Consider the following 144,179-nt stretch of genomic DNA (forward strand, 5'->3'; position numbering starts at 1 on the left):
AGTTCTTACTGGACAAAACAATGAACTTGCCAGTCCTCTTCCTCGGAGATATGGGTTCTTAGGAAGAAAAATTGGCCGCGTTCGAGAGGAGAATCCTCCGAAGAATTTTTGGCCCCCTATATGAGGATGGACGATTCCATAGCCTACATAACGACGAAATCAATGAGCGATACCTGACTGTCAGGTTGTGGATAAAATCCGGTTTAATTGGTTGCGATGGGCGGGTCATTTAATCCGTATGGATGAGGTTGATTCCACCCGGAAAGTCTATAAGGGCAATATCTGTGGTAGAAGAAGAAAACGAGGCAGACCCCTCGATGGAGCGATGGCGTAGGCCAGGACGCCAGACAGCTTTTAGGGATATCGAATTAGTGGACCACGGCGCAAAACCGGGATGTCTGGAGTTCCTTATTAAGGCAGGCCTAGACCGGATACCGGTTGTTGCGCTGTTGATGATGATGATGACCTTCGCAACAATAAATTCTCCCTCGGCGAAAAGCAGGTTACTTTGCGTTTAATGACAACCTCTTCGGAACGTGGGAGACAACTTGACGCGTAAGAAACAATTCCTTCTAATCATGAAGCAACGCACATTGATATTCTTCGGCGAGTTGTTTAGAATGTCTATCCTCTGGTTAGAAAAGTAGCACTTCCACTGCCAGTCGAATCACAGAGGCATGTTAACCGTGGGGGTTGTTACTTTCCATCTCTGCAAGTAGTTGCGGATGCAATATATAAGTCAAGGTAAGCAAATATTAAGTATGATCATGCTCGAAGTGAATGTTACCAATCCTCTGGTTACGCATATCCGGAAGACAGCTCCTAAATTTACTACTGACCGCAATGTAGTTGATCTAAATTAGTGTATGTTGCCTTTCAGTTGAAACTCAACTGACTTTATTAGGGGATTTAGTAATGCTTCTTCTTGACATGGTTCAGTTGGTCGTAGAAGGCTTGCTTCTATTCTGTAACGAAGATGGACTAGAATCTCGCCGTTGAGACTCTTAGTTTTCTTATACTAGTTCCAGGAACTCGAAGGCATTACCAGGATTTATAGATAAAGCATTAATTTAACACGCCGGCTATTCTGTTACAACAAAGCATATCACCCATAAAATGGCCGCTGGCATGGATGCAAAAGATCCTTCCAGAAGGTGATTTGAGAGTCTAGACCATCACCACCTATTACCATCATTGTGAAGAGAAGCAGGTTGAGATGGTGAATCTTTGTCCTTCGCCAACCAGAGTTCCGAAAGATTCGAACAGTCAACCAGAAGCAGAAGACACAGTTAGCGGAGCCATCGAGCACACTACGGGTAAAAAGCAGAACTGAGTTAGGTGCTGCGAGCGTAAGTGTTTCGAGGCAGCAATGTAGGACTGATATGAATGGTGTTGTGGCGACGCTTCAAAAGAAAACAAGAGTGTTACTAAAGAACCTACAAGCGTCCATTCTAGGGGGGCCAAGAACCCATAAGTGAACTTCTGACTCAATCTTCCGCTGAACTGAATAGAGCCGTTCTTTCTAAGATTTTATCGAAAGGAAAGATATTAAGTAGGAACCTGACATAAAGATGGAATAGCTTCTCCTGCGGCAAGGTAAATGAAATAGACTTATTTTTACTGACTATATTCTAGCCGAAAAGTTGTCTCCATTCCTGATTGACAAAATTTTTAGTAGACAAAACTGCCAAAAGATTTATTAGTCTCTATTGTAAGTATTCAATAAGATATATTTATCTTCTTGCAGAAAATAAATCCAAGCGCAGTCCAATTTGTTTTTATGTTAACTCAGACAAAGGACATGAATTAGCTTTTCATCGAAATGTATTTATCATCATCAGGCATTTCTCGTTCTCATTGGTGTCCATAAAAATGCAAATAAGGGTGTCCGTCAGCAAAGTTTTTTGTGTTCGGTTCGTGAGATAATCAAGTTTCAAGGCCACTATCTACAACATCTTTTATTGATTTTTAATATCATAGAAGTTTCTAGCCATAAATACCTTAAGTTGCCGATAGTTAGTCACTACTGTATTTGGAGAGTAATACTAAGAAGCGCATGTCATAAAATACGTCATGACTTGTTTCATCAATTCGACATGCATGTACAAATTTGTGCGTTATCTGCTGTATATCACATTATCGCTTATTGGAATTAAATACTTGAAAGAAACCAGAATGAGGCATTTCCGGATAAAATGAAAGTAGTTTTGAAACTGCAACGTTTTAGGAGTAATGACACATTTCCTGAATGCTTCGTCGGTTTTCTTAGAAAATAAAGGTTTCAATTTATTCCTTGTGAACTTTTCGCGGGGAAGAATATCAGCATGAGTATTTATGAATAGTGGATTGTCAATCTCTAAAATATCCTAGGGATTTTCCACTCACAACTTCCTCCGTTTACCCTCGCGACATTCCACAGGCAGGAGGAGCGTTGCGTTGGTGCTCGCCGGCAAGTAGCGTCAACCACTTCGAACGCGATGTACTGGTGGTTTCTTGCCGCCACCCGTTGATCGATGATGTCAGAGATTTCGACCCAAAAGTGTTGTCAGGAATGCTGCCTTCATAGCCTGGGCGCCGAAACGTGGGCGCGGAAACCACGAGCCCGGTTCTCGTCGCCATTTCCAAAATCCGTTTCCCTCTCCGGTTGAGACATGCCCCTTTCGAGGGCCCTAGCATTAAAATCGCAGCCTACCAGGATTCGTCCTTCCATGCCCGAAACGGCGTCCTCCAGAGCATTATGCTTCCGCCGAAAGTCCAACGTCAGACAACGTTAGCCTTAAACACCGAATCCAGACAAACCCATCCCCTCGGCCTTCGGCAAGAACACCAAATCGAACGTCGTCCCGAACCGAGATAGCGGCGGTGCCCGATAAGTCGAGATGCCATGAAGTCGGGTCCCTATTTCGGTATTGCTTGCTGATTGGCACTAGATCAATATTTTCCTCCGCAGGAACTGCGCTAGCAACTGGTGAGCAGTTGCGCTCCGGTACATGTTAATTTGTAAGACGCGGATCATGCCATTCACGCTCTAGCCCTTTCTAGTTCCGCCCTAAAGATTGGACACCGTTCCGAGCCCGCAGTGTGTGCGACGCTCTCACCAGACGGCCCACGATCTTTGCAGAGAACGCAACTTTCACTTTCATTCCAGGTCTTCGCTTGGTGACCTCCCTGGCCGCATCTCCGGCATGATGTTCTCCTGTCCGGTCCCTTGCAAGTTGCTGATGTGTCTCCGTAGTCCAGACACCTTGGTGGGGACTATCTACATTCCTGGATACTACCCATCCAATTTTGATTTTACCGCTGCTAAGTAGTTTCCTCGCATATTGCTCGGAGACTTTTACCCCGGCGAGTTTTTGGCCTCGAGCATTTACATAGGTGATATCTATCAGAGCGTTGGTTACCCCTGAACATTCACGCTTTATCGCCTCCTCCACTTCGACCTTTTCGGTGAGGCAGTCAAGATACCGTATTTCTACAGAGAACATGGGCTCTAGGGTTGAAACAAGAGCCTTAACCCGTTGACCGCTTCGCAGAACGTACTCTTCCTAGTCGTCTTCGGGCCCAGTTCGACGAGAACTCCACCATTCATAGTTTTCCGTATGGAAGACACCCCTGCTCTGTTATCTCCGGGTTTCATCCTGTAGCAGATTTCACTTAGGGTTTCCGCAAATGTCTTGCCTTACATCGGCTTAATGGGTAGAGCCGACGGTCTCGTCCTTCGCCTCCTCGTCTTTTCTGCTCCTGGTTGGCAGCCACCTTGTCATTGGACAGACGGGTTTCTGGCGGCGAAGTTGATTGTTTCCGTTCATCTTTATTTGGCTTCTTTTTAGGGTCCTGGAAGTCTCCTCCAGGCACGCCGTCCTCTTTCCACTTTCTCCACAATTCGCTCTTAATTGCGATCCGTTTGACGCAAGCAGCGTTCTCAGCGAGGAGTGCGGTTGTTTCTGATTTCGAATAGTCTTCTGCCGCTCTCCACGTTCACCTGTAGAAGGAGATGCAATCCAGTGGTTCCCGCAGTTCCATCAGCCCGTTTTGGATCCCTTTCCTCTGGAGGAACGTTGCCGACCGCTTATGCTTCACCACTACCGCGCATTTCCTGATGAGTCTTTCCTCTTCGGCTCTAGCTAGACCGGTCGACTGCACTTCCACTCGGTACGTGTCCGAATCTACCTGCACAGGACTAGCGATCCTGACTGGGCTTTTTTTTATTCAGAACAGGGGTTCCTTGATATTTCGTCGATTTTTTTGGTGGGTTTGGTTTATTTTCCATGGTAAACTCCCCAGTGCATAGTGTGCAAGAGAGCGGGCCGCAATAATCGGGAACGAGTGTACCTTTGGTAACACAGCCCCTACCCCAGTTTCCTGGGGCTTGACCTACGATTAGCTGATCCCGGAATTCACGAACAAATCAGCGCTCGCTCGGGGCAACGAGGTCTACTAACACGGGTTCAATTCAAACTACTCGATCAGGGTCTCGAAGGGGTTGGCTCCAGATACACATCGCAACTACCACCTTGGCAGAGCTAGGCTCACATCACTCCATCGACGTCGGCAGAGAGCTTTCTAGGTTCCGGGAACTACCAGTGTGTCCTGACGTATACCAGTCATTCGCGGTTCGCTCTTCATCGAGAGGCTTTCTCTGCTAGCTAGAGGGTCAGAACTACTTATTCGGAGTTGTCACACCCTGTACCGTAAGCGAGCTCTTAAAGGTCGCTGATAACCCCTGAGGGGGAAGTTGGGGAGTGAAAGATCAAAATATTCACACTTAAAACGATCTGACATTATATTCAAAAACGGTTTGAACGTAAAATAAAAGAAAATGCAAATCAGAATAAAGGCACCCTGCTATAATTAAAAACGTCTTAGTAAACATAAAGTCGTTTGAGGAGCAGTGTCCCGTTAAAATCTTTTCCAAGGTTTTCATTTTCCGCTTCGTAAGGCGCATTAAAAATGCCTTTGAAGAAGCCATAAAAATTTTCGTATGTCCGCAGAAATTCAAATTTCTTTGGGTGAATACTTGCAACTACACTCTTCGGAGCAGACTTAATAGTGGATGGCCGGATATTAGATGCTGGCTCTAGTCCCACCATTGTGGATCCAGATCATTTGTAAGCTATTACCAGCGATGTTTGAATTTCCTGGAACCGACGTCGTGAATATTTCGTCCTAATGGCTAAGTTTTCGCAGCAAGTGGTGGTAACTTGGTCTTCAGTTTCGATGATGCTGAACCACTGTCGGGACAGATTCGAATGTTGCGACTCTGAAATTTTCATCGCAAAAAATTCTTTTCCTACCAAGGAAATGGCATATCTCCTAATGGAACATAGCGTGTTTAACACGGCTGTTGGCAGTAACTGCCGGTTTTCCGAAATTGGCTTCCATCCCCTCCAGGCCGTCCCGAGACGCTTGCATACCTTCTCCACTATTTTACCCCATGTACTCCTGGGACGCCCACCCATCGGCCATTTTGGATAGGGAATTTCACTGCATGACCTTTTCACCGTAGAAACTGCAGAAATTCACAAACCACTCACCGATACCGTAACGGTCGCCAAGACTGTGTTTTTCCATCATATATCCAAGTGAACTGTTGTCAGAGCCTATTTTTCACATTGATATCACCCATCAAAATCACAATGTCGTCTTTAGGAAGACTCTCCTGAACTGTGTCTCATTGCTCTGAGAAAGCATTCATCTCGACTATATCGGAAGTTTCCGTTGGTGCGTAGCACTGTACAAATCAGATGTTCCTTAATCGGGACCAAAATCTTGTAGTCAAGATCCTTTCAAAAATTGGTTTCCATATCAAGAGAGCGCATTGCGGTAGTCATCAGCAAAAATCGGACACTAGATTCGTTCTGCGACTAGCTAACTTTGGAGAGTGCAAAAGCACATTGCCACTTGAGGCTTTTATCGTTTAAGCCAAGAGTTGTAACCGTGATGTCAGTTAACATACAAAGCGTTATTGACTTTTCGGTAGGAGTAAAGTTTCGAAATTTTCCAGTTGCTAACCGCGGTTTACGTAGTGTTCATTACCCCAGCAATACTTAGGCAACCAAGCCTTTAGATCTGCGTCAACAGCTTGGTGCTCGATCAACGAGCACAATTCAGTTTCGACCACCGCAGGACGCATGCATACATTGTGGATGTGCACATCCGAAGGATCCATTGTGCTAAAACTCCTTAGGTGTTACCTATTGCGGCTTCAGAGCGATCAGTAGGAATCTGATATTGTTAGTGAACATCCCAATTTTGCTTAAGATCGAGATATACCCCTTAGTACTTTGTTATTTATACCGGCTGGATTTTCAACCCTGATAAGATGGATATCGTGTGGCTACCCCACTTAACTTTCGTAATGATCGTAATTGGTGCAGTCTTCCTGGCGTTTCGTTACGGAGGCATAAACTGTGGATCATCTGTCGAATTGGATTCAACTGATCACATATTGTCCCCGGAAATCTGATGATAACTATTGCAGCCAGATCGTAAGGAAATGCTTGTTGATTGGCTTCACTTGGTGTTCATTAACAGAGGCAGGAGAGTGTAAGACATCCTACCTCAATAGAATCCCCTCCGACTAATATTTAGATCTTTTGTCATTCCAGCATGCGAAGAATAAAACTGACTAACATCGGGTCGGGGGTCAAGCAGTATACTGCAGGATAGACTGATGCGGAACATAGCTCCCTGAGGCCAACCTATCCTTCTCTAAGGATGAGTTGTCTCTCCTCTGGGACGGTGTGTGCCTTTTCAGGGGCCAAGCCTCTCGTCTTTTTTTTTTTTTTTTTTTTTTTTTTTGAGGAGGTGGAAATCTTCAAAAGACACTGGTCTGGACACACCAGCGCGTGGGATTTTTACCCACTAAAACCACCCCCGACTCCCTCCCTGCCCCGCGGCACCACCATAAGGTATTACATCACGGGGCGGAGTCAGCTCACTCTAGCTTAATCCCATTTCTTCTATACGCGGCGCACGTGACCGCGCTTTTCTGCTTTCCTCTGCCTTTCGCAACTTATCTTGAATCGATGCGATCATGGAGTTGACCGCATCCCAATTCTCTTGATGTGCTAGCATTTTCGGCACCAGATTTTCTGGTACCAGCACCTCTCCTAGAGTCTCCTCTAGGTTCCTCCTTTCTTCCACAAATCTCGGACAGTGGAAGAATACATGCTCTGGGTCCTCTGGGACTCCATCGCAATTTGGACAGTCGGGTGAGGTCTCCAATTTAAACCTGTGAAGGTATTGGAGATATCCTCCATGTCCCGTGAGAAACTGGGTGAGATTATAATTAACCTCACCGTGTCGTCTCTCCAACCACTCCCTGATGGCAGGAATGAGCCTGTGAGTCCACCGACCCTTTCCCGAGCATTCCCACCGCTCTTGCCATCTATTTATGGATCTCTCCTTCTCAGCCTTCTTCGTCTGCAATAAGGGAGAGATTGGCTTCGCATGGTATATATTCGCCATCTCATCTGCCAAGATGTCAATGGGCATCATTCCAGAGATGACGAATGCTGCATCATCTGAGACAGTCCTGAAGGCAGAGCATACCCTCAGGGCTGTCCTCCTGTAGACTGCATTCAGTTTGCTAGTGTTAACTGACATCCGCAACGCCTCGCTCCAAACTGGGGTCGCATAGAGCATAATTGAGGTCACCACCCTGGCTATAAGCAACCTAGAGGTATGCCGTGGCCCTCCCACGTTCGGCATCATCCTGGCCAGGGCCATACTGGCAGTGGATGATTTATCACAAACATACTGTACGGGTTGCTTATAGCTGAGCTTCCTGTCTATCACCACCCCCAAGTATTTGATGGCCGGCTTGGAAGTGATGATATGATTCCCAATTCTAACACAGGCGTAATTTCTCTTCCGGCGCTTCGTGATGAGGACTGCTTCCGTTTTTTCCTCCGCAAGCGTCAGACCAGAGCTCTCTAACCAGCATTTGACAGCACTGATTGCCTCGCTTGAGTATAACTCAGCATCTTCGAGATGCTTTGCGACAACAACCAGTGCAATGTCGTCAGCGTAACCCACCACTGTGGCTTCCTCCGGAAGGGGAAGATTAAGTACATCGTTGTAGATGATGTTCCACAGTAGTGGGCCCAATACGGAGCCCTGCGGGACGCCCGCGGAAACGACGTACTCCTGCGGTCCGTCATCAGTGTCGTACCAGAGTCTCCTTACAGTTAAATAACTATCGACAATTGCGGCGAGGTAGGCGGGAATACCAACCTTCGCTAGGGATTTCCGGATTAGATTCCAATTGGCCGAATTGAATGCATTTTTCACGTCCAGGGTTACTACCACGCAATATTTGCTGGTACTACCCTTTCCGTGGATTGCATCTTCGGCCAAGCCAGTAACCAATTTGATGGCATCAATGGTTGATCTGGCTTTCCATACTGCCGATGTGAAAGGCCGCCTTGGCTCTCAACTACTGGGAGTAATCTATTATAGATTACCCGCTCTAGCATTTTCCCCACCGTGTCCAAAAGACATATGGGTCGGTATGAGGATGGTTCACCTGGTGGTTTACCAGGCTTAGGCAGAAGCACCAACTTCTGCCGCTTCCATACCGCTGGAAATATTCCCTCGGACATGCACGCTTCGAACAACTCAGCAAACATGTCCGGCCTGGATTTCACGGCAAGCTTAAGGGCTTTATTCGGTACTCCGTCCAGACCCGGTGCTTTATTGTCTCCTATTCTGCCGCAGATCTCGAGGAGCTCGTCTCTGGTGACTGGCGGGATTGCCGTCACATTCAGAGGTGGTTGGAATGTGTCGGTGTTCTCCTCTTGCTGGGGGAATAACCCCTGGATGATTTTCAACAAGAGGGCGGGGCACGTGATCTGCGGAGACGAACGGCCTCTAAATCGTCCCATCACGATTCCATAAGCTGTTCCCCACGGATTTACGTCCGCTTCTGAGCAGAGCTCCCTAAAGCATTTCCTCTTGCTTCGCTGGATGGCGAGCTTGAGGGTTTTGCGGGCTGCCTTGTAGGCGCACTCTTTCTGCCCTTGATCTACTCTACCTACCGCCCTCTGAGCCGCTCTTCTCGCTCGGTGGCAGGCTGATCGAAGGCCGGTCAGTTCATCATTCCACCAGTAGTTTGGTCTTCTACGGGGGAATGCGCACCTCCTAGGCATGGACGCATCACATGCTTTGGCGATGCATTGAGCCAGATGGACAGCTCTTTCCGTAGAGGCGCCTGCTATATCAGGTTGATCCAACCACACCTCTAAGAAGCTCTGCTCATCCAAAGATTTTGCAGACCAGCCTGAAATCTTTTTCGGTTTCGGGCATGATAGCTCTTTGCCCTGAGGTTCGACGCATGTCTCAAAGAAAACTGCCTGGTGATCGCTGTGGGTGTAGCGTTCACTGACGCACCAGGACATACCACGCGCCAGCGAAGGGCTGACAAAGGTCAGGTCTACAACCGAGCCTGATCCCCCTTTCTGGAAGGTGTTTACAGCACCTTCGTTAGCCAAAACTATGTCCATCTGCGCAAAAGCTTCTAATAAACTGCGCCCCCTAGCATTTGATTCCCTACTACCCCACTCTAGGGCCCAAGCATTGAAATCACCAGCAATCACCTTTGGACTTCGTCCCTTCGCGTCGAGAACAAGATTATCAAGCATTTGCTCGAATTCAGACAGTGTCAAACTTGGCGGGGCGTAGCTGCTGTAAACATATACACCACTTATTTTCGCCCACACGAAGCCACTGCCTGCCTGACTTGCAGTACATTGTATGGCCTGTCGACCGCAAGCCCATATCGCCGCTCCACCAGTCGAATCTTTGACCCATATGCCACCGTGACGGTGTCTATACGGTTCGCTAATGATGGCGATTTCCATCTCAGATTCGAACGTGGCCTGCTCAAGTAAATCCTGAGCGACCCTGCAATGATTCAGGTTTATTTGAATAAACCTCATTTTCTCATTGCAGTGAGCGCCTTCCTAAATTCTGGACATTTACCACTCCCGGCAATATGCCGGTTATCCTGTCCCTCTTTTACTTCGCACAATAGGCACTTGGGGTCCCTATTGCACTCTCTGGCAATATGGCCTTTCTCCCCACACCTTCTGCATCGATCGGATCGATCAATGCTGCTGGTGCATGCCTTCGCGAAGTGTCCAAACATGAGGCATTTAAAGCACCTCTTCAGTGAAATTTGTTCCCTTAAACGGCAGACAACCCATCCAATCCGAACCCTTCCGGCAGCCAATAACATCTGTGCTGCCTCCGCTGGTACTCGTATTGTGGCTGTTTGAGTACCACCATAGGCTTTTCGTAAGCCCACAATAGACTCTTCGGTGAGTTCTTTCAACTTGAATTGCTCTTTCAGAGCAATACAAATTTCTTCTTTCGATGTTACTTCATCGAGATCCTTACATTGAAGGTAGATCTCATGTTTTTGGGCACGCACTGCGGCATTCTCCCCAAGTGAGTTTTTCACTTGAGTGCGAAAGTCATCAGTTTTGCCCACGCTGGATCTTTTCAGCTCGAACATGAGATCCCCTTTCTGGGTTCTTCGGATTCGGTTTACATTTCCGCTCAGATCTTTTAGGCCGGGATCCGCTTTGACCTTTTTGAGTATCTCCGCGTAGGACAGATTGCCCTTACTGGAGATAACAATTACATCTGGACGAGTTCGCACTTTTGCCTTTCGTTCCGCTTTTTTGTTGGTAACTTTAGTCCATCCATCGTTTTCGCTGGTCTTAGGCTTCGCAACGCTGGTCGAGTTTCCTAGATTCGCTGTACGGTTTCCTCCTTCTGACCTGTTGGTGTTGGTTTTCCGGATGTCCTGTCCTTCTTTTTTTCTCTTAGGCGCCTGCTGATTACTTAAAGGATCCCCCTCTTTTTCACGTACTCGCTTATTTCGCTGGGATTCGATGGTAGTACGGTTAGGCGTCACTTGGGTCGCTTGTGATACTGTTGGCACAGCGTGGTTCGGCGTGTTCTTATCGTTCTTTTCCTCCATCTGTGATCTATTATAAAGAACTCTAATAGCCCTCACCATATTCTTTATGGCTTGGTGCACGTTGTGCTTGTCCTTGATAAACTCGGACAGCTCAACTATTTTTGCCCCAAGCTGGGTGAAGGGTAATTCCTCCAGATCAGGACTCTGTTCCCTATAAGTCCCGGCAGGGTTACCCCTTTTACACGGTCCTTCACTTTTGGCGTTTGTTGACCTTGCCTGTACTTTGTCCTTCATCGTCTTTGGCATTGGTGGAGATCTCAAAGTTGATGAGCTTCTTTTGAATGGATCTCTTCCTTGTTCCTGGAGCACCTCCTGCTGTCGAACATCTTGAACATGTGCGGTGGGTGTTGTCACGGTTTTTGTTGTCCAAAAAGCTGCTTTTAGTTCATCTTTGTTTGGTCTTGTTATTGGTTTTCTCGGTAAAGTCGTACTTCGCTTGAATACTTCCTTCTCCAGATCCAAATCACTTGTAGCATTATATGCCAAGGTGGCCAAGTTGTCCACCACCGAGGCACTGCGGTCGAGGGATATCGACGACCGGGAGCCCGCTTGCTCACTCCCAAAAGCCGCCGGTACTGGGGTTCCGAGTCCCTGCACCGTAAGTTTCCTCCTTCTCTCGTCTTCCATGGTGGTTTTATGTTCTGGGTATCCTTCCCATAGCCATTTTGGTCCGCGCACCAGAGATGAGCAAACACTAGCCCATGCACAATCAAAAAAGAAAAGTGCATGAACACATATTTACACATCAATAGGTATGCCCCTATCCGCCAGCTGGGGTCGCGCCTGATGGGAGATCTGGCTACTCCTCACAGGCCAAGCCTCTCGTCTACCAAGACCATTAGTGAGTGGTGATAGCCACACCCTGTACGAGGTGACCCTACTATTAACAAAACGCTACGGATCTAGACTGGGGAGTCGAAAAACACCTCCCCCAATCCAGGGTGTCATGCGAACCGTGCCCATTGGATAGTTTGCAGTCGGGGGTAATTGACTGTATTCGAACGGAGCCTCACTGATACCTGGTCGCCTCAGTGAGTAAGTTAGATCTTACCGTGCTACGGGGGGCTATGGCACGGCGGACCTCCTAACCCCCATACTCGTGGGAATCAAATGAGTACAACACTAGGAAAAAAAACAAAAACCAAAAAAGCGGGGCCCCGTACCGCACCAAAACTGGTTAATCAGGCGGAGGCACGTCTCCGAATTACTGAAAGCCAGGTGACTACACCCAAAAAGGGAGAAGTTGGGACGTCAAGCAGTGGATCCAAGGTGAGCATTGGTATACTGCGTGGACTACAGCCAACGAACACCACTGCTCAAAGAGCAGGGACTAGCAAAAGCACGTCTGAGATAAATATAACAGACGTCAGGAAGGAGACAGGTCTCAGTGGCGCCGGGGTTAAATGGTATCTGCGCTATCTGAAGGAAGGCCTGAAACCAGAAGACGCCCTTAAGAAGGCTCAGGACAGACCTAAGCCATCTCTACCGGAGCCGAGAAAGCAGGGAGCAGCAGAGATCAGCCCGCATGAAGGGAATGCTCCCAAAAAACCCAGACCTGAACCCACGGGAGGAGAAAACCCGGGCAGGTCAGGAGTGAAGGCAGGACCCAGGAAGCCCGGCATTAGCTATGCTAGTGCGGTCAAGGGCATTCGACTGGCCATACTGCCAAAAAGGTTTCCTGAGCAAATACTCACTCGGGAGGAACAGGAAATCATCGAAGAACTTGTCGTCAAGCAGATGATTAAGGGTTGGACGTCGAAACTGGTGTTCACCGGGATACGCTTTCGACCAGGCCTTATACTGGTGGACTGCGCCACGGAAGGTACAGTAGAATGGGTTAGAACCATAATTCCTAGATTGCCAGGCTGGGAAGGGGTGGAACTGTCAACATGTGCTGGAGGTGATATACCAGGAGCCCACATGGTGACAGTTTTTCTCCCAAAGGCCGCGGCAATAGTAACAGAAGACCTCATGAGACTCCTAATTGCTCAGAACGAAGATCTCCTCCATACTCGACTATGGAGAGTCTCCAGAAGCAAGGTGGAGGGAAAGGGTAAACTCCTCACGATCGGGGTAGATGACCGATCCTTAGAGGCAATTAAACGTCGGAGTTGTCATATCAACTACCGATTTGGCAACATACCCGTGCATGTGCACAAGGAAAAGCCAAGGAAAGAGACCTCGGAGGAGGCATCGGATGGAAAACTTACCGAGGTCCCTGAAGAAGTCGCGGAAGCCATAGAGGCGGAAAGAATGGGATCAACCAGGGAAATAGACCTGCTGCCCAGTGAAGAGCAGAAGCTGGACGACCTAGACCTAGGACTGCTAGGGCTGGGGGGGGGGACCGCGACGCGCAGGAAAGCGCCATGTAGGAGGAGGAGGGTGACACTCCGACAGTGGAGAAGAGCTCCAAACAATAACGGAGCCAATGGCCAGCACTAGGATAGCCCAGATAAACCTCCACCATGCGAGAGCTGCATCTGCAGTGATTGCAAGGGCAAATTCCAAGGAGAACATTGGAATAGTGCTGGCTCAGGAGCCCTGGGTGTACCGGGGGCAGATTCGCGGTCTGCAAGGAGACATGCAGGTAATTTGGGACTCCTCTTGTGAAAAACCAAGAGCTTGCATAATTCTCAACCGTAATTTAAAATACATATGTCTTTCAGAGTTCTTAACCGGGGACCTTGTGGCTATCCAAGTCTCATTGGAAGCCGGAGGAGCACTCGAGAGGTAGTTGTAGCATCGGGATACTTCCCAGGAGACGAGAGCCGGGCTCCACCGGAACAAGTCGCAAAGCTGACGGAGTATTGCGAGGAGAGGGCGTTACCACTTCTTCTCGGCTGCGATGCCAACGCCCACCACAAAGTGTGGGGAAGCAGTGACACTAATCGTAGAGGTGAGTACCTTCTCGAATTTATTCTTAGTAATAAGTTAGAAATATACAACGCAGGGAACACTCCAACATTTGTGACCAGCACCAGACAAGAGGTACTAGATATAACTCAAGGAAATACCCTAATGAACGGGATGGTCAGGAATTGGAGGGTGTCGGATAAACCCTCAATGTCTGATCACAGGATAATCAGATTCGACATTGAGGGTAACTCCGAAACAAAAAGAATAATAAGGAATCCCAAGAGAACGGATTTGGAATCCTACACAATGCACCTGAGCAACAACATTGCCCACCTTCAAGGGAGCGGTGACATCAGGAGCGAATTAGAATTAGAAACGGTGGTGGAAGACCTCAACACAATCGTCATTGACGCATATGAGGCCAGCTGTCCGGCCAGGACAGTCAAGTCATCAAGGGATGTACCATGGTGGAACAGAAACTTAGCCAGAATGAGAACGGAGGTACGAAAACTCTTTAACCGGGCAAAACGAACCGGGGACTGGCGGAGGTATAAAAATGCACTGACTGCGTATAGCAACGCCATCAGGGAACCGAAACGGAACAGCTTTAGGGAATTCTGTGAAGGGATTGAACAGATCACAGAAGCAACCAGGCTGTACAAGGCTGTAGCCAAAGACGAGAGAATATCCTCTGTCTGCTTGAAAAAGGAAGATGGGACATTCACCGAGAATGAGGAGGACAGGGTACACCTGCTTCTCAGAACTCATTTCCCGGGGTCCTACCCCTCGGCGGCAGGCGACAATAATCTGCCTGACACCCCAACAACGAATAAAAGGGGAAGGAAAGAGAGCTGGAAACTAGCAAAAGAGGTATGCTCAGAAGCTAGGCTAAGATGGGCTGGGCAGTGGGAGCCTTTCAACCAATGAAATCTCCCAGAGCAGATGGCATTTTCCCAGCACTTATCCAGAGAGGCCTAGGAATTATCTTAGAGTCTCTTCTGAGGGTGGTAAGGGGGAGCATAGCACTGGGTTACATACCAAGGGCATGGAGGCGGGCAAAAGTGGTCTTTATTCCGAAGGCGGGTAAAAAGGATCCTTTTCACCCTAAATCTTTCAGACCAATCTGCCTAACATCGTTCGTACTCAAAACGGTGGAGAAGGTCATATACAACTATTATATATTATGATAGAACTAACGTTCTAAAGCGTAATCCCCTACATCACTGTCAACACGCCTACCGGGCAGGAAGGTCAACTGAAACTGCTCTGTATCAGCTGACAGAGGTACTACGGGACGCCATAGAAACTAAAGAAATTGCACTGTGCGCGTTTTTGGATATCGAAGGAGCATTCGACAACACATCGCACACAGAGATACAGGATGCCCTGAGCCGCAAAGGAGTGGGAAACACCCTGGCACTCTGGATGGGCAAAATGCTAGAAAGCAGACAAATAGAGGTACAAACAGGTACGAATTCTATTATCATGAACACCACTCAAGGCTGTCCACAGGGTGCAGTACTATCGCCGCTGATGTGGAGTATGGTAGTGGATGAACTCCTGGACGTGTTAACTAATACTGGAATACAAGTCCAGGGCTACACGGACGACATTGTTCTAATCTGTAGGGGCAAATATGAAGATACCCTATGTGATAGAATCCAAACTGGATTAAGGGTTACTAGTGCCTGGTGCAGGAAGGTAGGACTGCGGATCAACCCAACCAAAACCACCATAGTACCATTCACTAGGAGGCGTAAGCTGGATCACCTGAAAGCCATAACATTACATGATATGGAGGTGAAACGAGAAACAGAGGTCAAATATTTGGGAATCACGCTAGACCAAAAATTACTCTGGAAGACACATGTCGGAAACACTTGTCGGAAAGCCACGAGGGCTCTGATGACTTGCAGATCCATAGCAGGAAAAAAATGGGGTTGCAGCCCGAAGATACTACTTTGGATATATACTGCAATAGTAAGACCAATGATTACCTATGGAGCGGTAATCTGGGCAGAAAGAACCCAACTCAGCACACAAGCCAGGGAATTACATAAGCTCCAAAGGCTGGCTTGCGTGTGTATCAGTGGGGCAATGAGGACATGCCCAACGGCATCCCTGGAGGTCCTTCTGGGATTAACCCCTCTCCATCTGCACATACAGATGCAGTCAAGGAGATCAATATTCAGGATGGCCGGTAGCATGAGTGAGGCGGGGAGCTGCCTAAATCGAAGGAAGATTGATATCCTTTCTAGGCGGTATCCCGAATTACTGATACCAAGGGACAACATGACAACGATGTTTCACTTCGATAAGAAGTTTGAAACACATTGGAGTAACAAGGCAAACTGGGAGAGCGTGGCTGCGACATACGGCTTAAACCAGCAACTGATTACTTGGTACACTGACGGATCCCTCACAGCAGAGGGAGCGGGTGCCGGTGTCATTGGTCCAAGGAAAATGTACTTTGAGCCAATGGGCAGGCACACTAGCATATTCCAGACGGAAATTTACGCCATAGACAAATGTGCCTCCTTTAATCTGCAAAGGAACTACAGGGGGCAGAACATAGCTATTCTCACCGATAGCCAAGCAGCGATCAAGGCACTTAGGTCCAACCAGGTGAACTCTAAACTGGTATGGGAATGCCTTGAGAGACTGAATACACTCGGCTCGTCCAACAAGGTCTGGATACTTTGGGTTCCAGGCCATGCTGGGCTGAAAGGCAATGAGGCAACGGATGAACTAGCCAAGAAGGGTGCAGGAATGCCTTTACACGGGCCAGAACCCTTCTGTGGAATCGGAAACGGTTTCATGGCTATGAATCTAAGAAACGAAGAGAAACGGTTGAGGGAACTATATTGGGCGGGCCTACCAGGGATGGAGCAGTCCAGGGTGCTTATTGGGGGATACGAACCCATGCTCACAAAGGATTGCTTAAACCTCACCAAAAAGAACCTCCGAATCATAGTGGGAATTCTCACTGGTCATTGTCGGCTGAACTACCACCTAGGGAAGCTGGGGATATCTACGGACACTGCCTGCAGGTTCTGTGAGGAGGAGGACAAAACCTCTATGCACGTCCTGGGACAGTGTCCGGCACTTGTGCAAAGTAGGTCGATACATCTGGGAGAACACTTAATACCAGATGCAAAGCTGAAACTTCTGGAAGTGGGGAACATACTAAAGTTCCTAACGGTTACTGGCCTGCTTGAGATACTATGATCAACAGGTACACTATAACCAGTAAAAGGGGCACAATAGTTCTTCAAGGACGCGGTGCGACTTTCCCTTAACAGAATAATAATAAACATCGGGTCGGTTATAGTGTACCTATTAATCATAGTATCTCAAGCAAGCCTATAACCGTCAGTAAGTTTAGTATGTTCCCCACTTCCAGATCTTTCAACTTTACATCTGGTGTTTTCCCAGATGCTTTAACCAAATTTGCACAAGTGCCGGACACTGTCCCAGGACGTTTGTAGAGGTTTCATCACAATCCACACAAAACCCGCAGGCAGTGTCGTTAGATATACCTAGCTTCCCTACGTGATAGTTTAGCCGATAGGGACCAGTGAGAATTAACACTATGATTCGGACGTTCTTTTTGATGAGGTTTAAGCAGTCCTTTGTGTACATGGGTTCGTATCCCCAAATAAGCACCCTGGACTGTGCCATCCCTTATAAGCCTGCCCAGTATAGTTCCCTCTACCAAATCTTTGAAAGGTCTAAATACTAGATTCCTATTGGATTAGATGTTTGTAATTAAAATGAATGTAATTATAAGCTGGAGGACAGTACTCTGATTTTGAAGAAGAAACTCTACCATCTGCTGCCCTGGTATCATCTGGAGGTGGTGTTACAGCCCCCTTGGGGTACTTTAAATAATTTAATTATTCTAAGAGTTTCAATGTCAGTTCTCCATGAAGAAAGCATTAAATGGCTATATTTCTTATTTTGTAAAATTTAGCAGTAAAAAGGACATGAGATTCAGGTCACGGAACTTTATTTAAAACTAATCCAAAAATCTAATTTAGGCAGCAGCCTTCTTCTTCCAGATACCACCATATCCCCAAGCTGGAGCATGATATCCATGAGCAACAACAGCTGGAGCATGGTAGCTTGAAACAACAGGAGCATGGTAGGCAGCAACAGCTGGAGCAGCGATGGCAGCGTGAGCAACAACTGGTGCGGCAACAACAGACTTAACTACTGGAGCAACATTGTAGGTAGAAACGACTGGGGCAGCAACGGCATGAGCTACAGCTGGGGCAACAACTGGAGCATGGTAAGCAGCAACAGCTGGAGCAGCGACGGCGTGTCCCCAACCGAGTCCACTGTATGGAGCGATGTAGCCAGCAGAAGCGGCACCAATTAAAGCAAGAGCCAAAACGACGAATTTCTATAATATTAAGGGCATACCATGTTAGTACACACTTTTCTGCAAAATTGGTGGTCTTTTAATCAAATCTTACCATGTTGATGGTTCAGATTATCTCCTGGATGTGTGGATCCCGAATGATGTCTCTCTGAAATTCGCGCGCGGTTTATATATCTGAGTACCAACGGCGAGATGGGCTATCTTTTTGCCTATCTTGATTATTAACGTGGCGGAAAATGAAATCCATTAGATGACACTGAAGGCCATTTTCTATTTTCAATTCAAATGACTCTAAACTCTTAAATAAAAACTACGGTTTTTAGATAAATAAAACTCGTTCGTTTTACAACTAAATTTCTGGGTAACGCGAGTGCGTGCAATTTTTTTCCTATTTTCAATTCAAATCGATCTAGATTGAACACAAATTTTGATATTTTGGAAGATGGAACCGGTCTTTTTTACGCCTAGGTTTGTAGGTAACACGGAATTCGTATATTTCTCTGTAACGAAACAAAAAAACTTGAAGAGGATGCGAGAACTCCATCAACGTTAATCCGAAGTAGAGCGAATTAGTAAAAGATACGTCAGCAACGTAGGTGACGCTGGTACTATGGAAATCGCGGAAGAATCTAGACTAATTTCTAACCAATTTCCCAAGATTACCTGCTTCTGAGGTGTACATAGGACGAAATTTAGATTTCTTCTCTTTCGAAAATGCAATTTGTATATGGTCCTTTCCAGTCCTTTGTTCTCACGCTATTGAACGGTATACCACTTGCAAAATTTTAAGAAGGCAGTTGACTCGGTTGCGTTCCTTAATTTGACGGGTCAATAAGACAGAAGCTCAACGAATTCTGTAGAACGTGGGGAAAGAATAATGAGAGGATATTCAAAGGAAGAGAAACTTAAGGAACGAAGAGTAGAGTATTGCATTAAAAACTTGAAACGCTATATCTGGTTTATTGTATTTGAGATAGAAAATCATAATCAATTTAAAGAGGAGAATGCGCTAAATTTAAAGGTTTAGGAATTTGAGGAAAAGGGCCAAAAACAACATCATCTCTATCCTTTGGTACAATGTTCAGGCTGCTAGGGTAGCCTCAGTTGGTAAGTTTGATCTTACTGTGTACCTGATGCTATGGCCCGGCTGACTTCCTAACCCCCCATGCTCGCCAATGAGTAGTAAAAATTAAAAACAAACAAACAAGACCCCGTACCGCACACAATCTGACCCAATATGTGGAGGCACATCTCTGAAACACTAAGAGCCAGGCGATTAATCTTAAAAAGCGAGAAATTGAGAAGTCAAGCAGTCAAGCCAAGGTTAAAATTGGCCTTCTACGTTGGCCGCAAGTAATAAAAGCCACTACTCAAAAGCGGGGACAAGCAAAAGCACGTCAGGGACCAGTATATCAGACGTCAGGACGCAGACAAGCCTCAGTGGCACAGATGCTAAATGGTACCTGTGTTATCTGAAGACCAGAAAAGACCCTAAAATTGGTTCAGAGGGGACCTAAATCATCATTATAGGAGCCAACGAAGCGGGGAGCAGCGGAGATCAGTGCAGTGGCATGCTCACAGAAAACTCAAACCTGAACCCGAGGGAGAAACGTATTAGATCAGCGGGGACCGTAGGAATCAGGAAGCCCTCCATCAGCTATGCTAGTGCGGTAAAGGGAGTTCAACTGGCCATAATGCCAAAAGCATTTTTGAAACAGATACTCACCCGTGAGATATATAAGAAATTATCGGAGACCTTATCGTTAGGCAAATGTGCAAGGAATGAAGTGCGAAACTCATGTTTACCGGCATCCGCTTTCGACCAGGTCATATACAGGTGCACTATGCGACGCAGGAGATAGCGAAATGACTTAGAATTATAGTCCCTAAATCGCCAGGTTGGAAAGGAGCAGAATTGTTGACATGTGTTGTGAATGATATACCAGGAGCATACACGGTGACAACGGTTCTTCCCAAGGTCGCAGCACTAGAGACGGAGGATCTTATGCGATTCAAAAATGCTCAGAATGATGATCGCCATACGCGATTATGAGGAATCCTCAGAAGAATAAACTTCAGCCAGGCAAGATACTTCGGGGAACATATAGGATGGAAAACCTAGAGAGGTCCCCAAAGGAGTCGCGAACGCCATAGAGGTTGAAGGGGCAGATCAAGCAGGAAAGTAGACCTACTGTCCAATTAGGAGGAGTAGCTGGACGGCCTGGACTTCATGTGGCCACTTACTTGCATGAGAGCGCTATATCGGAGGAGGAGAGTGATATCCCCGCAGAGGAGAAAAACTTTAAAACACTAATACTAATGAAGCAAATAGCTTGCACCAAGATAGCCCAGGTAAACCTAAACCAAGCAAGACCTGCATCTGCAGTGATTGCGGGGGCAATCTCTTAGGGCAACATTATAATAGTGCTGGCTCAAGAACCCCAGTTGCACCGAGGGCAGATTCGCTGTCTGCAAGGAGGAAGTATGCAAGTAAGCTTCCATCAACACTAGACAAAACGCACGAGATATATATTTATCGAATACTATGATGAACAGGTGGTGGAAGGTATCGGATTATCACTCCATGTACGATATAGAATATTCGGATTCGACATTGAAGGCAATTCTGAAATAAAAAGTACAATATGGAACGCATCTGAGGAACGACTGGCTCACCCACAAAGGGGCACTGCTATCAGCAGCGAACTGTGACTAGACATACAGAGATACGAGATGCCCTGATCCGCAAGGAAGTAGGAAACACCTTGGCTTTCTGTGTGGACAGAGTGTTAGAGACAACAAATACTAGAATACAAGTCCCATGTTACGCTGGCGACATTGCTTTAATCTATTGGGACAATTATGGAGCTTGAGTATAGAAACTAGGAGTTACTAGAGCCTGGTGCAGGAGGGTGGGGCTGAGTATCAATTCAGCCAAAAACACTGTAAACAGCTTAAGGTTGTTCACCTGAGACCCATTAGGTCACTTGACATGGCCCCTTCATCTGAATGAGTAACAGATGTCAAATATTTTGAATTACATAACGCCAAAAATTATTCTGGAAGACGCATGTTGGAAACACTTGTTAGTAAGTACGAGAGCTCTAATGATCTGCAGGTGCATAACAGGGAACAAATGGGGTTGCACCTCGGAGATACTAGTTTAGATATATATTCCGACAGCAAGGCCTATGATTGTTTATGCGGCGGTAATCTGGGCAGAAAGGACTTAACTCAGCAGAACAGCCAGGGAGTTACACAAACTTCAAAGATGTGCTTGGGTGTGCACCAGTCGGGGCAATGAAGACATATGCAACGGCAACCCTGGGGGTTCTCCTGTAATCAACTCCTCTCCATCTACACTTATAGATGCAGGCATGAAGTTTATTGCAGAAATCTGGTAGACTCTACCATTTGCCTGAAGGCTAGTTAAAGTTTATAAGGTTGGGCCTCACTGGGCTATATACTGACGACTTTTAGGCAGATTATGGTGAGATGCTTCCAGAAAATTCAAGGCAAAACTAAACCCAAAATTGGTAGGGCTCTAAGAAGAGAGTGAGAAGGGTATCGCACAGGCGTTGACTGAAAAGCATCTAGGCCCCAGTGTCAAACGGGCATAGCAGCATCAGATATAGTTGGTGATTTTATGTTACTGAAATATCGCCTGGATTCACGCCAATTAAAGACTATCGAGAAGTCAGCGCTGAATATATGGACATCCTTTCTATCGTTCAGTGACTTCGTCACAAAGTTGATAAACTCAAGCAAACTAGTTAGAGTTGAGCGTTTCGACTGAAATCCACGCTGGCCTTTGACAATAAAATGTCTAAAATGACACAAGGAGGAAAAGATAGATATTAGGCGGTAAATTTCGGCTCTGCAGTGTAAGAAACCATTTGATAGGGATCGATAAAAAATGATGCTCCTGCGAAATAATAGCCCTGGGAATAATAAATCTATTAGCGTATTGACTACTTAGCGTGGTGACTTGGATTGAACGTCCAATGAAAACCAACTCTGGTAGAACATCCAACGCTATGAAAAGCATCCGCATCCATCCATCCTTCGATTAGCTCAACCTCATTAGAAAACTGCTAGTTAGGACTCTCCGAAGCTAACTTTTTGTGCAATTGAATAAGCGATGCGCGAGTATCAGGCTTAAAAATCGTTTGACTTCCGCTATTCTAAAATCCTGTTGGCAATTCTTCTGTCGTCACATGTCAATAGTTCATCTGATTTAAACACCCTTCTTCAATTATCCTGCATAAAGCCACCAGCGACCCATTCTTGAGTTCTATCAGATAAAAGAGTAACAAGGACACGAAATTGAAGCCACAAAACTTTATTAAAATCTAATCCATAAATCTAATTTAGGCAGCAGCCTTCTTCTTCCAAATACCATTATATCCCCAAGCTGGAGCATGGTATCCATGAGCAACAACAGCTGGAGCATGGTAGGTTGAAACAACAGGAGTATGGTAGGCAGCAACAGCTGGAGCAGCGACGGCAGCGTGAGCAACAACTGGGGCAGCAACGACAGATTTAACTACTGGAGCAACATTGTAGGTAGAAACGACTGGGGCAGCAACGGCGTGAGCTACAGCTGGGGCGACAACTGAAGCATGGTAAGCAGCAACAGCTGGAGCAGCGACAGCGTGTCCCCAACCGAGTCCACTGTATGGGGCGATGTAACCGGCTGAAGCGGCACCAATCAAAGCAAGAGCCAAAACGATGAATTTCTGTAACATTAAGGGCATACCGAATAAGTACACACTATTTCGCAAAGCTATCTTTTTTTCTAAATCTTACCATGTTGATTGTTTAGATTATCGCTTGGATGTGTAAATCCCAAATGATATCTCTCTGAAATTCGCACGCGGTTTATATATCTGAGTTCCAACGGCGACTTTAGTTAATTTTAACTGTCTTTGATAGTAGTGTTCCGGAAAATGAAATCAATTAGATGATACTCAAGGCCGTTTTCTATTTTTAATTCAAATTGCTCTATACCCGGGTTTCTTTACAAATACATATATAAATCAATGAGCAACGCAATTGCGTGCAGTTTTTTCGTTCAGATCGCACCAGATCGAATTTACATAGGTTATGGTACCTTTATGCTTGACCTTGTAAATAAAATTGTAGAATGAAGGATTTCTATGAAACTTCCAGTGTTGTGGGCTATATTATGACTTGTATGTCTTTCAATTTTGTTCTCCTACATTTCTAAAATACATAGAGACTAAAAATTACGTCTCGCTCTTTAAGCTTCACCCAAAACTATGCCTTTCTGCCCTCAAATAGGCAGTATTCGCTTCGTAATTGAATTTACAGGGGTCCTATTGACTCTCGTATTTATTTATTCACCTGTACAAGTTTTTCATTGACGACCTGCAGTAGATCAACGCTCTCATTAGATCCAAGACAAGCCATGATGTAAAAGACTGGAACATATTTGACTGCAGTGCATATCGCGATAGCCGTCCTCAAATATCACTTGGTCTTTCTGAGACCCAATCCCAAAAATCGATATCAGACAATCGATCATATTCTGAGGGCGGCCGGAACCGAGTCAACTCAATTCCAAGAGATTGGAGTTGGAATTAAAAATTTATTGATTAGGCCTAGGAGCACAGAATTCTTTCGCCCTCAAAAAGGGAGCAAGCATAGAGGAGTCGAGAGACAAGTTGTGAAAGGACTCCTCTACTAGTTTTGGTCTAGATAGTGTCCGTTGCAGTGCTGAGGTGGTGAACACTTCAGCCCTTCCAGCCATAACTTTTGCTGTGCCAATTCCATTCTCTTCCTCACGCCGTCAAAAAAATTTCGGATATCTTCTTTAAGCTGGCGCAGTCTTTGAAATTCCTTCCTTTCCTAGGCATCATCAGGTCATAAAAATAGAGGGTTTTCCTTTGTTTCATGCGACTTCTGCGGGGATTAGGGAAGAGCATTTAATGAATAGAAAAAAGTAAATGATATAGAAAATTAGCTAATGAAAGACATACTTTAATCTGTCCGAATGACCACTAAGGTCAGAGCGCTGGACCGTAACACAGAAAGTTGCGCTTCAAATCTCAATAGTGGGGCAAGGATTTGTATGATAACTGAAGGTTGGACACCCAGCTATCAATGAGTACCTGGGTCAAATCAGGATAATCTCCTCGAGCGAGGGTAGTGCTGAGCACATTGTCTCCTATAGGCCTCGCTGCACCGTTCAGATCTCACTAGACAATGCAAATAATAATGATCAACTAAAAACAAAGAAATAAGAAGAAATTGCGATTGCCTAAATTGAAATAAGACAATTAAAAATAATAATTAAACTCCATCGTAGCTGGTCCCAAGTCCGGTTGTAAAAGGAGGAGGGATGGATAGCTTCAGTCTGAAAGGCTGTACGTCACCACAGCGTCTCACGGCGTAGGTAAGGAAAGTGCAGGAACTTTGCAGCCTTGCGGATTTCTCACTAAGAAAGCCATCATCACACCTGGCTGTTAGGTATAAAATGCAAATCCATCTATTGAGAAGAAGGAGACATATGCGGTCCGGTACGGATAATCGGCGGGAATCGTTTGACTTGGTAACAGGGTCGGGCTCCCGTAATGGACAGCATGGCGTCGAAACAGCTAGCCCTGGGGCGTTGCTCCGCCTGCTACAGCTGTTTCACCATATTCTGTGGCGACCACTTCAGCAGGTTCACGTAGGCAGCGGTTGAGGAAATGAACCTCTCCACCATCCGCTCCTACTATTATATAAAATAAGGGGCGTGGGTACAACATCTTACCGCCCTTTGTTGCATCAGCGATTTTTAGGGCACGTGACTGTGAAGACAGCCGCCATGCCAACATATCTGGTATAAATTTTGCGGATGTTACTGAAGAGGAAGTTCAACGAGCCATAAATAGCTCGAAGAACTGTAGAGGCCCGGGTCTGGATTGGGAGCAGAAGTTCTGGTACAAAAGTTCATCAGTATACATGGTCGGTTTGCACATAGTGTAGGAGGAATTTCCACCCATTCTCACTGCGGGAATTACCTACCTTCTCAATAAGAGGTTGTTTCAAAAGCAACTCATTATCGGCTCGGTAGTTGTAGGACAAGCAACTAGAGGCCAAAGAAACCTCTTTAGTTGCTATATCGATTATGACAAAGCTTTCGATAACGTCCCGCATACCTGGCTAATCGATGTCCTACACTTGTTTTATCCCCGTTGATTTTGCATGGTACTGAACTTCCTTTCATGGGTACTGAATGATGCTAGACATGGTTTTGCAATAGACTATGGTCTGCGTACTAAGTGCAAACTGATGTACTTAGGTGACATCAAGCTGTATGCTGATACCGACGACCATGTTAGAAGTCTGTTGCGAATAGTAGACATGTTCAGTCGTGATAATCGGATAGAATTTAGATTAGACAAGTGTCGAATCTAAGCCATTTGCAAAGATCGTATCGAGCCGCATATCGGACATAGCATTGGTGACCTCCACATCGAAGCTATGACCGAGTCAGACTCCTACAAATACCTAGGAATTCTGCAACCAATCCATGCTCGAGTTGGTGATCTGAAGGATACTCTGCTGTCCGAATTCTTGTGATGGTACTGAATCTCTCTCGGCCAAGAATAAAATAAATGCATTGAATATATTCGCTATCACTTCACTGGCTTATGCATTCGGTATATTGCCCTGGACGAAGACCGATCTGGAAAACAACCAGCGGCGGATACGGACTACTATACCCAAATTCCAAATGCATCGTCGAAACTCTGCAGTGGAGCGGATGAACGTGCCTCGTGACATCGGAGGTAGGCGCGTGGTTAACGTGGAGGCACAACATCATCGTCAAGTCTACTCGCTGCACGCTTATTTTTACAACAAAGAGCAGGCGAGCTCCTTGCTCTGGCTATCTGTAAAGCAGACTGTGGACTGACTCCATTTAACTTGATAGGTCGATCTTTCAATTCTCTGAGTGGGGTCAAATTGGACCAAGAGCGGATCGATGAATGGAAGCCTTTGGTAACCATTTGTCGAACAGATGGGCATGTGCTGGGGAACTCCTTCCTGAAACGGAGGGGTTCATGTGTGCCATTCAGGATAGCGTGGTTGCCACTCGAGCTTATAAAAAGCTTATCATGAAAGAGCGGATGGAGAACGGCCAATGTAGAATATTTGGTTCGGCGTTAGAGACGTTGCACCATTTCATTTCTGGCTGTACTGTTTGGCGCCGGTGCAATACTTCACCGGCATAATGCTCTATATAAGGTGATCTATCAAAACCTTGCAAACAAGCATAGGCTGATCACAGGAATATGTCCGGTTTACCAATATGACCCGCAAGCAGTAATTGATAGTTCTGATTACAGCATGTATTTGCACCGGCAAGTTCTGACTGATAGCCATATTCCACATATGGCGCGTATATTATTCATGTTGCTAGCAACATTGCACGGAAATACGTGGAGAAGAAGGTGAATTATGAGCCATTGGCTCGTGGAATTAAAGAAATTTGGCGCCTCGGGTGGGTGGTTGTAGTTCCTATAATATTGTCAACTACAGGTATTGTACCTAGATCCATCACGGCTTCCGTTGATGTCTTGCGATTCTCACACAGTCTGGTTCAAACCATGCAGAAATATACCATTTTGCATACGTGGTCGATTTTGCGCGGAGTTCTCGACGGATTCTCCCATTGACCTACCACCGGCCGCTACCAGCAGCGCCTCTTTCTAATTTAACTAGGTAGGATCGTCGGCGCCTAAATGCTTGGAACTTAGTGCTAGTATCAGGTAAAATCCGGCATCTGACGAGATTGTGATAACTCGGATAATAATCGTTGGGGCAACAATCCATTTTGGATCAAGGCCTTGAATTGTGATAGAGCATTTCATTGCAGCAGGATTGCAGTACCCAATAGGAGAGAATATGGTCAGCATTGCGCTCGCCCGAGATTATTACCCTAATTTGAGTTAGGTACTCATTCATAGCTGAGTCAACTGGTATCCGACGTCAAATCACGATATAAATTCCACTGTCACCAGTGAGATTTGAACTGCAACCTTCCGTACGACAGCTTTGGGTTCTAACCACTCAGCGGTCCCGACACAATTCTTAAAAATAGTTTCCTTTCATTACCAATTTCGAAGGTGACACTTCATTTCACGCATAGCTCCTAGAATCAGCTCACTTCAAAATTTTGGGTTTGATCGAAATTAACTTGATAGAGCAAAAGATTTTAGTTTTTATCGCGATAGCAAAAAGATATCTAAAAGTATGGATGTGGCTTTGATTTAAGCAATATTAAAATATGAGTTTCTTTTGTGATTTTTTTAGGGTTTTCAATCGAAACGATGCAGGTTAATGGACTGCGCTTTGTCCCAATCATTTAGTAATGTTAGCTTGAAAAATGTTGGTATTTTCAATTCTGAATTTTACATCGGCCTTTTCAAGCCATCCCGTGCGAAAGATAACTGTACTTCCTCTTTTGTAGGTTGTCTCTTTGAAAAATCGCTTTTTAGCGGAACCTCGAAAAAATATTTATAATAATCCCGTCACGTCGTCGCGAGTCACCCTTCTCCACTTCCCGAAAAATTATTCCTTCCCAGTCATTCAAAAAATAAGTAAAGCCAATTTTCCAATTTTTTTGTTTGCTCCCCAAAGAACAAAAGCCGTAAAAAATATCAACAGCGGTACTTTCATACTATCGGGTAGCACGTACACCCACAATCGTGCTCCACACAGCGTTCGATTAGTTGCTCCGCAGCAATTTTAAATACATCAAGCCTTCGTATTCCCGGGACAGGTATGTGACAGGGCCGTGCAATTTATAGAAGAACAATAACAATAAGGATTAATGATCATTTTTGATATGTTGAAGATTTACGTATTGTACCTGAATAATGTGTAATCCATGTGTGGTCAGCTGAAATAGTGACGGAAATGGATTGCATAAGGAGTTCCATTCATCTTTATTACTTCCGCTAGTTGATTTGTACATACATGTATTGACAATAGGCACAGTACTTCACGATTTGTCATTATTGTTGAGGTACAATGCTTAGGAGGAATGGACTTTCAAAAACCGACAGGCCTGACTACCTCTGGCAGTAATTGCACAAAAACCAAAACTTAACGAATTAAAACTTTTCACCAACATCCAAAAACCACCTTATTTCCGCAATACTTTGCTACTTACCTAAACGCACTGAATTCTCATGAAAACATATCATTTGCACGTTTTATATTTCCGACGTAATTTTCTTGATCCTTTCTACTTCCGGCACGCTGCTCTAGTAAATTCCTCAACTTGTTTGTCTTCTAAAAAACGCACGAGCTGAACTAAGTTGTATATAAAATGAACACAAAGGTAACCAGTTCCACCGCCAAAAATACTATATTTACTCAATCTAGAGCGATTAACTAACGATTAAGATTTTGGTCAATATCTGCAAATCGTGAATTAGATTTGAGCTAAAAAGAGACAACAACCTTCAATGATATCTAAATGATTTCATTTTTCACAACACTACTATCAAAGATAGATAAGAAATTGTCCCAAGTCGATGCTGGTCATCAGATATATAAACCGCGCGCAAATTTCAGATAGGCATCATTTGGGATTTGCACATCCAGGAGATAATCTAAACCACAAAGATGGTAAGATTTGGTTGAAAAATAACCGATTTTGGGGAAAAGTCGGTACTTACACGGTATACTTTTCATGTTACAGAAATTTGTCATTTTGACTCTTGCTTTGATTGGTGCCGCTTCAGCCGGTTACATCGCTCCATACAGTGGACTCGGTTGGGGACACGCCGTCGCTGCTCCAGCTATTGCTGCTTACCATGCTCCAGTTGTCGCTCCAGCTGTAGCTCATGCCGTTGCTGCCCCAGTCGTTTCTACCTACAATGTTGCTCCAGTAGTTAAATCTGTCGTTGCTGCCCCAGTTGTTGCTCACGCTGCCGTCGCTGCTCCAGCTGTTGCTGCCTACCATGCCCCTGTTGTTTCAACTTATCATGCTCCAGCTGTTGTTGCTCATGGATACCATGCTCCAGCTTGGGGATATAATGGTATCTGGAAGAAGAAGGCTGCTGCCTAAATTAGATTTATGGATTAGTTTTTAATAAAGTTTTGCTGCTTCAAATGTAGCGTCCTTTTTATTTTTGTACTTTACGTAATTTAGGAATAATCCCCTGACGGTCGCCTTTCTGAAGTATCTTTGTAGAAACTTTAAGGAAGCAAATTTGAGCTTCTGTAAAAATATCTGAAGCTGACCGAAATGGACTCTGAATTAATAGCATTCCCTGATATACCAAACATTCTCTGGTAACCACACTTTTTCATGTTTGCAGTCTGCTTCATTTTTGATTAAGTTTAAGGGACAGAACTCAGCTAGGAACGGATATTTAAAAAATTGCTTATTATTGGGGCATGAGCTATGAAGTATCTCAGTAGTTAGAGGGCTAGGCTGTTGTAGCAAAAGCTCGAAGTTCAAATCAAGTAAAGGGATTTGTGTCGTGACTGGATGTTGGATACCAGTCAACGCAGCTATGAATGTGTACCTGAGTCAAATCAGGATACTAATCACGGCCTATAGTGTACTGTAGCCCTGTAGTTCCTAAATGTGGCCTGAGGACGTGGAGAATAAACTTTAATCACTTTTCATCATTTCTCTTCCTCAACCATGACATTATATTTCGAATTTCGCGGTTTAAATTTAACAGTTTCCATTAATTCTGGTGTTTGTTTCAAATTTACAGATTTCCGTGATTGTTGCAAAGAGAGCAGAATATCATTTTTTTAGGGCAGAACATATGAGATTAATCGTCTGTATGTTTTCCGTTGAGCTGCCCTACAGTATCCATGCCAATCAGTCATTTTCTCTTGTCTACTATCTATGGCATCTTTTGGCACCTCCTTTATCCTGCTTTCGACCGCCTAATTAACATTACGCATACAAATCTTAAATCTTAATTTACTTCTAGTCATTTGGTTTTTCTTTTCAGATATTTATCACATCTAGAAATTTCCTGCAATTCTCAAAATATCAAAAGTGATCATTAACCCCTTTGTTGTTGTTTTTCTTACGAATTACCTGCGTTATATGTACATACTCGGGCTGTGTGCAGGCAAACGCATTTTGTATTTTGGTATACAAGAGATTGTTGTGTTGTAAATACACTGCTGTGGACCAGCAAATTGTATGCTTTGTTGAAGATCCCACAAAGGGAGTACTTGTGAGAAAGCACTGCTGATGCTTTACTTTTGAGTTCTTTTGTGACCTAGGAGAAAATTTGGTAAGTTGATTATCTTTTTTCTTTAGCAATTTAAAAGAAAAGTTAATCTGAAGGTGAATGGCTTTGGTTCGTTGAATAGAGATCGGGGTGGAACTTTTTTTGGCAAGTGTAGAAGAAGTGCGTATTGAAGTGGCGCGAGGTACATTATGAATATTTTTTCACATTTTTTTTGGTCTTCCATCTTAGAATGCATTGTTTTCGTATATATTCCAAATGACAATTTCCTTCAAGGAGCGGCTTGTGGAAAAGATAAAGGAAAGAATAAGAATAAGAAGAATGGGATTTTATTTTTGCGCAGGATGATTTGGGCTGTACGGTGATGTGCATTCTGCACCGGATGTCCAATTTGCTAAATCATGAAGTAGTGGCGAAGTATATTTGAACGCATCAGTGTCGTATGTGTTATTTAGATCTAGATTAAGAATAGAAGGATTTTTTTCCAGATAAGGAATTAAAAAATTTTATTTCATCGCGGATTTTGACAGAAAGGTTTCGTTTAAGTAGCTTCTACTGATGCATTTAGGAGAATCCCAAAAGAAACTTACATTTTAATGTCACCAGAGTCAAACAGTCTGTCAAACATACCACTTTCCAAAATCAAACAACAATTGACGACGAGACTAGGATGTGTAGTTGCAATTTACTGCTTGATGGGGTAAAGCGCGTCAAACATACCTACGCGCCTTCGTTCGAGGTTCATTTTAAGGCACTTCAGCTCTCCCGAGGACTTCCTGAGACGTCCAACCCCGTAATTGGTAATTCAAGTCTGATTCACAATTTTCCAAACCAATATTCCAAACTAATTTCAGAACATTCCAAACTAACTTAAGATTTTTCCAAATCAATTTCAGAATTTTTCGTTTCAAATTGAGAGATAAAGATGTGAGCAGTTCAACAATTTTCTATCATTCATCATCAATTTTCTATCATTATTTGTTTTATGAACAGTCAGTCTCTTATTTTTCCCATGACCGTTATGTATAAAATCGTGTACTTGTATTTCATGGACAACCTCATTAATATGACACACTAGACGACCCCCTTCAAGCAATTAAAGGGGAAACCACATTAGGGGGCCTATTTTCACGTATGTTTTTGGATTTTTTTTAAGAGAGGAAAATAATTGGAAGTCAATCAAATTTCCGAACAACTTTGAAGTCTGAAATAATAAAAAACTTGTTGTTTCCTTTTCGTTGGTGTAGATACTTATTCTTGCAAATACCGATATTTCGGGAACCACTTGTCCCCTTCATCAGGGCTAAGAAGACTTGTTGGAAACACCTTATAATTACACTCAGATAACTTTGAAGTACTTTTCTGAAAAATTTGAGCCAGGACTAAAAAAGTTACGCGATATTATTTTGTTCAAGTTCATAACTACAGTTCTGCAACTGCAGGACATACAGCAACTCCTTTTTCTTTGAAATCACAAAACATTTAATTTTACGTTATTAAGTTATTTCCAATGAATACGAACCTCAACGCGGATGAAAATAGCTGTTGAGAAAAACATTTTCAAATTTCATCACGTTTTCATACAAATAACTAAGAAAAGGCGCATTAAAATCCACGCTCATAATATCTAAAGGAACATAAATTGCGCTTTGAAATTTTGGCAGGATATTCTGGAATAGCTCAGTTAACGATCTTTATAATAAAATAAGTTGATTCTGAAAACCTCCTAATTTGGTTTCTCAGTTCAATCTTTAACTGTATTACTAAATATTCAAAAAATATTTCTTCTTCTTCTTCTTTTCTGGAAATGGAAAAGTCTGAATTTGAAATGCAAAATTCTAAAATTGACTTGGAAAAATTTTGTTAGTTTGAAAAGTTCTGAAAAACCGATATACTAACCCGTTTTGAAGGATCTCCACTTCGTTTATTCATATAACCGCCCCCCCCCCCCCCCCTTGTACCAAGTTGAGTGCAACTCAGGTTTTCCGGTCATACCGGATCAGTGTTAGTTACTTTCCGTGCACTACCCCCATATTGCACCACAGAAAGAACACTAACACAGAATAGTCGTGACTCGATCTTGGTGTTCAGACAACTGCATTTTCAGATTTAAAAAAAAAGCAGCGAAAGCGGATCAAGCGCTGTTAACGCGTCGGGGAACAGCTAGTTTGGTGCCATCATTGGCAGAAACCACGCTTCCTAGAACTATAAATTGTTCGCCGCCTTTGATGTTTTGCCCAATAGTCAATATTGCAAATCGAGGGAAAGAACGACATCCCGTCAGACTGAGAAGCTTGGTTTCGTTAGTGATTATCTTCAATCCAACTCTATTTGCCTATCTTTCTAAATCCAAAGACATTTGCCTAAGAGAGGTGACCCGGTGCGAAAGCAAACATATGTCTTCTGCGTAGCCGAAATATTTGAGGAAAGATATCAAAGTCCATTCAAATCCTCCATGTTCTCTTGACAAGGCAGCGTGAAGAACGTCACCAATAACAAGAAGAAATAACATCGGTAATAGAATGCTACCATGGCGGACTCTGCTTTGGATCTTAAAATTTTCCGAAATTTTTGCCACGATGCAGCATGTAACATTTTGCGACATGATGTCGCTCTAATAATAACAGTTAGTTTCTCTGAAATGCCGCTCCTCCGTAAAGAATTCCAGATACACTCCCCGTTCTCGAAATCGATGAAAAGCAGATGCGCGCATCGTTTCCAAATGATCCATGGGGTGTTTTCTGGTCAATTCAAGGGGATCCAGAGCGCAAACCAGCCTGCTCTCTGTCCATGAAGCTTTAGAGATTTTTTTAGTGAAGCTTACTTTAACTATTATCTTTACGATGGCAGGGAGCACGCAGATATCCTTCCACTTTTCACACTCAGAATGGGTGCCCTATATTGGAATGTTAACTATCATCCTCTTCTTTCTCTGCCTGGGAAAGGTCTCGAATTCCCAAGATTTTCGTTCAAGTGTAAGTAACAGATTCGCAGTAACTGCAGGTGCGGCAATAAATAACTCTGCGGGGAAACCGTTGAGTCCAGCGGCTTTATTCCTATGGGTGGGATGATTTCTCATATGGACATTCTTATTAATCGTGACAGTAAAGCATTACATACTATGCCCATGGGTAGATAATAGAATACCTCGCTGACTGCGAATTTAGGCAGACAACTATACGACTCTGTGTAAGAATAATAATGGTAGTAGAACCACTGTCAAATGGACATCAAAATTGGTGGTATTGGGAATGCTCCAATGTAAAAACTTCGTATAAGATTGAAAGCCATAATCTAAGAATACTGACCGACACTAGTAGCCAATTTTGCAGGAGGTGCTTACAAGTCACAAATACAAAATGAAGTGATATAAAACAAAAACTTAATTGATGTTAGAGCCTACTAGCCTATGGTACAAGAAATGTCATTTCATTGGGCTGAAGCAGTATTTACGGCATCATATATAAGTCCACTTCTCGTTTTTGTTAGAGAGGTAGACGCCTGCTTTTAAGACATCGGTGTAGAAGATGTCAGTATATCCTGACACGCATTCTTTTGGTTCGTCCCAGTTTTCTCTTCGTTTCAAGATAACTTTATACCTTTTACCAATCCCGATCCCAGAATCAGAAGGCATTTAGGTGAATTTATTGCTGCCAGTAAGTCTTCCGTTGTTTGCCCAGATATTTAATCGAATTAGTCCATGGCCTGCTGTCATTGCTGAGCTGAATGTCGTGGTCATAGCACTGGTAATACACAGACACACAGTTTTATGCAATGTGACTTATTTTGCAGCTTAAATTCTTCTGTTTAACCTACCTCACAACAGATACGTAAGCGAACATCAGCCCATTGATAGGAGTATATATCCACATTGCTGCCTGCTGCCTGCCTAACTTCCCATGTTGAGCAAAGGTCCATCTACACAGTCTATAAGTTGTGAGAGCTTGTCTTATCTTCCTTTCTTAACTTTTATCCTCTGCATGTTTTTTCCAAAGAAGCTTTTTGCGCTCCCAGACATTTCATTTCTTCGGAGATTTGGAGGGTTGCACTCCCCATCTTGGGAAAGCGAAGACCATTCAGTTTCCTCTGCTCTGTAGATGATTTCATTATGGTTTTATTAGGATTTACTGAAAGTCCATGCCTGAGGCATCAATTGTCAATCAAATCTAAGGCAGGCTGTGTGTTTCTATACACCGTTCCGAAACGTCAACTAACAACTAGCCACGTCATCCGCAGAAGCCCGAATGTGTATTGGCAGATTTTGCAGTTCGTACAGTAGTAAGTCGATCAACATACTCAACAGATGTAGCGATAGCACACGTCTGGTTGTTTTCTTGAGCCTTTGCAGTTCTCGGTTCCACCATGGAACTGTTTTACCGCGTTGGGCTCGAGAAATAGAACAGGTTTCTTCAAAGAACTCTAAAAGTGTGCGATTCAGAGTTTTCAACTGATCTTCTATTGTCAAAGAAGTCCTTAGTCGCCCACTTTGTTGCCAAGAAGTTCACTAAACTTTGCCCAATTAGTTTCCCAGGATTCCGTCTTTGTATTATAGACTATTCGCCTGCAATAGTCAGACTAAATTCGAAGTAACGATGATCTGAGAGTCAGACTTCATCTAGCACTCTTGCAGGTTGTTAGGTCAATTATTTCACTTCTTCTGATAAAATAAATAAAATCAAACTGCTTGTCTCATCCAGGATTGCACTTGTTACTGCCCCAACAAATATGCTGGGCGTTTGCATCATACCATATTAAGAGTTCAAGGCCACTTGATTCTGCATACACTACCACATCCTCAAGTTCTTGCGTCGGCGGAGGACACAAAAATGATAGAGTAAGTAAGCAGAGGCAACTTAAAATACCAGATTAATGCAAGAGGAGAAAAGTCCTCCTCTTGCATTAATCTGGTATTTTAAGTTCGCCCCAACAAGGTCCTAGCAATACAATTGTCTCAGCATGGTTGCCTCTAACAATTTTGACATTTGACGGTCTCGAGGATCTCTTATCGAAAAAAATCTAATCACCTTCACTGTTCCAATGCCATATGCTGTTGTGCAAGAAATATTTAAGGACGGTTCGCAACTTTGAGAGCCAGTATATAGGAAGGGAATTTGACCTGTAGTATGGTTGATTTGACTAACTCTTATGTTAGTAGACATAAGTGTAGTCTAATATGTTCAGTGTGAATCTGACCGAGGTTACCAGCTTATCCTCACCATTTTCCGAAAGTCCCACTTTCTTGTGTTCAATTTCTCGGGATGTCGCCACACTTCGTGGTATAACAACACCCATGTCCTCATTCCCAAAAAACTTTTCCGCAGTGCCTTCCATTTTCGTCGGTTGGAAACCCAGGTCCACGGTGTCTGGGCTAGAAAAAATGTGTTTCCACATACCTTTCTTCCGTTTTGCTTGGTTGAAGGGGAGAAAGACGTTCTAACAGGTAAACCTGTAGTCCCTTCAACTTTACCGCTGAAGCTTCCTTCTACTGATTCTCCCTCTCCCGTTTCTAGGAAGAGTTAGGAAACAGTGTCACCGACAGGCCGACCGTAGTCTGGTTAACCCTCTAATTAAAAAGGTTTCTGTACTATCCTTTCTGGCTGACCGCGCTGTAAACACCGGGTGCAGTATTCCACTGAAGTGGACATCCTGTCTTCCACAAATTTCACCGTGAGGCGACATGGATCTGGTGAAGTCTGTCAAAAAATTCGTGCCCTAGTCACGACCAGATTTCTCCAAGTCGCGGGTGAATTCAAAGTCTGTGACTTCTTTCCACTTGGAGAGTTGCAATTCTTTGTTTTCATCTTCATGTGTTTTTGGACACCCTTAGTTTAATAGTAAACACAGACTCCCCATTACGGCAAGGTGCTATCCGAGGGGGAGCCTGGACGGGCTAAGATTTGCTGAGCCTTAGATATAGACTTAGAGGCTACCTTTAAAGGAAACATTCTGCATCAAGTCATAGTCATAGTGTTTTCTGCCCTGAAAAATAGAAACTGAAGCTTTTTTGTTCCAGCTAATGCCTTAATTGAGGGTATTGAGATTTAGAATATTCCTAAGAAACTGGTCAGTCAATGATAAATCTTCAACTTCGGCTTCATACTGGGACAACGTATGTGCCACCGAGCGGTATTCAAAAATACTGGTATCAGCTTTGCAGGTAACTACCATGTGTTCGTCCCACCTTCTTTCTCTAAGTTCTTAATATAAAGTTCCCCTTTCCTATCGGCGCGGTGGACGCAGAAATCAAATCAATGGTTTAACTCGTATAACTGACCTGATGCATCCTTCTTTTTCTGAATTAGAAAAACCTTTTATTAAAAAAACATTGATTACTACGTACATAACGAAGCAGGTTAAAAATAACCACGGCCTTCGCCTATTTCTCCAAATAAGAAAATGATTTTAATCAACGTTTGCTGGAGAAGTTTCATTTTCAGGAATTAATAATTTAGAGAGATTAAAATACCCTACCCGAAAACTCTGGAACATAGTTATCAAATTTTCTTGATGGAATTCAAAATTCTTCTTCTAATTTATAAGCAATTTGATGACGTTGACGTTGACGTTGATCTTGACGTTGACTACAGCTACCCTACTTAAATGGTGTTCTGGAAAATTCATCCTTCACATGCAACCCTCGTATCGTCAGTCAATGGCAAACTCAGGATTATCTAGAAAACCGGTCCACTTGTTTTGGAATCACAGGAGCTACGATAATGGGACCAAATTTGCTTCCGATGTACCTAAGAAGGTCATTACTATAGTGAATATTTTTCACCGAATTGGGCCATTGATCTAAGAGTTACAATTCAATGTTCGATTTTTTTTGCATATCTTATTATTCCGTACCTAATCAAAATTCTTATAAAAGCATAAGATATCGCTAGTTTCTCGGTTAGCCTGAATTAGTAATAATATTCATGTTCACAGTTAAGTGCTGGTTACCTTCAAACAATACCAAAGTGTGAAGTAGAAGTAAGTCAGGAAACCGGAAGTTGCACGCTTCAGGTATGAAAGGTTTTGTATATTCCTTTTATAAAAACATTTGAGTGTGAATTTGTCCCATTAGTATGTAACACGTAATATAATTTGTCAATATCATTGATATTCAAAATCTTGAACTTCCAAAGTAGTGGCAAATTTGACCTACTATAACTTTGTTAGTAATAGTGCGATTTGCACCAAGGTCTATATTATAGCCAACATTGCTGCAAAATTTCGTGGTGCTAGGATGAACCTAAAGTGGGTTCTGCAGCCAATTACTGAAAATTATATTAATTACTTTATTTGAAGGGATATCGGTACGGAAGGTATTTCGGAGCCTAGCCTCCATATAGTGGCAGCCTTTTGGGTTTTTTTTTCAGATATTTCGGTTGGGCAGTTTCTGAGAATGTCCCTGCTAAATAAATAATCACTTTTCACTTCTCGAACTGCCCGCCTTTCTAACAAATGTTGGCTTCGGAAAGTACTAACTGAGACCTTTCGTTAGATACCCCGCATGACTATATATGATATATAGGGACCTCCCCTTAAATTCGCCGTAAAAGGTCGTAACTCATAACGTGATGGACAGAGAGAGACGGACAGATAAACAGACAGACAGATAGTTAACCGATTTTAATAAGGTTTCGTTTTACACAAAACTTTATAAACGGCTATAATTAATGTAAGGATCAAACCATGGAACCATATAAACAATTTCTGAATAATTTGCTTTTCCATTCGACGAATCCTTTGTCAGTTTCCGTCCTAATAATGTTTTAATTAATAAATATATAATATTATTCATCCATTTATCTAGTAACACTAACCTCATCAAATTTGCATAAATATTAAAACCAATTCAGTCCAGACCTATTAGATAACTCTGCAGACCGAATCAGTTCATATTCAGATATCGTAAATTGTTAAATTGTTAACAATCGTGAGAAAACCAGTTTTAAATTACATCTCAACTATAGACGAGCCTTCTTTGGAACACATAAAATCTTTATGCAAATATCTGAATAAATATAAAAACTATTAGAAGCGGTTTGCTTGTTTATAGAATTACAGGTTTCTGAAAATTAATTAAGCAAGTTAAGGACCACGCCTTGCTCTAGTTCTAGAATATTTAAATTTCTACTAGAAAATGGGTAAGAAATGGTGTTCATTTATAAGGAATTCTCATCCGGATACGGAACTTGTAAAATTATGCATAGTATGTATGTCATTAATTAATTAGATCATTTTGATCGTGATGCGTAGTTGAATATGAACAAGGACTAAATCGTTAAATTACGTGAGCCAGAAATTCAGTTTTTATTGCTAGAATAAGATTGGCAGTTTGAATTCAAATCTGAATATTAAATAAAAAAATCTGTTTTAAGGGAACGTCGTAAATTAAATAGATTAGAATCAGGTTGTCCTTCTTTAACGTTTCTTAGACGTAGTAGTCGGGACGACTTGTCTAGACCAAGCTACCCCTTTTAGTTGGAGTTTGTAATATAGAAATGAAACAAAGCAAAATAAAGAATAATAAGATACTTTCGGTGATGAAAATAGATTGAATTTTTCAATTATTTACTATCGAATATATCAATTGTGTCTCCAAAAAATACTCCTCCTGTATACAGTAAAAGGTACATGATTTCGCGCTCTAGCTTACAAAAGTTTAAATTAAGCCCCAAAGTAGTATCTATTGTAAAAGCCAATGGATTTGATTAATTTTTTATCCATTCCAATTTGGTCATTTACGTAAAAAATTAATGCCTCTACGCCCTTCAATACGTTTATAATTACCATTCAATATCGCTTCTGTGTTCAGCACCGTTCAGCACTCCATTTGAATTTGAATTTATTATGTGTATCTTGCGGCCCCACTTCTTCGAATTTATTATACTCGTAGATCCAATATCAGAAATGGAAGACGCTTCAACTTATGTATAAACACTTTTTTTTTATTAAGTAAATACTGTTTTTAGGGAACCAGTTTTTTAATTTATAATTGCGAGTCCTTCTCTTCTTTGACGTGATCAAAGATTGATATTTTTTGTGTTTACATACACATATATTCATATATAACAAAAGCTATATTTCTAAACAAGTTGATAGTCTGATACAAACCAATTTTTTTCAAGGTACATAACATATATATTAGTTTTCGAAGCTTTTCAAGAGATGGCGTCATTTGTATTATATCGCAAGTGTAATATCTTTATATTTATGAACCGTGAGTATATTTAGTCCTATCGATTTGAAAATGACATTGTTTCTTTGAGTGTTGATTATTTTGAATCTTTTATCAGCAGAAAGGGAATTGAGAGAAATTTCACTTGTTACATTTTAATTGAAGGAAAATGTCGCGGAAAACCAAAGAATATTGTCTGAAGTCCACAAAAATTCAACAAGTTTCAATCCTTACAAAAAGAAATTTTGTTACGGATTGCGGTTAACGCTGCCATCCATTGATCTGTCTTTTATTAGTGTATATATAGTGCATTATATATATCCAGGCATCCCAATTATCATTTGAATGACTGACGCCAAAAACGCTCGAACTAGTGGCTATACTGTATGCGGAAATGCAAAAAGTGAACAACTTGTATTCGTCAGAAATGCCAAAACGGGTACAAGTTCATAATTAGAATATATTATATATTCTCGGAGAACTAGATTTATTTACAAACTGGATAACAAAAATGTTAAATAAAACGTTCCCAAGTGGTCCCCTATCTAAGTACTAACCGCTACCAGCAACACTTAACTTCGATACTGGTGAATATTATTAGTACAGTCGATTATCACCACCGCAAAAATAAGTTGCTTACCTGTAATCAATTTTGCAAAAGATTACAGCTTATAAGAATTTTCTGTGGGATTGATTGCCAATTTTCATTGATTGTTCTTCTTCAACCTTCCTCACATTGAGAACCGGTGTCGGCACGTCTTGACAAGTTGCACCTTCTGCCCGGTCAAAAACTTGATCCAGACGGAGTGGCCAGACTCACAAATCACCATTCGCCGTATCAGAATATTGTTGTTTCAACGACCATCTAGTGATTTCTTATAGGCTTTGATATTCAGACCATCTTTGGCAAGTGAGTTCCTGTCAGTGCGAATTACATCTCCATAATTTCGAAGACGCTTCCGGCCCATTGTTTCCACGATCGGTGCAACACCGTATCGACCGTTGGATTTCCGAATTTCAGATGCAATCAAGGTGTGTTACGCCATTGAACAGCATTTTCATTTCCATTACCGCCAGGCGCCGTTCATTGCCATTTGTAGTCGGCCAGCACCCATAACCGTAAAAAGCAATATGGCGAGCGACACTGCAGCAAATTTTGGATTTGAGACGTTCGTTGATATTTCGTTCACAGAGAACACCAGTTGAAGGACACCACTTCATCCAGGTTGTAATAATGCATCAAGCAATTTCATTATGCCGCTCGCCATTGGCTGACAGCATTGACCCGAGATATCTAAATCTGTTCTAAGCAAGCCACTGTTACTGAGAGTGATAATGCCTGTTTCATGGGGGTCGATCAACAAGAAACCTGTTTTATAAAGATTCAATTTGAGATGGTGTTTTTGAGACAATGGTTCCATTTTTGATCAATTTGCTCTCATAACTTTGTTATAGACGCTACGAAAACATCATCTGCATAGAGCAATGTATAGGGCGCCGAATGTGGAATATCCCGTGTAACAGAGTCCATAGCAGAAACAAAAAGGAGTGAGGGGAGTCTTCCTCGGCACGAAGCCAAACTTCAAACTTTACTTTTCAGATCGTTGGAAACCAGCGATCAAGTTCTTCTAGTACTGGGTGTTCCCCCAGAGCATACCAGATGAGTTCTTGTGGCATATGGTAAAACGCCTTCTCTAAATCCAGTAAAGTAATGAAAAGAGGGCGATTTTTCTCGCGGTGTTTCTCCATGGGTAACCGCGCAGCGTATATTGCGTCCGTAGTTCCGCAGTTCTAGACAAACCTGACTTGATTCATGGTTGTCAAGAATGCAATCAAAAATCTTCATAGTGTAGAACAGAGACCGGATCCGACGGTTATTTGAAGATTTTGCTGAACTAACTTTCTTTTTCCATATTATATGGTGGTGCCTGTCCTGCTCTCTTCAAGAACCTAATTGGGTCGAAGCTATTCACACCATTTCAGAGCATAAATACGATATCATCAAGTTGCTGATATGCTGATGCTTTCCCCTATCCATTCGTTTGATTGATTCCTCGACTTCAGTAGCGCTGAGAGGTGAAATAGTTCCAAATGTCCGCAGTGCTTGAGGAAGTGAAAGATGAATGAAGATTTCCTTTGAAATCTACTCTCCATCTATCCGTCGCGGCTCGTCGATCGGTAGGCAAAATGAAAGTTATGTTAGTGACATTATCTAGCTGGTACAAACAGTCAAACATTTAGAAGTACATTTCGAATCCAAGTTATCGTGAAAGCATCATATCCAGAAACAATACCGGAAACCCTGCAGATTGCTCTGGTGTTACAGGACTGTGATAGGTAAGACCTGGAGACTCTCTCCAAAATGGATTCATTGGATAATAAAACCCATTTTGATGCATATATTCATTATCTGAACTTTGACCGGCAGGAAGCGTCTCACGCAGATTCAGAGGCTTGGTTTCCTAAGTACTACTGGAGCAAGGAATACAACGCCCACTGTGACATCCAAAGATGTCTTGAATCTACCCCTACCATTTAGAGATTAAACAGAAAGTAGCTAACAACGTATATTGGGTTGATACCATTGGCGCATGAAAAGGTGGCCAATCATATGATCATGGTTCCATCAGAAAATTCCTTGACAAACATCAAATGACTCTGATGCCTGCCGGTCATAAGGTTTACAGATTCTTCTTTGAAAAGACATACTCCCATACTCGTAATCACTTAAGAGAAGAATGGTCAATCAATCAGGCGCAAAGGTGTTTTCAGTAAATCCGATTATGGAACTAGGCCGACTTCTTGAAAAAATGGCGACCATACTCCGAGTGGGAATATATGCCACTTCATTGGCAGCAGAAGAATGTTTGCGGCATAAATAGTGGGCTCGCACCAATCGAATCTGTTCCGACAGTGGGGGCAGCATTATGAACACTAAACAACAACGAGATATCAAGCCAGCTCTTGTGGAGTTGTCGTTAGGTACTGCTGAAGTTTGGCCGACCGAACGAAACATTCCTGATGTGGGTGACAGGGCATTCAAGCATCGCTGGTAATGGCAAGGCTGACAGACTGGATCGCCAAATTGCTAGATCTACAGTGGTGGGGCCAGAACACATTCGACCATTCATTGTCAAGTCCACTCTGAAGGGGGAAATTGCAAAGATTCAGGCGGCCACATGGAGAAATTTGAATTTTCGCCGGCAGGGGAAAATCTTTGTGAAGGGACCTGGGGTCACTAGACAGGCATTTTAGTTGTGGAAAATGAAGACCTTAGTACGACTTTTAACGGGACACTGCTCCTTAAACTACCACGTTGCAAAAAAGGACTATATGCAGCCAATATGAGGAGGAGAAAGATATCACCCTGTACTTCTTATGCAGCTATTCGGCCTCCTCAAACCTCAGACCAAGATATTTTGGTAAGGTTTTCTTGAACGAAGATACTGCAAATTCTCTGTCTTCGCAGAATGTTTTCAGATTTGCGAAGACCTGTGAACGCCGGCCGTAAGCAAGAGGCCGCTGAATAAAAAAAAGGCCTTGGTACTTGGAACTGGTTCCCCCCTAAAATCAACTACTGTATGGGTTTGTCTCATGCTTCGATAAAACGATGCAGATCTCTCCTAGCGTTTCACGTATCCAGTGTATCGTAGAGATATTAGCGATGGATCGTTCGAATAGTAGCAGCAGCGTCCTTTGCTTCCCGGTTTATAAGAATTTTGCCAATTGGCCAGCATTTTTTCGTCGAGAAAATTGCGAGAGAAGCGTGTCTTCTCAAGAGCTTTCATTGGGAGATGATTCTAAAGCCAAGTATCTCGGTTGACGAATCGCTTACTAGCCGATGGCTTCCTTTCATGGGCCGTATGATGATCGTGTTGTTAATTCAGTTTCACGACTCTTAGACATTCGAAAGGGTTAGTAATCGCGTTAGTGAGAAAATTTACTCTCCTTTCATATGAAATCGCCACCATCTAATGTACGGTGGGCCAGTGCCTTTCTCATGCTGTTTTATTAGTGAATTCACAAGTATAAGGTCGCGAATATTCGCAAAAGCTACCACACGCTCGCCACCCTTAGCATGCTCCAAAATTTCTTCCCCCATAGTATCTCTTGCTGTATGCCGTAAGACCCACAATCAACATATACACCAGCGGCTTTGATCGGTCCGATCGATGCAGAAGGTGTGGAACTTAGGAAGGCACTGACTTCAATTAAAAAATGAGGTTTCTTCAAATAAACCTCAATCATTGCAGGGTCGCTCGCGATTTACTCGAGCAGACTACCTAAGAATCTGAGGTGGAAATTGCTATCATTAGCGAACCATATAGAAACCGTCACGGTGTCGTATGGGTTACAGATTCGACTGGCAAGCGGCAATATCGGCAAGTCTTACAATGTACTTGGAGTGAGGCAGCCAGTGGCTTTGTGTAGGCAAAAATAAACAGCTCTTACGCCTCACCAAGCCTGAAACTTTCTGAATTCGAGGAAGTGCTTGACAGTCCTGTTCTCGACGCAAAGGGTCGCATTCCAATGCTGGTGACTGGACCCATGAGTGGCATAGCAGAGAGACAAATACAGGAGGCCGCAGTCTGTTAGATGTTTTGCACAGTTGGATGATCACCAGGCAATATTCGCTGGGCTATGGGTGGAGTCACCGGGCAGAAGGCCATCATGCACGAAACCGAGAAAGATGTCAGGTTGATCCGTGCCGGAGGACCATCTCAGAGGGCGGTAGGCAAAATCGACCAAGGGCAAGCGCCCATAAGGAAGCCCGCAAAACCCTCAAGCTCGCCATCCAACGAGGCAACCGGGAATGGTTTAAAGAGTTCTGTTCGGAAGCGGACTTAAACCCGTGGGAGAGCGCCAATATAATCATGATGGGGCGATTCAAAAGCCATTCATTTTCTCAGATCACGTGCCTTTTACCTGTGTTAAAAATTATCCAGGGCTTAGCCCCCTGCAAGATCTATCTACAATAGATTACTCCCGGTTGTTGTGAGCCAGGGAGGTCTCTCAGATCGGCACTATGGGTTTCATAAAGGCAGATCAACTGCCCTTAATACGATTACTGGCTGGGCAGAAGATGCAATCCACGGAAAGAATAGTACTAGAAAATATTGCGTAGTGGCGACTCTGACGTGAGTAATGCATTTAATTCGTCGATTTGGAACCTAATACGGGAATCTCTCGCGAAGATTGGTATTCCCACCTATCTTGCAGCTATTGTCAAAAACCATGTACAACAACGGAGGCTTTGGTTTGACATCGGTGACGGACCCCAGGAGTGCATTGTCTCTGCGGGTGTCCCACAGAGCTTTGTACTGGGCTCGCTACTATGTAGTATCATGTGCAATGATGTACTTAACCTTTCGGTTTCGGAGGGAGCCACAGTGGTGGGTTATGCCGACGATGTAGTGCTGGTTGTATTTAGAAAGGATCTTGCAAAGTTATGCTCATGACGTTAAGGGCTGGCTGGATAGGATCCGGAGGAAAAAACGGAAGCGGTCCTCATCACCAAGCACGGTAAAAGAAATAATACTTGGGAGTGACGATAGGCGGGAAGCTCAGCTATAAGCAAAACGTACAGTATGCTTATGACAAAGCATCCACTACAAATGTGGCCCTGGCAAGGATGATGTCGAACGTGGCAGGGCAACGACATTCTTGCAGGTTGCTTATAGTTAGGGTGGTGAGTTTGGCCCTGCTCTATGCAGCTCCAGTTTAGGGGTCATATTTAACGCTAACAAACTGAGTGCAGTCTACAGGAGAGCAGCCCTAAGAGTGTGCTCGGCGTTCAGAATTGCCTCAGATGACGCAGCACTCGGGAATGATGCCCATTGACATCTTGGTAGATGAGATGACGAACTATCTCTCCTTTATCGCAGAAGAAGAACTTCGAAAGCCAGAGATCTTTAATGCAGAGGAGACTAGAGAAGCGCAGTGACATACGCCTAGAGACGAAAGGTGACCAAGCTAAAGTGAGCTGACTCCGCCCCGGCCCGTGATGTAATACCTTATGGTGGTTCCACGGGGCTTGAGGGGAGTCGGGGGTGGTTTAAGTGGGTAAGAATCCCACACACTGTGTATTCAAACCAGTGTCTTTTGAAGATTTCTACCTCCCAAAAGAAAAAAGATTCATAACATCTACACAGTCTACTATTCTACCTCCCTCGTTCATTTGGAAGTAATGTGTATATAACGATATGACGTTGTTAGTGCATAAGCGATCAATCGTAGGTTTATGCGTTCACCTCGAAGTTCCTGCCTAAGGATCAGGCAGCTCTGATGCCTGTTTAACATTAGATATGTCTAGATATGTCTTTGAGGTCGACAGATCAGTTGTGGAAGACGCATCGGTGCTTGTGGGTATGTGGAGTGGGGTCGGATGCTAAGGTAGTATAGCGGGCTTAATATAAGGCTTGAGCGATTGGAGCTACCACTATAAACATGCGAAATTGGCAATGATTATAATAATAAAAATCACTGACGCGACAATCGAGTTGGTTCAGGACCTTGAAGTTTGTTAAGGCACCTCATTTGAGATGGTAAGGGTACACTAAAATTAAAGTTTGTCAGCTATAGATTGTGATTATTACCCTAATTTAACTTAGGTACTCATTTATGGCTGAGTCAATTGTTATGTCAATAGTGGGATTTGAATCTTTGCCTTCGACTGGGGCAGCCAAGGGCCGTAGCCACTAAGTCATCCGGAAAGCTATGATCGGCTAGCGAAAATTTACATACAGAGGAATTCGAAACGAATTCCGCCTCTTCTATTGTAGAATGTTGCACTATAAGCAACATTGACATTATACTCCATGTGTCTGCCATAGTCTGAAATGAAATGGATCTACTAGTTCCACGAAACTTATAGTTGTGGGCATGCATACTGCGCCAATCGATTGTATCATAAAAAAGTTGAACATTTGTTGATTCCACTCAAAACCTGTTTTCTTCTTCGAAAACAATTGTTAGTATCCTTTCAGATAGACCTTTTCTTCGTAAAATCTAAAGTCGTAAAAAGTTCAGTATGAAAAGCCACGATTTTTCAATGATATATAAATATAATAAGCAACAACAATTCATAAAACGGGATACTACTCATATGACCTAGTTTCATTGTTATGTTAATTTCAGTTAGTTAATACAATCCAAGTAATGAATAAACTTATTGAGCAGCCTTCTTCTTCTTCCAGAGGTCATCACCCCAACCATGTCCCAAACCATGTCCATGAGAAAGAATTGGAGCAGCAACAGCGTGTCCGATGATACCGTGGCTAGCAATAGCTGGGGCAGCAACGATTCCATGACTGGCGATAGGAGTGGCAATGGTGCTACCAATGATTCCGTGGCTGGCAATAGCTGGGGCAGCATAAGCATGACCTATGAGTCCATGACTGGCAATGGCTGGAGCAGCAATAGCATGGCCTACAAGACCATGGGTGGCAATAGCGGGGGCAGCAACAGCATGACCGATAATTCCATGGCTAGCAATAGCTGGGGCAGCAACAGCGTGGGTGGAAATAGCTGGAGCAACAACGGTAGCGGCTACAGCTCCATGTCCCCATCCCAAACCGGCGCCATGTCCTAATCCCAAGCCAGCACTATGTCCTAATGCCAAGCCGCCACCATGTCCCCATCCCAAGCCAGCATCATGTCCCAATCCCAAACCGGCACCATGTCCCCATCCAGAGTATCCATGAGCGATTGGGGCTACGTATCCAGCGGAAGCGGCGCCGATTAAAGCAAGAGCCAAAACTACGAGTTTCTGAAATTTGTTGAATTGAAAATTACTGCAAGATCTTTAGGAGTTGCATTTCCTTAAGTTACCATGATGCTAGTTGTAGTCTTCTTCTGGTTGAATGAATCCTGACTGATGCTCTTATGCATTAAATTTGCAGTATTTATATAAAACTAAGATGCAATCAGCTGCAGAAGACTAAAATTTCAGAAAGGGAAAATCACAAAATTCAGACCAAATTCGAGGTCGTCTCCAACTTCAACTTGACTTTTCAATCGCCAAACAGTTGCTTCTTTCACTAGTTTTCTATTATCAACATGTTGACTCCTTTGTAACGTTCACATTTGTCAATGAAACTCAGACAGTAAACTTGGGTTATGTATGTAAATGTTATCACTGCCTGGTTCGAACATGGTAAGTCATTCACACAGATCAACAGTGCCATCAATCATTGAATCAGCTGGATATACCTTAATTTGCATAATTTTTAAAAGCATCTGTTTTTTTAGATTGTTGGAATAATGAATCATTGACTGAGGTTTGTGATTCATTAAATGACTCTGTCTAGCGTCGAGAAGGCATTTAAGTCTAATTTTCCTATGGCTTTCGATTAATTTGATGAATTCGAATCATAAATTTTCCAGAGTAGCTCCAGATAATAAGTTATTATATTGAAACATGGAATTTAGACGTATTAATATTGTTGACAGTATGTTTGTACATGTATATCATGTGTATATAAATATGGGGAAAAACATTGTATATTTGGAATCTATTGTGATTTGGAAAGATATTTTTAACGAAACTGGTTAGTTATAATTACAACTTCAGTTAGAGTACTCGAATTAATAAGATCTGATAAAAGATAAAAATATGGATGGAAGATATTATTAATTAAAACTAAAAGAGTTGAGAAGGTTACTTCCTTCATGGGTTCAAATTTGATGAAAAAATGCTTCATTAATGCACTGCGTAACATATACCCGGTACTAACACAAGAGCGAATGGGCGAAATTTTTCTCGCGCATCTACCGAAGAAGGTCGAACATGCGCAATGATTTTTTTCCACACTACAATTTCAAGTAATGTGATGAGGGACAAGTCTCCTGGGTAAAGTCTTCTTGACTCATAGTAACCTAACCCCATGAAGTAGGCAGCACAATGGCTGAAGCGTTGCGCTGCCAGCCTGTCACCCTCGTTGGTCCAGGTTCAAAGCCAATTATCATAGCGATAGTCAAGACCAGCGGTAGGATGATCTGCGCTCATAGCATGCTGTTCAAAATAATTCATTTGAAGCTGCAGTTGGGACCAGCTTGCATCTTTCGAGTACTGAAGCGGAAGAGTCCTGAATATAATTAAATATTTTTTACATGCTAAAACCTCTTTCTCCTCGTTTGCCTCTGCAGGAGTTACTTGACTTCTCTACCTTGTACCGTGATTTTCTATCATTTCTGGTATGTATATATTTACTATGAACTTATACTGAATCAGTTTCAATAGCACAAACTAAAACTGAAGCAGACAAGGGACATTATCCAAAATTAAAAAGAGCCCGCTTGGATACCACGGTCAAGGAAGGGAGCTCTCACTCTTCATTATTATCTAATGGCCTACTGGAATCGAGATGCCTCCTATAGATATACTTATGGAAAAGGAAAGTTAACTCAAATCTATATGATTCTGCATGGTTGCGCTTATCCACAAAACGTAGAGCAGTGGAGGAAGAGGGCGAAAACCGATTAGGGAGGGGGGCTGTGTTGAACCACATTGCCGGAAATTGACAAAAATGGCATCTAAATATGATTGATCTGCTACGTCCCATGAAAATCTTTATGGCAACCACAAAGGTGTGGCAAAGACGATACCGAAAAGTTTGTTTTCACGAACCAAAAATATTTCACAGTGACATTATAGTATCATAAAAAATGAGCTCTTCTCAATTTTGGATTGATTATTGTACTTTAATTGTAGACTAGAAACAACAGGGAGACACAGTCTCCATGCCCCATTTTATGGCAATAACTAGTTGACTTCGGCGGCAGGAAAATTCAGTTGTAACCACCAAGTATTTCCTACACCGACGAACTGCCGAATCCATCCATGACATACCCATGATCATTAATTATTCGACAAAAAGTCAACCCCTAACATATGGCAGTAAGAACTTTTTGCGGATCAAACTATTATAATCAAAGACCTGAACTCCTAAATTCAATAGGAATAACTTAAATGATTCCTCCATTCACGTTAAATAAGTATTGACCTTGCTCGACAGACTGATCTCCATTTCGCCTTCTCCCACACTACATCAAGGGCTTGCGGGTCCTCTGCTGAGTACGCATTTCAGAGATATTATCAGAGCAAAATATCATGTACTGCAACAAAGTAAAATCTGTGAGGAACTCATCCAAAGCAGAGTCTGCCAGAGTTGCATTTTATTCTTTCCATTCTCTGTAACGTTTTCAAGCTGTCTTAGGCCTAGAATGGAAGGAATTTCAATGGATCATGGTCTCTACTTCCATATATTGCCTGATAACATCTACCATGTTGTGACTTTTAATCGGACAACTCTGGATCTTGAGAAGGAGAAAAGCAATAGTCCACAACAGAACCGAAGCTGTCAAACTGACTGATAATCGCAGGCTTTGATTAACTTTCACATCTAGAAAGTATTGTTTCTGCTATAGGTGGGATAAAAAAAATGATGTTACTTAACGCATTATTCTTCTTTTTCTTTAGCCTTTGTTCCGTCTAGAAGCGATGTCGGTTCGTTGTAATCGGTTTGGCCATGCAGTTTTAAAATCGCCGACAATTCTGCTCCCACAAGCTGCTGCTTCATCGAGCAACAGCATAGCCTCAGCTCTTGAGATGTCGCTGACTGGCACTGCTTATACCTTGCCGGCGACTGCGGCCAACAATACTGGCGCTATACCTAAGTCACCCCGGTCGATTAATCCTCTGCCTCTATCTGCCACGCACTATTCCAGCGCATCTATAAAAAATTGTATCAACCCGACGACGTCCGCTAGGAGGGGGGGACATGTTCCCTACTCAGCATCGGATGCACTACGCACTTCTGGCGATTGTCCTACAGTCGCTGCATTAACACCGCCACACGCTTCCTCCGGTGTATCATGGGCACCCGCCATCGCTGAACCGCATGCCTTTCCGACCTCATGTCGCCCGAGTGGCCCCCAACTGAACGCCGCCTCGCCACCAAAGCAGCTGTTCGCGTCAAGGCTAGCGTATTCCACCACGTCCGACGAAATTCCGGCCTACATAAGAAGCAAAACCAACTCAACTTTGTCACCTCTTTCATGTGTGAAGCTGACGAAGGATGGCCCTCCTGACTGAGTGATAGCTTCATTCAAAGTGAAATATCCCCGCGACTTCGATGATATCGTCCATTCTTCCTTTTGGCCACAGGGGGTCTTCGTCAAGCCTTATCACAGGACTTAGCTTCCTGAAAATTTCCGGCCCGCCCGCCTGCCTCGCCGAACTTGAATTATTCCGACAACTATACATTCTTTTATAAAAATGTAAAGGGTCGAAAGACCAAGCTGTCGAATTTCAAACTGTCTGCCTTAGCATTCCAACATCATATAATCTGCATTTCTGAAACCTGGCTGGATGGCAGGATTTTAGATTCTGGGCTCCTCGAAGGTTACTCTGTCTTTTGTTGTGACAGAGACTGCGCTGCGCTTGGCAAGGCAACTGACGGAGGAGCCCTAATAGCTGTTAAGTCCCCTCTCCATGCCGAAATCATTTTTTCCTCCTCCTCCTCCTACTACAATTCTGTCATCACACATGTCTTTCTGCCAAACGTATGTCATTTTATCATATCATGTGCATATTTTCCCAGCCTAATACCGCCTTTTCAGTACGAGAATTTCTTCGACAGATTATCAGAGGTCCTAATCGTTTTGTTTCTTTCACTTCTCTATCCTCTGTGACGACTTTAATCTTCCCCCTGGCCCATTACTCCTGACTTTCCCTCCCTCCCTAATAACTTGACCCACCCTTCCCTTCCTCTATCCACTTTCATGTATACCTCTGGCGCCCTCCAGTTTAACCTTTCTAGAAACCACTAAGATCGCATTCTTGATCTTGTCCTCTCTAACCTTCCTGTGCGTTGTCTTTCCCAATCCCTTTATGCTGTGTCTTACATTTCTCCTGACGCCCATCGTCCTGCTCTCGAGTTCAATGTTAATATATCCCGACTCCACTCTCCTGTGGCTCGCAAGCCTACCAAGCTCAACTTTCGTAAAACGAACTTCGAAGGTCTGACCTCAGCCCTGGTGTCAATCAACTGGGTCCCCCTCCTCTCTCCATTTACGTGTGACCAAGCACTCAACACTTTCTATACCATTTTATCTGATGCTTACGCTCTTACTCCGTCTGGTTCACCACTGAAGCTCACAAAAAACTACGTCAAAAAGAGACTGCGAGCAAGAAGTTCCTGTCTTCTGGAAATGATGCTGACTTATTTTTTTTCAAATTTCTACGTTCCTTGGTCAAATCCTTAACAAGTAAGTCCAGAAACGAATATTTGACCAGTGTTGAAGACTCACTAAAGCGCGGAGACCTGAAATCTTTCCGGTCCCACATTCGAAACTCCCGCTGCCCTGCCCAGTTATCCCCTCCGCCCACTAAATTCTCTGACTTCCCAGCTAACTCCCCCCAACTATTTTGTGATTTACTCCGCCGCTACTTTTCGTCAGTCTATGCTCCCCCTTCTTCCTCTGAATCCCTCCCGATAGTGGATGTAGCCTGCCCCACATCGCCTTCCATTGCCCTTTTTACCCCTATCCTTGTCGAGTTCCTTATTGGCAAACTTGATGCCAATGTCGGACTTGGCTGCGATGGTCTTCCAAACCTCTTTTTGCTGAAAACTGGTAAGTCCATCTGCCTTCCCCTATCCCTTATTTTCAACAAAAGCCTCGAAGGGAATCATTTTCCCGGCTTGTGGAAAAGAGGCTCTCATCATCCCCATACACAAAAGTGGCGATCGTACGCTTGCCACGAATTACCGTCCCATTTCCCTCCTCTCCTCCTGTTCCAAAATCCTGGAAAAATATGTCAGCGACTGGTTGTCCGCCCACTTTGACCACCATATAGTGAAAGAGCAACACGGCTTCATTAAACCTAGGTCCACTGCCTCAAACCTGCTTAACTTAACCAACTTTGTCGCCAAATGTCAACATTCATGGCGAAAAGTGCATACCACTTACACTGACTTGGCTAAAGCTTTCGACACTGTAAATCACAAAATTCTTCTATCCAAACTCTCGTCTCTAAAAGTTCCCATACCACTTGTTTTATGGCTTGCCTCTTACCTTTCCAACCGATACTGCCGCGTCTCCTTTGACGGCTTTACTTCCCGCTCCTTCTCCCCTCCTCTGGCGTCCCACAGGGATCTATTCTGGGTCCTTTGTTATTTTTATTTTTTATTAACGACCTTCCTCCCATCCTTACTTGTCCATGTTTGCTTTATACAGGCGACCTTAAGCTGTTTTCCGCTATATCGTCGCCTGTGTATCCCTTCAATCTAACCTGGACACTCTGGTTCGTTGGTACTCGACTAATAGTTTAGGGGTAAACGTCAGAAAGTGTCACTCTATGTGCTACTCCCTAAAATCCTCACCCACTTCTTTCTCCTACTCTCTTAACGGGAACTCCTTATCCTGCTTAAATTCCACTCAAGACCTCGGAGTCACTTTTGACAATAAGCTCCGCTTTGACACCCATTGCCTCGATGTTATCAATCGAGCAGCAAAATTGTCAAGCTTTACACTTCGCTCCTCCTCTGATTTTGACTCCATCCAGCCCTTCTTAGCTCTTTTCAATCTCCTCGTGAGGAATACCCTGGAGTGCTCCGTAATCTGGTCACCATCCCGTAACTGCGATTGTCTTGCCCTTGAAAATGTGTTACATAAATTCACCCGTTTCCTCTTCTTTAAGAAAAGCTTCCCTCGTGTGGACTACTCCTCTGGCCTCCGCTTTCTGAACCTTCCCTTCCTACAACAGCGTAGATCCTATCTGGATCTATGCACATTTTTTAAACTTGATGGACAGCTCCGCCGCTGACGACATCACTTGTCGTCCTGTGTCTTATAATATACGTAATGCAGATATTTTCAAGGTGTTCTTCGCAGAGCTCGAACTCTACTTTCATTCCCTGATTCCTAGGCTTTGCCCAAATTACGACGCAGAAAAGCTTGGTCCTTTTAACTTCTCTACTTTGAGTGGTTTTAAAAGCTGGATAAGATTTTTGCTTTCTCCTCCTCCTGAGGACAATAATTACTTGGAGTTTACTTTGTTTGTTGTCCGTTAAAATAAATAAATAAATTGTGATTCTGTACCAGCTGATGATGTAGCTAGCAACAGGTCGAAATTCATAGAATCAAGCCCCCAGAGCCATTATCAAGTATAATGAGGGTGTATTCGCTCACCACTACTATTTTCATACGCAAAAAATACGACGAAGGGAATATGGTATTCACTACAATATAAATATCTTTTATCTGAGTTATTGGGACAAATTTTTACCCAATCTTAGGTGACAAATATATTTAAATCAAGGAGACCCGATCATTAGTTGACTTCCACTTTCCCACTGACTATTATCTGTGCCTGCATGTGCATATATTATACTAAATCTCGATTAACGACCCAGTTTTATCAATGAAGGTATTTGGAAAATTTTCCATTGTAAAGTATTTAATTTGGATAAATCAACCGCATTTCAGGAACCACTTAATTTGATATAATCCTAACAAAATAGGTTATTCTATAATGAAAAAATATTTAAACCTAATTAAAATAGATTTCCTAAACTCATCACTACTTTCACTAGTTCCTATTCCTTGTGTCCTCAAGTCGGAAGAGTATATTTAACATCGATATTATTCTTACTCCTTTATTCATAATTTCGGGAAGAAATTCATTGAAAGGTTAGAAATCAAAGAATTGTTATCACTCCGAAGAATGATACCATTCCATTACTGCTTATGATATTACATTGCAAGATTTTTCACTAGCAAGCCTGGGATGCACTGAACTACATGGTATGAAACAAAGGGCTGGAAACTTCTTTGAATGTCCTAAATGCACTTGGAGAGAGAATATAGTGCGAAACTTGCTGGAATAGCATACCTTGCCTTGTTACACTTTTCGAAACTTACCCTGTTGACAAAGGATACCAAATGATATTTAACCAATCCTAGGCAAGTATTTATACGAAAATATATTCCACGCAAACCATATCAAACAGGCTATAATTCCACATTTAATGCTAAGGCTTGAAATTCATCCACGCATTTAACTTTATAAGCCAGAAACTTTTTTATTGGACTTATAAAACCAGGTACGATAATTTAGTCCAATTCGAAAAAACATGCAAGAGAAAGATCAAGGACGAGTAGAAAAACGATGCCATTCAGATTGAAACTTTCTTTGAAAAAAGCCATTACCATAAACACTTACTCATTTGTTATCGTGAGCTGTTTGGAGGCACGACTGTATAGGTTGTATCTGTGCTGAATGAATCTCAAAAAAACTTTTTAATTCAATCTCTTTGATCTTGCTTGGTGATTCTTTACATATCACGAGTTTGCGTGATGACTTCATTCTTAAAGGATAAATTAAGCCGAGATTTCACAACTAAGACAATAATAAATGAACCATTTTAAAATTTTAGACAAAATGCTAATGAAATGCAAAAGGCGTATGTCACATCTATTTTGTAACATATGACTTGGGTAGATTTTTTAGGTGGATATATGTCTGTTAACTATGTATTTTTTCAGAATTTCATTGTAATTTTTTGAAAATTATGATTTATATTATTCCTACAAAAATATGATCTTTCTGTAATCTATTCTCCACTATAGGAACTAGACGAATATCAGTAAATGATCCTGCGTATAATATCTAACTGACTGTATTTGATGAAGAATAATGTACACTCCCCTCTTGCATATATGGGGATCCCCCCTTCAATTCGATGTAGAATTATGTAACTCACTGTATAAGTGAGCGTTCATGTTCTCACCTTTCCACAAAATTTTGTGTCAACCGCTATAACTGTCACTGAGAAAAATGCAGACAGACGGACCTGTGAGGAGTGGCCAGATCTCCCATTAGGCGGGACCCCAGCTGGCGGATTATGGCATACCTATTGATGTATAAAGGTGTGTTCATGCACTTTTCTTTCCTGACTGTGCCTGTGCTAGTGTTTGCTCATCTCTGGTACGTGGACCAAAATGTCTATGGGAAGGACACCCAGAAAATAAAACCAACATGGACGACTTGAGAAGGACTAAAGTTACGGTGCAGGGGCTCGGAACCCCAGTACCGGCCGCTTTTGGGAGTGAGCAAGCGGGCTCCCAGTGTTCGATACCCCTCAACCGCAGTACCTCGGTGGTGGACAACTTGGTCACCAAGGCATCTAATGCTACAAGTGTTTTAGATTTGGAGAAGGAAGTGTTCAAACAAAACACAACTCTGCCAAGAACACCAACTGCAAAGGCAAAGAATTATGGGCTAAAAGGAGATAGCTGGCCAAAAAAGGCGATTTTGACACCCATCGGATCTGATCGAGAGATATTCCAGCAGCAGCAAATGGATCCATTTAGGAAAAGCTCATCAATTTTATGATCTCCTCCAATACCAAAGCCGGAAAAAGAGAAAGCTGATGGGAGCTCAGCTATTGAAAAAGGCGTCAGTAAAAGGAGTAATCGAACCAAAAGGTGAATGAGCCAGTAAAAGGAGTAATTTGACCAAAACTCACCGAGAACAGAGCCTTGGCTCAGAAAAACTACCTTTTATGCAGCTTGGAACTAAAATAGTTGAGCTGTCCAAATTCATCAAGGACAAACACAACATGCACCAAGCCATTAAGAACATGGTAAGAGCCATCAGAGTGCTTTACCATAGGTTGCAGGCGATCCAAGTCACACCAAAGCACAAGATCATCGACCACCGATTACGTAAAAGAGTGCGAAACAAAGAGGCGGAAGTTTTAGGGAATTGACAGGCACCAAAAAGGGAAAAAGGGGTCTTGAACAAATGGAACTAAAAGTTCAAAAGGGCCCGAAGTGCCCAAAGTAGGAATGCCAGCTAGTGAAGCGAAACTGAAGGAAAATTAGAACGTTGGTTGGACTAAGGTCGTGAACAAAAGAAGGAACAAAAAACCAAAGGTGTGAATTCGCCCGGATACAATTGTAATTTCCAGCAGAAGCCATCTAACGTATGCAAAGATACTGAAAAAGGTGAAATTTGACCCCGACCTAAAATCGTGAATGGACGATTCAGAAGCCGATCATCTCCGCGGATCACGTACCCTATACTCTTGTTGAAAATAATCCAGGGGTTATTTACCCAGCAAGAGGGGGTACTGACACCTTCCAGCGCCCCCTGAATGTGATGCCGCTTCTACCAGTCAGGAACTTTCAGATAGGCAGTATGGGTTCCGTAAAGCCAGATCAACCATTGATGTCATCAAAGTGGTTACTGGCTTGGCCGAAAATGCAATTCACCGAAGGGGTTGTGCCAGCAAATATTGGAGGCAATCCTCGAGGAAACTCTAGGTGAAATGCTATCTCCGGAAAATGTTGTTCGAAGAATGGTAGCTTGCCAGGAGGACTGGGATACGATCAATTTCATGATCGCAGTAATCCAGGGTAAACTGCGAAACGCATAAGAAGTGAGAAAGGCGCGGTTGCAACCCCCCAGGTGGACGAAAGGAGACCTAGCTAAAGTAAGCTAACTCCGCCCCGTGATGTAATACGTAAAGGTAGTTCCACAGGGTGGGGGGGCGAAGTCGGGGGTGGTTTTAGTGTGTAAAAAAGAGTCTTTTGAGATTTCTACCTCCTAAAAAAAAGACAGACAAGGTTTTGTTTTCAACCAAAGGGAAAACAATAAATTGCTCGATCATCTCATTAGTCAGATCCCATGACCGAAGGACCCTATCACAAATTACATCCTCACCTAATGTCTTTTTCTGGATCTGATGAAACTGAGATGCAATTGATGGGATTAAAAGATCTTTGCAGCATCTCAGTGCTTATTTAATGTACTTTTTGAACGGCTGTATTTCCCACTGATATTTTGAAGCAGGAAGAGTGCAGTATATTTTCAGATGAAGAATGAATTTATAAGAATAGTAGAATAATTTATTATTATTGCAATTGCCTGAAGGTAATTACTTCACTCAAGTCAATATCAAATATTCGATAAATCGAAACTTAGTACTCATACTTCATTCTGTACGGGTATGGTAGGGTTCAAAGTAAAGGTAAATACTGGGGACAAAAAGAAAATAAACATCATCGAAATTCCGATTAAAATCAATGGTAAGAAGATACAAATAACGTATGAAGAAAGAAATACAAGTCGGGAAACCGGAAGCTGGACGCTTCAGGTACGAAAGGTTTTGTGTATTTTTAAGTACGTAGCACGTAACATATGCATATATTATGTGGGAGTATCAACTTTCGGGTGATGTTGACATTCTTCAATTTTCAAAGAAGCAACAACTTTGACGTATTATAATTTTGTTACTAATAGTGTGATTTCCATCGAACTTGGTAAGATCATGCTCTATATTATAGCCTACATTACTGCAAAATGCTAGGATGAATTTAAGGGGGGTTTCTAGCCAATTGCAAAAAATTATAGTAATATACTATTATTAACTTTATTTGAACAGATATCGGTATGGAAGGTACTTCGGAGCCCAGGCATCAGGCAGTCTCCTGATTTTTTTCAGATTTTTCGGTTTGGTAGTTTCTGAGAACGGCCCCCTTAAAGAAATGATCACTTTCAACCCCCGCACTCCCCACCTTTCCAACAAATGTCAAAACTCATTTCGGCTAATGAGGAGAAGTCGATTTTACCGGGAAACTAAATATAACTATTGAGAGTTCCCTTCCGCCATGGGCCCTTATTTTTCCAGAGCACTCCAATGGTTAAAAAAGGCAAGGTTTAAGCAGATAGTTTATCAACTCGGAATATATTGAGAGAACTTTCGAACTTTTTCAAATCTCTGAAAATATCTTAAGACAACAACATTTCTTCAATTATTACTATGAAATGAGAGTCTTATTGCCCCCCCTCCCCCTTTTGATAACTTTACCTATATCAATTACTCTGATATCGCGTGATCAAAATCATCTGAATAGCAGTTAATGCTTTGTTTATACCCGAGATATCTCTTACGTTAGTGATTCCTTATAAATCCCTGTTTACGGTTTTGTGTGCATGTCCCCATACATGCAAAAGGGCGGTGTAAATTTTTTTTTCATTAAATATAGTCATTATCAGTATCAAATTAAAGGTCTCGGTTAGTACTTTTCGAAGCCGGTCTTAGTTTTGACTTTTGTTGAAAAGGTGGGGAGTGCGGGGGGTTGAAAGTGGTCATTTTTTTAACGAACCCATTCTCAGAAACTACTCAACCGAAAAATCTGAAAAAAATCAAGAGGCTGCCACTGTATTGTGCCTAGGCTCCGAAATACCCTCCTTACCGATACCTATGCAAATAAAGTTAATAATAGTATATTACTATAATTTTTAGTAATTGACAGGAAAACCCCCCATGAGTTCACGCTAGAATCACAAAATGCAAAATGCAACACTGTAGGCTACAGTATAGAGCATGATCCTGCCAAATTTGGTGAAAATCGCACTATTACTAACAAAGTTATAGTAGGTCAAAACTGTCGCTCCTCTGCAAATTCAAGACTATGAATGTCAACATCACTTGAAAGTGTCTATTTTCACATAATATATGCATATTTTACGTGCTACATGCTAATGGGACAAATGCACACTCAAATATCTTCATGAAAGAAATACACAAAACCTTTCATACCTGAAGCATCTAGCTTCCGGTTTTCCGACTTGTTTAATAGTGAGGCGAAGAACAAGCGTGGTAAACATTTCTTGCCTTTACTATTATCTTTTCAAGGTTTTCTTTTCCACAAATCCTTATCAATATTGTTTTAGTGGCTGTCGTTCTGTCCATCCGTTCCAGCATATTTTTTTAAGAAAGTGGAAATCTTCAAAAGAGATGCACACCAACTGTACGAAGGTCAAGCAAAATGAAAGTCAAGACCAGCGACCAGGATGAATCGTCGCATACCTTAATAGCGGCTTTCTGCATGCGATGCCAGTGTTCCAACATCCCATTGGACTTCCGGTGATATTCAGTTGTCCGAGAAGAGAGCAGCTTCGAACTGCATACCCTTCGCTAAAACTATCACGGCATGGAATCCACTCTCGACGGGGGACCTCAGCACTTGACTGTGGTTGGCACATTGTTGACCTAGGGGGAACACTTACATCCTTATTAACATTCCTAGTCACCATACATTTCAGGTATGCGATGCATTGTGTGGCCCAAAAATTAGCTTCCTTATTCATGGATAGAAATACTTGTTAGCGACTAGCAGGTTCGCTGTTCACATGCCGGGGAGTGCAAAATCGGGTGAAATATATAGCCTAGGTCCCTTTTCTCACAGTTGATAGAGTAAGGTGAGTCGATGAAAAGGAACTCCTTCAATGTATATTTAGAGTCGAACCTCAGCTTTCTGAAGAAATGCGTCATTCTTCTTAGCCACAGCAATTGCTGAAAAATTAACTGCGTCTGGGATGTTGATATCTGGGATGCGGACAAAGGATCAGATATTAAGTTGTTTTTATTGGACACATGTTGAATATCTAAAGTAAATTGGGTAACGAAAGACAAGCGCCGAAGTTGCGGAGAGGACGCTTTGCCGAGCGCTTATGATCCGTGAACAAGGTGAACCCTCTGTTCTCAAGATCGTAGGCACTGTAGTTCCATGGAACGGTGTTCAACTTCTTCGAAAACCACGCAACCTCTTGTGATTTCTTAGTTTTAAGCTCAGAAAGGAAGGCATTAAAGAGAAACTGGTGGTGAAAAGTTTCGGGCAGTAGTTAGTACGACGTTAGTAGTTTACCATGACGAAGATGAGGTCTTTTACCGCCTTAGGTAGAAGAAAACTTGTAATCGCTTGTACCTTGTCTTGGTAGGGTTGTATGCTGTATGGAGTGAAGAAATGGTCTACAAAATTCTCGTAGTTGAGATCTAGGCCATGATCAAGAAAACGCTGCAAAATGCTCGGTGAAGAAGATGACAGAACATCATCGAAGTGGACGAAACAGAAGTTGAAGTTTTGTAATACAAAGTGGATGAATCTCTGAAAGATTTGTGCGGAATTATACAGGCGAAGAATCATTCCTAACAACTCGAAGAATTAGAAAGGTGTAAAAACTGATGGCTTTTGAATATCTTCGGGAGCTACAGCGATTTGGTACGCTTCGGCGAAACCGAAGGTCAAGAAGGCACGACAGTTTACTAAATAATGCGTCAAATCTGGAATGAGACTAATAGGGTACCGGTCCATCGTCGTCTGAAGATTTAGGAGTATGAAATTTCCGTAAGTTCGTCATTGACCATTATGCTTGGGAATCAAATGAAGTTGATGTGACCACCTGATGTTGGGTGGTCTACATAAACCCTACTTAAGGAGCTATTCCAACAGCAAGATCCTGGGGCGGTAAAGGACACATCTTCAAGAAGATTGAGTACATTGAGAACATTTACTCATTCTTCGTCTGCTAAATTTACATGAAAATATCACAAAACCTTTCATATCTGAAAAACCAAATTCCAAATTTCTGGTATCTGAATTTTAGTAGGGATCTTATGTAATAATATATAAAACGTTTTAAATCAGGGTTCTGATTGTTTTTGAAAACGTAAATGGAATAAGCGATTAGCGGATATATGCCGATTTTCTAGCTCTATCTTGCTTCGCTATTGTATTAAGCAATAATTTATGCATAATCTTTTGGGCAAATGTTGCTACAAAAGAAAATATTTGAATCTCTCCAACTTATGACGTCAAACTGTATGTATCCCGCGAGTAAAATTGTGGATGTAAAGCCGTCATCCTTTCCGGGAAGCTAATGATCTATCAATAACGAGTAAATAGTTTCTTACCTTATTTGCATCTCATTAGAAGTGGATAGACTATTTGAAATTAAATTATCAATATTTTTGTAGATACATTTTTAATAATTTATAATGAAGATGAAACAGAAATGTCGTAAACTACAACGATTACGAAATGGGAGCTGGCATCAATTATTCTAAAATTCCGGTTCCAATAGAATATAATTTGAAAAGATATGGATTGAATATTTTTTAATTTTCTTCTTTCTAGACTCAATAGTGGGTTACTAACAGTGGATACCTGAAAACGTGTTTTGAATGCTTTTCTTTTCTTGCAGTTGCATGTGGAAAATTTTGCCAAATAATGAAAAAAATTGTTTTTTACTTTGATCTTTTCATATTTCGTGTTTGCAAATAAAAGATATTTTTCTTTTCGCTTCGCCAAGTTAGAACAAGTTATGAATTAGTGCTATAAAGAGTGTTATTCTCATATCATTCAAATATTTGCAATAAAAAAGTTAGTATCTGATTAAAATTGCAGATTTTTTTAGTCATGCTGTGTGAGAAAAATATCTGTAGCAGCTGTTTTTTTCTATCCAAGATAATTACGTTTTTGTATTGAAAGCTTCTTGCTAGACCTACAGCGTCAAAATCTACTAAAAATCAAAGGAAGTCATAGTTCAAAATTTGCTGATTATTCCATACTAAAATTTGCAATTCACGCTCCTTGGGTTGGTCGTACCTCAGTTGATTTCGTTGTCTCATGTTGCAGATCCAGATGGCTAGGTCTGAAAAATTGGTGTCTCCAGGTATACCAATTTAGACAGTTTTTCTTCTACGACTCTCTCGAAATTTTACTAATCTAAGATTCTCTCTCCGCAGAGAATATGATAATTGCTTTTTCGGTCTGAATAACTGAGACACCTGCTGCAAGACCTCCCCTAATCTTTCCCCACATTGGATACAAACAGTATCAGCCATATTCCCGGTCAATAGTTGACACAACGACAAAAGCTGGCTTTGATTCAACCATTGTAGAATTCTTGGCCATGTCTGTCAACCTCGTCATTGCTAAAGATGTTGAAATACGAGGGTACTAACCCCCCTAATGTACTCTATGCCTATGTACCACTTAATCGCAGTTATTTATCAACTAACTCTATATAAAAACGGAACTAAAAACTAAAACTAAATTAGCTCTTCGCAAGTAGGAAAGGAAGTTCCAGGTGTCTATAAGCTGATACTTTGTTATTATGGCTTGTTTTAGGTTAAAATGCAGATATTGAAGGTGACAAAGTAAAATGAATACAATATTTTTAATCCATCCGCAGATAACATTTGAATTTTTCTCGATAAATAGCAAAGCGTGTGCCCTTTGAAAATCCGTAACTTTTCGACTCATAGGGAAGGTGTCGCTTCGGCAATGGATTTGGCCATATTTCATGAGGTAGTCCATGAAATTCTCTATGCTTACTTTTACGTCATTACAAGTGTTTCTTCAATTAGGAAGATTCGGCATCTGTATTGGATTTAGGTTCAACCAAAAAGTCATAGAATGCATAATCTCATTATTATGGTTTTTTTTTTAATCAAAGAGAAAACCAGTGAAGTAAATTTTTGGTACACTGTTGCTGTAGTGCGAAAATAATTCAATAATCTCAAATAATCAATGTTCGGATTGATTTCGTTACTTTACCCAGTTCCATCACCACGCCTTTTCGATTTCGCTGCGGAGACCAAAGCTGATTTAGTACTCATCAGTGAGCAGTATCAGAATAAGGACCCAGTTTCATGGCACTTTGACATATCAGGTACCGCTGCCATCAGGGTTTGGGACGGCACCCTCCTTAGGGTTCTTACCCAAAGCCTAGGGGACGGCCTTTTCTGAATTCGGTGTTCAGGGATAACGTTTTTTAGTGTCTATCTTACGCCGAATGAGACGCAGGCTGCCGCTTTGGAGGACACTATTTTAAGCACAGATGGTGCGGATCCTGGTTGGGGGTGACTTCAATGCCAGAGCACTTGAATGGGTCATACTTCACACATTCTCCAGAGGAAAACCAATTCTGGAAATGACGTAGAGAACAGGATTGATAGATCTAAACACCGGATCCACCTTAGCATTCCAGCGCCCGGCTGCGAGGGAAGCATACCAGACGTAACCTTCGCATCGGAATCACTGGTGTCACTGGCGGACGGGTGGCGGGTTCTGGAAGACTTCTCGCAAGCGGCCATTAATGCATTGCCTTCGAAGTGGTGGACACAAACTCTTGGCATGTGCCGCTCTTTCTGTGCATGGAACGTTGCCAATGGTGATGCAGCCGGCACTGCCACAAATTTAGTTATGAACCTGAAAACGACGGCCTGCGTAGCCTCCACGCCCGGATGCCCCAGACGTAGCAAATCCTTTATGTATTGGTGGACAGTGGAAATTGCAAAGCTCCGGAAGGAGTGTCACAGGGTCCGCCGCTTAACACAAAGCCAAAGCAAAACCACGAGAACCCGAAAAATTGGGGCCCTGCGCAAATAATGTCCACTTAAGGCCGAGCAGATGGACCGCAGTGGAAGAGTACTATTCCCTGGGCGTACAGAGAACTGTCAACTTTTCTATATAAAATAGTTGGAACAGATAGTCGTCTCTATGAAAAGCATGAAGGCGCGAGGACCGGATGATATTTCGGCAGTTATACAGTCTGGTATTCCAACACAGAATACTGCAGGGCACATTCAACGCTTCCGTGAAAGAGGGCACCTTTCCTGCTCGTTGGACGGTGGCGCATCTTTAAATATGATTTTATATCATATTTAGGGCAGGCTTCGAATGTCAATTCCTATGCATCCTAGAGGATACTTTTCACTTATCTTGTAGTCTCTTCTAATCGCTCTTCTTTTGGAAATCCGGGAATGCATTTACGCACAGAGTGTTGGACTCCCGATTCGGTACGTCATCGGACTACCCACTAAACATTCGATAGTCAGAGAGCTAGCCTGGAACCGTTTGTCACGTTACTTCGGGCTAGTCCCCGAACTCTCCCGCCTTGTGGAGCCTTCAAATCAGGGAATTATTTTCACCAACATGAGGGGAGAGGAGGAAGGGAACTGTCAATTCAAGGAACTCCCTGCCATCCGGCTCCTCCACCGGTCGAGCTCTATATTTTTAGCAACGAGAAGGACCCGAAAGTAATGGGCAGCACGGTTCCACCTGTAAGCACTCCTCAGCATCTCCTCAACAGTGTTGTCTAGAGAGAGAACCCCTGTGTCTAAATAGAGCTGCTGACGAATCCCATCCCACTTTCTACAAAAAAAGTGTGTGATTGAAGTCCTCCTTTACAACATAGACAATCCGGAGATCGCAATGTCCACTTGGAAATTGGGTAAGGAAATAATCAGTCTCACGATGCTTCTAATTCAGCCACACACCCAAGTTGCTAATGAGCCGCCCAGTCCACTTGCCTCTAATTTCATTTTTCCAAGAGAGTTGACACTCACCTGGAGTGCGTTGCCGTTCTTCATGAGTAACCACCTCCTTTGGCCCTTCTCCCTCGCACTTGCATATGGCTTGACACTCTCAGAGACAGCGCGGTACGTAGACACCACCCACAAAGCGATATACCTCCTTGCAAAAGAGCGTCAGCCCATACCTATGCACGGTAGAGTAGGCCAGACTGCGTTGAACTCATCAGGGATGTCGCCTGTTAAACGTAGGACCCGCGATATTTACAATTAACCTACTTAATGCCGAAGCTCTAGCTGCAGCCTTGTTCGCTGCTGTTTTGATTTGCTCAAAAAAGCTCATTTTTAGGGAGTCAGCCCGAGGTACTTTACCGTTAGTTTTGACACGATTATCGACTCGCCGAACGATATGGGACGCAGGGTCGGAATTCTTTTTTTAGTCAGGATGACTACTTCGGTTTTCTCCAGTACAAGGTTGAAACTATGTGTAGTTATCCATCCGCTTACCCGTCGCATCAAAATGCAAATTCTACTTTGCGTCTATTCAATAGTGAGTCCTGCAACAAGTGCCAGAACGTCGTCTGCATAACCCACTAGGCGCGACTATGCGAGCATATCAAGTTTCAGCAGACTATCGTAGGAAGCGCTTAGGGGTTCAGCCCTAAGATGGATCCCTGTGCCACCCCCAACGTAACCTCCATCCTCCTCTGAACCTATAGTACTCATAGAGCAGGAAACGGTTCCTCAGATAGTCCCTCAATATCCGTGAGAGATAGTTCGGCACGTGGAAAGTATTGTTTAGTATGCCTAGAATGTCTTTCCAGCTGACGGAATTAAAGACGTCTCTAACGTCAAGTATTACGAGGAGCACCGCCCGTGGAGTTCGGCAACTATATGCCTGACCTCGTCGAACATGGATGACAGCGTCAACTTTGAGTCCCCCTGCTCTAAAATCAAACTGTTGCTCCGGCAGTGCATATCGCTTCAGTGAGTCTTCTTTTCATGAGCTTCACAAGCACTTTTCCGGCAGTCTCAAGCATATATACTGGGCGGTATAAAGAAGGCAACTCGAGGTGTCCTTTCCCATTGTTGATCAGCGCAAGGTTGTCATTAGAATGATCCTCTGGACTTCAATAAAAACACCAGCAGTGGAGGGTTGAAACTTGCCATGAACTCTGTCGAGCGACATCACGAATGAAAAAGCAAATAACAAGTCTGCGCACTGAAGAAATTTATTGAGATACCACACCAGTCGCGCAACCATATGCACCTCGATGCTAACCCTGCCGAGACAAAGAAGTAAATCTTATTTCCGATCATATGGGCATATTGCAGGTATCGGTTAAATATTTTGGTAAACTGTTTAGCAATAATGATGACGGTTAGTTGAATCTCCCGTTTTCATTACTAGTAGGCAGTCAGTTAATATGTAGATATTCCCACCAAGGCGCAATTTCAAGGTTGGTATAAAGATGGAGAGGCAGGTGCTCTGCGAGGCCTTCAGGAGCCCTGTGGAAAAATATAACCCCGCACATTCCCTTTTTTATATGAAGTAGACTATCGAGCCGAACCAGAAACGTTTGCCAAATTGCCATCTTTGTTAAACTTGCCCCCCATAAAATTCAGGCAATGAGAACGAGAACATCTTTTTTGGATTACTGATATTATACCTCCTTTGGTAGGACCAAAGGCATTCCATTTCTACATCTGAATTTTTCCGGGAATTTTCAAGAGCTGTAGGCGTGTGGTAAAATCTTTCTTGATGAAGTGCAATTGAGAACCTGAATCGATTGAAAGAGTTGTCATGCTCATCGCTGATGGTGATAATTCTGGTTGAAAGAAGGACTATTCGACTGCGGGAGCGGCAGATATTTGTTGACAGGGCAATATTCGATGGAGTTTCACTAGCTGTAGTTACGACGTTGTCCCAATATTTAGAACTGTTTGACGATGATTCACCTTGTGGCGCATTGTTGCACTTTGCCTTCAATTCCGAATGGAGGAGGGTGTTGTGTTTCAAGTGACACTTTGAATTATTCCTTAACTCGCAAGCTTTAAGTGTTTGTCCATGACGTAGGCACTTTATATACAGTTCCGTCCTGGACGCAAATGTGCCCTGATGATTGCGGTATTCTTCATGTTGATGTTCTGATGCGTTATAAGCTTACTAAGAAGCTCGTCCATGAGTAAGCACTTGTTCTCTTACGGCTCGCTGGTGACCTTCCAAGCTGCTGCATAGTTGGCATCAGAAGAGACGAGGGATTCTTTCTGCTTGCCCAGTTACACTGGTTTTCAAATACCACAAGCTGTGGCAATCAGCAGCGTTTCATCTGTGGACTAACTCAGCCAGCTGGTGGAGAAATTGGCATCACTTCCTGTAATTCCCATCGAATTTAGGCAATTCTAAGCTCGGTAGTTTCACTATTGGATTTGTCTTATTGGGTGATGTATTTGCCTCATCTATGATGGAACTGGTGTTTTACGGCATGAATTGTCCTGTCAACTGATGGCGTGGTGACCTGGTGAGGTCTTGGGACTGCTCAGCAGTAATATATCTGAATCATTTCCTGCTAACCAGAGGCTGCAGTGTAATTCCTCCAGCTGTTCCGAATATCGTTCTGCTGCCTTCACTTTATGTTGTATATAGAAATGTCTCCAATTGAGATGCTGTATTTGGTGTCTCCAGAAGCCTTATCAACGACCTGATAAATGCCACCAATGTTTGTCGATAGCTACGGCTCATCTGGTCCGTACGCTGCAAGGTTGATTCGTCGATAAGTTACGTCTCGATACGGTAGGTTGCACTCGATCTTCGGGTTCCTTCGAGCCGGAGTTTCCTGCATCTGAGGATTGCAAAATATTAATTTACACTTGCAATCCGCCCCTTAGAAATATTGATGATCCATCTTTGCTCCATACTTATTTCTGATGATAGTGTCAGTTGTCTCAAAGTCGTTCTACAACTTCACGAGTGGTGTTAGTGCTTTAGGTCCTCTGGACTCCTTCCTGTAGTTGGTACAACCCACTGTTTCTCAGCTAATTCATCGAGTGAGATAATGATCGCTGGCGCGGTACTTCTCTAAGACCATGATGAACTCTATCGTAAAAAACCCCTTAAAATGGAAAAATATACAGTTTCATGGGAGCAACCAGGTTCACGGAAAAGGCATCAGGACCCAAAAAAAATTCAACCCCTTGTTTCATACTGAGAAAGATAGTACTATGTATCTGGACTAAAATGGTCGAGGAGGTTACCGACCAGTAAGAAAAAAGTTGGTGAACAGTTAAAGTTGAAAAATTAATATAAACATCACTATCAGAATTTAAATAATGAAAAGGTAAAAAGCAACAAGGCTCCTGAAATTCCTGAGTTATAGACCCCTAATTGTGTTTTTCAATCAATTTATTTCACAAGCTTGGATCATTCACAATTTAGGCAGAAGCCTTCTTCTTCTTCCAGAGACCATCATATCCCCAGGCTGGAGCGGCGTATGCATGTCCAAAGCCACCAATGGCTGGAGCACCGATTCCATGTCCATAGGCAGCAACGGCTGGAGCAGCATATCCATGTCCATAGGCAGCAACCGCTGGAGCAGCATAACCATGTCCGTAGGCAGCTACAGTTGGGGCGGCATATCCGTGTCCGTAGGCGGCAATTGGAGCAGCGGTGACAGCTGGAGCAATAGCTCCACCATAGCCGAAGCCTCCGACTGGAGAAACATAACCGGCTGAAGCAGCACCAATCAAAGCGAGAGCCAAGACAACGAATTTCTATAAGAAACAATGAGAAACAGTCAATGACGACCCTTCGTTCTAAATCCAAGATTTCATACCATTTTTGGGGTTGGTGGTATTCTGGATGGATGATTCCTGAATGATGCCTTCTGCACCACGGATTTGTCTTTTATACAATTTCAATTTTTAGTATTATTGCAGTTTGATTAAATTAGAAACGGGTTCGAATTTTTATTAATGCAATCATTAGCTAAAAGTAATTCGATTGCTTCCTTTGATTGTGTCTTATTCCCAGATAAAAAATATACTACCAAAAAAGTAATATTGAAATAGTTCCATTAAATAAAATCTAATCCAAAAAAGTCTTCATCCATAATCCGAGGACAAGAATAGATTCATTTGTGTAAAAAGTTTCTAATTACCATAGAGGTTTGCTGGGGTGCAAGCATAGCAACGATTGAGGTGAGAGTTAGGTATCTACCTGGGTGACGCGAAAAAGATTCACCAACGTGCAATCTCAAGGTTTCACATTATTGATCACTTTCTAACAAGTGCCATGATCATTCCTGATGAAAAAACTGGAAAATGATCTTTAGGACTGGTTTGTCTAATTCATACTTGTTCTTACTGACACACGTGATCCTTTGATATTTGCTTTGGGGTGAAACGTTAGTTGATATGAGATAAATTATGATCCAAATAAAAATAGATAAATCCAAGTTTTTGATTTTTATAGGCAGCTCAAATACTTGATGAATTTCTGAGCGCATTTCAGAGGAATTCAACCTTGCACTTTCTGGTCTATGCATATACGTCCTTATCAATTCGTTTGAAGTAGATTTGAAGTGACGTAACAGAATACGTTATGACGGGTTGATTATAATGCGAATTTGTATTCCTTCGGGTAATTTACTAACACAAAGAAAACAAACATTTTCCCTGTACTATATGCTGAGAGAGGGAAACGAATTGCCAAACAGCCCAGTCAGATTGCTGTTTTGTTTGAGGTGATTTCTAACGATTCCAAATTGCAGATGGAATAGTGCCACTTCTGTGAGAAATTGGATACTGCCGCCAGGATACAACTGTTTGAGGAAAGTATCGGTAGCTATCAATATTTTCCAGAACCACACGGTTCTGCGGTTTGTGAGAAACAAAACGTAGGAGAACAGCATAAACGATTTCAATATTATTCACAAAAGAGGACTGTTTTTAAGGTTTTGTATGCATAACAAAACCTTATTAAAATCGGTTCAATGTCTGTATGTATAATATATCTGTCTGTCTGTCTGTCTTTTTTTTTCCCCGATGGAAGGTGGAAAGCTTCAAAAGCTACACTAAAACCGCCTCTTTCTCCTTCCACTCTCCCCGCGGGACTCCCATTTGGTATTACGTCGCGGGGCTGGATCAGAATTTATTCTGCGCTCATGTTAATATTCGTATTCCTCTCGCGTTCATTCTTTTCTTTTTCTTTCCAGCCTTAGCTTTTTTCCGATGGCTGTAATCACTTTTTCGACTTCGGTCCATATCCCCTTGGCTTTCACCATAAGTTCCATGATATTTTCGGGTGTAAAGTGCTCCCCGGTTGTAGCTTCTAATGTAGCCCTTTCTGCTGGGGCAATGAAAAAAGACGTGTTCTGCGTCCTCTGCAATATTTGGGCACTTTGGGCAATATGCCGAATCATCTACCCCAAATCGATACAGATTTGCTCGATAGCCTCCGTGTCCGCTCAAGAATTGAGTTAGGTCGAAACCTACTTCGCCGTGGGGTCGCTCGAACCATTTCCGGATATCCCATATGATTTTGTGAGTGCAGCGGCCTTTTTATGACTCGTCCCACTTTTCTTGCTATTCCGCGACAGTTTCAGTTCGTGCGAACTGTCACCGACGGGCAGGAGATTCTCCGGTCAGGTACGTTCGGTTGTAAAGTCGTTGTATTTCTTTTGTCAGAATCTCAATCGGGACCATCCCTGATATCACGCAAGCTGCTTCATTAGATATTGCTCTGCAAGCGCAAAATGTTCGGAATACACTTATGCGATACGCAGCTCCAATCTTTCTCTTATTTGCTATATTTTCCAGTGCATCTGCCCATACTGGGACTGCATACAGTAGGATCGAGCTGACCACCCTTGAAATAAGCAGTCGACGGTTCAGCCTTGGGCTGCCTATATTAGGTAGCATTCTCGCAACCAGCGCTCCGATGTTATATGCTTTGGTTGCTGCACACAATCTGAAATTCAACCTCTGGTCAATCATTACACCTAAGTACTTAAGTGCAGGCTTGCAATGAATTGTTTGCGTTCCGACTTTGATCTTCATGGAAGTGCACTTTCTCCGCTTGGTAATAAGTACTACTTCCGTCTTATGCTCTGCGAGCTGTAGACCAGCATTCTCTAACCAGGATTTAATCTCATAGACTGCTTCATTTGTATAAAGCTCGACTTCTTCGAGAAGGCGTGCAACAACCGTCACACCAATATCGTCTGCAAAACCAATGGAGGCCACACCAGTAGGAAGGTCTAACGTCAATACCCCGTTATACATAATAATCCACAAGAGTGGCCTTAGGACAGACCCTTGTGGAACTCCGCATGTCGTTTGATATAATTTCCTTCCTTCATCTGATTCGCAGGACAGAATCCTATCGATCACGAAGTCGGCAACGATATGCACCAGGTACTTCGCCACGCCTAAGTTGATTAGGGACTCAAGTATCTTGCCCCATCTAGCGGAATTGAAGGAATTCTTTATATCAAGTGTAATCATTGCACAATATTTGCCCTCATCAAGTGCGGTCTTAGCTGTGTTAGCTACTAGGACAAGTCCATTCGTTGTAGACTTCCCTTTTCGAAATCCGAACTGATTTTCGGAGAGATCGCCATCCTTTTCAGCAATTCGAATTAATCGGTTATAGATTGTTCGTTCGAATAGTTTGCCAGTATTATTTAGAAGGCATATCGGCCTGTAGGACGAAGCTTCACCCAAACGTTTGTTTGGCTTGGGGACTAGAATTAATTTCTGCTTCTTCCATTGTGTAGGAAATGCTCCTTCTTTGAACGTGGTGAACGTCTCGGCAAAGATATTTGGAGCTATTTTGGTGTGTAATTTGGTAATTCAAGCCCTATTGTTCAAAAGATAATAGAATTTAACCAAAGAGGTCAACATTTAAGGCGAGGTCAACATTTGAGGGTGAGGTCAACATTTAAGGGCGACGTTTTCAGCTCCCCTCGGACAACATCTTGTCGTAGGATAGGGAAGACCTTTGGTAGTTTACTAATACACTAAGGATGGTGCTCAGAGGTAGCGGAATGGAAGACGGGGCGGCAACCCTGTCAGCCAAACCAAAACCAAGTGGCCGAGGAGAACCTCCATAGTGGTGGCACCGGGAGACGCTGTACTCACTTTGGTTTGCCGGTCGTGATGCAGTGGGCGAATGCTCCACAGGCCTAATTAGGGCGATCAGACCCGAGTCTGCACGGGGGCTCATTTGAAGTGGTAATTGGCCACGAAACCTTACCAAGGGTATACTGGTACCATGGGAACCAGGAAAGCTCCTGCACTCTCATACTTCGGGTGAACTCCCGTTGTATGTGGGTACAGCTCGGTTATTTGTGGCTGTAGGCTTCCTAGTGGGAGTTACACTGGGGTTGTTGTTATGCTCAAGCGAGAAGAGACCTTCGGACCTCGGCGTGGTGTTGCGTTTCAACACGGGTGCCGTACTCCTTAGTTCGGTAGAGATTTAGGTATGTCTTACTAAGCCATGCACTTGGTATAGAGTGGTACCGTTGTTGCTTGTCTCAGCGGGGCTCTGATTGTGGCCACAAAATCAACCGTGTTTTAAGAAGACGGTGGGATTAAGTCGCAAGACAGGTGCTCATGTAAAACCCTCAAGGACTTAACTACACTAAGGGTCTCCAAAAACACATGAAAATAGAAGCAAAGGATTGTAACTCTCCAAGTGGTAAGAAGCGGCTTTGAGGAACCAGGTCGTGGCCGAAGCATAGATTTTGAAGGCACCACCAGATTCATGTTCTCCTAAAAAAAAACCGGTGGTAGAAAAGCTCCCCACTTTAGTGGGAACCCTGCATCCGGTGTCTGCGGTGCGGTCAGCCAGAAAGGATACCACAACAACTTCTTTAATGAGAAGAACTGGAAACCTTACTTTGGCCAGCCTGTCGATGGCACTGTTGCTAAACCCTTCAAAAAGACGGGAGAGGAAGGTGGTAAGGTGCGCTCCCACGTTCCTGAGGCACAGAAGAAATGAAATGATTGACCTAACAATCTGCACTTCAAAGTTGTTAGAATTAATTAGAGGCTGGCAAGTGGTAGATGATGTTTCGCTCTCATACCATCAACAGTTAAAATCTAGTCTGATTATTGCAGGCAAATAGCCTTTATGACAAAGACGGAATCCTAGGAAAACAGATTGGACAAAGTTCAATGAATTTCTTGGCGACAAAGTGGAGTTCCCTTGGCGACTAGGAACTCCTTTGGCGATACAAGATCAATTGGAAACTCTGAATCGCACACTTTTAGAGTTTCCCGATGCCAACGTGGTAAAACGATTCCATGGTGGAACCGAGAATTGCAAAGACTCACGAAATCAACGGGACGGCTTCCAAATCGTGCTTGCAAAAGCAATAACAATGAAGACAATTTAGGCTTCCGTATGAACACAAGAAGCTCGTAAATCGTTCGAAACAGCACACCTTTAGAGTATACTGTGAGGAACTGGAAGGGTAAGTGTAGACTTTCAGACTGTGTAGAGTTCTCAAGAAGGATGAGCCGACCATGTTGGAACTGTTTAGGAAAACGGATAGCACTTTCACGAACTCCAGAGCTAAGCCTATATAGACTCTTTTGGAAGTACACCATCTGGAAGAACAGGTCTCAGAAGTGGGAAGAAGAGAATTGGCGGTTTCTGCAAAACTTTCAATATGAAGGTGTTACAAGGTGAATTGGGACATTGCAAGACCGGTTGTTACTAATAAAAAGGGGAGAGCAGCTATACTATCATTTGAACACTTCAAAGCAGCTGGCATGGATGGCATCTACCGAGCCATGCAAAAGGATGGTAAGAACACTTAGAGTAACTTCTGAGAAATATTTTTCAAGGCAATTCTGAAAGCGAGTACACGATGGAAGTGTTCGTGAACATTGGAAGGGCGTTTGACTGTGCGCCCTTCCAAAAGCCCTGTAATGCTATCAGAGAGCATGATGTTGATGAAACTTTAAGTAAGTGGATCCATGCTATGCTAACGCAGAGATTGCTGTATGCTGAAGTGGGTGTTGATCGCTACCTAACACTGAAAGCGACGAAAGGTTGCCTTCATGGAAGTGTGCTATCGCCACTTCTGTGACGTATGCTGATCGACTCACGACCATGCGAACTTCAAAATCTGCCAATTGACGCTCAAGCTTATATAAATTACGTGGCTGTGCTAGTTGTTGGTTGAGACCTCTGAAAACTGTGCAGAAATACACAATGCGTCGTTGATTTGATTGACAGTTGGTGCCTCAGATATGAACTTTTAGTAAATCCAAATTAAACCACAATGATATGATTTACAAAAAGGAGGAAACTAAATGGTCTTTGCCTTCAAGAGATGAGAGGTACATCTCTGCAGCTCTCCGCAGAAGTGAAATTTCTTGGAGTTATTCTAGACAAGAAGCTCCTTTGGTGCAAACATGTAGAGATAAAGATGAAACGAGGTATCGCAACGTATTGGCTCTGCAAATGGACCTCTGCCTTGACATGGGGTTTATGCCCCAGGTAGTAATGTAAATGTACGTTTCTATCGTTGGATGATGTTCACTTATGCATTCGTAGTGTTTTCGGTTAAGGTGAAACGAAAGAGTTTTCGCAGTAAGCTAGCTGCACCGTAAAGAACTATGTGTGTGAGTATCACCGGCCATGAGCACGACATCCGGGGCAGCTTTGAATGAGTTACTCAATTGACAGTCATTGGAATTTTTTATTCAAAGCATTGCAATGACAGCAAGTCATAGACTAATTCAATTCAATCCATAGGGAAACAATGGACGTGAGGGGCAAAGAGATTGGCTAATGCTATTGTCAGAAACTGGAAACAAACTTCCCATAATGAAAGATAACTGAGCCTTAATGCTGCTAAACACACGAAACTTTCCCTGTCGGAGCAGCAAGGCTTGTAGAAGTGTTGTGGGCATTCTAACCCATGTTTTACTAGCCGGCATTTATTCAGAATAGGAATTACCCAAGATGGTACGTGTCCATCCTGTAATGAGGAAGCGAAATCCATGGAACATTTTCTATGTGAGTGCCGCGCCTATGACACAGCGGGTATCAACACATCCCTTACCGGAAATCCTGCGCTACATAAATGAATTCTAGATATTCCGTTAGACGGGGAATCGAGTATCACCATCATCAGCGGCGCAACAACCGGTATCCGGTCTTGGCCTGTCTTAATAAGGAATTCCAGACATCCCTGTTTTGCGCCGAGGTCCACCAATTCGATATACCTAAAAACTGCCTGGCGTCCTGACCTACGCAATCGCTCCAACTCAGGCAGGGTCTGCGTTGTCTTCTTTTTCTACCATAGATATTGCCCTTATACACTCTCCGGACTGGATCATCCTCATCTATACGGATTAAATGACCCGTCTCCCGAAACTTGTTGAGCCGGATTTTATCCACAATTAGACGGTCGTGGTATTGCTCATAGATTTCGTCGTTATGTAGGCTATAGAATCATCCATCCTCATGTAGGGGACCAAAAATTCATCTGACGATTTTTCTCTCGCACGCGGCCAAGACTTCGAAATTTTGCTTGCCAAGAACCTAAGCCTACGAGGAATATACAGAGGCTGGCAAGATCATTGTCTTGTACAGTAAGAGCTTTGACCCTGTGGTAAGACGCTTTTAGCGGAATAGTTTTTGTAAGCTCAGATAGGCTCTGTTGGCAGCCAACAACTGTGCGCGGATTTCATCGTTATAGCTGTTATCGGTCGTGATTTTCGACCCTAGATAGGAAAAATTATCAACGGTCTGAAAGTTGTAGTCTCCTATTTTTATTGCTTTCGTTTGACCAGTGCGATTCGATATCATTCGTTCTTTAGTTTTTGGTGTTCACGTTGCCATCATGTATTTCGTCTTGCCTTCATTAATGTGCAGCCCAAGATTTCGCCCAATCACCGCCTGCTCGATCCGGATGAAGGCAGTTTATACGTCTCGGGTCGTTCTTCCCATGATGTTGATATCGTCAGCGTAGACCAGTAGTTCGATAGACTTCAAGAGAATGGCGTCTCTCGCATTTACGTCTATATCGCGAATCACTTTCTCCAGGGCCAGATTGAAAAGGACGCATGATTGGGTATTCCCTTGTTTTAGACTGTTGTTGATGTTGAATGCTCTCAAGGGTGATCCTGCTACTTTCATCTGGCGTCGCACATTGGTCATTGTCAGCCTAGGCATTCTTATTAATTTCGTCGGGATACCAAATTCACTCATGGCCGTGCACAGTTTAAGCCTGGGTATGCTGCCATAGGCAGTGTTAAAGTCGATGAAAAGACGGTGCAATTGTTCTCTACATTCCAACAGTTTTTCCATCGCTTGCCGTAGAGAGAAAATCTGATCTATTGCTGATTTGCCTAGAGTAAAGCCTCTTTGGTATGGGCTAATGAGGTGCTGGCCGTATGGGGCTATCCGACCTAGCAACATAGTACAGAATATCTTATAGATGGTACTCAGCAACGTAACACATCAATATTTGCTTCACTGCGCGATATCTCCCTTTTTATGTATGGGACCGATAATGTCTCTTTGCCAATCGTCAGACATTGATTCGCTGTTCCACGCATTGAGTACAAGTTGATGAACCACTTAGTGTAATTGGTCGCCTCCATATTTAACCAATTCAGCTGTACTTCTATCGGCTCCTTTCGACTTACAGTTTTTAAGCTGGTGGATTGCATGGACTGATTCTTCCATACTTGTTGGTGGAAGCATTTTTCTCTCATCTACAGTTGGCGGACTTCCAATTCGTCGATATTTTGGTTGTTGAGCAGTTCATCAAAATACTTAACCCATCGATCCAATATACCTATTTCGTCGGAAATCAAATCTCCCTCTTTGTCTCGGCAGAATGAGCATCGAGGTGTATAAGGCTTCATCCTGCTGACTTGTTGGTCAAACTTAGGCGCCTGGTGCAGTTGCTCCCTGTACCTTTCGAGTTCACAAACCTGTTGCTTCTCTGAGGCTTCCTTTTTCCGTCTGTGAAGTCACTTCTCCGCTCGACGGAGTTCGTGATAATTCTCCGCACATGCCCGAGTTCTTTGAGAATGCTACATTACTCGGTATGCAACATTCTTCCGCTCCGTTAGGTTACATTCATCGTCAAACCAGGCGTGCCGACTCCTTTTGCGGCTAGGGCCAAGTATCGTTGTGGCCGTATCAATGATAACGTTCTTCAAGTGGTTGTGAAGATCATTTATTGATGCTTCGTCTCCAGGATCTCTGTTCACTGCGGTTATCGCGGCATCCATTTCCCTCTTATAGGTGTTGCGGAGGACTGCGCTGGGGATGACTTCCTTTTTATCCCTCTACTGATTGTCAGAAGGGATTCTGGGTGGTGCTGTTATTGGAGTCCGGAGCACTATGCCAAAGAAATAGTGATCCGAGCCTATATTTGCCCCCCTATATGTGCCGACATTTATCAAGACTGAGAGGTGGCGGCGTTCAATCAGCGCGCGGTCAATTTGGTTAAAAGTGTAGACGTCTGGAGAGACCATGTATGCTTGGGGACCGCTTCCCTCCCAAGCCAGGTGCTTATAGCAACCAATTTGTGCGATACAGCAAACTGGATAATCCGCAGTCCGTTATTATTGGTATCTCTATGTAAGCTACTGGAGACGACGTATCGCCTGAATATGGGCTCCGTCCCTATTTGGCTGTTAAAATCTCCAAGTATGATTTTGATATCGTACTTGGGACAGGCTTCAAAGGTCCACTAAACTGCGTCGCAGAAGGTATCCTTCTCGGACTCTGCAGTCTGACCCTGTACGGGCGTGAACGTTAATGAGGCCTCAATTTCTAGATTTGCCCCTCAAACGCAGAGAGTATAGCCTTTCGCTAATATTTTCAAAGCCGATAACAGCAGGTTTCATTTTTTGGATAACTAAGAAACCTGCTCCGAGCATATGATGTAGTGGCTTTTCTTCAGGAAACCAGTCCCGGTCCATCGCATTTCCTGCAACGCTGTTACATCAGCTCTATATTGCGACAGGGTATCGGCTAGCTGCTTGGCAGCTCCACCTCTGTACAAAGAGCGTACATTCCATGTAAAAATGTGCAAATCGTTATTCCGTTGTCGTTGTCGGGAGCGTCGTTGTAAAGCCCATCCTGTCTGAGGCTCCTTCTATGGTTTCATTGTCAGCTCTACCCAACCCCCAACCTGGAGGATCAGTTGGCACAAATTGTCCGATTTTTAGGCGCGAATCAAGTATAATAGACCACTAGGGTCTGAGTGCTCAGAGGCTTTGCCTCTCTTCCACCTCAAACAAAGCATTGAATGGCTCAGCGGCAGGTCAAACACATTTCTTTGACTTACATTCGCTTTCTGTGAAGATTGGCATGTAGTAGTTAAATTGTGTTATAAAAAGGTTTACGACGATTTTATGACGGTAATGGGTACATATTTACCTTCTACCAAGTCTTCATAGTAGGTCGCTAGCACCGCCACAAAAGTCAAAGATGGTATGAATTCTTCAGAATTAGAGATATCGTAACATTGCTTAAGAAATCGGAGGAAAAAAGTAGCAGAAGCCTAGACGCGCTAATATTTAACGAACGTTTGACTATGACAAACATAGTACAAAGAACTACACCCATTTTTAAGGTTTTGTGTAAAACCAAACCTTACTAAAATCGGTTCAATGTCTTTCTGTCTGTCTGTCTGTATGCCCGTCACACGCATTTTTCTCGGAGACTGTAGCAGCGATTCACACCGAATTTGTTGAAAAGGTGGGAACTGTAAACGATCACACGTACAGTGAGTTACATTCTTCTACATTGAATTTAAGAGGGCTCCATACAGGAAAAAGGGGGTATAAATTTTTTTTCACCGAATATAGTCACGCAGGGTATCAAATGAAAGGTCTCAGTTAGTGCTTGTCGAAGCCGGGCTAAGCTTCGACATTAGTTGAAAAGATGGGGAGTGCGGGGGGTCGAAATTGATCATTTCGTTAACGTACGCATTCTCAGAAAGCCAACCGAAAAATCTGAAAGAACTAAGAGCCTACCACTGTTCAAATAAAGTTAATGATAATGATAATTTTTAGTAATTGATTGTAAACCCCCCTTAAGTTCATCTTAGAATCACTAAATTGTTCAGCAATATAGGCTACAGTATAGAACAAAATCGCACTACTAACAAAGTTACAATAGGTCAAATTTGCCATTTCTGTTCAGATTCAAGACTTTGAATGTCAATATCACACGAAAGTGGATATGAAAACGAATACACAAAACCTTTCATACCTGAAGCATCCAGTTTCCTGTTTCCCGACATGTTTAAATTAGTTTCTAAGGAATTAATTTGACATTTGCCGACTATAGACTTTACTGGTAAGTCGGCCATCTCTTTGAACCAATCGAGAGCTATTACCAACTTAGTTCCTAGATTATTTATATCTTTCTAGTGAAATGACACATATGTACTCAAAACTACGGATTTGTTGATTTCTACTTATTTTATTACATCGGCCAGGTCCATTACAATTTAAGCAGCAGCCTTCTTCTTCCAGAGACCACCATATCCCCAGGCTGGAGCGGCATATCCGGCAGCGATTCCGTGTCCATAAGCAGCTACAGCTGGAGCACTGTAGGCAGCAACTGGGGCAGCATGATAGGCGCTAACAACTGGGGCAGCAGTTACAGCTGGAGCATGGTAGGCACTAGCGATTGGGGTAACGGCGGCATGTCCCCATCCAGCGGCAGCAAGTGGAGCAACAGTGGCACCATGTCCCCATGCACTATAACCGAGTCCTCCCAAAGGAGCGACGTAACCGGCTGAAGCAGCGCCGATGAGAGCGAGAGCCAAGACAACGAATTTCTATAATTAGACAACAGGGCACCGGTTAAAAATGGTACTTTCTTTTATCCTGGGTTTTCTTACCATTTTGGGGTTGGTGGTATTCTGGGAAGACGATTCCTGAATGATACATTTCGGTGCGACACCTTCTCTTTTATACACTTTTGATTTCAATGGTTGATTGCACTATCATGTGTAGATTAAACAGGTTTTCAGCCTTATAAATGTGTGAATTGAAAACGGACTAAATATTTAATTAGTTGCATAAAAAATTAGATGTGATTGCGTAGATATTCTTCAATGGAGACGAATTATCTGCAATAAAATACTCGTCGAGATTAATTTGTAGCAACGAAAAAAGTTGATGTCACCTTCGTTCCTAAGCATTAATTCAACTTTTTTCTCGATAAAGGAAATTGAGTGATTCAGATTATATCTTTTGGTAAATGGCCTAAAAAGCTAAGGACCTGTTTCGAAAGTAAAATTTTAAATATAAAATAATATTGCAGAATGGTAGGTATGAAGAGCGCATTCAGTTCAAGTTTCAATATAACAGAATTTTTAAGAAGTGTTTGAGTAATATGATGAACAAGGGTAGTCCAACACTTTTTCTTCCAGAAATACACAGTACAAACAGCTTTCCGTTTCCGATTGCGTAGCAACTATTTTATTGTAGACAATCAGTCTCCATTGAAGAACATCTTACCAATCAGATCTAATTTTTTTTTATGCACCTAATTATACATTTAGTCCGTTTTTAATAATTTATAAGGCTGCAAACCTGTTTAATCCATAGTGCAAATGTGACCTTCCATTTTAAGTCATTGAAACCGAAAGAGTATAAAAGTGAAGGTTTCGCACCGAAATGTATCATTCAGGAATTGTCTTCCCAGAATACCATCAACCTCAAAATGGTAAGAAAACCCAGGATAAAAGAAAGGACCATTTCTAACTAGTGTCCTGTTGTTTCATTACAGAAATTCGTTGTCTTGGCTCTCGCTCTCATCGGTGCTGCTTCAGCCGGTTACGTCGCTCCTTTGGGAGGACTCGGTTATAGTGCATGGGGACATGGTGCCACTGTTGCTCCACTTGCTGCCGCTGGATGGGGACATGCCGCCGTTACCCCAATCGCTAGTGCCTACCATGCTCCAGCTGTAACTGCTGCCCCAGTTGTTAGCGCCTATCATGCTGCCCCAGTTGCTGCCTACAGTGCTCCAGCTGTAGCTGCTTATGGACACGGAATCGCTGCCGGATATGCCGCTCCAGCCTGGGGATATGGTGGTCTCTGGAAGAAGAAGGCTGCTGCTTAAATTTTGGTTGACCTGATCCATGAAATAAAATAAGTATAAATCAAAAAATTTGTAGTTGTGAGTACCTATGTGTCATTTCGTTCCAAAGTTTAATTAATTTAAACCCTAAACTGGTACGAGATTTCCATTGGCTCAGCCACGCGGCCGGTCTCAGTAAAGCCTAAAGTCGGTAAACGCCAGAGGTTTACAAATCCGTTTACAAAGTAGGTTCTGCTCTTTTTAGGTATATCTGTCATAGTCATTATTCTTTAAATATTCATTTGTGTAGCTTTCTCCAACCATCATTTTCCCATACCTTAGGCAATGCTATGATATCTCTAATTATGAAGGAAAGTTGATCTGAAAAGATGCAGAGAGATTCATAGGCTCCATAATTTTATTGTGAAAGTAAAACTGAAAATACCCATGTTTGTGAAGGATGGATTCTCTTTTCCACGAGTGCGACTATGCTCTGAGAGTGAGAACTATTTCCTCACAAGTGACAATTTTCTGATTCACTTTTCGAAAGTATGTACCTATAAACCTGCTACTTAGAGAACGTCTCCTTACTTCAGACCCGGAAAGAAGCACGGACTGAACCGAACTAATGAGTAAATGATGCGTACTGGATAAAGGGCCCCTGACATTGGTCGTCAGCCGATAAATTGCAAAATTCTAGTTGTAGCCTTGTATGTGGTATACCGAAATTGCTCAAAAAATCATCTTTGCGTCTTTCATAATACCGATGTGTTTCATCGCCGGCTTCGTTAAGATTATGATTTCATCAATCTGTTAGCGAGGGCTGTGGGAATCCTCGCCTTGAGCAGGACGATTACTTCGGTTTTCTTTCGAGCTAGGGCAAATTTATTCCAAAGACTAAAGAAAAAGAAGAAAATTCATCTGCTCACTAGACATATACGGCCAAATGCGATTTATCAGCCATCTCGAATCGTACCAAACTATCGTTCCAAAGGTTCGGACCAAGGATAAATTCCTGAGCTGCCCCCGATATGACTTCCAGTCCAGGCTGTCTTTCCCGGATCTTACAGAGTTTGGTGCAGCCCTTTAAATAGTTCCTCAATATCCGCATAAAGGTAGTCCGGAATAGGAAAAAGTCTTGACTGGAGCCTGTTCCAACTCTTTTATAGAAAAAAGTGGACAGTCTACGGCGCGCAGGGAATAGTGTTCTTACAAAGCGGTCCATCTGCTCCACCTTAAGTAAACAGGGTTTGCACAGCCCCCTCCCCCCTGTTCCAAGAGTTCCGACAAATCTCCCAGTGTTGACCTTCGCAACGTTCCAAACACAGGAAAAACGCTAGGGTGGCGCACACAGAAAGTTTGCGCCAATCATTTCGAAGGCAATGTGTTGATGGTCGCTTGCGAGTTTTTCGGAACTCGCCACCCGTCCGCCTGCGACACCAGTGATTCCGACGCGAAGGTTTACGCCTGCAATGCTTCCCTCGCAGTGTTTAAAACTACCAGTCCTGTCCTCATGTCATTTCGAGAATTCGTTTCCCTCTGGACTCTGGATGAGGTATGCTCCATTTAAGTGCCCTGACATTGAAGTAGCTGTTTCCAGTTCTGTTCTGAAGACCAGACACCGCTTTGAGCTCACAGTGTACGCAACATTCTCATCAGACACTCCACCGTCCCTGCATAGGACCCAGCTTTAACTTTTGTTGCAGGTGTTTCCTTTATGGCCTGCCTGACCGCATTTGTGGCATGTTGCCCTTCTGTCAGGTCCCCGATAGATTGCAGACGTATGCCCATAATCCAAAAATCTGTAACATTTGGTTGGGACGGCCCCAATTCGCTCCTACGCACTACCCAACCAATTCCCGCGGTTTAAAAGCTTCCTCTCGTATAGCTCCGCAACTTCTACCATAGCAAGTTTTTGGTTCCTGGAGTTCGCAGAAGATACCAATCCGGAAGTTTGTTACCTTTGGTCATTCCCGTTTCATGGTCTTTTCTACATCCTTTTTTTCTGTGCGGCAATCAAGGTTTCGGACTTCCAGAAAGCACATGGGTTCCAGGTTTTTTCTCCCAGAAGCTCCTTGACTGCTTCACAGAACATACCTTTATTTGTTGTCCTCGGGTCTAATTCGACTAGGAGTCGACCACTCTTCGTTTTTCGAATGGAAGAAATTTGTGCTCTGCTATTTTCGGGGTTGACGTTATAACGGATTTCACTGAGGACTTCCTCAAAATTCTTGTCTTCCGTCGGCTTAATAAGCAGAGCTGGTCGATCTATTCCTCCTTCTTCTCCCCACCTTTTTTCTGGTGCTCCATATTTCGTGTCCGCCATAATTTTAAGCAGAGGGTTTTCTGAGGATGCGGTATGTTGCTGTCTCCTGTCTCTTTTCGTCTTCTTCTTTTGAACTTTGGAAAGTACCTGAATGAAGTATCCTTCAGATGCCCCCTCCTCCTTTTGTTTGTTCGCTCTGCGACGAGTCTGTCTGTCTGGAATCCGTTAGGCGCAAGCAGTGTTCTCATCGGGAGACGCAGTTGCTTCAGCTTCCCGCGGATTTTGTCTTGCTTTACATGTCCGCCTATAATACGAAATTCTGTCCAGGAGCTTCTCCAGTTCTCCAGCTCTTTTTTCGCCTCTGCTAAAGCTTTCTGGAGGAATGTCGCAGATCGCATGCGCTTCACAACTGCCGCACATTTCTTAATAGGTCTTTTCTCCTCTACTTTCACCAGAGTAGTCGAAACCATCTGGCTAGTTTCAGCAGTTTCCATTGTGTCACTTTCCGCAACTATAGCACTACGTGGTGTCTGGGATGATGTCTCCGTTGCAGGTGCCGCATCACTTTACGAGCCTTCTTCTCCGTTTGCGCATCCCGATGTCTCATCGGGTATTTCACCCCTTGCTGGGTCCTTCATTGAGCGCTCAGGGGGAGTGACGCATTTTCGTGCTACGTATAGACGCAGCCAGCTCACTCTCCATTCCCACTGTCTCCTCTTTCATATTGTTTGTATTCGCCATTTGAGTTTTTTTATCAGCGCATCATACACAAGAGGTGCAAGGGGTATATCCCCAGGGACAAAGCTCTTACCCCAGTGTCCTGAGGCCTGACCTAAGGTTAGCTGATCCCGGGACTCATGGACGGATCGCTCGCTTAGGGCAACGCGGTTTACTGACTCCGATTCAATACGCACTACTTGACTAGGGTCCCGTTAATACACGCTACAACTACCTCCTAGGAAGAACTAGGCTCACATCACCCCATCGACGACGCCAAGGAGTCGTCGGCGGCTCCGGGGACTCCCGGTGTATCCCGACGTGCGTCGATCATTAACAGTACGCTCAGCACCGAGATATTTTCTCGAGGTTACTACCTAGGACGCAGGTATTGTGTCAGGTAATGGGCTACAGCTACTTGCTTGGGGACGCCACTCCCCGAGGTGCCCGGAAGGGATTTGAAAACCGGTAGCGATGTTTGACGAGCTGTAGCCTAAGAAGATAGGAACCATGGCAAAACCGGTCAACCACACATACATGCAATTGTTCATGATTCACTGAAATGTACTTCGCGGCGTGACCAGCAATAGACCCGGCCTCTGCCACTTCCACCATCTGATACGTCGCCCACGGGTAATTGGCCTGTGCGGTGACCAAGATCTTTGTTTGAAAATATGTCAGACCACATGATGAAATCGGCGAAGGGCAGGTGAAGTGAAGATCTAAACTCGGCGCACTGTACCAATATAATGCGTAGAGTGCTGATGTGGTCGATGCAGGTGGATCCATAGCGGAAACCATCCTGCTCTGTGTCGATTAACCTAACAAGGTTGCATGATTATTTTAGCTATGATATGAAAATCTTCATTTTAGTGGTAGAGAGTTGACTTGTTAGTTGAGCATTGATAAAGTGGCCGGTAATGGAAATTTAACCAACATTTTGAGTATGAGATGCGTCACTGCAAAATTGGCTCCAAAAATGCTCAAATTTTTGCAAAAAGAGCACCGGTAAAAGGTCGCTTATGCTGTTCCGTGGACCAGACTTCCTGAAGCATCCCATTATAGGAGATAAGACCTAGGTGAGTTTTTCTCTTTCTCTTTTTCCCTTTCCCAAACTGAAATTGAAAGTCCGTGGACCTCGTTTTGAGTCAATTGAAGACATCAAAAAGAATTCGCAGAGTGAATTGAAGGCCATACCATCTTCGGCTTATGCAAGCAAGACCAAATAAATTTTGACAAATTAATTTAAATTGGTGTGTTAGGTATAGTTCGATAATCTTGAACAATGAAGATCGAACTCTCGCGATTCACTGTGCATTAAATTATTTCCTTTTAAGCTTTTGTTGACAACAAACCTTATTAAAATTGGTTTAGTGTCTGTCTGCCTTTGCATCAGTGTGCCTGTCTGTCTTCAGAAACGGTTACTACCATTGATACGAAATTTGGTGCATAGAGCTACGTGTGATATCAAATGAAAGGTCTCAATTAGTATATTTCAAAGCAGTTATTAGTTTTGACATCGACTACAAAGGGAAGTAGTAGTAGGGGTTTGGAGAAGTTCAATTATTTCAAGGACCCATTCAGGCAAACCAAAAAGTCTTGGTGGCCCATAAGGATGGTATCTGGGCCTCAAAATACTCCTCTTTGCAAAATTTGCTTCAATAAAATTAACAACGGCGCCACAACCGGTATCCGGTATAGGTCTGCCTTAATAAGGGACTCCAGATATCCCGGTTTTGCGCCGAGGACCACCAATTCGATATACCTAAAAGCTGTCTGCGGTCCTGGCCTACGGCACCCCTTCATCTGAAGCTGTTCCTGCCTCGCTTTCCTTTTCTTTTTATACTATAGATATTGCTGGATACGGATACGGATTAAGTGACCCGCCAACCGCAACATACTGACCCGGAATTTGTCCAAAACCAGACGGCCATGATATCGTTCAAAGTTTCGTGGCTATATAGTTTGCGAAATCGTCAAATCGTTCTTTTCCAACAACAGATGGTTCTGATACCTGCCGTTCATTTGGTTTCCAAATTTGCTTTGAGAAGATATACTGTGTCGTTATCGCCAAAAGAGAAGATTGGTCAACAAATAACCGCGAGCCTTTTAAGATTACAGACTTAATAATTTTCACTCAGAAGTGTTTTCAGAAACTGCGATTGTGGAGGTAACCCTACCATTGCCATTTTATTGGCAGCATAGGAATTTTTCGACAAAAGTCGTGGGATTATACCATTTGGATCCGCTCTGAGAGTTGGGTAGCGTCATCAGCACTAAATAGCAACAATAAATCAAACCGGTTGTTGTGGTGGCAACTCAGTTGTTGCTCAAATTTTAACCGACTGAACGGCCTGATGTTGGGGTCAGAGAACTCTAGTATTGATCGCTGTTAATGAGGAAGCTGACAGACTGGCTCGCTAAGAGTCTGGAACCACAATGTCATCCACTGCCAAGTCTACTCGAACGGGTGAATTGTAAGGATTCACGCAGCCGAATGGAGAAATTTGAACTTTTTTAACAGACGAAAATCCTTGGGGGTGCCTTAGAGTGTTATTTGTCTTGTGGTCCTTGAGGAGGTGGGATATGAAAACCTTGCTCCTAAATCTACCACATGGAAAAATTGGGGTAGTGGTCTCGGCTATATGCATTCTGAGTGGAAGGTGAGATGGTCCTATACTTCATATGCAACTGACCCACCTCTTCATATCTCAGAACAAGATACGACGACTAGGTTTCCTCAACGAAGATTCGGAAAAGTCAGTGAGCGTAGCAGGCAGGAAACCATTGAACGGGGGTTCTCCAGGGATATTACAATGATTCTTCTTGGAACCCCCTCCCAAGGTTACACTAAACTAACTTCTTAAATAGAACTCTTTTGAACTAAGTGCACTTTACATACACTTCTGCAATATTGTTCCACATTTAAGTTAATTTTTTCAAAATATCTCCTTCGATATTTAGGTGATTTACTAAACGAGATGATCTAGATCAATCAACTCTCATTGTGCAGCAAAAAAGTGAATTCACGCTCGAAATGAAGGTGATATCAACTTTTTTTCGTTGTTAGAAATCTATCTTCACTTCCGATTGCGTAACAACTATTTTATTGCAGAAAATTCGTCTCCATTCAAGAATATTTTTGCAATCAGATCTAATTTTTTATGCAACTAATTAAATATTTAGTCCGTTTTCAATTCACACATTTATAAGGCTGAAAACCTGTTTAATTATACATGATAGTGCAATCAATCACGCAAACCGAAAACGTATAAAAGAGAAGGTTTCTCACCGAAATGTATCATTCAGGAATCGTTTTCCCAGAATACCACCAACCCCAAAATGGTAAGAAAGCCCGGGATGAAGGAAAGGATAATTTCTAACTAGTGTCCTGTTTTTTTTAATACAGAAATTCATTGTCTTGGCTCTCGCTTTCATCGGTGCTGCTTCAGCCGGTTACGTCGCTCCTTTGGGAGGACTCGGTTATAGTGCTTGGGGACATGGTGCCACTGTTGCTCCACTTGCTGCCGCTGGATGGGGACATGCCGCCGTTACCCCAATCGCTGGTGCCTACCATGCTCCAGCTGTAACTGCTGCCCCAGTTGTTAGCGCCTATCATGCTGCCCCAGTTGCTGCCTACAGTGCTCCAGCTGTAGCTGCTTATGGACACGGAATCGCTGCCGGATATGCCGCTCCAGCCTGGGGATATGGTGGTCTCTGGAAGAAGAAGGCTGCTGCTTAAATTGTGATTGACCTGACCAATGAAATAAAATAAGTAGAAATCAACAAATCCGTAGTTATGAGTACCTATGTGTCATTTCGTTTCAAAGTTTAATTAATTTAAACCCTAAAGTGGTACGAGCTTTCCATTGATTCAACGAGCTGGTCGGCCTACAAACCAATTTAAAAAGTAGGTGAAGTTCTTTTTACCCATATTTGTCATAGTCGCTATTTTTCAAATATTCGCGCTTCTAGCCTTCTTCAGCCTTTATTCTCCGCTTTCTTATCTAATTATGAAAGAAAGTTTACTTGAAAATATGGAGCAGAATTCATTGCTTCCTGAACTTTATTGTGACAATGCTAAAGACCTCCTGCTATTTACACAAGTAGCAACCAGCACTGGCCAATGAAGAAACTAAAGGTTTTACCTTGAAAACACCCAAACTGACATTTGTCACAGAGTAAGCACCTATACGACAAAAGTTAAAACGGAAACCAGAACGTAGACGTTTCCGGTATGAAAGGTCCAATGAACGTAAATATTGCTGGATCCAAAAGGTTAACCTAAGTAACATGCTCTTCTTTTGAGGTACAGAAGAAACTACAGTATCCCTCCTGTCCACCGTATCACCCCTACTTGCGAATCTTTTTTTTCAAAAATCTGCTCAAACTGCATCTTCCTCCTTCGAATGCGGCTATCGAGTTTTTTGGCTCCGCACAAGCGGTCGGTACACCGTACCATCTAACACTACAAGTAAATTAGATTTGGAGAAGGAAGTAGTTCAACGAGTTAGGATCCTACCAAGAACACTAATCATAAAGAGGAAGAATGCTGGCCGACGAAGCCAGTTTCTACGCTTCAACCGGGGCGACTGCATGAGTACTCCAGTATTAAAACATAGATACAGTGTTCAATGATGTCAAACAATATCAATCCAGATAAAACATGAAGATGAGGGAGACTAGCTTGAAAGCCATAGAAAAAAACTACATGAAGAAGTTGTCGCCAAAAACGGCTTTTCTCTCAAACATTCGTAATATATGGTATGTGGAGATATTGAAGAAAGGCGAAATTGGTCCTGATTTAAAAAAACTTGGGAGAAAATAGAAACCGTGATGGTAACATATTGGTCACGGGTTCGATTGGTGGTGCACCATAAGTCAGCCTGTGAATGTCTTTATGAAGGCAATGATTAACATTGGATGCATTCTATACCTCCCATCCCCTATTGTTACTGCCTGAATTCAAGGATATTCTTGACAACCAGGTTTTCTGGGGCTAGAAATCTGCAAATTTTAAAATAATGTTGCTACCAAATTGTCAAAAACTCATCGGTTAGGGATTGGGGTCACGCCAAATATCTTTGGCCTTAGAAAACAGACTGGGGGCCCTCAGAATGCTCGTTTTCTCCAACTCGACCGGAAACTCCAAAAATATAAGCTGGACATTCTCGGCCTAACCCAAGTAAAATGATGAGACTCTGGAGAGTCCTCCTCTCCTTCTTGCACCCCAATAGCAAAGTGGCTTTGTACTCTGGAAAGCCGAGTGGTACCAGACGCGAAACTGGTGTCGGGTTCTTTCTTGCGGCCATTGCAAGGTGCGCTCTCTTCACCTGGGAGTCGTTAATGATCTCGAAAAGATCGTCACGTGATAGTCGCTTACGTTGCGTATTGTTGTGTTACATTCGGTACTTCACTCAGGGCTGCGACCCCCAAAATTCAACATCGACCATGGTCGAATGATAAATACACTGAGTAATCAGCCTGATAATATTGATGAGCATTGGGCTACCATAAAAAATGCTCTTTTCTATGCAGGTCCTCGGCCACGTCCCGAAGGAGCGTCACAATGTCTGGCTGGCTGCAGAATCGTGGAAGCGGATCGATGAACGGAAGGGTTTGAAAGTTCTGTTCACCGAGTGATAGTGAGCGTGCTATTGGACTGATCAGGGATGCAGAAGATACCCCAGAATGCAATGATTTCAGAAGTTTATACCGCATCACGAAAGAACTGGCAAATCTTTCGATGGTCCTGTGAAGAACGTCAGTGTTCGACCACACATCCACGATAACAAGGAATTGAAGAGGTAGAAAGAACACTTTACCATGTTTCTCAGCCGTATCACATCTGGTGAAGCTCCCCTGAAATGACTAGTCACCCTGGCATGCGGGGACGGTCATCAATGCACTCAAACGGAGTGCATTGCTGCACCGGAAGTTACTGCAGCGCTGATACTTCTACTCCTCCATGGGAATCCGAGACCTTCTCCAGCGAGTAAGAAAAGAGATAGTAGCTAAAATAATCCTGGAATCTATCAAAAAACATCTCAAAAACTTGATGGACAGATACTATGCTGGTTTCCGCTCCAGATCCGCCGGCATTCACCATATCAACACTCTACGGATCATTAGTGTGCCGAGTTTAGATTTGCGCTTCATCTGGACTTCATCGATTTCAAGAAAGCTGAATCCTGAGTGTATCTGGCGTGTTTTGTGCAGGCGTGTGCACAAACCTCACGTGCTTAATCAAGGTAAAAACTTAGACCAAAGCGGAGTCCGTCGAGGTTCCATCTTGTGCCCATATTATTTATTTTTGTTATCAGTGAGCATGAAGAATGTATCCAGAGCATCGAAGGTGTCGAAGAGTTTGTTTATCTAGGAAGCGCGGTTTTGCTTGCGCTGCTTACGAAGTGCGCTACGGTCTTCACATCAAAATCAAGTTGATAATGTAATGTGCTAATATTCTTTCTGTGTTGCTGTGGGGGATTAGCACATGGAAAGTGACCTCCATTGTAACTCAAAAGCTCCAAGCCTTGGTCAACATTTGTCTACGACGTACCATTTTTAAGATTTTTAACAAAACAAAACCTTATTAAAATCGGTTTACTGTCTGTCGGTCTGTCTGTCTATCGCGCGCATTTTTCTCGGAGACGGTTGTTAAGATTCAAACCAAATTTGCTGGAAAAGTGGGAACTGTGGACGCTCACGCGTACAGTGAGTTGCATAATTCCACATCCCATACATGCAAAACGGGGGTATAAATTTGTTTTTTATCAAATATTGTGATGTGAGATACCAAATGAAAGGTCTCGAACAGTACTTTCCGAAGCCAGTCATGACATTTGCCGGAAAGTTGGTGAGTTTGCGGCATCTAAAGTGATAATTTCTTTAACGAACGTATTCTATGCAACTCAAAAATCTGGAAAAAATCAAAAGGCTGCGACTATATGGTGTCTAGGCTCCGAAATACCCTTCATACCGATACCAGTTCTAATAAAGTTAATTGTAGTATATTACTTTAATTTTTAGTAATTGTTTGAGAAACCCCCTGAAATTTTGTCACAATATAGTGTAAAACACAGAGCACTATATTGTCAATGAGGGTCACTAGGCAAATCTGACAATCCGCGGGCGCTTTTCTGAAGTGGCCGCCGGAACGTCGAAGGCTTTCATTCTCAACAAGGAGACCCACTTGGGCCCGCCTCGGATATGGAATTTGAACGAGCACTCGCCTCGTTCCACTAGTATGAGGTCGTCGAGGGGCATCCGCCCTAATGAGGACCTGCATAGACGTCTCAAGGTCCCTGAGAGTGTTGACCTCCGCTGTCGTGAGTCGGGAAGGTGGAGTTGCCCGCATCTTCGAAACTGCGTCCCTGAGCAGACGCAGCATTCCTGATTCGTTTAACTCTGCTGTGATGTCCAATAGATGGTCGGCGTGGAGGTGCAGATTCTCCCCGTGGGGTTAGCCGTGAACTTCTGTGCGGAGGTCAAGCAGAAGGAAAGACAAGGACCACGTCTGCGAGGGATCGTCACGAGCCATTAAGCGGCTTTCAGCGTCGGGTGCATAGGTATTGGCTGAACACCGCGAAAACCTGTCGATGATTGTGAGTTATGTCATTTACTTAACATTGACCATTGCCCGCAAATATGTAGAACACTCTACTTGTGTAGACTGCGCTCGCATATAGAAATCAACAAAAATGCGGTCAGTTTGGACCGGTCGCGGAATGTCTGTAGCACTTTAGCCGTCTTGGGATTTATAGATAAGGCTCGGATATAGCTTCCACGGTCGTCCTGGAGCCTGATATTCCTAGCTCGCAATAAGATGACAGTTACTTGCAATTCCACAGTAATTGTCCTCAATCAATTTTCAAACCAGCCGGACTTTTGGCGTAGAAACGGTTCTCTAAACTGAATGGGGTCGCCACTTTAGGGTACTGATTTTCCCCAATAAACGTTTTTTGTAGAGATACTCTTTATTTGCACTACTTATCACAGATTTACTATTTCATTAATTAGAAAAATTAACTTTTGAGAAACTTTATTTTTATCGGCCTTGACTAGTCGAAGGACAGGGCTCGAGTGTCCAAGTATCATTCTTGACGTTTGTCACCCAAGTCTCGTATCAGGTCGTCAGCTGTTTCTACGGCCATTGAATGCAGCGGTAGAGACGAATTCACAATGGGACTCAGGCCTCCGATGTGCCGCCACGCCATCGAAGTACGCTGGCCTAACACCGTTTTGAAGAAAAAACAGAAGCGCAGGCCTAGCACTCATACGCGATGCGATCGGATAGCGAAAGTGGAAGTGGATAGGTAACACATTAAGGAGGGCATCAATTGCATTGCTGATTACGCCATGCAGTAGAATTCACTCTCCAAAGATGGTGGGCAAATGGTCGCACAGGACAATAGAGAAGAAGTGCGGGCGGCTAACAGAGTCCTGAGGTAAGTTGAAGCGCATTTCAGCGAATCGAGAACGATGGTGTGTAGGCGTGGCTGACGCGCTATACCCCACAAAGTTATGAGTGACAACCATATATATGTATATATACTATCGTTACAAAAGGATGAAGTCTAGTTACACTAGAGACTTAAACACGTGGGGCTTGAAATGGGAGAATGTAGAAAATTACACAAAGGGACATAGTTGTTCGAAGCTTTTGCTTCTGGCCAGTGAAAGGGATATTGTATATATCCGGATGGGAAGGCTGTCTAATCGCCGATCTAACTTTTATCAGCGCTGCATTGGACCACCAGAGAAAAGATTTTTAAATATAGAGGGAACCACTTGGCGAAAATCCTGCATGTCAGAATCCAAAACCAAAAGGAATATGGGTTGACATGCAAAGCAAAGGAGCAGCAAGCACTGATGGGGGTGTAGATAGGCCAGTCTAATAAGGCCATCATGACCTATTAATTGAATAACGTACTGCCAATCTTGCTAAAAAGCCAGAGGAGCAATTCAGAGGAATGAAAAAGGGCAAGCCTATAAGTAACTCTGCAGAAACTCGTAGCTGGCTATCCAGGTGGACAGGGGGAGATTTCTTCAAAAAGCTCTACTCAGAGCGCCTAAAAAATATCGACGAGCTACTCCTTCATGAAGGGAGGAGGATTGAGTACTTTTAAACAATTTTAGATGAGGCGGCAACGCCCACTATCACTAACGACGAGCTGCTACAAGTCTACATTAGAATACGGGATAACAAAGTTTCGGGCTTGCACGGAATGCCGACATGTACACTGAGTAGATGTAGATGTGCTTGTCGGAGGAGATATTTACCGCATCAAGATCGTGGAAAAAGCCAGTGTAGCTACTTTTGTGCCAATCTTCCATATAAATAAGTACCTGACAATGATTGGTACCCCTGACTATCTAGTTACTCTTGTCGAAGGCTACCTGCAAAAAGGAAGATGACGTCGATGGCGGACCCAAAGAGCACGTTGTCCTCTCAGGTAATCCACAGGACTCTATACTGCAACGGTTCCTGCGTGGCATAATGTACAATGGTGTACTTAATGTTTCGGTCCCGAAGGTTGTTAATTACGGCGACGAAGTAGAGTCGATTGTGGTAGTAAAGCATAATTAGTTGTACTCAAAGCAATCAGTACTATCAAGGAAAAATTGGAACCTGTCCTCATCAACAAGCGTCACAAGAAAAGTTGAAACTTGAAATCAGATGATCACCTTCAAGACCGCCATCAAAAATTTTTAAAAGCTAAGCAAGAAGCAAAGCTTCAACAGCACGTGGAATATACCATTGAAACCACCGAGAGTGTGGTTCTGGTCAGGAGTGGGAGGGGTCTGTTTACATGGTTGTGATCCGCATCCCGATCCATGTAGCCCCAATTTAGGAAAAAGTCTTAGAACTGTGTCCTGCTTATGAAACAACAGCCGTAAAGGTCTGTTCTCCATTTGGGACCATCTCTCAAAATGATGCCGATCGACATATAAAGTCTATCTATACGTCATCGCAGATGAAGACGGCCTAAATAGAAAAATCTATAAATAGGTGGAAACAGTAGTGGAAACAGCCAGAGCGGGGTCAGTAAACAAAAACATCGCGGTATTATCATAGTCCCGCTGAGTTTTTTACAGGACATGTTGAAAACTACTAGTACTTCCATACCTTTAAACTGATCAATTCAATTCTAAAATGTGGTTTAGTCTCGAGGATCCGAAGCAGGTATTTTCTCACTGCCGGAGACATAAACCCACTCCTGCCTGGATTATTCTTATCACCTCCATGCCAAAAGCACATTTTTTCGTTGAAGACATACTCATTTCTCCTGTTCAACGGAGCCTCTTCTGAAGCTTTCTCTTCTATCTGGAGTATGCTTGTTCTCCTAGTGACACACCCTCTTTTATTTTTTAGAACGTTAGCTTGCCAAACTTACTTCAAACGGAAATATTTCTTCATTAGGTTTTGAAGTGATGACAAGTATCACCACGTTCTCCTTTTATATGTTCTGTGTATTATCGGGAAGCTACGATTGTTGAGTGGATGCATCTGTCTTTTTGGTGAATAGACGCGTGTATGCATCAAAGGAATCTGCACGCAACAGATGCATTTTTAATAGACGAGAACTAGTAAACTTTTCCTCTCTGTTAACCATTCTACTTTAGTAGTGGTGGAAAATTTTATAGATTTGTTCCTGTCAATATAAATTAAAAACCGGATTGGGACCCATGGCACGTTTCCTCATCACAAACAGGGTCTCAACCCACAAACCCACTTTATCATCAACAGAAACTCTACTCTACCTACCCTTCTCCTCTAGTATTCGTACATATTTACTATGTGAAATTGTGCTTCTAACGCATCTCATCCTCCTCTATCAAACGGAATTATCGGAATCATCTATTGTTGACCAAAAAGTTGAAATTGATAAAAATAGTTGCAAACAAAAGTTATGGTGATTTTTTGCTAAGTCAAAAGCGATCTTCAGTTTTGGTTGCGTAATAATTATTTTTTGCAGACAATATGTCTTCGCTGCATAAGATCACAGACGCTAGATCCAGACTTGGTTAAGCTCTGATTTGAATATCTAGTTCGTCCTCAAATTGCCTATTCATATAAGTTTAAACCTGTTCATATCACACACGATACTGCAGTTAATAAACAAAGTTGAAAATTGTATAAAAGAGAACGTTTCGCGCCGAAATGTATCATTCAGGAATCATCTTTCCAGAATATCACCAACTGCAAAAATGGTAGGAAAGCTTGGGATAGTCAAATAGGATCTTTGGTAAATATTTCCCGTTTGTTTCTTTGCAGAAATTCCTTGCTTTAGCTCTCGCCCTTCTCGGTGCGGCTTCCGCCTCTTACGTTGCCCCAGTCGGAGGTTACAGTTCATGGGGACATGCCGCCACTGTTGCTCCATTCGCTGCTGGTGGTTGGGGACATGCCGTTACCCCAGTTGCTAGTGGTTACCATGCTGCCCCATATGCTGCTGCTGCCTACCATGCTCCTGTGACTGCTGCCCCATATGCTGCTGCTGCCTACCACGCTCCTGTGACTGCTGCCCCATATGCTGCTGCTGCCTACCATGCTCCAGTAACTGCCGCCCCATATGCTGCTGCTGCCTACCATGCCCCAGCTGTAACTTCCGCCCCAATTGCTTACCAAGCTCCAGTTGTAACTGCTGCCCCATATGCTGCTGGTGCCTACCACGCTGCCGCCCCATATGCTGCTGCTGCCTACCATGCTCCAGTAAATGCTGCCCCTTATGCTGCTGCCTACCATGCTCCAGCAGTGACTGCTGCCCCAATTGTCAGTGCCTACCAGGCTCCTGCTGTGACCGCTGCCCCAATTGTTAGTGCCTACAGTGCTGCTCCAGTTGCCTATGGACATGGATACGCCGCTCCAGCCGTCGCTGCCTATGGACACGGATATGCTGGTTACGGTCACGCATATGCCGCTCCAGCTTGGGGATATGGTGGTTTGTGGAAGAAGAAGAAGGCTGCTGCTGCTTAAGTTGTGATTGATCTGGTTAATGAAATAAAATAAGTACCATATAAATCCACAGATTTGTATTTCTAAGTATAATGATTCTGAAATTAGTATGAACCTGCGAATGGAGCATTTATTTGTCAACAAGAGTGGGTTGAGGGTACTAACAGGAGAGGTATCTTCCAAGAGGATTCATTGAATCTCCTTTGGTTCTGTTTGGCACTGAACCTTTCATGTCTACTGAATGATACTGGAGGGCATAGTTTTGCAATCACATACGGCCTAGGTGCTAAGTCCGAACTAATACATTTAGATGAATTTAGATGACGTCAACTTATATGCCAATACTGGTGCCCATCTCAGAATTTTGTTACCAGTAGTACACATGTTCAGCCGTGATATTCGGATGTATGCCAAGCTTCTAATTTAAGCCATTCGCAAAGGTCATCACGAATCAGAAGTCTGACATACCATGGTGACCTCCACATCACCCGTGACTAAGACAGGAGTTATGCAAGAAACCCATACCCGATCTGAAAAGTGCCCTGCTGTCCGAACTCCTGCGACGCGTGAAGCTAACGCTGAACCCGTTCATTTCGAAAAAGAATAAAATAATAACACTGAATATTTTTCCTATCCTTTCACTGGCTTACGCATTCGAAATATTTCCGTAGTCAAAGACCGATCTGGGAAACCTTCAGCAACGGATACGGACAGATAAGTCCAAATTCCGAATGCACCACTCAAATTCTGCCGTGGAGTGGATGAATCTGCCTCGTGTCATCGGAGGCAGGGGCGTGATTAACATTTCGGCTCGATATTGTGGGGAGTTCTCGACGGACTTTGCCATTAACCAACTACCGGCCACCACCACCAGAGAATCTGTATACCTTAAGTAGTTAGGATCATCCGAGCCTAAATGCTTACCATTTAGAGCTAGTACTAACTAAAATCTGGCATCCGACGAGATTGTGAAAAGAAATAATATATCTAGGGAGTTGCATTGCTCCCCCTTAACGGTTACAGTATACCTATTAACTACAGTATGTCAATCAAGCTACTAACCAATAGCAATTTTGAGATGCTACTTATTTTTAGGTGTTTCAGCCTAGTATCTGGTATCGAATATACTCCCAAGTGCCTTAAGCTAATTTGCACAAATTTTAGACATTATCCCAGAATATGTAGAGAGGTTTCATTACCCATTTTGTGCAGATATCTCTAGGCGGCAATTTAGTCGATAATAACCAATGAATATTAAAACTATGATCTTAAGGCCCTCCTGATTGGTTTTGTGTCCCCTAATGACCACCCTAGACAATTCTTGGGAAGTTTGCCAAGTATAGTTCCATGAATTGTTAATCTTCACTCATATTCATGAACAATTTTACTATTCCAGAAAATCTTCTTGGTCTATGAAACGGCATTCCTGCTCTCTTCCTGGTCAGTTCATTTGCTGCTTCATTGCCCTTTAACCCAATACGGCCTAGAAGTCACAGTATCCACCACGTCAGCTTGTCCCCTAATAACCGCCCTGGACCATTCTTTTGAAGTATGTCAAGTGTAGTTCCCTGAATTGTTAATTTTCACTCCATAGCGTCATATTCATGAACACATTTACGACTTCAGAGAAGGTTTTTGGTCTCACCTAATACGGACAAGACCCCCAGTAACTCCCACGTCAGTTAAGAGTTCACTTGATTGGACTTAGCAACCTTGATAGCCACCTTGCGGTCGGTCACAATCGCAATGCCTTATAGCACCTATCTATGACGTATATTTCGTCCTAAAATATATTGGTGTGCTTACCTGTTAGTTCAAAATACGTATTTCTTGAATCCCTTGCTACTAGAAACCTGTCAATGTATCAGGTAATCAGTGTCTAGTTTGGACCTGTCCGAGTTTGCCCTGTTGCTCGGCGTGGTATTCTTGGGGTCTGCAGTTCGGAAAACCGCTTTGCAGGTACCCCCAAGCATTCTAAAGACTGTCCCCCTTGCCTGCATCTGTTCGTAAAGATGAAGGACTGCCGGGGATGCTTCCCAATTCAGGGAACTATACTTAACATACATATATAACGGAGTATGTTTGAGGTGCATTCCCAATTCTTCGCCGCTATAATCCTGTAAATTATTTAAGCCTTTGTAGTTTTCCAACATATACTATTCCCAAGATGGATCTTCCAGATTAGTTTTTGGTCCAAAGTAATTTTGAAGTATTTAGCTCTGTTCCTCGTTAAACTTGCATTCCATGTAGTCAAACTGGTGTTTCAATATCGACTAGACTTATTGCTCGGGGCATTCAATGTTTGTGTCCAGATGGCTCAAGTTGTTAGAGCGCTGGGCTGTCGTAGCGGAAGGTCGAGGCTCAAATCTTACTTGTGACAAAAGGACTTGTTATCTTGACTGGATGTCGAATACCAATCGATTCAACTGTGAAGGAGTACCTGAGTAAAATCAGGGTAATAACCTCGGGCGAGCGTAATGCTGACCACATTGCCTCTTACAGTGTACTATAATGTACCGTTACGGTCTTGAATGAAGTGCTCTAACACGCTTCAAGGCCCTGATAAATGATTATTATTATTATTTCGTGTTTGCCTGAAAGAGAGCATTGTTCATTCCCCCTGGGGGGTAAGAGGCTTGAGCTGATTAGGAAAGGAAAGGAAACCTGAGCTACCGTTTGGATACCGATCCCTTTATATGCTTGACATGGTCGGGGCTCATCTGGAGTTGATTCACTGAAGCGCCACATGCTGCTGGGTGCTTGCCTTCAACACAGTTTTGTTTTAGAGTAGCGAAATCTTCGGTGCATGTTATCATGCAAGTCGTCATCAAGCTGAGGCACGCAACCGCCGATCTCGAAGGGTGGTAATCCCCGTAACTCTTGATGTCAGAAATGCTTTAATTCCATTCATTCTAGGGACACCAAACAAATCATCCCATGACGACTTATCACTTGTGGATATTGAGCGATTATCTAAGAAATCGCTCCTTGCTTTATGAGATACTAGAGGTCAGAGGATCTTCATCGTCACGTCAGGGTTAGCGCAGGAATCCAGCGATCTCTGGAAAGCTTCTTACGGTACTCTACTTAGACTCAACATACTAGAAAAGTCGCAGTCGTACCTGTTGAAGACGCGAAAATTGATAACCTGAAATTAACGCTCGATTTAAGACAAGCTGTGTCGAGCAAATTAAAGCAGCAACGGTCAAAGCTGCAACTGGAGTTTCCTTCTTAATTAGCGGACCTACATTTTGCAGGTGTCATCTGCTTATAAGTGCAATGCACGCGGTTCCGCCGTGGAGGTCTGAGCTGATGCTCTGGATCGCATCTGCCTATCGTGCTATCCGAAACAGTCACATAACATAACGGTGATCGCGGTAGTGATTCTCGTTACCCTCCTTGCCAAGAAGCGAAAGGCAATGTACACAGCCGAAGGGAGGTGGCTGCTCATGAAGGACGGTAAAAAAATCTTAATGAGTGGCAATTCTCTTAGCAAAAGGAGTCAATACGCTAATGGACTGGACGGTTCATGGACAACTTAAGTACGTGGCTGAATCAAAGCGCAGCCCCCTGACCTCTGAATTTCGCGACGATGTTGCGCCGACTATACTTTTTTTCTTGTGGAACGTGAGATAGGATTCGTCAGCAGCTTTATGCAGATACAGGGGAGCTCTGCCCAGAAAACACTGTCAGAGAGATGCCGAGGGGTGCTGACAGACGGAATCGTGTTGCGTATTATGTTCGGGTTCGAATAGATAGAGCTGGCTCAGTTCCTTGAACTAACAGTTCATTTCGTCCTCCCCCAACCCCGCTCCATTGATGATAGTAATTTCCTGGCTTGAAGGCTTCCTAAACCGGGAGGTTGGAATGCTAACTCGACGTAATGGGACAAACGATTCCTGACTAGGGCCTCGACTTGGGAGTCTGTGGATAATAGTATTCACCTATGCTACCCATAAAACAGAAAAACATCGTATGTAGTCTCATGGCTCTCAGGGAATCAAGCTTGCACTTTGAGGTGAATGGTACTATGGCGACCTTAACCGGATTGACATGCAGCGTGACTTTCTTGGCAATGTTACTTCTGCATCCAATTTGGAGTCTACCACATTAGATGTTCTGAACCACATTCCAATATTTGTTAACTCTTCATCAATTCAGTTCAATAACTACTATTATCCATATTGGCGGTGAAATTACCTCGCTCTGTGGGCAACATTGGGTAGAATTCTTGAGAATATAATTAACTCTTGCGGGTAACGCTGTACTGTAGTACTGTACTACTTTTCTACTCACAACATCCTGGTTACCGAGAAGGCCAGAATGTTCACCACTCCTTTGCAAATTAGGACATTTCTTATTTTTGCATACGATATGTTTCTTTTGAATTCCAAAAACGCGCATAGGCATATTTCTTTGGTTTCTGTAGTGACACTTGATACGTACTTTGGCTGATACAGGGAAGTTTCGGTTGACCTTCCTATCAGGTGAGCAACATGTATACCACATTAGAAAGTTAGTCTAAGATTTCCTCCAATGTCCGATTGTTCTTTTTCAGACAGGCAGAGGACATTGCATTACCCTTGGCGTTAGTTTCAGTAGTTATTACAATCCTTTCACAGAATTTTGTGCAATTTTTGGGATCAGATTCCTGTATGTTGTCAGTCCGTTTTAGTACCTTGGTCAGTCACCGGTTTGTTTCGCTCGGTTGAAGAGTTCTGTTTTTCTGCTGTCACATAATGGAATTACGTTTAAACCAAGTGTCCCTACCTTATATTCCTACCTCCTCTTTCCTTTGAAGTATGACATTAAACGCGTGAGTCTCTGGAATGCAGTCTTTACGGAGGCTGACATGACTTTCAAAATTTTTGTTTGGCTTGATTTTTCTTTATTCATGGAGCGAAAAACTGGTGGCTGCGATCTTAGGTGCCTGCCTGTGATCTCCAATATCTCAATTCCAGTCATGTTTTTGGAATGACGCAGGCAAGACTATTATTTTTCTGAATGTCATTAAACTTTCGCTCCTTTCTACGAAAACTGAAGTGGTTGATAAGTGATGAACCAAGATACTAAGAACCAAGAGCTAAGATAGTTGCCTGAAGTTATATACAGCCATCTCCCAATCTATTCTCAATTGGTTTCTGGATACCTTTCTGATTTTTGAACATTTCGGTTATTAGATTATATTTACTGAAATTTATGTAAAACGACATGCTTTAGGTTTTATCTTTCCAGAAGGATCTTAAAATGCTACTTTTTTGATAAGCTCGTCCAGTATGACTCCCTCAATCCCTAACCGATAGTAAGGTTTTCATCCATGGAGTGGCGTTTATAGGTAGCTCATATGTTGATTTGTTGTCTTTTGTTCTAATATGGCTCGGAGCCCAGATTGTAGAGACTTTATTGTACATATAACATACATATATGTATATGAGAGCCATTATCCCCTAAGTGAGGCGTAGCGCGGCAAAGAACCACATCATTGGCGAATACTGGCTACACGCTTCCCAAGGTTTTCTATTTGTTCCTAGAGACAATCCGCTCGTGGGGATAGTAGATTCCGGTATATGCAAAAGCCTGCAATGGAGTTGTCGGCCCCTCCTAAAACATAACCCAACTACTTCCACTTCAGGAGGAGTGTGATGACCTATCCTTTTGAGAATCTCGGTTCTTGTTCTTCTCAATATTCACAACTACTTCACCAAAGTTGATAATTCGGTGGGAGATCAAACAGAGGTATGTAAGGACGATTCAGCATTAAGAACATCAACTGATAACTAGTACGATCGGCGGAATATAGCCTCATCGCACTCCGCTTTTGACTTAGAATTCCTCAGATATTTTACTCAGCGTCATATGTTGCTCTGGCAACATCCGGCAAAGCAGAGATGTGTTCTGTGGATATTGCTCCAAAGTGATCTGCGGAAGCCAGCCTGCTCTGCATCTAACAATGTTACGCCGCAATACCTCTCCAATTGTCACACTCATAAAGGACCCATTTTTCTGGATCTTTATGATCATACCTTTTTCCACTCACTGCGAAAGATATCAAATTATCAGAATTTGCGGATGAGTGGAACTGGAACAGCAGCAATTGCAGGGAACAGCTCAACAGGAAAACCGTCCGTGTTCACATGTTACGCTAACTAATCATTTTGCACTCAAATTATTACACTATCCTTCAAACGCCTCTCCTGGGGTGCATCCAGTTGCCCATAGAAAGTCTGTATCTGCATGGTTTTGCAAACAAATCCAGTCCAAATAAGAGAAGAAGGTGGGATCAGCGTCATCCACCACCACGTCGCAAAACATACAACCAAGGGATCGTGTTTTGCTAATTTTAATTAGGTTGAACCAGTGATGAAGAACGGCGACCATTCTTCACGATCAACCTCCTCTCCTGGATCCTTTGAGGTTACGAGTAGTGCCGGCTATGAGGCTATACGGTAGGCAAATGCCACCCGGAAAGCTTTCTGCCTTTCGTGGGAATTTCGCCGCGGAATCGAACAAAGGTCTTACTTTAGTTGGATTAATGAGCAGACCTGACAGCTTTCCTTCTTTCCTTACTTTTCCCTTTGTTACTCTATCATTCCTAATCGCCTTGACTTTGACAGCTTTCTATCGGCATCCTTTTCTCAATTTCATTTGGATGGAGTATCTCCCAGATGCACCTTCCACCCTCAAAGTTTTCCCCAGTTCGCTCTGCAGCCCACTATCTGCTGTCCGTTGGGGGCTGACAGTGTCTCCAACGGCTACTTCTGCTGTTTACCCGTCTCCTGCTGTTATCCTTTCTCCCCTGTAGAAATGTGGTTCATTCATTTTTCCACTTCAATCAGCCTGTTCTCATACATTTGTGAACGTTTTTTTCCGGGAGGGAGTTACAGACCTCATGCTGTTCATCGCTATCACTGGAATTTCTCAGTAATTTTCCCCTCACTAAATCCTTAATGAATTGAATCTATAGATAGAAGAACTGGCCTAATTGTTTGGAATTTTTTTTGCCTAAGCAATTTCCATTGGGCAGGACATCCAGTCCTGCCCAATGGAAATTGCTTTCGCTATTAGCAACGTGATTTAAGTTCTCGTTGGTTGATCACAAGCCATTCTTCTGAGTATAATTCTACCTACAACTCTTGGAACGCATCCTTTGCGCGTAGCATTGATTTAGACGGAATATCGACATCGCCTTTTCTTGCTACCCACTTTATGACTTTTACCGGAAAAATAGTTCTGGTGTCCGTTAAAGTCCCCGTGGTGAAAATTCACTGCTTATTCTAATTCAAATAATAAAGCCAAACGATCGGATATGGAAGCATGAAGCAAGGTTCTATCAGCTCTACTCGAGTTTTCTATTGACACGCGCGCCTTTGTGCAAGCTAGGCTCCGAAATGTGGTGAGTAATTACTTTATTAAAATGCTCACGGTTATCTATCAACTTGTGATTCAACTTTATTTTAAACTTGTAATAAGTTGCATACAGGACTCCAAAGTCCCACCAGAAATTACTTAATAGGTGATCATTTATTGGTCACCTTACGCCTTTGCAACAGCGATTTGATTAATTATTGTCTCTGAAATATGAGTGATGAGTGAACTGACAACCGCATTCTTGACAGCCGTATTTACAAATCTACTTAACTGTTGACGAAGTACATGCTGCGCAAGAAACACCTTGAAAAACATCACCCCCTTTGCATTCCTGGATCTGGAGAACTTATCTGGTATGCCCTCGACAGTGAAGTATGGCCGGTGTATCAAAACCACTTCATGTATCTGCGGTGTCCATCAAGGAAGTGCCTTCTCAACACTCCTCTTTGTTCCGATTATTTGCACCGTCACAGCAGATATCCAACATCCAGCGCCACATACCTGCTTTATGTAGATGATGTTTTCTTGGCTGATTTCGAGCAACTTGTCCAAAAATAAAATGATCGCCTCATTCATCACGATCTCAGATCGAATCTAAATAAAACTAAATTTTTGACGACTGATCCTAATGATACACACGCCATCGCTGTAAGTAGCAGCGACCCACGTAGAACTGAGCGATTTACAAATATTGGGCCAATGCTATCAGCAAAACTGCCTTATGAAATTTTTTCACGCATTAGCGCAACCTGGATGAAGTGGCGGTCCACGACTGGTGTTCTTTGTAATCGACGTATCAACAGACGTTTGAAATCTAAAATTTACCGGAATATCGTCCGCCCCTTGTGGTTCTGAGTGTTGGCCTATAACTATAAAGGACAATGTACGACGCCTTGCGGTGATGGAGATGCGGATGTTGCGTTGGACTAGCGTGGTAACATGCCTTGATCACATTCAAAATGAGGACATCCGCGATCTATATGGGGTTATACGGATCGTGGAAAAGTTACCAAAGAGGCATCTTCGATAGTATGGTCACATGATTCGCGCTAATGGAATTCACTTACCAAGTTTGGTCTGAAAATCGAAGTCGATGGTAAACGACCAAAAGGACCGCTGAGCAGCGCTGGCTTGATACGCTGTATGGCGACTTCAAGAATACAACCTTATGACCTTTGATAAAATTAACTGGCGCAACCGATCACGACGGGCTGACCCCACTTGTGAACGGGACAAAGGCTGCAGAAAAAGAAGAAAAGACATCTGGCAACCGGGCTAGCGCATTCAGTTTGGCTGAACTTGACAACTTCTTCCACTCACTACGAAAATTTTCAGATACCCAAGAATTACGAATACGTTGAAATAGCAATTTTGCTTCCGATTAGAAGACTGGGTATGGTAGAGTAGATAGTCAGAGCATAAATAGAGGATGTAAAATTCACAATATTATTTGTGACCCATAAATACGTATGGAGATGGTCATCACTACGACCAGAAATTTGCGTCCTAAATTTCAATTTACTTAATTTTCTCTATTAAAAAAAATTTTCAATCAGAGGTTCATGCGCCCGCATAACAAATAGAAATTTCCTTACAATGTTATTATTATTGCATTTCAATATTCCAGTAACCCAACTCAGCTGCCGCAACTGTAATGCGATTTCCCTCCCGTCTACCGTCCACCGACACAAATTCATAAACGTTGTTGTCCTTTATGGTTCCAAGTGTCCTCTTTAACCTTCCACACACGCGAACATTTTTAAACTTTCCCGACCGAAAAACGTGCTAGTTTCGACGGAAATTACACTGTCTCCAGCATACTCTAGGCCATCTTAATATTTTCTCGATTATCCATTTTGGACGTTGGCGGTTTAAGTTTTCTTCTCGAAATTGTAAATATATTAAAAATGAATCCACTAGATTTAAACTATAAAACAAAGAGTTAGCGTAGTTACACGTATGATTTTCCGGAAAGTTTACTTTTATTAAATAGCGTAATTTCACGTAAATAACCCGTATTCAATATATCACAACTTGATTTTTCGAGACATTTTCTAGACTGAACTCTTCGAAGAAAAAATCACCGTTCATGGTGATCGCAGCAACCCCTCCCACCTCCACCACAACTTTTTCCACTTTCCTTTCCAACTCGCACAAGAACCAATACCCAACAAAGAATGCATAAGCGGTACATTTACTTTATAAGTCATGCTAGCACATTCAATAAAATCCCCGACGCCGCCATTCATGCCGCCTAATCCCGAGACGTACCGCTAAAATGCATTTGCTAGTACACAGCATGAGTATGAATATACCCAGGACAAAGAATTTTAAGGAAAGCAACAACAGGCTAATGATTGTTTTTGATATTTTGAGAATTATATATTATAATTTAATAATTTCTAAATTGGATTCAAAATATTGGTAAATTTAAAAGTGAGAAAATTTTGGGAGAAAGATTTGCAAAGAAAATTCAGATAATCATTAATAGATTAAGATTGAAAATACATGAATGCTTTTATGTATAATAATTTGCAGTCGGGATGGAAATTAGGAGTTGCAAAGGTGACAATAGAGGTACTACAAAAACTAGCAGGCAAAGTAAAACTGCTGCAGGCAAGTAAATGGGTCTTCTCGTAAACTCGTTGCATGACAAAGGCGAATAAGATGGTCAATATTTGTAAAACCGGAAAGAAATTTTAGAAGGATTGCCAATTTTCAGACTCAATGTTACTGACCAGCCAGTAGTAGTTCATGCAATCTGCATCATAATGCTCATAAAATATTGATGTAATCTACCAACTACTATTTAGACCCACTTATACTCTACAGTATGATATTAGAGAATATTAGATAAGATTCTTTGACAATCGAAAAATTAGATCCCTCCCTTAAGTGATTGAAGTGGAAACTGAGATAAGACCAATGGGTTCAAACAGAGCAATAATTAAACTAAAACTTCTTGATATTTGTTAATAATATAATTTATTCGGTTATTCGGGTCATAATTTAAGCAGCAGCCTTCTTCTTCCAGAGACCACCATATCCCCAGGCTGGAGCAGCGTATCCGTGTCCGTAGGCACCAATAGCTGGGGCAGCGAGTCCGTGTCCGTAAGCAGCTACAGCTGGGGCAGCAATTCCGTGTCCGTAAGCAGCAACTGGGGCAGCATGGTAGGCACTAGCAATTGGAGCAACGGCGGCAGCATGTCCCCATCCAGCGGTGGCAAGTGGAGCAACAGCGGCAGCATGTCCCCATCCAGCGGTGGCAAGTGCCCATCCAGCGGTGGCAAGTGGAGCTACAGCAGCACCATGTCCCCATGCACTGTAACCGAGTCCTCCCAAGGGAGCGACGTAACCGGCTGAAGCAGCACCGATGAGAGCGAGAGCTAAGACAACGAATTTCTGAAAAGGTCAAGATAGTTACTTAAAAAGATCCTTTCTTCGAAATTTAACACTTCATACCATGTTTGCGGTTGGTGGTATTCTGGGAAGATGGTTCCTGAATGATACATTTTCGGGCCTAGAGATCTCTTTTATACAATTTCGATGTTTCTGACTGCTATGGTTCGATAGACCATCGAACAGGTTTTAATGGTTATCTGAGCAAAATTCAGATTACGATGAACTATACAGCCTACGTAATCAATAGGCACAAAAAATTGTCTCAAGTATACTTAGGAATAGGAGCAATTTCTATAGAAAAGTTTAGTTATAATGGAAATCAGATAGCTCAGATTAAAAGAGATAGTACTTAAATCACTAATTAAGTATGCAAAGTAAAGAAAAACAGTTGCTTACCTTTGAATTAAATAAAAGAATAATAGATCCCAGATACGAAATTATTATTTCTGTTTTCGTAGCATCATATTAGCATAGAACTAGTTTTTTTCATTCATTTCAGATTTTCAGAACTTAATGCTTAACAAGAGAAAAACTCCTTACCTATGCTTACTGCGACAGCTAAAGGAGACTAGTTTCCAAAATATACATATTTACGACGTCATTCTCAAGGGCTAAACTATATTGTGCGCATGAAATCAAGCGCCATTTTCTAAGATTTATACAAGGAAAATGAATAAATATTTTTCAGTTCTGTTTTTATTTATATGTTAGCAGTTGTACATTATTTTAAAACAAAGTGGTGGCGCAACAGCTGATTAAATCAAGCTTTTTTTGTTTCATAATACCTTATTAGAGTCGATTCGATGTCTACCTGTCTATCTGTCTTTTTTTATCGCCGAAAGATGGCAAGCTTCAAAAGCTGACGCTGAACTCTCACCAACTAAAACCAGGTCCTTCCTCTTCCATTCTCCCCGCGGGACTCCCATATGGTATTACGTCACCATTCTTATGCCGATATAATTTTCCTGAGCCCTCTTGAGGTTCTAATATTCCAATTTGAAATTAAAATTCTAAAGTTCAAATTTGAATCAACGGACTTCTGCAACGCAAGGAAAATTTGTCGGTGTGGCGCCCTGCTCTGCTTTGCCACGTTACATGGCTGGCGAATTTTTTTTTTTCTTTTCGGGAAGAAAGGAAGGAAAAAAGAAAAGAGGAAGGTGACAAGTGCGGAGTGTGTAGTGCACATTTCTATTTGTTTTGAGGTTGGGAGATCGAAAATTGTAAGGATGGGAGATAGTTGGCCGCCTGATGAAAAAATTGGCGAATAGTAAACTCCCCCGGATCGAGGCCACTTAGATGTGGACAGTGGATCGCGATTGAGTCGAACATATTCTGTTTTCCTATCGAGTGTGAAAGCAAAGTCGTCTTTTTCATTCTTGTTCCCAGATTATTGTTAATAAGTTGTGCAATACGAGAAAATAAGTGCGTCTCGCGCAGGAGAGGGCCCTTACCACATTGGAAAGTTTCCGGCAATTTCCAGTCGTAAACTCAAGGAAAATGGGGAAATTCAACCCCCGTGAGAGATAAACCAGAGAATTTTTTTTCTACATAACAGTCTTTCTCGCCGTTACATTAGCGATTCTTTTAGTAGTCGTGTCTGGCACAGGCGTCGATGCGAGCCGCAGTAGTACCTTGACCGCTTGTTACGAACCATAAGGAGGCGGTACCTGTGCAAAATGAGGATGCAATGTCGGCTTTACGGTTTCTTACCAGGGTAGAGGCAAATCGTCAGACGCTGCCTCACCCCTCTCTCACTGCGAATTATATTAAAAAATAAATATATTATATTAAAAAATAATAAAAAAAATATTTCTAGCTCTGACCAAGCTCTGGTCAATGAGGCGGATTTGTGCTTAATATAATTCGCAGTTATGTCGTGTCCTGCGAATTATATAAAGGAGCACTCAACATCTGCGAGCCGCTTCGGTTACGCTGCTTCCAGGGCAGAGGTGAGGCAGCGTCTGACGATTTGCCTCTGCCCTGGTAAGAAACCATAAAGCCGTCATCACCTCACATTTTTGTAAAGGACTAGATTTTAGTAATTGTGTAATTTTGCACTAAATGTAAGGTACTCTATACAGAATAAATGTGCCATGGGGCATAGACTTAGAGAATAATTTAATCCAAACGAGATCATCATCAGTATGCTCCGCTTATAATGGAGCCATCTTTGACGTCTTAGCTGCTAGGACAGATTCGAGCCACCCCGATAGACATGAGGAATTTAGGAAGAAGTTTATTATTAATTAATTTTGTTGTGGAGTTTATTAGTATCATTAATCTCGTATATCTTAGAACTTAGGATTAATTTCCGTGAGACAATGGGACTATGTTCCATATCCCTTTGCTTTTCCTCTCCTCTCTCTCTTCCCTCCATTATACTGGAAGCGGCAGGGTGTGAACGATTAGGTTGGCGTGGGCCGCCGCAGGGTTACTATATCATCTGGCCCTCAATGATGAAGAAAGGAAGACAGGCGCCGCTCGTCGGGTAGATATCCCAATCGGCTCAGAGCTGATCCTTCCCCGTCCATTCCTCGCGCGTTAGGTATTTGTGAGTTAGTCCTTTCCCTTATAAAGCGATTTTAGTACCCTTTGGGATTAAAATCGTCGGTGGTATCACTCCACCTCGAAATTTCATGTCTCTATTAGAGTAGTTTACCCGGGTGGGCTTTATTTTGTTGACTCCTGAATCAAGGCACTTGATTAAATCTCTGTGTCCTGACAGGGAGATAATATGTGAGAACCAAGAACCCCGGCCCACATCTCGCCGAACTGCTTGCATTCAGGTTAGCTCAAGCACATGCCGTTCGGTTCCATATATTATATCGTGCAGTCGGTGTTCGCGACTGGAAAACTTTTTAGAGAAGTTTGATTGATTGACAGCCTTGGTGACCCTATTGGTGTCAAGGTGATGCAACGCTAGACAATCATTGTAATACGGGGCTGGATCAGAATTTATCCTGCACTCGCGTTAATATTCATGTTTCTCTCTTGTTCATTTTTCCGGCTGACTTCTTCCTGCCTAAGCTTCTTATGAGTGGTTGCCATCACCCTTTCGACTTCGGTCCATATTCCCTTGGATTTCAACATATGGTGTGTTGCACTATATTTTCTGGTATAAAGTGCTCCCCGGTTGTAGCTCCCAATGCAGCCCTCTGGGCTGCAAATCTCTGGAAACAAAATAAAACGCTTTCAGCGTGCTCTGCAATATTCGGGCACTTCGGACAATATGCCGAATCATCATGCTCAAATCAATACAGATATGCTCGATAACCTCAGTGTCCGTTCAAGAATTAGGTTAGGTCGAACCCTACCTCGCCATGGGGTTACTCGATCCATTTCCATATATCCCATATGATTCTGTAGGTCCAGCAAACCTTTTTCTGACTCGATCCACTTCTCCTGAGATTTCGTGATAGTTTCACTACATGCAAATTGCCGTCGAAGAGCAGGAGACTCTCCGGTGAGATACGCTCGATCGTTAAGTCGTTTTCCTTCTCCCGTCAGAATCTCTATGAGGATCACGCAAGCTGCTTCATCGGATACTGCTCTGTAAGCTCAACAGGTTCGGAGTGCACTTACATGATACGCAATTCCAATCTTTCTCTTATTTGTTGTATTTCTTAGTGGATCTGACCATATTGGGGCTGCATACAGCAGAATCAAACTGACCACCTTCGAAATAAGGAGTCGACGGCTTGACTTTGGCCCACTTATATTTGGTAGCATTCTCGCAATCAATGCATCAATTTCATATGCCATGTGATTTAGAGATAAGCTTCTGGTCCATCATTACACCTAAATACTTGAGCGCAGATTTAGAATGAATGTTTTTTTTGCCAACTTAGATCCTCATGGACGTGAACTTTCACTGCTTAGTAATAAGCACTACTTCCGTTTTAAGTTCTGCGAGAAATAGACCAGCATTATCTAACCAGGACTAAATATCATAGACTACTTCATTTGAATAAAGCTCGACTCCTTCGAGGAGGCGTGCAACAACCGTTGCACCAATGTTATGGGCGAAATTAATGCAGGCCACACCAGTAAGGAAATCTAGCGCCAGTACTCCGATATACATAATAATTCAGAAGAGTGGGCCTAGGACGGACCCTTGTGGAACTCCATATGTCGTTTGATACAATTTCATTCCTTCATCTGGTTCACAGCGTATCGATTGGGAAGTCGGCAACGATACCCACCAGGTACTTCGGTCTACCTAAGTTGGTTAGGAACTCAAGTATTTGGCGCCATCTCGTGGAATTGAAGGCGTTCTTAACATCGAGAGTGATCAGTGCACAACATTTGTCTTGTCAAGTGCGGCATTACCTGTGTTAGTTACCAGGCTAACTGCATCGGTTGTTGATCTCCCCTTTCGAAAACCGAACTGATTCCGAACTGCCTTCCTTTTCGGCAATTAGAAGTAATCTGTTATAGATTATTCATGGGAAATGCTAATTCATTAAGGCATGCGGTGAAATTTGACGCTATATTCACCGCTGCCTGAAACGCTTTGTTGGGGATACTATCCAAGCCACAAGTCTTATTTTCAGCTGTTTTGTTCAACTTCCAGGACCTCTTCCTCACGTACCATTGGAATTTCGACGAGGTCCATTTGAATAATAGGAAGGCTAGCAGAATTCCCATTTTGTGGGAAACGGTTCGTCACTATCTCGTCTAGGAAGTTAGGAGTAATCGATCGAAAGCATTTACCTTTGAATTTGGACATTACTGTTTTGTAGACGCCACCCCGCAGGGGTCCGAATCACCATCCTTACACAGCCGCTTGAAATCTCCACCTTAGCTTCTAACTATAGCCACATGAAACTTTTTTCGCGTCTCTTTGTATTGTTCATGAAGCTGCTCGTATCCAGATCGATTTCTATTTCATTGACTGCGTCTTCTGACGTTGAGGCAGGTTTTGCGGCATTCTTTGATTCTAGGATTCCATCAGACGTTCGGTGCTTGTTTCTGTGAACCAGTACACCTTGACATGGACGCGTCACATGCTTGTCGTAACTTTTCGTCAATCTGGAGAACCTTATCATTAGCGTTTCCTTCTAGCGTTGTGTTTTGCAAAAGGACCTCTTTGAAAATACCCTTTTTAAACCTATTGACTACCCATTTTATAGCTGCCTTCCGGAACCAATTTGTAAGTTGTTTGATTTCGAAAATTATGGCCTGATTGTCGCCATATATGTAACTTTTACTAACGCGCCTTTGGTGATCCTGCTCAAAAGTGTTACTAACAAAGGTGACACCTACCACCGACCCCATTTCCCTTTTTCGAAAAGTGCTGACGCATCCAGTATTTGCTAGAACAATCGTTCCGACTTTTTTACGACTGGGGATATGTTTATGACCGTATCAATGATACTGTCATATTGCCGGAAATAAATGCGGTAAACTAGTTTCCCGGTGCTTAGAATTGCAAAAACTGAGGAAATTCGATGACGATTTCCGATTCGCACTTGGAAAAGCAATATAAATGGAAGCTGGTTAAATCGCAGGAACTATCAGACAACATAGAAGAGTTTGAAATGGTGCTTTTTGGAAATAGGAAATATCTTCCTGATGAGTTTTGCTCTGAAATAATAATCCTCTTAGCGGAAGGTTAGGCTGTTTTGAGAAAGGTGCCTTTTCATACCCATGTTTAAAATGTTGATTGACTCAGCGAACTCAGCGAAAACCAACATGCTTATCAGGTCAGTTCCGCGAGTTTGCTCTCCTAGTTTTCCAGAAAAAACTCTTAGATTTCCAGGATAAACTAATTTGCTAAGATTTACAAAGAAATACCATGTATGAGTATCACAGAATAATGAAAGGTATATGGGAAGAACTGAATTCAGTTCTTATAATATCTTCTGATTTACAAATCCCTATATATTTGTTCCGCGTAATACATAAAGTTAGCCTAAAGCGTAAGAAAATTGGAACGCCCCAGAGAAATGCGCAATAGGGTATACTGAGGTCTCTTACACCAACGTATCATAAATAGAACAGGGTTCTGTAAGAGGAAGTCACCTCTCAGATAAAAATGAGAGGTATACTTTCGTCTAAGGACAGCAGGTGATTAAGGTCGAAGTAAATGCGATGGTTGGAGCGAAAAGATGGTGGAGGAAAACAGGCGGACATGGACAAGCCGCAAAACCTAAATGTCGCTAGGCACATTCAACTTTTCCGATAGACCCAAACAAACAAACTGCAAAGTATATTCTGCTGAATAGCAGGAAAACATGCAAAAAGGATTGTTGGTATTCTGGCTGGACGTAACTCACTACCTGAACATGTCTTTAGAATAACAACATTAGAAGATGAAAGGCCATGCGAATGCCTCGCCTATGGGCGGACTATTGGTACTAATGCATTCCATCTGGACCAGATCGCATGATACACACTATGAATGCTCCTGCAGTATATAAACTAATCCGGAATATCCTGTTAGATCATCATCAACGGCGCAACAATCGGTATCCGGTCTAGGCCTGCTTTAATAACGAATTCCAGACATCCCAGTCTTGCACCATGGGGGCGTAAAGTACAATGGGTCAGTAGCGTCTGAGTGCTCAGAAGCTTATTATCTTCCCCTCTAAACATCTCCAAACGTCAGGCAATAATAATCAGATGGCGTAACACTATAAAACTATTTAAAGGATCAAAAATGTTCGTAGAAAGCATAGAGTGAAAGAAAACTTCTGGACATTCAGTAATAATATAATTTATTTGGTTAGTCGGGTCATAATTTAAGCAGCAGCCTTCTTCTTCCAGAGACCACCATATCCCCAGGCTGGAGCGGCGTATCCGTGTCCGTAGGCACCAATAGCTGGGGCAACAAGTCCGTGTCCGTAAGCAGCTACAGCTGGGGCAGCAATTCCGTGTCCGTAAGCAGCAACTGGGGCAGCATGGTAGGCACTAGCAATTGGAGCAACGGCGGCAGCATGTCCCCATCCAGCGGTGGCAAGTGGAGCAACAGCGGCAGCGTGTCCCCATCCAGCGGCGGCAAGTGGAGCTACAGCAGCACCATGTCCCCATGCGCTGTAACCGAGTCCTCCCAAAGGAGCGACGTAACCGGCTGAAGCAGCACCGATAAGAGCGAGAGCCAAGACAACGAATTTCTGAAAAGGTCAAAATAATTATTTAGAACCTAAAGATCCCTTCTTGGAAATTTCGCACTTCATACCATTTTTGCGGTTGGTGGTATTCTGGGAAGATAGTTCCTGAATGATACCTTTTCAGGCTTCGAGATCTCTTTTATACAATTTCGATCTTTCTGAATACTGTGGCCCAATTGACTACTGAACAGGTTTTAATGATTATCTATACAAAATTCAGATTACGATGAACTACATAACTTACGTAATCTCTGAGCATAAAAATTGTCTCAAATATTCCTTAGAATGGGAGCAACATCAATAAAAAAGATTAGTTATTGTGGAAATCAGGAAACTCAGGTTGAAAGAGACAGTGAAATAGCAAACTCAATGCCTACTAAACAAGAAACTATCGCCTATCATTGGTATACATAATTGTGTAATAAATCTTCCTCGCGACATCATTTTTGTCTTCATAGCATTACATTTGCATAAATTTGGTTTTATTTAGCATTCGATGTTAATTTAGTTAACAGAACAAGAATCGCTCACCAATAGTTACTCAGACAACAGCATCAGACTAGCTTCCAAAAGATGCCGCCGATACCACCATTAGGTATCAAAACCGTAGCCTAGTAAATTGGGAATGCCATTTTTTCTAGCCGAGCTTCCTGGAAGTGAGCGGAGGATGTCTTTAGTCAATCCTGCAATTTGTAAGAAGGGTTTACATACTGCGGCCAATACTGGACTTCTTTGGATGCGGTTTTGCTCAGTTTATTAATATCACTTCCAGAGCGGTGTAATGAACACATATATATGTAAATAAGGAGCTGATAGTTTCAAGGCTTGTGTAAATCAGATACATATCTACGCAGAATATTTCTGCTATTTTATACAATCCTTTACAATATTATGTGGACTAGTCCAACGTAATTATGTGGTAGCAAAGCGCAGGCTATTTAGATAATTTTCTATAAAATCTCCTGCAATTGCTGATTAAAATAGAAGTTTGTGTCCTAGCTAGCACTAAAAATTGGAAGCTGGTATGACTACATGAAATATACCATTTTTAAATGAACACTTCATAGATTAAGAATTTCCCAATTATCCATTATTAACAAAAAAATGCATTTCCATACAACTTCCTCTAGTTTCTAGTTTTCAAGTTATGGTACGCATCAAACAGGTTCCATCGTCTCAGATTCAATATCTAAAAGGAATCTGAATAAATGTTTACTAATAGTAGAATGCTCGTATCCTAATCAATTTCCGAGGACAATCGTAAATAGTGTATCTACAAATCGTGAATATATACGTCTACATATTTTCCCAGATTCGAAATGACCACAAGCAAAAAGTACAACATATCTATATGAGACAATCTAATCTACACTATTCATCGAATCTCCAATTTTAATTAAATGCTCTCGTTTTCCATATTGAATTCATAGACCGTGGTTTTTATAATAGTTTTTTTCATTTTATTTAGTGCTACTTCAAGGAGAATATGCCATGACCTTTAAAAAGGATTAAACACGTGAAACGCGCTGGAGTACAATAAATAAGTGTGGCGATAGTTAATTAAAAAAAACAATAGAATTTTGAGTGAAACTTTAAACTACATAAAGGCGTTGAGAAGAACTCACAAACAATTGGCTAATGATTTAATAGGTTTATCAGTAAATTTAATCATTCAGCGGCAATAGTTCGTCGTTCGAAAATCAGAAGCTCGGCGCTTCAGGTGTGAAAGATTTTATGTATTTTTTATGTAAAAATATTTCACTGGAGATTTGTCCCAATTGTATCTATCTCACAATACGTATGCATATATCATGTCAGATTACTAACTTTAACATTAATAATAGTGGAATTTCCACCAAACTTAGTATTATCATGGTCATTGTCCAGTCTCCTAAAAACGGGGCAAATTGTACCAAATGGTCCTTTAGGTTGGGTGTTGGAAAGGGTGACAATTCTTCACGGAAAACCAATGTAACGGAGCCCCGAAATTAGCCTCAGATCGAACGAATTATACACGGCAGACTTGATAATGAAAACGGACAGATAATTCACGCGGAAAAGGAGCTACCAAGCGGTCACCCTGAACCAACACAAGGCTGATATCAAAGTGCTATAAGAGATGCGCTGGATAGGGACCAGTCACTAAACCATGCCTTAAAGTAGCCAGCTGGTAAACCAAGTGCTCAGAGTAGGTTCCCAGTCAGCCGAAAAAGGAAATCAGATGTTATTGGATTTGAAAACAAGCGAACGGCTATACACTATACGCTTCCCAGGTAAATTTGCAAATATAAGCCTCATTGACATTTACATCGCTACAGAGGAGACTGCAGAGTCGGAGAAAGATACCTTCTACGAAGCTCAGGTCATACTCGGAGATTTTACCACGACGTGAGGATGGAGCCCGTATTCAGGCCTATGAAACTCCCAATGATTACTTCAAAAATTATTCAGGAATGTAGAAACCGATTGAACTCTGTCTCTAGATTCACTACGGTGAATTTTCTCTGGGTACATTGTCATTGGGGTATAGAGAAAATGAAATCCTGGATGCCTTAGCATGCCTTCTCCATGCAGGCACCGGAACCAGTAATTGGGGTGTCAGTAGCATTGGCTGATGCTCCAATCGAAACCTAGGAACTATGTCATTATGACAGGTAGCGAAGCCTCAATGCTGCTAGGTAGACCAAACTTTTCCTGTCAGAACTAAACTAACGTACTGTTTAAGTTCATCCTCTCGAAAAGCAGAAAGACTTGCAGAAGTATTGTGGGCATTCTGACTGACCATAATTCACTAGGTGGGCATATGTTCAGAATATGACTTATTAGCGGAATCCACGGAACATTTTCTATGTGAACGCATTTTCTATGGATGCGTCGGATATCAGATTTTTGGTGCTGATGTGCTACAACTGCAGCGGTCTGGAATAGCCAATCAATGCCTTGTCCCTTGCAACGACTAGGCTGCACTCTAGGCAAGAGCAGATCACATTTTCGCTGTACGGCAAATTATGGAGAAACTGTCGGAATATGGTTATAAGTTGCGCCACCTCTTTATCGACTTCAATCCGCCATAAGAAAACCGTATATATACCAAGCAAATTAACAAAACTGACTAATGAAAAATTCCAATTATTTTTTTCTATTAAAAAAAAATCCCAAAAACGTACTCAATAATAAGCTTTCTAATGTGGGTTCCCCCTTTATGGCGGAGAAAGATGGAGCTGAAGATATACCAGAGAAAATCCACTAGGTAACGCAGGAACGGCCAAAATGGTGCAACGAGTGGCAATCTTAATTGGCGGTACAATCAGTGTTATGCAACAGCATAGAAAAACATACGATAACACTTAGATATATATATTCTCATTGAAGCCGAAAAAGGCAATTCTTTTCCTTCTTTTTTCTGTAGCCTTTGTCCCGTTCACAAGCGGGGTCGGTTCATCTCTATCAGTTACGACATTTTGTTCAGTCATTTTCCAGATCTGGATGCAGTCGCGAGGCTTTGAAACACCATCCGGCATAACAAAAACCGTTCTATAAGCCATCATTTTGGTTATTCCCCGCTTCAATCTTCAGAACATTTTTAGCAGGTGAATTCTTGTTAGCGCGAATTACGTGACCGTACCATCGAAGACGCCGCTCTCGCAATCTTTCCACGATCAGTGCAACCCCATATCGAGCGCGGATAACCTGATTTCGTATGTGATCAAGGTATACCACGCAACTAGTCCAACGCAACATCTTCGTCTCCGTTACTGCGAGACGCCGTTCGTTGCCTTTTATTGTCGGCCAATAATCGGAATATGTTATTATAGAGGGCGGCAGGACGGACGACATTGCGGTAAATAACACCAGTTGGGGAACGCCACTTCATCCATATATGCTAGGAAAACATGACCTGCATAAAAAGAACAAAGAGGAGTGGTGAAAGGGCGCTTCCTTAGTTAGCACCTACAGAGACACGAAGTGGTTTTGATATACCCACCAGACTTCAAACTTTCCTTTTCTGATTATGGTAGAGCAATGGAACCCAGGTCATGAGTTTTTCTGGAACTAATTGGTGTCGTAGAGCATTCCAAATGAATTCATGTGGTGCACGGTCAAACGCCTTATCTAGATCCAGAAATGCAATGAAATAATATAGTAATAATAGTACCATAAATAATTCCAAGTCGAATTTACCCCTCCTGCTCCCTAAGACGCCTACACTGCTATTTACACTATAATGCTTGTTGCCTCTTCTGCCTCCGAACGAGCCTAGAACCCACAATGGCGGGTTAACCCATATTTTCAACATATTGACTGCTGCACGTCTTTAACATGAGGAATGTAAAATTCCCATGCAGGGAGACTCCATTCCATTAAGCAGAAACTTTAACACGCACTATATTGAAGGATAATCTTTTTTGAATAACAAGGAACTTCCTATTTTTACAAACGTGAACTTAGGCCTTAATTTTCGTTTCTTGGAAAAATATTTAAAAATTAAATTATCAATTTAAAACTTTTAATAAATAATAACTTTTAAACTGAAGTATGCCTTTCTTTATTTTTCGTCCCCAAAGTTTGAACTCTCCTACGGTTTCTTAATTAATTATTATATTAAATTACTAAACTAACTTGGCCAGTGACTTGAAAAGTCTGCCCATTTAATAGGGTTTTCGAACTGATGCAACATCTGCCAGGTATTCATTCAAGAAAAGACAACACCACCATATTACTGCACAATAATAAATAATATATAGTAATCTACTTTATGAAACTATTTTAAAAAATAAAGTAAATTGAATCATATTTAAAGTAGAGTTTTTATTTACCCTAACAAAAATTAACCAATATGTTCGAATTGCTTACCACAAACGCAAATGCAAAAGCTTCATCTTCTTCATCTTCTTATGAAAACAACCTTTTTATCCATCTCCATTCAGCCCTTGAGGCGCTTTAGTTATTTTCGGACGCTATTAATGAATATTATTTACTGGTTTTGAATATACCTTTCCTTTTATTCAACTCCTGAAACGAAATGTAGGGAGTTCAAGTATGGAGGCCTGGGAGGCCACAAAAATTGGACCAGGTCGGCCAACCTATCTTTGGGAGTACCCTTGGTCTAATATTATAGCGAACTTCACGAGCATAAAGGACCGGGTCCATAGCCATAATTTTGGAACTACATGGTTCGGTGTGTGGTAAAAGAAACACTTTCTAAAAGATCTGGAAGATTATTTTGTAAAAAATTGTAGTAAATTCAGATTTTCTGACTAAGTAATTGTGTTCATAAAGCCATCCTTTTTAACTTTAAACAAGTCGGAATACCGGAAGCTCGCGCTTCGGGTATAAAGGTTTTCTTATCTAAGAAATTTCAACGCACATTTTCCTATCCGTATATAGCTACAAATCCAACATATTCCCTCATATTTTTCCAAACTACGAGACATACGTCCATATTACAGCCGTAGATATTACGCTCTCACTAAACAAGCAAACTGCCTATTTCCGAATACTGTACACATATTGGCACGTAAATTGAACGTACCCATATTTCCGATTTACTTCTTATATCTATCTGAATTAGGCACTACCCGCAAAGTCCATGTCACATATCTCGTTGGAATAATTGATATTCACATACAAATGAATAAAAAACTAACACAAAATAATCCTTTTCCACCCAATTCATACGAACTTACTTCGTTGTGGTATTGACGAATTGATATGTGATGATGACGTCATGCAGGTTGTAGAATGCACGAAATTCACAAAAAATTGTAAAGTTTTACCCCCTATAACTGTGTTAATAATAGCTGAATTTTCTTCAAACTTGATCGAATTGTGCACCATCTTCTTCTTTACACCTATGCTAATTTTTGTACTTCTGGGATGAACATAAGGGGGGTGGCGGGTAAATTTCTAAAATGTGGAAATATACTATTATTAACTTTATTTGTACAGATATCGGAACGGGATATATTTTGAGGCCTAGATTTCGTAGAGATGCACCACTGTGATTTTTTTTAGATTTTTCGGTTGGACAGGTTCTGAGAACGAGACCTGTTACACTATTTGATGGTCATATTTTAAGCCCTCACTCCCCTATGTTTCACCCAATTTCAAATATTGAACCAGTTTCGAAAATGATACCCCACATGGCTACATTCTGTGAAAAAAAATTTTGCAGCCTCCTTTCACATGTATGGGGAGCCCCCCCTTAAACTTAACACCAAATGGCGCCAGTCGCTGCATGTAAAGGGAACGGCAGATCACATACTCTTACCAATTTTCGTGACAATCGGTCCAACCGTTTCCGAATAAATCAGCTGTGACAGACAGACAGACGGACAGACTTCCACCTACTCAACAAAAAAAAAAAGGACAGATAGACAGACAGACAGACATCGAATCGATTCTAATAAGGTTTTGTTTCACACAAAACCTTAAAAAGTTTCCTTCCTATTTTTGCGACATTCTGAAGCAAAACTGTACCTTAGTCCCGAGGCAGCAGGGCTCGCCTAATGATCATATTTATTTATCCCTGTTCGTCTTGCGATGGTTCATGCTGAAGCAGTCGGGTAGTTTTCAGTTTCTCTTGAAACTTGGCCATCATAATCTATCCTGGGTCTTCCTTCTCGTACGGGGGCGTGACTATTTTTCTCAATCTAACTAATGCCAGTATCTGCGTCGTGTAAATAGTCTTACAAAAATCAAAAAAGTACAATACATTATTCCACAACTGTTTACTGTAAAATGTTCATGCTACGGTCACAATGATTTGATTTGTTACTTTATAAATGGGTTTTTTGAACAGTAAAGAGATTTTAGCTTGGTAATTTTTTTTTACAGTGTAGAGGTTCTAACTTTGGGGATGAAAAATTAAAAAATGTCATATTTCTATTTAAAACAGATTTGTTATTAAAAGTTTTAAATTGTCAATCAAATATTGCTATTTGATTTATGAAATGGCTAATTAGTATAGAAAGATTTGAAATCTGAATCTAAGAATACGATTTTTTTAGGGTTTACACTCGAAAATCTAATCCAAGAGAACGATTTTAACGAATTCTATTGAATTTCCAATATATTGAAAATCATCAACTTTTCACTAAGGGTATTTCATGTCTTTCTGCATCCTTGTGAGTTGCTCAATCACCCCTTTAAAAATTATCGTAGACTTTGGATACCCATGGATATAAAGGAGCAAATACCACCATGTAACCATTTCGGTCACGCTGCCCCCAGGGCAGAGGTGAGGCATCGTCTGATGAATTGCCTCTGCTCTGGACAAAACCGTAAATTATAAACCATTCTTTACTTTCCAGCTTAGCCAGTTAATGAGCCAAATGGCAAAATAAAAACGAAACTTCGAGTAAGATTTAGTGTCAATTTGAAGCAGCTCTAGGTCACGGCAATAGAAAAATAATGTTCACGTTAAGGTTTTTGTGGGGGGGGGGCATAGTTGGAGTGAAGAGTAGATGGGAATTGCTCTAAACGTTGCAACGTTGGTAAGGAGACTCCAGTTCCACACGGACCTGGGCAAATGCTTCACATTCCTCAGTGAAAGTCAAAATACAAATAAGTTTTAGATAAAGGCTCATAATCCAAGCTCCAGAGTGCTGGCTTGGTATCTACAACCTGTAGTGTCCGTAAAAGTTGAAGACCAATCATTCCAAGCGATTACTATGTAAAAGACATGCCGGCAGCCCTTTTGTAATAACCAAAACTAGCAAATTTTTAACCTTCTCAAATATCCAGCAAATCGCCAATTGTACACGAACCCTTATTATCAAAAATGAAGCCCCAAACTATAAATTCCACTTCCGAAAAAGAATACTTTATTATAATGCTGGTATATATCTTTTATGCGAAATACGATCCGGGAAATGACGTCTCACTAATTCTTCAGGCCAAATAATAACATGAATCGATATTCCAACAAATGATCTTCACAACCATCTGAAGAATGTTAACGCTGATACCGACTCACAGCATACTTGGCCCGAGTCGCAAAAACACTGACAGGTTGGAATATGGATGTAAGCTAGCAACGGAACGAAGAAATGCTGCACTCTCCAAGAATGCGGCCACACACAGAGACTTACCGTGAACTTCGTCGAGCGGAGTAGCAACTTCACAGAGAGAAAATTGTAAGTCTGGGAGAACCAACAGATTCATGTACTCGAAAACCATAGGGAGGAACAGCAGCAGACGTGACAGTTTTACCGAAAAGTTAGCAAAATGAAGTCTTATATGCCACGAAGCTCATTCCACCAAGGCAAGATGGGAAATCTAATTTTCGGCAGTATATTGGAGCAATGGGTTGAGTACCTTGATGCACTGCTCAACAACCAAAATATGGGCGAGTTTGAGGTTCAGCCAACTGAAGACGACGAACAAATGCAGCCAATACCAAGCTTGGAAGAAACAGTCCATGCAAGTCATCGGCTTACAAATCATAAGTCGCCAGAAACCAACGAAACTGCAGCCGAATTGGTTAAAAATGAAGACGACCAGTTACGCTAAGTGGATCCACGGATGCTCAAGATTTGGAAGAACAAATCAATGCCTGATGACTGGCAAAGGAGGATTATCCATACACAAAAAGGGGGATATCATGCAGTGTAACAATTATAGAGATATCACGTTCCGAAGTATCACCTTTAAAATATTTTCCACGGGTAGCCCCCTAAGGCTAGAATATCATCGGCTCATGCCAAAAAGGAGCCAGTCCAGGCAAATTGGCAACAGAGCGATGGAAAACGGTTATAACAACTCTTCATAGACCTCAAGGTCGCCATGAGAGAATTCGGTATCCTCACCAAATTGATAAGACTCAATAGACTGACCCTGAAAACAATAGGATCACTCTCGAAACCATTCACCATCCACAACGGTCTAAGGCAAGGATGTCCAATAATGCATCGTTTTTTAGCTGGCCCAGGAAAAAGAAATTCGTGATGCTGATGTAAATGCGAGAAGCACCATCCTCTTCAAGTTACTCCATGGTGACGAGATCGCTGCAGAAGAAACAGCAGCATCAGCTGACACTCCTCAAATGAGAACAATAAATATGGGGCGTTAAAACTGTCTACCCTACCTAACCTCCAAAAAGATGCCGTTCTTTGCGTATAAATGAAGACACAGACCACATATTATCACCCGACTTCATGACAATAGCTTCAATCCCTTTCAAAGAAATCGAATGTGGCAGACAGATAGGTTAAAATGGTGACACATAAATAGATAGATTTCTATTGAAGACGAAAAAGGCGATTGTAGCAACGAAAATAAGTATTAATGGGGATAGAAATGTTCCAAACTGAATTACACGCTATTGTCGAGAAGCGCCCAAGAAAATGTGTTGCAGAAGTAGTTGTAGAAAAATTATCCGAATTTTTAGTCGAATTCAGTAATTGGAAAATGACCGAAAAACTACCTTAAAACTAGGGGGCGCTGTTGATCTAGAAGAGTTTTCCCTTCCTATTTCACGTATGCCGCCGATCAATTGAAAAACAATACATGTGCCTTTGATATATTTGATCCTTTCTAAATGTCATGGCGTATTCTGCATGAGATAACACAAACTATTAAAAAAATGTTATAGTCTGCGAATTCCAAATCGGAAATGAGGGCATTTAATTTAAATTAATGATGCGATAAGCGATATGGATCAGATTTCTTCCACATATCTTCTACGCTTCACAAATGGTCATTCCAAAGTTGGGAAAAAATGCAGACGCACGTACTCAGTTTTTGTGGACAAAGTATTTTAGTTTGTCCTTGGAAATTTATGAGGATATATATTCTATTATTAGTAAACAGTTATTTGGTTTCCTTCTAAATTTTGAATCTAATATTATGAAACCAGTTTGAAGAGTAGTAGTGCATTTTTCTTGATAATGACCAATTGGAAAATCCCATATTTGTGATATGTGTCGTCGCAGTTGTCGCCCCTCCTGAGAGAATGACTTATCCACCGCCACTTTCGCCTTGACTTTCGACAGTATTAGGCCAGCGCACTAAAATGATACGATGCAGACAGTTGTTCATGAAGGCTTGGAGTTTCTGATTAATAGTGGAGTTCGCTTTCCGTGTGAGAAACTACGCTATGCCCCAAGCACAGATAAAGAGGGAGGATTTGAGGCAACGTACTTTGTTCTACCTTCAGTAAAACAAAAATAAAATTCTGAGATCAGGAAAAGAGATAAATAAAGTATAGTTGGAGTTATTCCACTATGCTAAATCCTACCTGACTTCTTTTGGTGACAGGTCCCACGACAGGCCGACCAAGAAAATGCATCTAATCTCATTAGAAACAACATAATTAGATCGAGTAACAAGCCTCGAGAAAATGCTAGGGCGTCCACTTTAATCGACGCGGCAGGACGGTCCCCGGTCGTGTCGAGAAATGGACAAGGGTTCGTGACGCATGGACTGGCGTTAAGACGTAAGCAAGTTAGTCCGAGCAAAACAAATAGGTGTATCCACGCTAACTGGAGGGACCGAGTAACTCGCAAGAGCCCTTGGAAAAGGCGTGTTGTTATCTGCGTTCTGCAAGAAATACGATGATCTGGTGCCCAAAACTATGACATTGAACGCGAACGCGGTAACAATGCCTATAAACTTCTCCATTTTGGTAGCCCATATACTCAATACGGTGCTGGCATTGCCATGTTAGAGGGTTTTCGTGACGCACCATAGTCAGGTCGATCTGATGCCGAGAAGGATACCTTCTAGTAACTTCCCGATGCAAAAACCTGAAACGTGCCCGCTGATGACTATATCATCATTGGAACCGACATTAATGATCATGTGGGTGAAAAGGCAGATGACAACAGGTGCCCTAGAGGAAAGGGATTTGAGCGCGCAATGATTGTGGCGAACGTATAATCGATTTTGACCTTGTATTTATGAATACGTGGTTCATCAAACGATTGTCTCAACTTTTATAGTGGGAACAGTAAAATGCAAATCGATTATATTCTCATTCTCTCACTAATTGTAAAGCTTCAGTCTCACTCTTTCACTGATTGTAAAGCCTTTGCCTATGAGACCATCGCACCTCAACATTGGCAATCGGCCATTGATTGCCGTCTTGCGAATTAAGTCACTGATAAAGCAACGTGAAGAACGCACTGGCACACCTTGGTGTCAAGCCAGGTAAACGGTACATCAACCGAGATACTTGGTGTTGGAATGACGACGCTGAAATGAAGGTGTGTTAAAAGAAACGTCTCTAGCACGAGCTTCTCGATGACAAATCACCGGTCAATTGGCAAATTTATAAGAATGCCAACCGGGAAGCAAAGGAAGCGATCGCTTTCACCCGAGTGGCCCATTACAAAAATCTTTACGATAAACTGGACACTCGGGATGGTGAGAGAGATCTGTATCTGACTTGCCAAAAGCCGAAACGAACTCACACAGGATATCAAATACTTCGATTGTGTTAATGGCAAGAATGGTACTTTGCTTACCAAACGTCGAACAGTGACGCGCTCATCCTCCATCTACAGAATCATTCCCGACATTAGGAGTAATTCCGCCTGTCAGCGCTACTGGAGCTGAGAAAGCTATAAAACGAATGATATCAAGGAAAGCCACAGTACCTGACAACATCGCATCTGAGCTCTGGGAAGCGAAGAACTGGGACCCAACGCAGTGGCTCAGTGAATTCTTTAATTGGGGTCTTCAGGAAGGTAGAACACCATCTAACTGGCAAGAAAGTACCACTGTTTCAATCTGGAAAAAGAAAGGTAGTCCAGCAGAATGTTCAAATGACCGTCTGATCTGGTTACTTTTTTTGAATTTTTGAATCGTTGAAATAACCGTGAATCAAGCCGGATTTGCCAAAACTGCGGAACTACTGACGCAATACACGCTGCGCAGTTACTCATGGAGAAACCCCGTATGGCGGGTGCATCAAAACCGCTTCGTATCTCTGTTGGAGTGCATCAAAACCGCTTCGTATCTCTGTTGGAGTGCATCAAGGAAGCGCCTTCTCACCGCCACACGGGACATCCAACGTCCAGCGCCCGATATACCGCTTTATGCAAATGATCTCTCAAAATCTCAGATTGAATCTTAATAAAACTTAGCTTTTGACAACCGATTCCCATGAAGCAGGCATAATCACAGTCGGTCGCAGTGACCTGTCCAGAACTGAGCGATTTAAATATCTCGGGTTAATGTTATCAGCCAATGGAGAACTGCGTTATGAAATTACTTCACGTATTAATGCAACCTGAATGAAGTGGTATTCCGCAACTGGTGTTCTTTGTGATGAACGTATCAACGAACGTCTCAAATGTAAAATTTACCGCAAAATCCTTCGTCCTGTCGCTTGCTGTGTTTCTGAGTGTGGGCCGAATTTAGAAGACAATGAACGGGTCTTTTACGTTGGCCTAGTGGCGTGACACTTTTTAATCACATCCGAAATGAGGATATCCGCGATCGATATGGGGTTGCACCGATCGTAGAAAAACTGCGAGTGACGCGTCTTCGATGGTATGGTCACGTAATTTGCGTCAACGTCAACATCGAAATCGGTGGTAAACGACCGATCAAAGGTGGCTTGATATGCTGAATGGGGATTAAAGAGCCTCGCGATTGCACGCAGATCAGGCATTTGATGGAGCTAAACGCGAAATCGATCACGACGAGCCGCCCCCGGTTGTGAACAGGACAAAGACTGAAGAAAAGGAAAACTTTGTATGTGAGACTCCATATAGCGACACTGAAAGAACAATAGCACAGAACAACCTCAACTTGATCTTAATACTGAGATAACTAGGGAAAAACTATATCTTACGGTATGGACAGCCACTGGGTCAGTCAATTTACATGATGTGTAACAAAAGAGAAAGAGGACAAACTTGTATGAAAATTGTGGGAGGAAGGGCAACCAGAAGCACATTAGTTAGGTTTCATACGTGAGGTATAATAAAAACCATAAAACTGGAATTTTGGGTAAAACCTTAATATTATCCATTGAAGAAAATATCATAATTTTCCGTCGAAAACAATAGAAAATTAACTCAGAAGTAATATGGAGGACGTTTTATAAGAAAAAGATGAAGCATTTTCTACCTTAAACTATAATACCTCCTTTCAATTTAACGCATGTTTTATTTACATTCTCTTAGAAGTGACTTTCATTGAGAAACATCTGGGTTCATTCTTAGCTCAACATTTGGCAATGATATCTTTTTATTTCAATTTATGTCTTAATATATACAATATACATACGCCCTTAAAATATAGTCGTAGATCCACTGAAAAAGGATTATCATATTTTCTGTCTGCAAAATATTCGCTTAGAAAAAGCATTTCGTAAATATCTTTTGAAAACATGTTTGCTCTAGTTACCTCAGTAAGCCTAGGTAAAAAAGGGTTGTTCTATTGAATATCAATTTCAGCAAATTAGCATCAAACCCTAACCAACACCAAATTTATGTTAATGTAATGCTATCAAAAGCAGAATTATTTTGCGGCTGAGATTCATCATGCCATCATGTATTTAACCCAATAATAGTTTTTTCAATAGGCACAGATTTGTCACTCCGCTAACAGTTTCAATCCGAGTTTTTCTGAGTTTTCAATTTTCCACTATGCCTAGTTTTTTCGATATATGTACGTACTCCCATTCTTGAGGCAATTTTTTATAATCGCAGATTGCGTAGTCTATGTAGTTCAAATTGATCTGAATTTTGCTCAGATAACCATTAAAACCTGTTCGATGATCTATCGGACCATAGCGGTCAGAAACATCAAAATCGTATAAAAGAGATCTGTAGGCTCGAAAATGTATCATTCAGGAACCATCTTCCCAGAATACCACCAACCGCAAACATGGTATGAAGTATTAAATTTCGAAGAGAGGATCTTAAGGTTTTAAATAATTATTTTGACCTTTTCAGAAATTCGTTGTCTTGGCTCTCGCTCTTATCGGTGCTGCTTCAGCCGGTTACGTCGCTCCTTTGGGAGGACTCGGTTACAGCGCATGGGGACATGGTGCTGCTGTAGCTCCACTTGCCACCGCCGGATGGGGACATGCTGCCGCTGTTGCTCCACTTGCCACCGCTGGTTGGGGACATGCTGCCGTTGCTCCAATTGCTAGTGCCTACCATGCTGCCCCAGTTGCTGCCTATGGACACGGAATTGCTGCCCCAGCTGTAGCTGCTTACGGACATGGACTCGCTGCTCCAGCTATTGGTGCATACGGACACGGATACGCTGCTCCAGCTTGGGGATATGGTGGTCTCTGGAAGAAGAAGGCTGCTGCTTAAATTGTGATTGATTTGGTTATTGGAATAAATTAAGTTATCAACAAATGTTAGCAAGTTTTAATTTATTCTTTGTCTTCTTGAACTGTTTAGCAGTTTCCTCTAATTTGTAGTAATATTACTGCTTCGAATATTCGTAGTTCCAAGCTTTCCTGGGAGTTTAAACCGGAAACTGAATTACTAATGAAATGGTGGGTACATTATGTCCTGAAGCGTATTTTGTATAAAAGACATAAATTGGCTCCTTGCTTTCGGTAATGTTATCTAGAGTCCCCGTGAAGGGGTAATTTTCAGTTGGAACCCTTATAAAACGTATTCGAAGATATTGGTGCAATCGGTGATTTGTTGGATATTAGGAAAAGTGTTAGGCATAATTTTGGACATGGCAATAGTCTGCCGGCACGCTAGAAGCATATATATTATTACTTATACTTCCGTTGGTAACTGGGTAATGCGTCACCCCATGCAGGTAAAATGTGTGCTCTTGTGTTCGTACACCTGACTTGAAACTCACGTGGCTGCTGCTAATCTTTTATCAGATCAGCCGTAGTTTGCTTATAGCCTTGGCTAGCGTGCGCGTGGTATGAGCGAAATGCGATTCAAATTTTCTGTTGTTTGTTTGAGATTTAATGACAGAAATACACGTGACAGGTCTGACATGTTTGCACCCATTCGCCCCTTGTGGTCTGTTTTCATTGATAACTGTCGCAAAAACTACACCCCTCACATGCATTTGACGATTGACGAACAACTTCTTGGTTTTCGAGGGAAATGTCCTTCCAGGGTGTATATAGCTTCTAAACCTGACAAATACGGCCTCAAAATTATAACAATGTGTAACGCTAGAACGTTCTACATGATTGATGTCATTCCATACATTGGTAAGAGAATCGCAGCACAACGAATAGTCTTCTTTTATACTATGTAAAAACCCTGTGTGTGGAAGCAACCGGAACATAACTTGTGACAACTGGTTCACTTCGGCTCCCTTGGCAGAAGAAATGTTAAAAAAATTGGTCTGACATTTGTTGGAATAATGAGCAAAAATAAGCGAGAAATTCCACCTTCTTTTCTTCCGAAAAAAAAATAAACTAGTCCTGTCATTTGAGTTCGCTTTTGATGCGAAGACTACCATTGTCTCTTTCACCCCAAAAAAGAACAAATCTGTTATTTTGATCTCTACAATGCATGACCAGACAGATGTAAATGAGGTCATCAAGAAGCCAAACATAATTGACTTTGACAGTTCTACCAAAGGTGGTGTAGATACTTTCCACAAAATGGTTCATGCGGTGTTTCACGATGTATTAGTCCCTGGCCTCTTCGCATATTGTATGGTATGCGTTAATCCTGTACAAGCTCGCGAATCCTGAGGAAAAAAATACAAGGAAGATTTTTTTGAAAAGTTTAACTCAGGGGCTTTTTAAACCTCATGTTGAACGACGCCTCCGCAAGAACTTGCTACGTAAACTCACTGAAGATATTACGCAGTATCCAGAAATCAAGATAGAAAATTGAAAATTATCTGCACAAAATGCGGGAAACCTGCGTTCAGTGTTCATCACAAAGAGCTGTGCACAAACTGCTTCAGCAATTAAGAGTTTTTCTTAAACAACACGTATTAATCATGTTTTCATAACTTAAATGATGATTTAAATGTAAATAAACGCATAAACAAAAAAAAAAGAAAGTTTTATTTACTTAATAACTGCTTACTTAATAGCTGCTTTTTAGGTCTCTTTAACAAGAACTTGGGCCTCTTTACCAAGGTCCGCCGTAATGATCCAGATTATTAGATAAACGTAAGTAGTCTTCAAATCGATACCCTATCTTCGCAACTTCCAACATTTTATTCTTACATCCTGATAGGATCATGTTAAACTAATGTTTCATTTCTATCGGAAGGAAGCTGGATGGCTCTCGAAGTTACTACTTCAGTTCAAGGATTGACATAGCTTATTGAGTGGCTGAATTGAACCCACGTTGTTCAATTTCTATGAATTTCGAATCTCCGAAAAAAAACTCGGAAAACTACACGATTTTCTGAATGCTGAAATCTGTGAACATAGGATAGCAGACCAATATGATCCACGGATTAATAATGCTATCAATATACACTACAGAGGCACAGGGTGCGAATGGCATGATCTGCATTTTACAAATTAACATGCTCCGGAATGTAACCGCTCACCAGTTGCTAGCACAGTTCCTTGCGGAAGTAAATGCTGATCTAGTGCTAATTAGCGAGCAATACCGGGACCCGGCCTCATGGCATCTTGATTTATTAAGCACCGCTACCATCTGGATTCAGGACGACGTTCGACTTCGTGTTGTTGCCGAAAGTCGAAGGAATGGATTTGTCTGGATCCGATGTTTAGGGATAACGTTTTCTAGCGCATGCCTCAGTCAGACACCAGAGGGAAACGGATTCTGGAAATGGCGGTGAGAACCAGGCTCGTAGTTTTAAACATCGGAAAGCATCCAGGTTTGAAGGATTTCTCCATTTTCACAACGAGATACCTCGACGAAACGGTTCTCACTATAAACAAGAAAACGCGTCAGTTCCTGATGGCATCCTGGTGGAAGTTTACAAACACAGCCGCCAATCTCAACGGATAGTGCTCTTCATGACGCTTAATATCATAAATGCCTTCAATTCCGTAAAATGGACGGATGTGCTAGGGACATTAGAAAACTCATTCCACGTGCCATGCTATCTCTTGCAGATATTGAGATATTATCTGAAAGACCGCTCCCTGCTCTATGAGATGCTAGAGGGCCAGAGGAGGATGGAAATCACGTCGGGAGTAGCACCGGGATCCATCCTGGGCCCGGGCCTCTGGAACGCTTTCTACAATAGTCTGCTGAGACTGAAGTAATCATCTTGACCAGAAGGAGAATTCCGACGCTGCATCCTATATCGATCGGCGAGTTGACTATAGAGTCAAAACTAGTAGTTAAATACGTTGGTTTAATGCTCGACTCGAAGATGAGCTTCTTCGAGCAAATCAAAGCAGCAGCGGACAGGGATGCAGCTGAAGTCGCGGCCTTGAGTGGGCTAATGGCAAATGTTGCGGACTCTATATCTACTTGGAGACGTCTCCTTATGATTTATTCTGCTCTATGGGCTGATGCCTTTGGCAAGGAGGTGCATCGTAAACGCCCTTGCTCAAGTGCATAGGCGGGGAGCTTTGCGAGTGGCGTCTGCTTAACGCACTGTCTCCGAACCGGCTCCTTGTCAAGAAGCGCAAAGCTATCTTCCGCCGTAAGGGCGAGAACTTAAGATAGGTGGTTGCCCGTAAAGAACGTCAACGCACCCTTGCGCGGGTGGCAACTTTCTTGGCAAAATGAGACAAGGGGCAGATGGACTGCGCAGTTCATCGACAAATTAGACCCGTATTTGAACCGAGAGTGAATGATTACTTCCTTACCCAACTTCTAAGTGGGCATGAAGGTTTTCAGTGTTACTTGCACAGGGTTAGAAAGGCGCGATCTCCTGATTGAATGTTCTGCAATGGAGTGGCGGACGACGCTGACCACACTTTTTTCTCTTGCGAGAGGTGGGCCGACTTTCGCCAGCAGCTTTATGCAGACACAGGGGAGCTCTCTGGCTGGTAGCTTGCATCGTGTTACGCATTATGTTCAGGACCTTCTTATCGCGAAAAATATTGAACTCGACCGGCGGAGGAACCAGATGATAAGGGTTCCCTGAATCAAGTATCCCTTCCTCCCTCCGTTCCCTTGACTTGACGACTCTCAAAGCCGGGTAAACGTAATGTGTCGAACGGTTCCAGGCTAGTTCTCTGATGACAGGGAGGTGTTTGGTTGCTAATCCGACAGCGTACTGTTACCTACGCTATTCTCAAAAAAAAAAATAGTCTATATTAAAAAAAAGTCAAGCGACGACGGCTTTACGGTTTCTTACCAGAACAGAGGCAAATCGTCAGACGCTGCCTCACCTCTGCCCTGGGAGCAGCGTGACCGTAGCGGCTCGCAGATGTTGAATGCTCCTTTATATAATTCGTAAAACACGACATGCCTACGAGTTTGGGTGCAAGCCCTGCGAGGGGTCCGTGGACCAGAAAAGAAGGAGTAAGTTGCTCCTCAATTGGTCCGGTCCTGCATTAAGTTGATGCGGACTTAGGACCCCTCTTCATTCTCAAAACGAATAGTCTATATTGCTACAAATTTTTATAAATCTAGAATAAACAGAAGGGGGGTTTCTAGTCAATTTCCCCAAAAATATATTGATATGCTATTATTAACTTAATTTGTGTGATATCGCTATGGAGAGTATTTTAAGACCTGGACACCGTATTGAGCTTCATGATATTTTCCGGTTTTCCGGTTGGGTAGTCCCTGAGAATGGTTCCGACAAAGAAATCCTCACTTTCGACTGACTGAACTTTTACAGCAAATTTCAAAACTAAGACTGGATTCGGAAAGTACTAGTCGTGACTTTTCATTTAATACCCATCAAGACTATATTTCGGTGAATTTTACGCCCCCCGCCCCCTTTGCATGTATGAAGACTTCTTCCTTCCTTAAACTCAACGTAAAAAAATGTAGCCTACTGCATGTATGGCCGTTCACAGTCCCCACCGTACTACCAAAATTTGGTGTCAATCGGCATAGTCGTTACTGAGAAAAGTGAGTGCGACAGACAGACAGGCAGACATTGAACCGATTTTAATAAGGCTTTGTTTTAAAAACAAAACCTTAAAGAAGCCATAATATATACAAATCGAAACTCCATTGCTAAAAATTAACACCCACCAGTCATGGAAAGTAGTTATATTTTCAATGCTGCACAGATATCTATATATGTATATATAGAAGAAACCAAAAAATGGTTCAAGAGGACGAAGAAAAAATTAAAACTTGTAAACATTTATTGATAACTTAATTTATTTCATTAGCCAAATCAATCACAATTTAAGCAGCAGCCTTCTTCTTCCAGAGACCACCATATCCCCAAGCTGGAGCGGCGTATCCGTGTCCGTAGGCACCAATAGCTGGGGCAGCGAGTCCATGTCCGTAAGCAGCTACAGCTGGGGCAGCAATTCCGTGTCCATAAGCAGCAACTGGGGCAGCATGGTAGGCACTAGCAATTGGAGCAACGGCAGCATGTCCCCATCCAGCGGTGGCAAGTGGAGCAACAGCGGCAGCGTGTCCCCAACCAGCGGTGGCAAGTGGAGCTACAGCGGCACCATGTCCCCATGCACTGTAACCGAGTCCTCCCAAGGGAGCGACGTAACCGGCTGAAGCAGCACCGATGAGAGCGAGAGCCAAGACAACGAATTTCTGAAAAGGTCAAGATAATTATTTAAAACCTTAAGATCCTTTCTTCGAAATTTAACACTTCATACCATTTTTGCGGTTGGTGGTATTCTGGGAAGATGGTTCCTGAATGATACATTTTCGAGCCTACAGATCTCTTTTATACAATTTCGATGTTTATGACTCCTATGTTTCGATAGACCATCGAACAGGTTTTAACGATTATCTGAGCAAAATTCAGATTACAATAAACTACATAACGTACGCAATCTGCGAGCATAAAAAAATTGTCTCAACTATTCCTAAGATCAGATTGAAAGCGATAGTGGAACGATTAATTAATTAGGCTTATTGAAAAAAAACTATTATTGCGATATTTAAAAACGTGGTGAATTTCGACCGCAATATCATTTTGCTTTTCATATCATTATCTCAGTTTCAAACTAGTTTTATTTGGCATTCGATGCTAATTTCCAGAACTTAATATTTAATAGAACGAGAATCCCTTCTTTAAGCTGATTGAGGTAACTAGAGCAAAGTAGTTTCCAAAAAAATATTTACGATACCATCCTTAAATCTGAATATATCAGCCCAGCAATTTCAATGCTGCAAATCGATAGATGTGTCTTTTTCAGTAAATAAGTATATAATCAGAAAAGAATGAAGACTCCACCTTTATCATCATGAGCTAGAGAGAGAGGAACCTGTATTGTTTACTAGAGGAAAGTGGATCACTATACCATTAAAATGCTAACATACATACGACAAAGAAGCATCGACGAGACTAAAAACAAACCAAGCAATTTCTCCATTAATATCTCTTCTTGGAGGATGAAAATAGGAAGTTGGTACCTTCAGGTATAATAGGTTGCACCTTTTTCTTACTAACTTCTTATGTACTATTATGAGCACTCCTTAAGGTCAAAATAAATTCAATGCGAAAACTCCAGCGTAAAACATGTAACACATGGTATTTCAATCGAAATCTAAACTATATGAAATGTCCTGATGGCCATGAACCTTCGAAATGTCCGAGCAACAAAACTTTTCTAGCAAAATGTGTAAATTACAGAATAGAAAAGACCTCAACTTTCCTATCTAGCAAACAGAAAGCTTTTATTCACAAATGTAAAAAAAAATCCTTCGGCAAATAAGTTCCAAATTAGACAACACAAAAATATACAGGATACTCACTATAAAAGGCTCTGAAAGATCTAATAAGACCTTGACAACAAATTCCACCTGTTAAACAAGAAAAGAGCAACTTGATATATTCTGCGTAGGATAAAGCAAATTTTTTTACGAAAAGTAGAAAATACCTTCCAACTGCTACGAGTAGATACGTTAGCACCCATAGTCCTGGGTGTGTGTGTGTGTGTTTAAGGTGGGGGAGAGGCAAAGTCTCTGAGCACACAGACTCTAGTGGTCCATTGTGCTCGATTTCACCGTCTATTATGGCCAGTCAGAATGGCTACAATACTTCTGCACGTTTTCCTGCTTTTCGACAGGATAAACTTTACCGTATGTTTATTTGGCTCTCAGCCACCTGTCATTATGGGAAGCTACATTCCTGAACGATTTTTGAAATATCATAATCAACAGGCTGCTCAACGTGTTCAATTCAGCTTGACTATCGCTACAGATTGCGACGCTCCTGCCTTTCAACCGCTTGTCAATTGTAAAGGTTGCCCCCCTTAGGATCGCATACACTTCAGTCTGAAAAACCGTGCTGTATATTGTCCCAAGGGAAACGCCTACTTCTCGTTTTTATTCGACACTTTGACCCCTGCTCCAGAACCCTGTTCTGTTTGTAAGCCATCGGTGTAGAAGAGGTCAATGTATCCTGACACCCATTCTTCTGGTTCGTCCGAGTTCCTCTTCGTTTCAAGATAACTCCTCCTATCTTCTACCAAACAGTTCTCCCAATAACTCTTTCGGTGCCCTGTGCCACCACCTCCATTGTCTCGCCATAGATCTAATCGTATTAGTCAATGGGCTGCTCTCATTGCAGTGTTCTGAATAAACAAATCCAAGAGCTGCAAAATGAGTAGTGCATTCAGAGCTGCGCCGGATATCGTGCACATGGCATCGCCCATGCCCAGCCACACAGTTCTTTGCAGTGTAGCTAGTTTACAGTAAAAACCCTTTTGTTTCACTTTAACCCAATACACTAGGGATGCATAAACGAACATCGGCCTAAAGATAGTAACATATATCCACATTACTACCTGAAGCCTAAGTCCACATGTCGGGTGAAGATCCGCCTACACACCCCATATTCTGTGAGAGTTCGTTTCATCTTTACCTTCATATGTTTGCTCCAAAGAAGTTTCTTGTCTAGAATAATTCCTCCCTTCGAAGAGTTGAAGGGATGTACCTCTCCTCTCGAGAAGGCAACGACCAATCAATTTCCTCTTTTTTGTAAATAATACTATTCTGGGGGTGAATTTAGTGAAAGACCATGCCTGAGGCACCAATTGTCAATCAAATCAACGGCGCGTTGTGTTTTTCTACACATCACTCCGAGATTTCCAACAATAACTAGCACAGCCACGTCATCCATATAAGCTAGAACGTGCATTGGTAGATTTTGCAGTTCGCTAAAAGTGGAAATGACACACCTCCTTGAGATCATCACTTCCGTTGTTAGGTAGCTATCGACACCCACTTCAACACACAACAATATCTGCATCAACAATCTCTGTTATCATAGCATAAATCCACCCAATTAAAGTCTCATCGGCACCATGCTCTCTGGCGGTATCACAGAGCTTTTGGAAGGGCGCACAGTCAAACGCTCCTTCAATCTCTATGAGCTTCCCCACTATGTACTCTCCTTTCAAAGTTGCGCTTTCTATCTTTAAAAGCAAATAGTGAAGAGCGTGTTGGTTTTCATTTAGTGGCTGCGACCTTAGTGCCTCCAGACATTTCAGCGAAAATGATGTTAAGCTGATTTGCCTGAAGTTCTTTGGATTTGAACAGTCTTCTTTCCCAGCTCAGGTATGAGGACTACCTTAACCTTCTGCCAAGAGGAAGGCACGTAGCCGAGAGGAACACATCCTCTTCTTTTAGCAACGTTTGGTAGAAGCCATCCATGCCAGATGCAACACATTCTGGTTGAAAGTGTTGCAGAAACTGCCAATTCTCGTTATCTCACTGTTAAGGCCTGCTCTCTCGACTCAACTCTGGAGTTCGCAAAAGTACCATCCGTTTTCCTACGATTCCGTCTGTGCATTACATACTAGTCGTCTGCAATAGTCAGACTAAATTCTAAGTAACGGTGATCTGGGAGTGAGACTTCATCTAACTCTGGCCAGTCTTCAGTCAACTCTAACACCTTTGAAGTAAAGATTGTTAGGTCAATTACTTCGTTTCTTGTAGATCGCACGAACATACGTTCGCGGGAATCAGACCAGAAGTGAGCATAAAAAAAAATCAAACAGCTTCTCTCCTCTAGGATTGCATTTGCTCCAACAATATGTTTGAGCGTTGGCATTACAACCTATTAATGGTTTAAGGTCACTTGATTCTGCATACCCTTAGTTTTTGCGTCGGCGGAGGGCACAAAAAATCATGGGGAAGTAAGCAGACGCGACTATGACTTTCCTCCTCTTACCATTCTGAATCGATCGCAACAAGGTCCTGGGAGTAAAATTGCCTCAGCATGGTTGCCTCCAACAATTTTGACATCAAGACGCAGCCCCCCGGCCTCGGGGATCTTTCATCAAAAAATCCTAGTCCCTTTGACTGCTCCAATACGACAGATTTTGTTAAAATGAATTATCAGAAATATATTAGCTTTGACATGCTGCAGGTTAATTTGACTGACCTTTACGTTTGTAGACAAAAGTGTAGTCTAATATGAAAACCTCCGCTAACAGAAAAGTCTGCTGCATTCAGTGGGGATCTCACCGGGATTACCAACTTGTTCTCACCTTCCACCGTAAGTTCCGCTTTCTTGCGTCCGATTTCTCTGAATATCGCCACACTTAGTGATGTAGCAACGTTCATGTTCTCATTCCCAAGAAACTCCGCCCTCTTTCGCAGTGCTTTCCGTTGTCGTCGGCTGGGAGCCCCAGCCCTCCCAGGTTTACGGTGTCCGGGTTTGCATGGAAATATTTACACATACCGGAATTAGACTAGATGCGTCCACATCATCTGCTTCCATTTCTTCAACTTTCCTGGTAGAGGAGGAGGAGAAGGATCTGGCAGGCAAGCCAGTAGTCTCTTTGTCATTGAAGTTTCCTTCTGCCGAGCCTTCCTCTCCCCTTTTTTGGAAGAGTTTGGCAACAGTGTCATCGACAAGCCGGGCGTAGTCAAATTTCCAGTTCCTCTTCCAGTTCCAACATAATTTAGATGAAAACGGGAGAAAACGGAGTAGGCACTGTATTTGTGAACCCTCTTCACGGAGGAAAACCACGACGGCGTAAATTTCGAGGTAGGTAGGAGGAGAAGTGATTTATACCGATATCCTTCGAAATGCGAATATGCATTTGTATGAATCATATCAAGCGTAGGCAGAATGGGGATTTGATGTTGGAGCTAAATAAACCCAGAGAGAAGTTAGCGAATATTTTTTCACTGCTAAGTGGAAACAGTACTAAATTATCAACTTGAAATTAAAGCCCGAAAGCAGAAGATAAGAGGACCTTTACGAGGGTGTATCACGGAAAAATATATGGGTTCTGATAAGGGAGCAATTTAACCTTAGAGGAACAGAACAGAGTGCAATAAATAATAATAATATAATCGTTGGCACAACAATCCATATTGGATCAGGGCCTTGAAGTGTGTTAGAGCACTTCATTCAAGACCGTAACGGTACACTACCAGTGTCACCAGTGAAATTTGAACCGTGACCTTCCGTACGACAGCCTTGCACTCTAACCACTCAGCTATCCGGACAGTGCAATAAAGAGGATAAGAAAGGCGTGTAGGGTATACAGACCACTATGTAGTTCGCTTGTGGAATTAGCGGCTAAACTCATTGCTGCACCCATGGTAAAAATAGACTACGTCATTTGCCGACTCAGGGAGCAAGTATCTTTTGAGGGGTTCTTTAGATACTTCCCTTTGGATCAGTTTACAATAGCATGCGCTAATCTAAACGAGGTGTGAAGAAGAGGGCGATCTGATCAAGGGATTGTGCTGAAGGTCGAGAGTGCAATTATTGCTGGCCCTGGAGTAGGGAAGCCAAGTTATGATCACCAGGATCCAACTCCTATTAAACTTTCCAAAGCTAGACATTTTATGAGCCAACATTCCACGCAAGTCCGCCTCGGAACTAGAGGGATAGATAGGGTCAATCATCGATCTGTCTTGCTGCAAGTACCTCGTTGGCGAGAGGGATGTTCTGTCGGTTCAGCGACCATCATCTTTCCCTTTATTAGAAACAGAAGAAATGACAGTCGAAGGCTCAACTTAGGATAGCTGACTGGACTATTAGGGCTTTCGACAGGGAAGGCATTTCTGGCGGCTTTAGAAGGGGAGAGGATGACGCTGAAAAATGGCAAATCAATTATACCAGCGAGTGGCTGAGGCATGCGGCTTCACAATGAGCTCAACTACTATTGAGATCATTGCATCTGTGAGCGAAAAGATTGTACCAAAGAACAAGAGAGAAATCAAAACATCAAGTTGTTTGCTAAAATCAGGTGTATATAGTCCATAAGTATTTTTGAGTCACGCGTGGTAGAAGTAGTGTTTCCCACCTAGTCAAGGAAGCAGAGGCTGGTTCTGCTACCGAAGCTTCTACAACCACCAAGCCGGTGGACAATTTAAAATGTTGGCACAGCGGGAGTTGGGACCAGAAATGTTTGAGGTTTCCGCGCTTTAGTGAATCTTTAACACTGATTGGATGTTCGTTTCTGGACTTACGTATTAAGGATTTGTCCGAGGAACATAGAATTTTGAAGAAAAATAAGTCAGCATAAGTTTTAGAAGACAGAAACTTCTTCCTCGCAGGGTGTTTTTGACGAAGTTTTTTGTAGACTTTAGTGGTGAACCAAACAGGGTAAGAGCGTAAGCACTTAGAAGAGGATGGGACGCAACACGGAAGAAGATCAGATGAAATGGAATAGAAGGTGTTGATCGCTTGATCATACGTTAAGAGAGAGGGGAGCGATTCGATTGTCACCAGAGCTGAGTTCAGACCTTCGAATTTTACCATACGAAAATTAAACTTGGTAGACTTGCGGGCGGCAGGACAGTGGATTGGGGACATATCGGAGATCAAACTCGAGAGCAAGATGATGGGCCTGAGGGTATTGGAAAACACATATGGAAGGGAAGGGAAGGCCAGGAGTAATAGGGCATAGGAAGATTAAAATTGCCACATAGGATAAGAGGAAGTGAGGGGAACAAAACGATTAAGACTTCTGATAATCTGTCGAAGAGATCCTCGTACAGAGAAGGGGGCTGAGGGAGGGAAAATATACACAGGATATAGTAAAAGGGCATACGTTTGGCGGAATGACTCATATGTAACAGAATCGTAGGTAGAGGAGGAGGAGGAAAAGATGATTTCGGCACAAAGAAGAGACTTAGCAGCTAATAGGGCACCTCCGCAGTTCTAGCTCCGCAGTTTTCCAGGCAAGTTCGGAATCTGAAATCCTGTCTCTAAAAACACAGCTGCCCTGCAGGGTCTGCTGGTCATAATTTCTATCCAGGACCACCATTTTCCGCCAGTCAGACACAGTTATATACTTCTACTGAATAAAGGAGATACTCCTACCTCCGGCAAATTTATCTTTGATATAATTTAATACGGAAAAGCCTCATTGCTCTTGTTCCTTAAGGCATAGGACAAAGAGGGATTGGATAAGGACACGCCGCGTCGTGGTTTTAAAAACCAAGTAATAATATTACCACAAATTATGAAAAGTATTTCAAGAAATCAATGAATAAATTGAAATTCATAAATATTTTTTTATAATTTAATTTATTTCATTAACCAGTTCGATCACAATTTAAGCAGCAGCCTTCTTCTTCCAGAGACCACCATATCCCCAAGCTGGAGCGGCGTATCCGTGTCCGTAGGCACCAATAGCTGGGGCAGCGAGTCCATGTCCGTAAGCAGCTACAGCTGGGGCAGCAATTCCGTGTCCATAAGCAGCAACTGGGGCAGCATGGTAGGCACTAGCAATTGGAGCAACTGCGGCAGCATGTCCCCATCCAGCGGTGGCAAGTGGAGCAACAGCGGCAGCATGTCCCCATCCAGCGGTGGCAAGTGGAGCTACAGCGGCACCATGTCCCCATGCGCTGTAACCGAGTCCTCCCAAAGGAGCGACGTAACCGGCTGAAGCAGCACCGATGAGAGCGAGAGCCAAGACAACGAATTTCTGAAAAGGTCAAGATAATTATTTAAAACCTTAAGATCCTTTCTCCGAAATTTCACACTTCATACCATTTTTGCGGTTGGTGGTATTCTGGGAAGATGGTTCCTGAATGATACATTTTCGAGCCTACAGATCTCTTTTATACAATTTTGATGTTTCTGACCGCTATGGTTCGATAGACCATCGAACAGGTTTTAATGGTTATCTCAGCAAAATTTAGATCGATTTGAACTACATAGCCTACGTCATCTGTTAGTACAAAAAATTATCTTAAGAAAAAGTGACTAATCTATGCTTATTGAAAAACCTATTATTGTGTTATATAAAAGCATGATGAATCTCGTCCGCAACATCATTTCGCTTTTGATAGCATTACATTTGCATAAATTTTGTTTTGTTTAGGATTTAGTGCTAGTTTGCAGTGCTCAATGTTTGCTAGAACAAGAATTCCTTCCCTAAAATTACTGAGGTAGCTAGAACAAACAAGTTTCCACACGATATTTACGATACCACTCCAGTAACTTTGATATATTTTTTCTAACCCAGCGTGTTGTAAACAAAGAGATATGACTATCCTTTTTAAGTGGGTCTGACGACTTTAATAGGAGAGCTTATGTGTATTAAAGTAAATGTAAAGTAAATGAATAACTATCGAAAAGTATTCTATAATACGAAATATACCGATTCCATTCTATCATCGCCAAAGATTGAGAGGAAAGCTGTGAGCATAAGAATGGGATCAGAAAAAGATTAAAAGATTAATTCAGTGGAGTAAAGATGACGAAGAAACACCACCGGAGATAATTTCGAACCAAAATATATATTTATCCATGAGTGTCACTTCTCAGAAGGATATAAAACAGAAGATACTATAGACCAAACGGTGTTAGCTTGAGGGTCTTTTTCGTTTATGAACATCCTTTCGAATCTTGAATGCATTGTTACAACTAGTCTGTGGTAATTTTGTTCTGTTTGGCCTTTTGTCAATATATGACCTATCCACTGTTATTTTCGCCGCTTGTTATAGCTTGAGCTCCAAAGTTTTGGCGCATATCTTATTAGTCTGTAGTGTATAAGCTCCCCTCCTTCTCCTTGGTAGTGTAGGCTAGCGAAATTGTTATAAGGAGATTATCTTTAACACGTTTTTGGAAACACAAATGTAAATTCTTTCGTAACCCTCCTATGTGTATTTTCAAGCCCCGAAGAACTAAGCCTTTTTTTCTCCAGTGAGGCTGCACTTCGAAGATTTGAAAATATACTCGACTGGACTCAACTTGATTCGGTGTTCCACCCAATTGAGGAAGACAGACTCATTCGGTGTTTCACCCAATGAACATACTAACAGACACTTGACAAACGAACTTTACGGCGTTTTGGCTTGAGCCACCTTGTTTCACCTGATCAGGGAAAAAGTCTCACTCAGTATATCACCGAGTAGACCTATCAGAAATAAGACATTTTCTGTTGACCGCGACGTGATCGGCCGATCACAACATTAAACGGAGACGAAACAAATTAAAAACTTTGTGGAATTCATCCTAGCGAATCATGGAGGCTATACGTGACAAAGTGAATAAGCTCACCCACCAGCAAGATGTGACGGGCCAGCAGATTCAACGTCTTTTGAGCAACTGCATAACGAGATTAGAACAATTAGACAGCTTTTTCGGAGAGAAATGAAGAGCTTCAAGAGTTAGCGCATTATGTTCCAGATCATCCATATTTCGAGATACAGTATTTTTCTTCAATGCAGCGCGAGTACACCAAGTACAAGAATGACATAGCGGAACGCCTTCGGGGTTTGGAAGGCACGTCTAAGCTGAATTTTGATTTTGGTAAATCAGCCACGGGTACCTTGGATACAAGGGCCGCCAGGGCAGAAAACAATGCTCAGAACAATCTTCCCAGCGATGTCGTGGTACTAATAAGGGAACAGGAATCAAGGATACGGGCTGTGGGAAATAGGGCAAAACCCAAATCATACTACGAACTAAAGACAGCTACTTTATCATAGTACTGGGAAGAGTTGCGTTAAGGCCATCAGAATAAACAGCAATATTCCAACGATTCAAATGAGCTGGGATACAATGGGAAGAATTTTCTCAACATTGAAGAGCGAGTTCAAAACAGCTTAATATTTCTCGCTGAATGACGTTCAAAACTAGAGCCTACCATAGTTCACACTACAAGGGCCTTTCCAAGCATTAACTTACCACATGTGACAATTCCTATCTTTGACGGCAATTATGCACAATGGCAATCCTTCCACGACTTATTCCGCCAGGTGATTCACGAGCAACAATTGGGGAATGTGCAGAAAATGTGGTATTTGAAAAGCAATCTAAAGGGTGAAGCAGAGCCACTTATACGTCATCACTGACGAAAATTATGACATTGCATGGACGACGTTAACAAACTGATACAGCAATCAGCGATTGATGGTAGCCGTTGGATAGGCTCACACAGCAGCGGATGATTACTTTGGACTCCTCCAGTGGTGGAACTTTATGACGTTACGAAGGAATGTCTAGCGGGACTCAAGAACTTTCATATCAATATAGCAAGTTGGGATCTTATTTTATTATATAGACGCTAGCCAAGGTTACGCACGCCTTATACGAACAAATTGGAACCGGTTGATGCATTTCTCGCGTTTTTGGAAAGACGCTTTCAGTCGTTAGAGGCCTTGTGTAGTCACAAGAGGAGTACGATTCAAAACAAACCTACAAGCAACCGAACCTCGGCTTTAATATCCACCAAGGGCAGTCAACCTTTACAGCGCAAAAACTGCAAGGGAAACCATCGAATGTACACAAGTAAAGCCTTCAAACAATTGTTCATCTGGGATCGAGTAGCCAAAGTCAAGCAGCTGAGGCTATTTTTGAGCTGCCTACGCGAAGGACATCGAAATGTACGGTCCCGACTGCGGCACTTGAAGCTATCCTAAATTTACCCCCCATTCACTTGGAGGTGAAACGGAAAGTAGCCAACGACGCATATAGGGTCGATACCATTGGGGCGTGGAAAGGCGGCCAATCAAACGGTCATGCGTCTATCTGGAAACTCCTTGAAAAACATCCGGTAGCCCTGATGCCGACTGATCATATGGTTTCCAGATTCGTCTTTGAAAAGACATACACTGTCGTAATCACCAAAAGAGAAGTCTGGTCAACAAGTGGCCATGAGTCTTTTCAGATTACAGACCTAATAATCTTCACCGACGGGTCAGTCATGGAGGATGAATCGGACGCAGGGGTGTTCTCGGAGAATCCGATTATAGAATTGGCCCGACCCCTCGGAAAAATGACGACCATATTCCAGGCGGAGATATAATATATGTCATTTGATTGGCAGCAGAAGAACGTCTGCGACAAAAATGGAGGGGTCGCACCATTCGAATCTCTCCCGACAGTCGGGCGGCATTATCAGCACTAAATGGCAACAACGTATCAAGCCAGTTAGTGTGGGGTTGTCATCAGGTGCTGCTGAAACTTGGCCGACTGAATGAAACATTCTTGATGTGGGTGCCGTGGCACTCTAGCATCGCCGGTAATGAGGAGGCCGACAGACTGGC

The 144,179-nt window shown here is 42.5% G+C and overlaps 12 protein-coding genes across 14 annotated transcripts; 5 read left to right on the forward strand and 7 right to left on the reverse strand.

Moving 5' to 3' along the window:
- Positions 1-17,838: 17,838 nt before the first annotated feature.
- Positions 17,839-22,978, reverse strand: LOC119647719 (cuticle protein 16.5-like). The gene is made up of 2 exons (XM_038048812.1): positions 22,607-22,978; positions 17,839-18,251 (listed from the first exon to the last, which is right to left on the reverse strand). Exons 1-2 carry the CDS (start codon positions 22,976-22,978, stop codon positions 17,883-17,885), a joined length of 741 nt encoding a protein of 246 aa, XP_037904740.1. The 3' UTR covers positions 17,839-17,882.
- A 5,786-nt stretch (positions 22,979-28,764) lies between these two features.
- On the forward strand, positions 28,765-29,364 carry LOC119649415 (cuticle protein 12.5-like). The gene is made up of 2 exons (XM_038051551.1): positions 28,765-28,877; positions 28,951-29,364. The coding sequence occupies exons 1-2, from the start codon at positions 28,875-28,877 to the stop codon at positions 29,317-29,319; spliced, it is 372 nt and encodes a 123-aa protein (XP_037907479.1). The 5' UTR covers positions 28,765-28,874; the 3' UTR covers positions 29,320-29,364.
- Positions 29,365-46,685: 17,321 nt separating this feature from the next.
- On the reverse strand, positions 46,686-47,611 carry LOC119648651 (cuticle protein 64-like). Its single transcript, XM_038050424.1, has 2 exons — positions 47,472-47,611; positions 46,686-47,409 (listed from the first exon to the last, which is right to left on the reverse strand). Exons 1-2 carry the CDS (start codon positions 47,529-47,531, stop codon positions 46,810-46,812), a joined length of 660 nt encoding a protein of 219 aa, XP_037906352.1. The 5' UTR covers positions 47,532-47,611; the 3' UTR covers positions 46,686-46,809.
- Positions 47,612-68,198: 20,587 nt separating this feature from the next.
- Positions 68,199-68,800, reverse strand: LOC119649259 (cuticle protein 21.3-like). Its single transcript, XM_038051345.1, has 2 exons — positions 68,647-68,800; positions 68,199-68,584 (listed from the first exon to the last, which is right to left on the reverse strand). Exons 1-2 carry the CDS (start codon positions 68,647-68,649, stop codon positions 68,246-68,248), a joined length of 342 nt encoding a protein of 113 aa, XP_037907273.1. The 5' UTR covers positions 68,650-68,800; the 3' UTR covers positions 68,199-68,245.
- A 10,463-nt stretch (positions 68,801-79,263) lies between these two features.
- Positions 79,264-79,781, reverse strand: LOC119649233 (cuticle protein 16.5-like). The gene is made up of 2 exons (XM_038051295.1): positions 79,708-79,781; positions 79,264-79,644 (listed from the first exon to the last, which is right to left on the reverse strand). The coding sequence occupies exons 1-2, from the start codon at positions 79,708-79,710 to the stop codon at positions 79,312-79,314; spliced, it is 336 nt and encodes a 111-aa protein (XP_037907223.1). The 5' UTR covers positions 79,711-79,781; the 3' UTR covers positions 79,264-79,311.
- Positions 79,782-80,481: 700 nt separating this feature from the next.
- On the forward strand, positions 80,482-80,981 carry LOC119649286 (cuticle protein 16.5-like). Its single transcript, XM_038051379.1, has 2 exons — positions 80,482-80,537; positions 80,601-80,981. The coding sequence occupies exons 1-2, from the start codon at positions 80,535-80,537 to the stop codon at positions 80,931-80,933; spliced, it is 336 nt and encodes a 111-aa protein (XP_037907307.1). The 5' UTR covers positions 80,482-80,534; the 3' UTR covers positions 80,934-80,981.
- Positions 80,982-87,147: 6,166 nt separating this feature from the next.
- On the forward strand, positions 87,148-87,664 carry LOC119649253 (cuticle protein 12.5-like). Its single transcript, XM_038051320.1, has 2 exons — positions 87,148-87,219; positions 87,284-87,664. Exons 1-2 carry the CDS (start codon positions 87,217-87,219, stop codon positions 87,614-87,616), a joined length of 336 nt encoding a protein of 111 aa, XP_037907248.1. The 5' UTR covers positions 87,148-87,216; the 3' UTR covers positions 87,617-87,664.
- A 7,273-nt stretch (positions 87,665-94,937) lies between these two features.
- Positions 94,938-95,910, forward strand: LOC119648422 (cuticle protein 12.5-like). The gene is made up of 2 exons (XM_038050174.1): positions 94,938-95,088; positions 95,153-95,910. The coding sequence occupies exons 1-2, from the start codon at positions 95,086-95,088 to the stop codon at positions 95,849-95,851; spliced, it is 702 nt and encodes a 233-aa protein (XP_037906102.1). The 5' UTR covers positions 94,938-95,085; the 3' UTR covers positions 95,852-95,910.
- A 10,256-nt stretch (positions 95,911-106,166) lies between these two features.
- LOC119649779 (cuticle protein 10.6-like) lies at positions 106,167-106,811 on the reverse strand. Its single transcript, XM_038052082.1, has 2 exons — positions 106,661-106,811; positions 106,167-106,600 (listed from the first exon to the last, which is right to left on the reverse strand). Exons 1-2 carry the CDS (start codon positions 106,661-106,663, stop codon positions 106,208-106,210), a joined length of 396 nt encoding a protein of 131 aa, XP_037908010.1. The 5' UTR covers positions 106,664-106,811; the 3' UTR covers positions 106,167-106,207.
- Positions 106,812-113,302: 6,491 nt separating this feature from the next.
- LOC119649780 (cuticle protein 10.6-like) lies at positions 113,303-133,503 on the reverse strand. Of its 3 annotated transcripts, XM_038052085.1 has the most exons (3): positions 133,358-133,503; positions 133,022-133,292; positions 113,303-113,441 (listed from the first exon to the last, which is right to left on the reverse strand). In XM_038052085.1, exons 1-3 carry the CDS (start codon positions 133,358-133,360, stop codon positions 113,344-113,346), a joined length of 372 nt encoding a protein of 123 aa, XP_037908013.1. In that variant the 5' UTR covers positions 133,361-133,503; the 3' UTR covers positions 113,303-113,343. The 3 variants fall into 3 exon arrangements, with proteins under 3 accessions (XP_037908013.1, XP_037908011.1, XP_037908012.1); XM_038052083.1 differs by lacking the exons at positions 133,022-133,292; positions 133,358-133,503 and adding an exon at positions 113,781-113,929 and having other exon boundaries at positions 113,303-113,715; XM_038052084.1 differs by lacking the exon at positions 113,303-113,441 and having other exon boundaries at positions 132,863-133,292.
- LOC119649781 (cuticle protein 10.6-like) lies at positions 127,399-128,036 on the forward strand. The gene is made up of 2 exons (XM_038052086.1): positions 127,399-127,557; positions 127,623-128,036. Exons 1-2 carry the CDS (start codon positions 127,555-127,557, stop codon positions 127,989-127,991), a joined length of 372 nt encoding a protein of 123 aa, XP_037908014.1. The 5' UTR covers positions 127,399-127,554; the 3' UTR covers positions 127,992-128,036.
- A 6,686-nt stretch (positions 133,504-140,189) lies between the features above and the next one.
- LOC119649488 (cuticle protein 10.6-like) lies at positions 140,190-140,829 on the reverse strand. Its single transcript, XM_038051658.1, has 2 exons — positions 140,674-140,829; positions 140,190-140,608 (listed from the first exon to the last, which is right to left on the reverse strand). Exons 1-2 carry the CDS (start codon positions 140,674-140,676, stop codon positions 140,237-140,239), a joined length of 375 nt encoding a protein of 124 aa, XP_037907586.1. The 5' UTR covers positions 140,677-140,829; the 3' UTR covers positions 140,190-140,236.
- Positions 140,830-144,179: the final 3,350 nt, after the last annotated feature.

The sequence above is a fragment of the Hermetia illucens genome, chromosome 2 (genome assembly GCF_905115235.1).
Source record: "Hermetia illucens chromosome 2, iHerIll2.2.curated.20191125, whole genome shotgun sequence".
In the NCBI taxonomy this organism is placed as follows: Eukaryota; Metazoa; Arthropoda; class Insecta; order Diptera; family Stratiomyidae; genus Hermetia; species Hermetia illucens.

Excerpts from the sequence above, each read along its gene's own strand:
- LOC119647719 (XM_038048812.1), bottom strand. The coding sequence starts at position 22,978 with ATGTTACAGAAATTCATCGTTTTGGCTCTTGCTTTGATTGGTGCCGCT. Across the intron at positions 18,252-22,606 it reads TTTGGAAGAAGAAGGCTGCT|AAATTCGTCGTTTTGGCTCT; the intron begins GCCTAAATTAGA and ends TTAATATTATAG.
- LOC119648651 (XM_038050424.1), bottom strand. The coding sequence starts at position 47,531 with ATGCATAAGAGCATCAGTCAGGATTCATTCAACCAGAAGAAGACTACA. Across the intron at positions 47,410-47,471 it reads AGACTACAACTAGCATCATG|AAACTCGTAGTTTTGGCTCT; the intron begins GTAACTTAAGGA and ends AACAAATTTCAG.